A 144,179-nucleotide genomic window follows, 5' to 3' on the forward strand; every position below is an offset into this window, starting at 1 on the left:
AGGCTAGAGCACAAGTTGTCCATCCTTTTCTCCAAGATCTCCAGTGATGGAAACTCCACATTCTTCCTTGGTAGTCCGTTTCAGTGTTCCATCACTCTAGCAACTAAATTTTTTTTAATGGTATTTTTTAAGCACCTACTAAGTTTAAGCACGACTAAGTACAAGGGAAGACCTAAGAAAATCAGGTTGGACACAGTCCATATCCCACATGGGGCTCATAGTCTTAACCCTCATTTTACAGATGAGGTAACTGAGGCACAGAGAAGTTAAGTGACATGCCCGAGTTCACACGGCAGCCCCAGGGGCAGAGCTGGGTTGAGGACCCAGGCCACTTGATTCCTAGGCCTGTGCTCTAACCACTAGGCCACACTGCTCTGCCTCATGCTCTCCATCTAGAAAATGGAGTGGGCAATCAATCAATCAATCATATTTATTGAGCGCTGACTGTGTGCAGGGCACTGTACTAAGCGCTTGGGAAGTCCAAGTTGGCAACATATAGAGACGGTCCCTACCCAACAGTGGGCTCCCAGATGGAGGGCATTCCAGATCAGAGGCAGGACGTGGGAGAGAGGTTAAGGGGGAAAAAGACGAGACCGAGATGCAATGAGTTTAATGAGCAGTGCTTGCTTTGTGACTCAGGGGTCCTGACAGAAAGACCCCATTTCTTACTCTATTTATTTTCCTTGTACATATTTACTATGCTATTTAGTTTGTTGATGATGTGCAAGCGCTTAGTACAGTGCTCTGCACACAGTAAGCGCTCAATAAATACGATTGATGATTTAGCTTTAATTCTATTTGCTCTGACGACTTGACACCTGTCCACGTGTTTCGTTTTGTTGTCTGTCTCCCCCTTCTAGACTGTGAGCCCGTTGTTGGGTAGGGACCGTCTCTACATGTTGCCGACTTGTACTTCCCGAGCTCTTAGTACAGTGCTCTGCACACAGTAAGCGCTCAATAAATACAATTGAATGAATGAATGAGTGAAATCCAGGCTTGTTGACAGAGGGGCTGGAACTAAGTTGTGGGGGGTCGGGGGAAGAACCCTCACCCTTAATAATGATAATAGTATTTGTTAAGTGCTTACTATGTGCCGAACACTGTTCTAGGCACTGGGGTAGCTACAAGCTCATCAGGTTAGACACAGTCCCTGTCCCACATGGGGCTCACGGTCTTAATCCCCATTTTACAGATGAGGTAACTGAGGCCCAGAGAAGTGAAGTGACTTGCCCAAGGTCACACAGCTGACAAATGAGAGAAGCAGCGTGGCTGAGAGAAGCAGCGTGGCTTAGTGGAAAGAGCCCGGGCTTGGGGGTCAGAGGTCGTGGGTTCTAATCCCGGCTCCGTCACTTCTCTGCTGGGTGACCTTGGGCAAGTCACTTCGCTTCTCTGTGCCTCAGTTACCTCATCTGTAAAAGGAGGATGAAGACTGTGAGCCCCTGTACATATCTATTCTATTTATTTTATTTTGTTAGTATGTTCGGTTTTGTTGTCTGTCTCCCCCTTTTAGACTGTGAGCCCACTGTTGGGTTGGGACCGTCTCTACATGTTGCCAACTTGTACTTCCCAAGCGCTTAGTACAGTGCTCTGCACACAATAAGGGCTCAATAAATACGATTGATGATGATGATGATGACGTGGGACAACCTGATTACCTTGTATCTACCCCAGTGCTTGGAAAAGTGGTAAACGCTTAACAGAAACCAACATTATTATTATTATTATTATTATTATTATTATCATTAAGTGGCCGAGCTGGAATTAGAACCAATGTTCTCTGACACCCAGGCCTGTGCTGTCATCACTATGCCATGCTGCTTCATGCTTCTTCACCCTTATTACCTGTCTATGGATCAGTCACGGGGACAGGGCGAAATTTTTATTTCTTTGTATCGATGTCTTTCTCTCCCCTCCAGACCATAAGCTCGTGGTGGGCAGGGAATATCACTGTTTATTGTTGTATTGTACTCTCCCAAGAGCTTAGTACAGTGCTCTGCACAGAGTAAGCACTCAGTAAATATGATTGAATAAATAAACCTGCCCTCCCCTATCTGCCATTGCTCTTCAGGGTTTCATTTCCCTTCACAAAGACAACTTTGTTGCCGAGTTGGAACAGTTCAACTCCAGCAGCGGTCCAGGGACCGACCTTTGGCTCTTTCACAGCTGCGGGGGACTGTTCTTTATGAGCAGATATGGAATTTTATCTGAGTCCTAACTAGTGAAAACATGTTTCTCTCCGCACAATGTCCTTGGATTTAGAAGTTGATGCCGAAAGCCCCTTTTCTCCGCAGTGCTGCCGTGGTGTTCCTCTCCCACACGGAGCCGATCTGGAGGAAATTCCTTCTGAAGGAATGAACTCTCAGGTCAGAGCCGTTGCCTTAGAAGTGGCATGGCTTAGTGGGCAGAACACGGGACTGGGTGTCAGAAGGTCATGGTTTCTAATCCTGGCTACTCTGCTTGTCCGGTGTGTGACCTTGGGCAAGTAATAATAATAATAATAATAATAATAATAATAATGACATTTATTAAGTGCTTACTATGTGCAAAGCACTGTTCTAAGCGCTGGGGAGGTTACAAGGTGATCAAGGTTGTCCCACGGGGGGCTCACAGTCTTCATCCCCATTTTACAGATGAGGTAACTGAGGCCCAGAGAAGTTAAGTGACTCGCCCAAAGTCACACAGCTGACAACTGGCAGAGCCGGGATTTGAACCCATGACCTCTGACTCCAAAGCCCGGGCTCTTTCCACTGAGCCATGCTGCTTGCCACGCTGCAAGTCACGTCACTTCTCTGGGCCTCAGTTTCCTCATCTGTAAAATGGGGATTGAGACTGTGAGCCCCATGAGGGACAGGGGCTGTGTCCGACCCAGTTTGCTCATATCCACCCCGGTACCTAGTACAGTGCCTGGCACATCGTAGATACTTAACAAATACCACAATTATTATTATTATAATATGCATCCCTCACTAGACTCTAAGGTCCTTGTCGGCAGGGAACGTGTCTACCAACTCTATTTCATTGTACTCTCCCAAGTGCTTAGTACAGTGCACTGCACCCGGAAGTGCTCAATAAATACGATTGATTGATTGATGAGGGAAAAGCACGGAGAAGTTACATGATTTGGCCAAGGTCTTAGGCTGCAGGCAATAGAGTCTGAACTGGAACTCAAGTCTCCTGATTTCCAGGCTCGTGCTTCTTTCCACTAGACCATGCTGCTTCTCAAGTAATTAGTACAGTGCTCTGCACATAGTAAGCGCTCAATAAATACGATTGATGAAGCAATTCAGTCCCTAACCTAGCTAAGAGTTGCCTAATGGAAAGAGCATGGCTTTGGGAGTCAAAGGAGCTGGGTTCTAATCCCAGATCCACCACTTGCGTGCTCTGTGACCTTGGAGAAATCACTTCACTTCTCCAGACTGTAAACTTGTTATAGGCAGGGAATGTGTATGCTTATTAAGGAAGCAGCGTGGCTCAGTGGAAAGAGCCTGGGCTTTGGAGTCAGAGGTCATGGGTTCAAACCCCGGCTCCACCAATTGTCAGCTGTGTGACTTTGGGAGAGTCACTTCACTTCTCTGTGCCTCAGTACCTCATCTGTAAATTGGGGATTAAGACTGTGAGCCCCACGTGGGACAACCTGATCACCTTGTAACCTCCCCAGCGCTTAGAACAGTGCTTTGCACATAGTAAGCACTTAATAAATGCCATTATTATTGTTGTTATATTTTGCTCTCCCAAGTGCTTAATGCAGTGCTCTGCACACAGTAAATGCTCAATAAATACCACTGAATGAATGAATGAATGAATTCACTGTGCCTAGTTCCCTCATCTACAAAATGGGGTTTCAATACCTGATCTCCCTCCTATTTAGACCACGAGGCCCCCGTGGGACCTAATTATCTTGAATCTACCCCAGAGCCTATTAATAATAATAATAATGGCATTTGTTAAGAACTTACTATGTGCCAAGCACTGTTCTAAGCGCTGGAGGGATACAAGGTGATCAGGTTGTCCCACGTGGGGCTCACGGTTTTAATCTCCATTTTACAGATGAGGTAACTGAGGCACAGAGAAGGTAAGCGACTTGCCCAAAGTCACACAGAGCTTGGTACATAGTAAACACTTAAGAAATACCACAATTATTATTAAATCTGACTGAACACATATAGTTTCCAGTGCTCTGCCAGTCTCAGCTATGGGAGGGAGAGTCAAGCAGAGGCCTACCCATTCCATTCCTTTTAGACTGTGAGCCCAATGTTGGGTAGGGACTGTCTCTATATGTTGCCAATTTGTACTTCCCAAGCGCTTAGTACAGTGCTCTGCACATAGTAAGTGCTCAATAAATGTGATTGATTGATTGATTGATTCCTAGTTTGGCCAGTGGCTAGTGAGTGGAAGGTCATCTGCTACAAGGCAAAACTCACCTGTTCTGGGCAGGTGAGAGAGTCTAGGATAGAGACGTGAGTTTATTGCATGGAAGGTGGCAATGGTAAGCCAATTCTGTATTTTTACCAAGAAAACTCTGTGGATACACTTCCAGAATGATTGCAGATGGAGAGCAGGGTGCGTGGCTTCATTCATTCATTCATTCATTCATTCAATCAATCATATTAATTGAGCGCTTACTGTGTGCAGAGCACTGTACTAGGCGCTTGGGAAGTAGAAGTTGGCAACATAGAGAGACGGTCCCTACCCAACAGTGGGCTCACAGTCTAGAAGAGAGCACAGGCTTGGGAATCAGAGGTCGCGGGTTCTAATCCCGGATCCACCACTTATCGGCTCTATGACTTTGGGCAAGTCACTTAGCTTCTCTTTGCCTCAGTTACCTCGTCAGTAAAATGGGGATTAAGACTGTGAGCCCCAAGTCTTCTAGACTGTGAGTCTGTTGTTGGGTAGGGACTGTCTCTATCTGTTGCAGCATTGTACTTTCCAAGCACTTAGTACAGTGCTGTGGACAAAGTAAGCACTCACTAAATACAATTATAAATACGAATAATAACTACATATTATAATAAATGTGAATGAATGAATGAAAAGTGGGGCAACCTGATTACCTTGTTTCTATCCCAGCACTTCGAACAGTGCTTGGCACATAGTAAGCACTAAAAAAATACCCTTATTATTATAATTATTATGGATCCGTGGTGTCGCTCGACGGTATAAGACAAGACAAAACAAGAAGACATAATTTACTGTATGCCCTGTTGGGGTTTAACCATTGCAGGCTTTTTTTAAAATTAAAAGAACATTAGGAAATGATAAGGGAAAAGAATGCCAGTGAGCCCAGAGTGAATAAGGTAAGACTTGTTGGAGAAAATACATACAGAATAGCACAGAGTCTCTGAGTGCCCAGAGCGAACTGAAAATGAAGGTGTGGTTGTCCTGACCTCTTCTGGATCGCGCATGATGGAATTGAATCTTGAGATGAGTCATAAGGGAAATGTGCAGGCCCTCTGCCATTGTGGAACGCTCATTTCTCCAATTACTCAGAAGTCAAACATTTGAGAGTGGAGCATTTTGTGTGTTAGGAATGTTAAAGGCATTTCTGCAATTTGGATGAAGCATTAAGAAAAATGAATCGCTCAGCTTCTGCCACTGTGGAATTTATTTGGCAGCGCTGAGTCCCTGGATTTGCCTCAGCATTTATTTTGCAGTGAGTTTCCCGAGAAGCCTATGGATCTTATTAGCCTCAACTAGTCTGGTCAAATTGGGGTACCCTTCGTCAGGGGTCCCTGTTTCATTAGTTTTCATACAAAATAAGGGGAGGTCCCTTGAACCAAACCCTGGACCAGAATATAAATTTTGGATTTTTAATGCACTGAATAAGAAGGCACAGTGCTAGGTAATAAATGGCATTTTTCAAAATTAATTCTATGCTCTCCAGGAGCCACCGACATTAATCAATAATAATAATAATTGTGGCCTTTGAAAAGCTATTACTTTGTGTCAAACACTGTACTAAGCGCTGGGATAGATGCAAGATAACCAGGTCCCATCTGGAGCTTACCGTCTAAGTAGGAAGGAGAATAAGTATTGAATCCCCGTTTTGCAGAGGAGGCAACTGAGGCACAGAGAAGTTAAGTGACTTGCCCAAGATCGTACAGCAGGTATGAGGAGGAGCCAGGATTAGGTCACTCAATAATAATAATGATGGCATTTGTTAAGCACTTACTATGTGCAAAGCACTGTTCTAAGCGCTGGGGGGTTACAAGATGATCAAGTTGTCCCACGTAGGGCTCACAGTCTTAATCCCCGTTTTACAGATGAGGGAACTGAGGCTCAGAGAAGTTAAGTGATTTGCCCAAGGTCACACAGCAGACATGTGGCAGAGCTGGGATTTGAACCCATGACCTCTGACTCCAATGCCCGGGCTTTTTCCACTAAGCCACGCTGCTTCTCTAGCAGTTTACTATGTGCAGAGCACTGTTCTAAGCACTTGGGAGTGTACAATACAGCATTACCCTAAAGGATATGCCAATTTGTACTTCCCAAGCGCTTAGTACAGTGCTCTGCACACAGTAAGCGCTCAATAAATACGATTGATGATGATGATGATGATATGTTGAAAAAATGGAAGTGCTGGGATGTGTGTTTGCTATTACTCAACCTAAGATAAAGCCTAGTAAGAGATAAAGAAAAGCAGCCCTGAAAACTCACCAAGAACCTTCAGCTCCAAACAGAATGCTCCAGCAAAAGGAAAAAAGCCAAAGAAAATTCCCCTCCAGGACACTGTAACCTCTTCCCCACCAATCAGTGGTCATTGTTTAATGAGGTTGATGATAAAGATCTTATTCATTCATTCATTCATTCAATCATATTTATTGAGCCCTTACCGTGTGCACAGCACTGTACTAAGTGCTTGGGAAGTCCAAGTTGGCAACATATAGAGACGGTCCCTACCCAACAGCGGGCTCACAGTCTAGAAGGGGGAGACGGACAACAAAACTAAACATATTAACAAAATAAAATAAATAGAATAAATATGTATGAATAAAATAAATAAATAAATAGAGTAATAAATACGTACAAACATATATACATATATACAGGTGCTGTGGGGAGGGGAAGGAGGTAACGTGGGGGAGGAGGGGGAGAGGAGTTAGCTGTTCGGTGAGTTCAGGACAGAGAACCATCAGCAATAGGCAAGAACCAAAATCACACTATGGAACCCTCCATCATTCATTTATCTGTCCATCATCATCATCATCATCAATCGAATTTATTGAGCGCTTACTATGTGCACAGCACTGTACTAAGCGCTTGGGAAGTACAAATTGGCAACATATAGAGACAGTCCCTACCCAACAGTGGGCTCACAGTCAAAAAGGGGGAGACAGAGAACAAAACCAAACATACTAACAAAATAAAATAAATAGAATAGATATGTACAAGTAAAATAAATAAATAGAGTAATAAATATGTACAAACATATATACATATATACAGGTGCTGTGGGGAAGGGAAGGAGGTAAGATGGGGAGGATGGAGAGGGGGACGAGGGGGAACTTTAACCTAGTGGCTAGAACACAGGCCTCGGAGCCAGCAGGACCCGGATTCTAATCCTGACTCTGCCATTTCTTTGCTGTGTGACCTTGGGCAAGTCGCTTCGCTTCTCTGTGCCCCAGTTCCCTCATCTGTAAAATTGGGGATTAAGACTGGGAGCCCCATGTGGAACAGGGACCGTATCCAACCCGATTTGCTTGAATTCACCTCAGCGCTTAGTACAGTGCCTGGCACATAATAAGTGCTTAAAAAACACCACAGTTATTAGTGGAAGCAGGTGAGGGAGGGTCAATCAATCAATCAATCGTATTTATTGAGCGCTTACTGTGTGCAGAGCACTGGACTAAGCGCTTGGGAAGTACAAGTTGGCAACATATAGAGACAGTCCTATTCTTATAATGGCATTTGTTAAGCACTTACTATGTACCAAGCGCTGTTCTAAGCACTGGGGTAGGTACAAGATAACCAGGTTGTCCCATATGGGGCTCAGTCTTAATCCCCATTTTATGGATGAGGTAATTGAGGCTCAGAGAAGTTAAGTGAGTTGCCTAAGGTCACAGAGCAGACAAGTTTGGAGCCGGGATTAGAACCATGTCCTCTGACTCTCAGGCTTATGCTCTATCATCATCAATCGTATTTATTGAGTGCTTACTATGTGCAGAGCACTGTACTAAGCGCTTGGGAAGTACAAATTGGCAATATATAGAGACAGTCCCCACCCAACAGTGGCTCTATCCACTAGACCATGCTGTTTCTAGCCAAGGAGGGGGGACCACTACACTGATAGCAAGTTTTTCCTCTTTAGTTGCCACCAGACGGCATTTCCCCTGGCCTTTGTTGCCCCTTCCCCAGGACTGAGGCCCATCCATCCCTCCCTGCATGCTGGGCCCAGAGATTAGGAGAAGCAGCGTGGCTCAGGGGAAAGAGCCCGGGCTTGGGAGTCAAAGGTCACGGTTTCTAATCCCGGCTCCACCGCTTGTCACTTCTCTGGGCCTTACTTTTCTCCTCTGTAAAATGGGGATTAAGCCTGTGAGCCCCATGTGGGTCAGGGACTGTGACCATGGTGATTATATAAATATATGTACATATGTATATGTATATCACCTGTATATATGTATATCACCTGTATATATGTATATATGTTTGTACATATTTATTACTCTATTTATTTATTTATTTTACTTGTACCTATCTATTCTCTTTATTTTATTTTGTTAGTATGTTTGGTTTTGTTCTCTGTCTCCCCCTTTTAGACTGTGAGCCCACTGTTGGGCAGGGACTGTCTCTATATGTTGCCAATTTGGACTTCCCAAGCGCTTAGTACAGTGCTCTGCACACAGTGAGCGCTCAATAAATACGACTGATGATGATGATGATTAGTTCGTACACTCCCCATTGCTTAGTACAGTGTCTGGCACATAGTAAGTGCTTAACCTGTACTTGTACCTGTACTTGTACATATCTATTGGGTAGGGACTGTCTCTATATGTTGCCAACTTGTACTTCCCAGGCGCTTAGTACAGTGCTCCGCACACAGTAAGCGCTCAATAAATATGATTGATGATGATGATATCTATTCTACTTGTACATATCTATTCTATTTATTTTATTTTGTTAGTATGTTTGGTTTTGTTCTCTGTCTCCCCCTTCTAGACTGTGAGCCCGCTGTTGGGTAGGGACTGTCTCTATATGTTGCCAACTTGTACTTCCCAAGCTCTTAGTACAGTGCTCTGCACACAGTAAGCACTCAATAAATACAATTGATTGATTGATTGATTAACAAATATCATTATTAATATTATTATCATTATTTTCTTCTGGAAATCTCTAGGAGAGTGTATTTGTTTTAGGTTCTTTCAGATGCAAGTTATTCATGTTCTAAATGATTTTTCAAAGGGATGTAACAAATGAAGAGTTGGACTCCTCGGCAGCACCACAGTTCAGGTGATTTCCCTAGACATAGCTGTTTGCCTGTCCTTGTGGAAAGAGAACGGGCTTGGGAATCAGAGGTCGTGTGTTTTAATCCTGGCTCTGCCACTTAGCTGCTGTGTGACTTTGGGCAAGTCATTTGTACGTATTTATTACTCTATTTATTTATTTATTTTACTTGTACATATCCTCTTTTATTTTGTGAATATGCTTTGTTTTGCTCTCTGTCTCCTCCTTCTAGACTGTGAGCCCACTGTTGGGTAGGGACTGTCTCTATATGTTGCTATATGTGCTCTGCACACAGTAAGTGCTCAATAAATATGATTGATTGATTGATTGATTGATTGATTTAACTCCTCTGTGCCTCAGTTATCTCATCTGCCAACTGGGGATTAAGACTGTGAGCCCCACGTGGGACAACTTGATTATCTTGAATCTTTCCCAGCACTTAGAACAGTGTTTGGCACACAATAATAATAAATAATGATGACATTTGTTAAGCACTTACTATGTGCAAAGCACTGTTCTAAGCGCTGGGGGGATACAGGTGATTAGGTTGTCCCACGTGGGGCCCACAGTCTTAATCCACATTTGACAGATGAGGTCACTGAGGCTCAGAGAAGTTAAGTGACTTGCCCAAGGTCACACAGCACACATGTAGGGGAGCCGGGATTAGAACCCATGATCTCTGACTCGCAAGCCTGGGCTCTTTCCACTGAGCTTAACAAATACCATTATTATTATTATTATTATGTGGTTGCAAGATAGGGAGTGATGTAGGTGTACTAACTGATGCTGTCTGGGTATACCCTCAAAAGTTGTTCATTTACTGTATTTTATACTCTCTTCAAGTGTATATTTTGCTGCTCTATCCGTTTCCCCTATAATAAATTTTATTGTCCTTAAACGCACAAGTGAAAACCACAGCTGACTTCCTTGTTATCTCCATTACCAATCTGATGTCTCAAATCTCTTCGTAGAAGGCAACATAGAGAATTCAAAAGGTAAAACTTCTCGTTATGAATGGATCTCAATGGATTAGCAGGCACTTATGATATGAAACTGCTGTTTTAATGCAGATTAATGCAAAACCAGGCTTGACTTCCAGCAAGCCAGGAAGTAGTACATTTAACATTCTTAAAAGCAACCATTTGAACCTGCGCGAATTTCTTTCCTTTCAATTTCCAAAATAATAACATTGTTTTAAGAACACCGGACTTCATGGATTTTCTGGGTGGAGACTAAAGTAGTCAGGGTCAATCTTACCTTAAAACAGCTCTTCTTGGCTGCGTCTTCATTTTGATTCTGCCCTTGGATATGAGTAGCTCCTTAATCGTGGTACTTGTTAAGCACTAACTATGCACCAAGCACTGTACTAAGCGCTGAGGTCGATACGAAATGATCAGGTCCCATATGGGACTCACCGTCTAAGTAGGAGGGAGAACAGTTATTGAATTCCCATTCTGCAGATGAGGGAACTGAGACACAGAGAAATTAAAGACTTGCCAAAGGTCGCAAAGCTCCTTGACATGGTCAGGGAACACGTCTACCAAATCTGTTGTATTGTACTCTCCCAAGTGTCTAGTCCTATGCTCTGAACACAGGAAGTCAGGTGTCATCATCATCATCAATCGTATTTATTGAGCGCTTACTGTGTGTAGAGCACTGTACTAAGCGCTTGGGAAGTACAAGTTGGCAACATATAGAGACAGTCCCTACCCAGTAGCGGGCTCACAGTCTAAAAGGGGGAGACAGAGAACAAAACCAAACATACTAACAAAATAAAATAAATAGAATAGATATGTACAAGTAAAATAAATAAATAAATAGAGTAATAAATATGTACAAACATATATACATATATACAATGAGTTCAAATCCGGACTCCACCAATTGTCAGCTGTGTGACTTTGGGCAAGTCACTTAACTTCTCTGGGCCCCAGTTCCCTCATCTGTAAAATGGGGATTAAGACTGTGAGCCCCACATGGGACAACCTGATCTCCCTGTAACCTCCCCACAGCTTAGAACAGTGCTTTGCACATAGTAAGTACTTAATAAATGCCATTATTATAATTATTATTATTATTACTAAGTGCTGGAATAGATAGGAAGCTATCCAGGAAGTCGGTCAGTCAGTCAATCGTATTTAATGAGCGCTTACTGTGTGCAGAGCACTGTACTAAACACTTGGGGAAGTACAAGACAATAACAAACAGACATTTTCCCTGCCCACAATGAGCTTTCAGCCTAGAGGGGGGAGACAGACATTAATATAAAGAAATAAATTAGGAAGCTTGAGGTCCTCAAGGTTAGCAAGGTTTTCAGTGTTGGGAAGTTGCAGCTGCATTCAAAACCTTAATGATCCAGTTCTCTCTGCTCTGAATGGCAACTTTAGATAGCTGCCGTTACAGCAAAGAGAGAATTCCTGAAAAGGGCTATCCGTCTCGGGTGAATCGTCGGCGTCAGAATTAGGGCAACAGGCAGCATTCTAGCCTCTCATTATTCTCTTCTGCAAAAGTGAAATGGTTTCAGTGTGTTAAATCATCCGATACCCGCTCTAAAAAGAAATTGAAATAACAAGGGGATGGAGATAACGAGAGGAACAAGAGAAGCAGCTTGGCTTAGAAGATAGGACACAGGCGTGGGAGTCAGAAGGACCTGGGTTCTAATCCTGGTTCTGCCAGTCATCTTCTGTGGGACGTTATGCAAGTCCCTTAATGTCTGTGAGCCTCAGTTACCTCACCTGTAAAATGGGGATTAAGACTGTGAGCTTAATGTGGTACAGAGACTACGGAACTTGTATCTTAGTACAGTGCCTGGCATATAGCAAGCACTTAAGAAATGCCATTTTTTAAAAAAAGAAATAATCCTCACTGCACCAAGCAACTCAAGGATTTTTGATCATAATAACTCTTCTGCTGAAGGGGAGAGGGTAGGCTAACTAAGGATGCAGTTGTGCCTGTAAAGACTAATGCTCTTAGGACACGGGCAGGGGTTAGATTGTACTCTCCCAAGCTCCTTGTACAGTGCTCGGCATGCAGTAAGCACTCAATAAATACCATTTACTCATTGACACTCCGTGTTCCACATGTGCTTCTGTAGACTGGAAGCTCCTGTTGTATTGTATTTTCCCAAGTGCTTGGTACAGTGCTCCACACCCAGTAAGCACTCAAAAAGTACCATTAATTAATTGACTGATATGCCCAGAAAGTTTATTCATTTGTCATACTGAGGCATTTGCCATTGACAGTAGGGACGAAGGACGGAGTCCCTTTTGGGCAGGGAATGGGTCTATCTACTCTGTTGTATTATACTCTCCCAAGTGCTTATTAATAATAATTAATAGCTGTAGTACTTGTTAAACACTTGCTATGTGCCAGGCACTCTACTAAGCGCTGGAGTAGATATACACAAATCGGGTTGGATACATCCCTGTCTCACATGAGGCTCACAGTCTTAATCCCCATTTTACAGATAAGGTAACAGGGGCACAGAGAAGTGAAGTGATTGCCTAAGGTCACACAGCAGAGCCGGAATTAGAACCCAGGCCAATCATTATCCACTAGGCCACGCAGTGCTCTGCACACAGTAAGCACTCAGTAAATGCAATTAATTGATTTTTCGCAGTGCCAGTTGCTGTTTCAAATCTGCCTCTTGGTCCCCCAGTCTTTCAGAAGCTTCTGTTCAAGGGGAGCAGTCCCTCTTCTGAATGACATTTGCCAGGCTAGATCGTCTGCTTCTGTTTTCCCCCAGCAACGCAGTGCTTTTCTGCATCGTCTGGCATCAGGTTTCTTTCTCTGCGCTAAAATGTTTGCTTGCCTTTCTTGACCGTGCGTATTCCTCTTTCAGCTGACCATACAGAAGACACTTGCCTCCGGGAAGTATGGGAAAGCAATACTCTGTCCTATAGAGTAGGTCAGAGATGAAAGATCAAATACACTGCCCTCCCTCCTCACATCTGACAGACGATTACTCTCCCCCGCCCTTCGAAGCCTTGTTGAGGGTACATCTCCTCCGGGAGGCCTTCCCAGACTAAGCCCCCCTTTCCTCTTCTCTCACTCCCTTCTGTGCCGCCCTGACTTGCTCACATGGTACTCACAGTCTAAGTGGAGGCTGGGGGATTTAATCCTCATTTTACAGATGAGGCAAATGAGGCACAGAGACTTGACGTAATTTGCTCAAGGTCACACAGCAGACAAGTGGTGGAGCTGAGATTGGAACCCAGGTCTTCTGACTCCCAGGAATGAGCTCTTTCCTCTAGGCCAGGCTGTGTCTCTAGTCCCTTTTAATTCTTTGATTTCTAGCCCTTTGTTTAACCTGCTGTATGACCTCACCTCTGGTAAGTCAGGCCCCGTGTCCTTGCTTCCTACAAGTCTCTAGACCTTGGCCCCTCCTGGACTTTGTTTGGTCGGTGCTGATCTGTGATTAAGGATGTTTTTCTGAGTGTTATTTCACAATCTCAGTAAGGGAAACAATATATGTATATATGTTTGTTCATATTTATTACTCTATTTTACTTGTTCATATCTATTCTATTTTATTTTGTTAGTATATTTGGTTTTGTTGTCTGTCTCCCCCTTTTAGACTGTGAGCCCACTGTTGGGTAGGGACTATCTCTATATGTTGCCAACTTGTACTTCCCAAGCGCTTAGTACAGTGCTTTGCACACAGTAAGCGCTCAATAAATACGATTGATTGATTGATTGAAGTATTCCAGAATTATCTCATCAGTCAGTCCATCATATTTATTGAGAGCTCACTATGTGCAGAGCACTGTACTAAGCACTTGGAAGAGTCCAATACAGCAACATAACAGACATATTCCCTGGCACAATGAGCTGACAGCCTAGAGGGGGAGATAGAAATTAATATAAATAAATAAAATAAAGATATGGACAAGTGCTGTGGGGCTGGGAGGGGGAGAACAAAGGGAGCAAGTCAGAGAGATGCAGATGGGAGTGGGAAAAGAGGAAAGGTGGGGCTTAGTCTGGGAAGGCCTCTTGGAGAAGATGTGTCTTCAGTAAGGCTTTGAAGGAGGGGAGAGGAATTGTCTGTCGGATTTTAGGAGGGAGGGTGGTCCAGGCCAGAGGCAGGACGTGGGCCAGGGATCAGTGGCGAGACTGGCGTGAGTGAGGCACCGTGAGAAGGTTGGCATGAGAGGAGCCAAGTGTGTGGGCTGGATTGTAGTAGGAGAGTAATAATAATAATAATAATGGTGTTTGTTAAGCGCTTACTATATGCAAAGCACTGTTCTAAGCACTGGGGAGGTTACAAGGTGATCAGGTTGTCCCACAGGAGGCTCACAGTCTTAATCCCCATTTTACAGATGAGGTAACTGAGGCACGGAGAAGTTAAGTGACTTGCCCAAAGTCACACAGCTGACAGTTGGCGGAGTTGGGATTTGAACCCATGACCTCTGACTCCAAAGCCCGTGCTCTTTCCACGGAGTCACGCTGCTTCTTGTAGTGAGTAGTGAGGTGAGGTAGGAGGGGGCAAGGTGGTGGACTGTTTTAAAGCCAATGGTGAGGAGTTTTTGTTTGGTGGGGCGGTGGATGGGCAATCAGTAGGGTTTCTTGAGGAGCGGGGTGATATGTCCTGAACGTTTTTGTAGAAAAATGATCCAGGCAGCAGAGTGAAGTATGGACTGAGTGGGGAGAGACTGGGAGCTGGGAGGTCAGCAAGGAGGCTGATGCAGTAATCCAGGTGAGATAGGGTGAATGATTGTATTAATGTGGTAGCAGTTTGGATGGAGAGGAAAGGATAGATTTTAGCAATGCTGTGAAGGTGTGACTGACAGAATTTAGTGATGGATTGAGTATGTCGGTTGAATGAGGGAGAGGAATCAAGGGTAACCTCAAGGTTTCGGGCTTGTGAGACAGGAAGAATGGTGGTTCCTTCTACAGTGGTGGGAAAGTCGGGGGAGGACAGGGTTTGGGCGGGAAAATAAGGAGTTCTGTTTTGGACATGTTAAGCTTGAGGTGTCTGGAGGACATCCAAGTAGACAAGTCTTGAAGGTAAGAAGAAATGTGAGTCTGCAGAGAGGGGGAGAGATCAGGGGAGGAAATGTAGATTTGGGTATCTTCCGCATAGAAGTGATAGTTGAAGCCATGTGAGTGAATGAGGTTTTCAAGGGAGTGGGTGCAGATGGAGAATAGAAGGGGACCCAGAACTGAACCTTGAGGAATGCCCACACTGAGAGGGTAGGAGGCAGAGGAGGAGCCTGACAAGGAAACTGAGCAGGAGAGGCCAGAGAGATAGGAGGAGAACCAGGAGAGGATGGTGTCAGTGAAGCCAAGGTCAGGTAATGTTTCCAGAAAAAGGGAGTGGTCCACAATGTCTAAGACAGCTGAGAGGTGGAGGAGGATTAGGATGGATAAGAGGCCACTGGATTTGTCAAGAAGGAGGTCATTGGTGACCTTAGAATGAGCAATTTCCAGGGAGCGAAGGGGACAGAAGCCAGATTGGAGGGGTTGAGGAGAGAATCGGAGGAAAGGAATTTGAGATGGTGGGTGCTGATGACTCGCTCAAGGATTTGGGGGAGGAATGCTCTACTCTACTTACTCTATTTATCTATTTATAGATAAATAATTACTCTATTTATTAATTTTACTTGTACATATCTATTCTATTTATTTTATTTTGTTAGTATGTTTGGTTTTGTTCTCTGTCTCCCCCTTTTAGACTGTGAGCCCACTGTTGGGTAGGGACTGTCTCTATATGTTGCCAATTTGTACTTCCCAAGCGCTTAGTACAGTGCTCTGCACATAGTAAGCGCTCAATAAATACAATTGATGATGAATGGTAAGAGGGAGATGGGGCGATAACTCCAGGGAGCCACAGGGTCAAGGGAGAGGGTTTTTTTTTTTAAGAATGGGGTTATATGAGCGTGTTTGAAAACAGTGGACATAGACGCAGGGAGGGGTGGCAGAATAAGAGCCAACAAAAGAGACTGAGAAAGAGCACCTGGAGAAGTAGAAAGGAAACCGGGAGAGAACTGTATCAGCCAAGCCAAGATTAGCTAGAAATACAAAAAGGAGGGAGTAGTCTACAGTGTTAAAGATGGCTGAGAGATCAAGGAGAGTAAGCATGAGGAGAGACCATTAGATTTGGCAAAGCAAAGGGCATTGGTGGCAGAGAAAAGCGCAGGCTCAGTGGAGGGAAGGAGGCAGAAACCAGATTGAAAACAGATTAGAGAAGTAGCGTGGCTTAGTGGAAAGAGCCAGGGCTTGGGAGTTAGAAGTCATGGGTTCTAATCCTGGCTCCGCTGCTTGTCAGCTGTATGACCTTGGACAAGTCACTTAACTTCTCTGTGCTTCAGTTACCTCCTCTGGGGATTAAGACTGTGAGCCCCACGTGGGACAACCTGCTTACTTTGTATCTATCCTGGCACTTAGAATAGTGGTTGGCACATAGTAAGTGCTTAACAAATACCATTACTATTATTATTATTATTATTGAAATGCCTCAAGGAAGGAGTCGGAAGGGAAGAAGTGGAGACTCCAGGTGTATACAACACCTCATTCCAGGAGTTCGGACCAGAATTCATTCATTCAATCGTATTTATTGAGCGCTTACTGTGTGAAGAGCACTGGAGCAGGGAAATGGAGAAGAGAAAGCTAGAGAACCATGGGATCTAGAGAAGCCTTTTTTAGTAGGGGGAATACTTGAGCATGTTTGGGAAAGGAGTCAGCAGACTCTAAATGACTGAAGATGGTGGCTAGGGAAGAAAGGATACGAGAAACTGTTTTTAAAAGGCAGGAGAGAATGGGGTCAGGGGCACAGGTGGAGGGCCTGGATTTTGAGAGCAGGAGGTGAAACTCCTCTTGGAGACCGTGATGTGGTTTTTACTCTCTGGTGTAGCTCGGATTCCCAAAGGAATTTTTTCCCATTGCATTCTTGGGGGTGGGCGGGAGGGAGTGGCTACTTCCTCTTCTGGCCCTCAGCACTTGACATTTCAACCTAGCAGATGACAAATGCCTTGATTTGTGGCACCTTTTTACGCTCAAATTTAGGAGAAGGGTCCGGTAATCCTGGTTTTAGTCTTTGCTGACAATTGGCCTCCCAGAAGGTGCTAAAACTGTTGAGTCTAGATGTTTTACAGTGCTCTGCACACAGTAAGCGCTCAGTAAATACAAATGAAGCAGTGTGGCTCAGTGGAAACAGCACGGGCTTTGGAGTCGGAGGTCATAGGTTCAAATCCCGGCTCTGCCACTTGTCAGCTGTGTGACTTTGGGCAAGTCACTTAACTTCTCTGTGCCTCAGGTACCTCATCTGTAAAATGGGGATTAAGACTGTGAACCCCCTGTGGGACAACTTGATCACCTTTGTAACCTCTCCAGAGCTTAGAACAGTTCTTTGCACATAGTAAGCGCTTAATAAATGCCATTATTATCATTATTATTATTAATGTCTGGGAAGGATGAGAAAATGGATGCGGAGGAATGAGGGAATTATGGAAGTGAGAGGAACTTCAGTGAGCTCATGTCTAATGAGCTTGTTGCGGGCAGAGAATGTCATTGTATTTTGTTCTTTTGCACTTTCCCAAGTGCTTAGTACAATGCTCTGAACACAATAATAACACAATAGAGAAGCAGCGTGGCTCAGTGGAAAAAGCACTGGCTTTGGAGTCAGAGGGTCAGGGGTTCAAATCCCGACTCCGGCAATTGTCAGCTGTGTGACTTTGGGCAAGTCACTTCACTTCTCTTGGCCTGTTACCTTATCTGTAAAATGGGGATTAAGACTGTGAGCCCACCGTGGGACAACCTGATCACCTTGTAACCTCTCCAGCACTTAGAACAGTGCTTTGCACATAGTAAGCACTTAATAAAGGTCAGTATTATTATTATTATTAATAATAAGTGCTCAATAAATATGATTGAATACATGAATGAATTTCAGTTTTGTCAACAGAATCATTGGTGGGGTCACCTGAGTAAGAAAAGTGAACAGAGAGGGTACCGGGACCTTCAAGAGGGAGATTAAAGTCTGGCATAATTTGTGCACCAGAGCTGAGGAAATGTGCTTCGGAGGAGATCCAGGGCAGAGTGTTTCTGGTACAAGATTGATGGAGAGACAGAGGAGTGACAGAGTTTAGTTCCCTGGATAGTGCAGTGTCGAGGGCCTGGATTTGTGCACCAAGGAAGGGAAGACTAGGTCCACGAGGAGCACGATGGCTTGGGATAACCGTAAGCGGTCTATAAATGTCAAAGATCTCTGTGTGGAGCGTCTGTGTGGGTGAGTTGGCAGGTTAGAAACTTGGGGTCGGAGAAATGGATTTCAGAGTTGGTGAGGAGAAACATGCTGAAATGACCGGTAACGTCCAGTGTGGCTCACGGAATCCTTGAGCTTCATGTAGAAAAAGTGCTGTAGAAATGCATGCTAACCTTCTCACTGTCTCTCGATCTCGTCTATCTCGCCGTCGACCTCTCGGCCACATCCTGCCTCTGGCCTGGACCGTCCTCCGTCCTCATATCCATCAGACAATTGCTCTCCTTTCCGAAGCCTTATTGAAGGCACATCTCCTCCAAGAGGTCTTCCCTGACTAAATCCTTCTTTCCTCTTCTCCCAATCCCTTCTGCGTCATCCTGACTTGCTCCCTTAATTCACCTCCCCTCCCCGCCCCACAGCACTTGTGTACATATCTGTCATTTATTTATTTATATTAATATCTGTCTCCTCCTTTAGACCGTAAGCCCCTTATGGGCAGGGAATGTGTCTATTTCTTGTTATACTGTTCTCTTCCAAGCACTTAGTACAATGCTCTGCCCACAATAAGTGCTCAGTAAATGATGATGATGATGATGATGGTATTTGTTAAGCGCTTACTATGTGCCAAGCGCTGTTTTAAGCTCTGGGGTAGATATATGGTAATTGGGTTGTCCCACATGGGGCTCACAGTCTTCAACCTCTCCATCCCCCCCATCTCCCTCTCCATCTCCCCATCTTACCTCCTTCCCTTCCCCACAGCACCTGTATATATGGATATATGTTTGTACATATTTATTACTCTATTTTATTTATTTTACTTGTACATATCTATTCTATTTATTTTATTTTGTTAGTATGTTTGGTTTTGTTCTCTGTCTCCTCCTTTTAGACCGTGAGCCCACTGTTGGGTAGGGATTGTCTCTATATGTTGCCAACTTGTACTTCCCAAGCGCTTAGTACAGTGCTCTGCACACAGGAAGCGCTCAATAAATACGATTGAATGATTGATTCAACCCCAATTTCCAGATGAGGTAACTGAGGCACAGAGAAGTGAAGCGACTGGCCCAAAGTCACACAGTCGACAAGTGGCGGAGCCAGGATTAGAACCCCTGACCTCTGACTCAAGCCCGGGCTCTTTCCACTGAGCCACGCTGCTTCTCTGATTGACTGATTGACACTAACTGCTTGAAAAGACGAAAGGAATCATGAGTCACATTTTTTTATTATAACTCTGAATGAGCAATGTGAGATTCCAGTCCCTGGATTGAACAAAGGGCTAAGGCCTCATGTAAACTGACGGAATTATTTTGACCAAACGTTACTCGGCTTACATGCATATGTGCTCCACGTGTTTTGTTTTGTTGTCTGTCTCCCCCTTCTACACCGTGAGCCCGTTGTTGAGTAGGGACCGTCTCTATATGTCGCCAACTTATACTTCCCAAGCGCTTAGTACAGTGCTCTGCACACAGTAAGCGCTCAATAAATACGAATGAATGAATGAATGAGCTAAAATGAGAGTTGGCAGCCCACATGGTGACTGAGCATAGAACTGAGTCAAGATCCCTTCCATTTCTGGCCCTAGTTTGGAGATTTAATTTACATTTAGGAACCTATATGCCTTATATTAATAAAGGGTAGTGGGTTGGAAAAAAGTTAGTATTTTTTCATCAATTTCTTTTCTAATTTTCCATAAAGGGAAACCGTTAAGACTATATTCAAAAAGTATCCTTGGCATGAATCACCTCAAAATTGACTGTGAGCCCACTGTTGGGTAGGGACTGTCTCTATACGTTGCCAATTTGTACTTCCCAAGCGCTTAGTACAGTGCTCTGCACATAGTAAGCGCTCAATAAATACGATTGATGATGATGATGATGCGGCCACTTTTTAGCATTCTGAATATAGATAACTAGGCGTATGTGTTATAATGCCTTAGTTTCTCCCTCTCTCTCTCCCCCCTCATACATATCCATATAGGTAGATCATTATATATTATTTGGTTCATTGACAACTTGCTTATTCAAAGATGTTACTAATTGCTGTGAGGTAATAATAATAATAATGTTTAGTGCTTACAATGTGTCAAACACTGTTCTAAGCACTGGGGCAGATATAAGCTAAAAATCAGGTTGGACATAGTCCCTGTCCCACATGGGGCTCACAGTCCCAATCCCCATTTTACAGATGAGGTAAGTGAGAAACAGAGAAGTGAAGTGACTTACCCAAGGTCACACAGCAGACATGTGGCAGAGCCGGGAATAGAACCCTGGTCCTTCTGACTCCCAGGCTGGGGCTCCAAAGAAGTATTCACGCATGTGAAAAAGTCAGCTTTGTAGATGTACAATATTATTTTCCGAAGAAATAATATTGGTCTTGCCGATCCATTTTCTAAAGACGATATCAATAATACTTGGGTTAGCAAGAAAGCAGCTTTCTGGGTACAGGTAGGATACTTCGGGTGGTGCAGTAACTCTTTCAGATGTTACTGAAATGGGTAGGAGGCCATTGTTCTAGTGCACTAGGTAAATACTCAAGGAATTTGAAAGCCTTAGTACATTCCGGAGTGCATAAGATCCGCCGCCATTATAGAAAAGAAGATGGCATGCAGTAGATTTGAAGCAAGAAAAGTGGTGGGTTAGTGGAAAGATCGTGGGTTTGGGAACCAGAGGACCTGGGTGCTAATCACAGCTCTGCCAGCTCTGCTGTGTGACCTTAGGCGAGTCACTTAATTGCTCTGTGCCTCAGTTCCCTCATCTGTCCCTCCTCAAATCTGCCAATCACTCTTCCCCCCTTTCAAAGCCTTACTGAAAGCACAGTTCCTCCAAGAAGCCCTCCAAGACTAAGCCCCATTTTCCTCATCTCCCCCTCCCTTCCACATCACTTTGACTCGCTCCCTTTGCTTGACTGATTGATCAATCAATCAATCAAAGGAATTGATTGATTCCTTTGCGGGTTGCTCTTCCGCCCTTGCCCCACCCCACAGCACTTATGTATAGATGTATATATCTATAATTCTATTTCATTCATTCATTCAATCGCATTTATTGAGCGCTTACCGTGTGCAGAGCACTGTACTAAGCACTTGGGAAGTACAAGCTGGCAACATATAGACACGGTCCCTACCCAACAAGGGGCTTACAGTCTAGAAGATGCCTATTTATAATAATAATAATAATGGCATTTATTAAGCGCTTACTATGTGCAAAGCACTGTTCTAAGCGCTGGGGAGGTTACAATGTGATCAGGTTGCCCCACAGGGGGCTCACAGTCTTAGTCCCCATTTGACAGATGAGGTAACTGAGGCCCAGAGAAGTGAGGTGACTTGCCCAAAGTCACACAGCTGACAATTGGCGGAGCCGGGATTTGAACCCATGACCTCCAACTCCAAAGCCCGTGCTCTTTCCATTGAGCCACGCTTGAAGTCTGTCTTCCCCTGCCTCTAGACTGTAAGCCTGTTGTGGGCAGGGATTGCCTCTCTTTATTGCTATATTGTACTTTCCAAGCACTTAGTACGGTGTTCTGCACGCAGTAAGTGCTCAATAAATACCACTGAATGAATGAATCTGTAAGAGATTAAGACTGTGAGCCCATAAGGGACATGGACTGTATCCAACTTGATTAGCTTGTATCTACCCCAGTGACAATAATAATAATAATAATAATAATGATGGTCCTTGTTAAGCACTTACTATGTGCTTAGCTCTGTTCTAAGCACTGGGGTAGGTATAGTTAATCAGATTGGACACAGTCCCCGTCCCCCGTGAGGCTCACGCTCTTATTTCCATTTAACAGATGAGGTAACAGAGGCACAGAAAAGTGAAGTGACTTACCCAAGGTCACAGAGCAGACGTGGCAGAGATGGGAATAGAACCCTGGTCCTTTTGACTCCCGGGCCCGTGCTCTAGTCACTAAGATGCTGTGCTTCTCCAGTGTTTAGAACAGTGCCAGGTGCATAGTAACCGCTTAACAAATACCATTTAAAGAAAAAAATGGTTTAAAAAATTGTTTTTTAAATGAAAAAAATGAAAAAAAAACCCTACTGACAGCTCACCTGCTCCAGGAGGCTTCCTAGAAGGAGCCCCTCTTATCCTCTGCTCCTCCTCGCTCTGCTCTACCCCCCTCCCCGCCCCACGGCACTTGTGTATATATGTACATATTTATTTTTCCATTTATTTTATCAGTGATGTGTATATATCTATAATTCTATTTGCCCTTCCCTTCCCCTAGCCCTGACAAGAAAGCCCATGACCATAAAACATCTACTTCAGGGCGTTTAAATAAAGTAGAGTGCTGAGCCCTTTTTACAGTCATCTTCCCGACAGAATACCAATCAGTGGGTGACTCACTGAGAAGTGAGCTGATTTTAGCTGGTGTTATCCAAAGGTGACTTACATTTGAACAGAAAGCCAGCGCGATGGTTCTACAGCTAATACAGGGAAACCTCATTATTGTCTCCCCTGGTCAAGCATTTTCCAAAGTTTAACGTTCAAAAAGGACTAGCCCTGGAAAAATGTCACTTAAAGTCCCTGGCACCGTCCAAAAAATAAAAAAGAAAAACATAAACAATAGCAAGACTGATGGGGCTTGGTGTTGGCCTCCTGAGCTTTGGCCTGTCTTGGTGAGAAGGTGAACGTCAGGCCGAGGATCTTAAATTTCTGGAGAATATATTCACTGTTGGCGTCCAGCCTCCAGCCCACCTCTCAGTGGAGAAGCAGCGTGGCTCAGTGGAAAGAGCCCGGGCTTTGGAGACAGAGGTCATGGGTTCAAATCCTGGCTCTGCCAATTTCCAGCTGTGTGACTTTGGGCAAGTCACTTCACTTCTCTGGGCCTCAGTTACCTCATCTGTAAAACGGGGATTAAGACTGTGAGCCCCCTGTGGGACAACCTGATCACCTTGTAACCTCCCCAGCGCTTAGAACAGTGCTTGGCACATAGTGAGTGCTTAATAAATGCTATCATTATTATTATCATTATTACAGGATAGAGCATGGGCCCGGGTGTCAAAAGGACCCAAGTTCTAATCCTAACTCCCCTCCTTGTCTGCTGTGTGACCTCGGACAAGTCACTTATCTCCTCTACTGTGAGGTCCATGTGGGACATTCATTCATTCATTCATTCATTCAATCGTATTTATTGAGCGCTTACTGTGTACAGAGCACTGTACTAAGCGCTTGGGAAGTACAAGTTGGCAACACATAGAGACGGTCCCTACCCAACAGTGGGCTCACAGTCTAGACATGGACTGTGTCCAACCTGATTAGCTTGTATCTACCTTAGCACTTAGTACAATGCCTGGCACATAGTAAGCGCTTAACAAATGCCATTAAATAAAAAAAAACAACTTCAAAGAGTCCAACATTTTGGGGGCACATTTTCTCATGCCATTTTTGAGACATTCTCCATATTTCCCTATCCATCACTTATTTTATCCCATCATCTCCCTCCCCTGGCATCCCTGGATCCTTAAACTTCTCAAATCTCTCCCTCCTCTCTTCCTGCAGCTGCCCTTCGTCTAGTTTTCATCATAAAGTGGAATTTTCTGACATACTCCACCAACCCAAGCAAGGGCCAGGTCACAGAGGAGGACTCTGGAGATGCTCCTGTCATTTCCAGCCAGAAACTCCCTGTTTGAGACAATTTGGGTTTTTTTTTTATGGTATTTGTTAAGCACTTACTATACGCCAGGCATTGTAATTTTTTTTTTAGTGGACTGGAGAATCCAGAACCTTTGTTTCAGGGTTTGATCATATCACTGTAAGGGTAAAGGAGGAAAGCTTATGACTTTAATTTGGCATTTTAGTTTCCATCTATAATCAAGAAGATCAGATCTTTTTCCCTCTTGACCACTATGGGCATCTCCTTAAAACCAATCAAATGAAACGTAATTGAGAGATGCTGTCCAGTACATATAGATTTTGGAATTCTTAGATTCAGTTGATCTGCCAGGACTAAACATTTCTCACTTGACTCATAATAATTGTGCAGAAACTGAAGACAAGCCTTTCAAAAGAGCTTCGTAGCTTAATATGAAATTTCAAAGATAGTACTAAGCGCTGGGGTAGATACAAGACTGGACATAGTCCATTTCCAACATGGGCCGGGGCGGGGGGGGGGGGGTCCCAGACATAATCCCCATTTTACAGATGAGACACAAAGAAGTGAAGTGACTTACCCAAGGTCACACAGCAGATCAGTGGCAGAGTTGGCACTAGAACCCAGGTCCTTTTGGCTCTCAGGCCCATGTTTACCCACTAGGACATGCTGCTCAATAAGTCATTTTTTTACACAATCTTCCCTGACCCCATTGTCTCCCACTCCCATCCCTTTGTCACCTCATCTCCTTCCTCTTCATACCTTCCCCGACCCTAATCTGGGATGAGCTCCTCTTTTCATCCACCAGCCCCTGCCCCTGCCTTTTTATAATAATAATAATAATCCTAGTAATTATGGAATTTAAGTCCTTACTGTGTGCCCGGCATTGTACTAGGCGCTGGGGTGGATACAAGCAAATCGGGTTGGACACAATCCCTGTCCCACGTGGGGCTCACAGTCTCGATCCCCATTTACAGATGAGGTAACTGAGGCACGGAGAAGTGAAGCGACTTGCCCAAGGTCACACAGCAGACAAGTGGCGGAGCCAGGATTAGAACTCGTGACCAGCACCATGCTCTTTCCACTACGTCATGCTGCTTCTCTGCCTCTCTCTGCCTAATCTCCATCCCTGGTTGGGAAGATGAAATTGGGGAGAAGAGGTAAGAAAAGGGTTGAGGGGGCACAGGGTGCTAGTTTGGATGATGGTATGTGGCTGCTAAGTCCTGACTAATAATAATAATAATAATAATAATAATAATAATAATAATAATAATAATACTTATGATGGTATTTGTTAAGCACTTACTATGTGCCAAGCGATGTTCTAAGTGCTGGTGGGGATACAAGGTAATCAGGTTGTCCCATATAATAATAATAATGATGGCATTTATTAAGTGCTTACTATGTGCAAAGCACTGGTCTAAGCGCCGGGGAGGTTGCAAGGTGATCAGGTTGTCCCACAGGGGGCTCACGGTCTTCATCCCCCTTTTACAGATGAGGTAACTGAGGCATAGGGAAGTTAAGTGACTTGCCCAAAGTCACACAGCTGACATATGGGGCTTACAGTCTTAATCCCCATTTTACAGATGAGGTAACTGAGGCCCAGAGAAGCTAAGTGACTTGCCCAAAGTCACACAGCTGAGAAGTGATGGAGCCAGGATTAGAACCCACGACCTCTGACTCCCAAGCCTGGGCTCTTTCCACTGAGCCATGCTCCTTCTCTGTGCGACTACTCCAAATCCCTTCTTTTTCTTTTTTTTAAATGGTATTTGTTAAGTGCTTACTAGGTGTCAGGCACTGTTCTAAACTCTGGGGAAGATACGAGTTCATTCGGTCAGACGTGGTCCCAGTCCCATATGGGGCTCACAGACGAAATAGGGGGGAGAAACGGGTACTGAATCCCCATTTTACAGTTAAGGAAATAGAGGCACAGAGCAATTAAGCAACTTGTCTGAGGTCGCACAGCAGGCAGGTGGAGGAGCCAGGATTAGAATCCAGGTCCTCTGGCTTCTAGGCCTGTGCTCTATTAAGTAGGCTGCTCACTGCTTCTTGAGGGCGATGTGGTGGTTCATTCATTCATTCATTCAATTGTATTTATTGAGCGCTTACTGTGTGCAGAGCACTGTACTAAGCGCTTGGGAAGTACAATTTGGCAACATATAGAGACGGTCCCTACCCAACAGTGGGCTCGTCTGGGGAGAAGTGGGCACATTGGGTGGTAGAGCAGGCCTGCTGTCCCATTTGGGGGTCTGGCTTCTTCATTCATTCATTCATTCAATCGTATTTATTGAGTGCTTACTGTGTGCAGAGCACTGGACTAAGCGCTTGGGAAGTCGAAGTTGGCAACATATAGAGACGGTCCCTACCCACCAGCGGGCTCACAGTCTAGAAGGGGGAGACAGACAACAAAACAAAACATATTAACAAAATAAAACAAATAGAATAAATATGTACAAGTAAAATAGAGTAATAAATTCATTCATTCATTCATATTTATTGAGCGCTTACTGTGTGCAGAGCACTGTACTAAGCGCTTGGGAAGTCCAAGTTGGCAACATATAGAGACGGTTCCTACCCAACAGCGGGCTCACAGTCTAGAAGGGGGAGACAGAGAACAAAACAAAACATATTAACAAAATAAAATAAATAGAATAAATAAGTACAAATAAAATAGAGTAATAAATTCATTCATTCATTCATTCAATCGTATTTCTTGAGCGCTTACTGTGTGCAGAGCACTGGACTAAGCGCTTGGGAAGTCCAGGTTGGCAACATATAGAGACGGTCCCTACCCACCAGCGGGCTCACAGTCTAGAAGGGGGAGACAGACAACAAAACAAAACATATTAACAAAATAAAACAAATAGAATAAATATATACAAGTAAAATAAATAGAGTAATAAATTCATTCATTCATTCATTCAATCGCATTTATTGAGCGCTTACTGTGTGCAGAGCACTGTACTAAGTGCTTGGGAAGTACAAGTTGGCAACATATAGAGACGGTCCCTACCCAACAGTGGGCTCACAGTCTAGAAGCAGCCTGCTGACTCCATCCCCTGCTCATTAAGGTAATAGTCAGTCAGCCGTATTTATTGAGTGCTTACCGTGTGCAGAGCACTGTACCATGAGCTTGGGAGAGCACGCTATAACAATAAACAGACACGTCCCCTGCCCACAACAAGCTTACCGTCTAGAGGGGGAGACAGACATTAATATAATAAATAAATTACAGTTATGTACGTAAGTGCTGTGGGGCTGGATGGGAGCCAACTGTTGGGTAGGGACCGTCTCTATATGTTGCCAACTTGTACTTCCCAAGCGCTTAGTACAGTGCTCTGCACACAGTAAGTGCTCAATAAATATGATTGATTGATTGAATAAAGGGGGCCAATCTGGGAGTGGGAGAAAAGGAAAGGAGAGCTTAATCAGAGAAGGCCTCTTGGTGGAGATGTGCCTTCAACAAGGCTTCGAAGAGGGGGAGAGTCATTGTCTAACTGTAATAATAATAATGATGTTGTTCGTTAAGTGCTTACTATGTGCCAAGCACTGTGCTAAGCGCTGGGGGAGATACAAGCTGATCAGGTTGTCCCACGTGGAAGCAGCCTGGCTCAGTGGAAAGAGCCCGGGCTTTGGAGTCAGAGGTCATGGGTTCAAATCCCGGCTCCGCCAATTGTCAGCTGGGTGACTTTGGGCAAGTCGCTTAACTTCTCTGTGCCTCAGTTACCTCATCTGTAAAATGGGGATGAAGACTGTGAGCCCCCCGTGGGACAACCTGATACCTTGTAACTGCCCCAGCGCTTAGAACAGTGTTTTGCACATAGTAAGCGCTTAATAAATGCCATTATTATTATTATTATTATTATTAATCCCCATACTGCCCAAACACGGCTTGGGTTTCAGGTTTGGCTTCAGCTCCGGGGGCGATTACCGCGATCTCAATCAGTCAGTCAGTTGGTCAATTCTATTAATTGAGCTCTTACTATGTGCAGAGCACTGTACTAAGCACTTGGGAGAGTACAGTAAAACAATAAACAGGCATTCCCTGCTCACAACGAGCTTTACCATCTAGAAGGAGTACAGAACTCCAACAATACTTATGGGAGCTTCCGGCAGGGGTGGTTGCTCCTCTTCTTTTTCTTTTTAAATAGTATTTGTTAAGAACTTACTACATGCCAGGCATCGTATTAAGCACTTGGGGTAGATGAGAAGCAGAGTGGCTCAGTGGAAAGAGCATGGGCTTTGGAGTCGGAGGCCATGGGTTCAAATCCCGGCTCTGCCAATTGTCAGCTGTGTGACTTTGGGCAAGTCACTTCACTTCTCTGGGCCTCAGTGACCTCATCTGTAAAAAATGGAGATTAAGACTGAGAGCCCCCCGTGGGACAACCTGATCACCTTGTAACCTCCCCACGCTTTAGTCTTCTAGACTGTGAGCCCGCTGTTGGGTAGGGACTGTCTCTATATGTTGCCAACTTGGACTTCCCAAGCGCTTAGTACAGTGCTCTGCACACAGTAAGCGCCCAATAAATATGATTGAATGAATGAATCAATGCTTTGCACATAGTAAGTGCTTAATAAAAATGCCATTATTATCATTATTATTATGTGAGATAGCATCAGGTTGGAGTCAGTCCGTGTCCCACGTGGGGCTCACAGCTTAAATCCCCGTTTTACAGATGAGGTACGGAGAGGTTAAATCAATCAATCAATCAATCGTATTTATTGAGCGCTTACTGTGTGCAGAGCTCTGTACGAAGCACTTGGGAAGTACAAGTTGGGAACATATAGAGACAGTCCCTACCCAACAGTGGGCTCACAGTCTAAAAGGGGGAGACAGAGAACAAAACCAAACATACTAACAAAATAAAAATAAATAGAATAGATATGTACAAGTAAAATAAATAAATAGAGTAATAAATATGTACAAACATATATACATATATACAGGCCCAAGGTCACACAGCAGACATGTAGTGGAGCCGGGATTCGAACCCAGGTCCTCTGACTCCCAGGCGCATGCTCTTTCCACAAGGCCAAGCTGCTTCTCCTCTTCCTCCTGCTCTCCTCCAACCTTCAGACATCTCGCTTTCCAGGCCTCTGCACACGGGGAAAACATTTATATTTTCCGGATCAATCAATCAATCAATCAATCGTATTTATTGAGCTCTTACTGTGTGCAGAGCACCGTACTAAGCGCTTGGGAAGTACAAGTTGGCAACATATAGAGACAGTCCCTACCCAACAGTGGGCTCACGGATGTAAAGGATGGCGTGTACAGTCTGGTGAGATGGGCTACTGCGTTCCCGGAATTTTAATACTGTGCCCAAGGAGGCACCAAGGGGAATTAAATGTTGAGAAGGTTTTGAATGAAATGCTCCTTGTAAGAACAGCCCGATTATGGCTCTTTCAAATCGTTCAAGAGGTTTGCATTTGAGGGGCAGTTCTGATGAATGAAAAGTGATATTAAATATATATATAGGGAGCAGGAAGGGGACAGGGGAGGGCAGGTGAACTGAAATGGCTCCAAGTCTCACAACAGCTGATTTTACCTGCTGGGTGAGTTTATACATTCTGCTTTTCCAGAAGGGGCTGCTGTAATTGAAAACTATCAGTATGAACCCAGACTAATAGCACACCTCAGCAAATAGCTATCCTTCTTCCGCTAAGGGAACCATTAGGTCACCGGCTTTCCGCTTTGTGTTTTGCCCAAGGCGTTCCACCTTCTACATAATGATCTTCTGGAACCGTATATAATATAACCGGCATGTTGGAGGCTCGAGAGGAGTAGTGGGAGAACAAGAGCACATGCAATGGAGGAATGACAGAGACACGAAATCCATCAATCAATCAATCAATTGTATTTATTGAGCACTTACTGTGTGCAGAGCACTGTACTAAGCGCTTGGGAAGGACAAGTTGGCAACATATAGAGACAGGGGCTTGGATCCTTTATTTCTTGTGTTTCTAGACAGTCTTCTAGACTGTGAGCCCACTGTTGGGTAGGGACCTTCTCTATATGTTGCCAACTTGGACTTCCCAAGCGCTTAGTACAGTGCTCTGCACACAGCAAGCTCTCAATTAATACGATTGAATGAATTAATGAATGTTTCATTTCTGTGGCATTTGTTAAGTACTTACTATTCATTCATTCACTATCTGGAGAAGCAGCGTGGCTCCATGGAAAGAGCCTGGGCTTGGGAGCCAGAGGTCGTGGGTTCTAAATCCGGCTCCGCCACATGTCTGCTGTGTGACCTTGGCCACGTCACTTAGCTTCCCTGAGTCTCAGTTACCTCATCTGTAAAATGGGGATGAAGACTGTGAGCCCCACGTGGGACAACCTGATCGCCTTGTATCCCCCCCAGGGCTTAGAACAGTGCTCTGCACGTAATAAGCGCGTAACAAATGCCATCATTATTATTCATTCATTCAATTGTATTTATTAAGCTCTTCGTGTGTGCAGAGCATTCATTCAATTGTATTTATTAAGTGCTTACTGTGTGCAGAGCACTGTACTAAGCACTTGGGAAAGTACAATACAATAAACAGTGACAATCCCTGCCCACAATGAACTCACAGTCTAGAGGTGGGGGAGATGGACACCAGTATAAATAAACACACATCAATAGAAATAAATAAAATGGCAGATATACATCAGTGCTGTGGAGTTTTTAGACTGTGAGCCCACTGTTGGGTAGGGACTGTCTCTATATGTTGCCAACTTGTACTTCCCAAGCGCTTAGTACAGTGATCTGCACACAGTAAGCGCTCAATAAATACGATTGATGATGATGGTGGAGCTGGGGGCCGGGGGAAGAGCAAAGAGAGCAAGTCAGGGAGGCGCAGAACGGAGTGGGAGATGAGGAAAAGTGGGGCTTAGTCTGGGAAGGCCTCTCGGAGGAGATGTGCCTTCAGTAAGGCTTCCAAGGACGGGAGAAAAATTGTCTGGTGGACTTTCATTCATTCATTCATTCAATCGTATTTATTGAGCGCTTACTGTGTGCAGAGCACTGTACTAAGCGCTTGGAAAGTACAAGTTGGCAATATATAGAGACGACCCCTACCCAACAGTGGGCTCAGTCTAGAAGGGGGACTTGAGGAGGGAGGGCGTTCCAGGACGGAGACAGGACGTGAGCCAGGGGTTTGTGGCAAGACAGGAGAAACTGAGGCACAGTGAGAAAGTTAGCACTTGAGGAGCGAAGTGTGCGGGCTGGGTTGTAGAGGAGAGGAGCAAGGTGAGGTAGGAGGGGGCAAAGTGATGGACTGCTTTAAAGCCAACGGTGAGTTTTTGTTTGATATGGAGGTGGACGGACAACCACCGGAGGCTCTTGAAAGGCGTGTTGGGGGTGGACGTGACCTGAACGTTTCTGTAGAAAGATGATCTGGGCAGCGGAATGAAGTATGGACTGGAGTGGGGAGAGGCAGGAGGCTGGGAGGTCAGCAAGCACTGAACTCAAAGTTGAGATATATACAAATTATTGGAAGCAGGAAGCAGTCCTTGCCCCACATGGGGCTCACATTTATGCCTTATGTAGAATTAATATAATTCATTTTTAAGAAAAATTTATTACTCTACTTATTTTACTTGTACATATTTATTCTATTTTATTTTGTTAATATGTTTTGTTTTGTTGTCTGTCTCCCCCTTCTAGACTGTGAGCCCGCTGTTGGGTAGGGACCGTCTCTACATGTGGCCAGCTTGTACTTCCCAAGCCCTTAGTACAGTGCTTTGCACACAGTAAGCGCTCAATAAATACGGTTGAATGAATGAATGAATGAATAAAGGGCTTTGATGCTTCAGATGTAAGGCATTATAGCAACGATCCAATCAATCATTCTGTAGCCTTTACCGAATGTCTACTGAATGCAAGGCACTGTACGAAGCAGTTGTGGGGTACGACAATAACGAAACACGTTTCTTGCCCTTAAAAGAATCTTACAATCTAATGGGGGAGACACACAAAAAAGATTTAGAGAATGGAAAGCCGGAATAACGAGTTAAAAGTGGAAGGCAGTGTGGACACGCCAGGAGAAAGCACCTGAACAACTGAATGTTCAATGTTCAATAAATATAAATATAATAATAATAATGGCATTTATAATTATATTAATTACGGTATTTTTTAAGTGCTGACTATGAGCCAGACACTGTATGAAGCACTGGAGTGGATACAAATTGGGTTAGACACAGTCCCTGCCCCACATGAGGCTCCCAGATTTTACAGGTGAGGTAACTGAGGCCCAGAGAAGTGAAGTGACTTGCCCAGGGTCACACAGCAGACAAGGGATTAGAACTCAGGTCCTTCTGACTCTCAGGCCTGTGGTCTACCCACTAATCCATGCTGCTTCTCCAAACAGGGGGCCCATCCCTACCTCCCATCCGCCCCGGTTTGAAGAACTGGATGGGAATCGTGCTTAGTACAGTGCTTTGCCCACAGTAAGCGCTCAATAAATACGTTCAAATTAATGAATAAATGAATTCTAGACCCATGCCGGGTGAATGTTTCAGGACAGAGACGTTACTGCCATCTGATGCTCACCACATAACTCTGCAAAGCTGGGGAGTTCTCTCAGTAGCAACACTGTCCTGTCAAACTCACCACTTGTGTCGAGTATTTAAGAAGGTTTTATGAGCTTTTCTTTTATAAGACAGGGAGGAGCTGAGGCAATTAAATGGTGTTATTGAACTGCTCATTCTCCACTGCTTTCGAACATGTTCATGTATCCCCTATGGTTAAAAAAAACCCCAAAACAAATCGCACTTGAACTCTGACACACTGGAACTCCTGCCACGTCTCCCTCCTCCTTAAGGTGGTCGTTTCCATCTGTTCATCATCAATCGTATTTATTGAGCGCTTACTATGTGCAGAGCACTCTGTGGCCTCTTCTCCAATTCCCTCTTTGATCCCCTCCAATCTGGCTTCTGTCCCCGACACTTCACCGAAACTGCCCTCTCGAAGATCGCCAATGACCTCCTTCTTTCCAAACCCAATGGCCTCTACTGCATCGTAATCCTCCTCGGCCACTCAGCTGCTTTCAATCAATCAATCAATCAATCGTATTTATTGAGCGCTTACTGTGTGCAGAGCACAGTGGTTCGACACTGTGGACCACCCCCTTCTCCTGGAAACGTTATCCACCCTCATCTTCACCGATATTCTCCTGTCCTAGTTCTCCTTTTATCTCTCTGGCTGTTCCTTCTCGGGCTCTTCAGTCGGCTCCCCTCCTCTTCCACCCACGGTGAGGGTTTTGTCAACGACGGTATTGTGTTGTACTCTCCCAAGCGCTTTTTCAGTGCTCAACACAAGTGTTCCATCAATACCATTGATTGAAGTGCTCAAATTGCCAAACAAAGACTGTACAATTTACAACGCTCCATATCCTTGACGTAATTATGGGACAGAAAAAATCTTAAAAGGCACGCTAAGAGGGACACGTGGGTTTGCGCCGCTCAAGCCTTTTAGACTGTGGGCCCACTGTTGGGTAGGGACTGTCTCTATATGTTGCCAACTTGTACTTCCCAAGCGCTTAGTACAGTGCTCTGCACACAGTAAGCGTTCAATAAATACGATTGATGATGATGAAGACCTGTTTTTTCAATAGGCCTGGTCTGCAGAGGGTGGTCACTGGATCCACATCACAGGAGTTTCGCTCGGCTTGCAGCAATACCTGACAATGTCCCTCGTCCGCTGAAAGATCTTGGACGAGTCACTTCACTTCTTTGTGCCTCGGTTACCTCATCAGTAAAACGAGGATGAAGACGCTGAGCCTTATGTGGGACATGGACTGTGCCCAATCTAATTAGCCTGCATCTGCCCGATGCTTAACACAATGCCTGGCACATAACAAATCCCATAAACACCATCTGGAGTGCTCTGCACACAGTAAGCGCTCAATAAATACGATTGATTGATTGATCCAAACTTGGGGCAATTCCCAAGGGTGAGAGGGTTGGGTGTTCAAGAGCGGGGGGGTGGTGGTCCTGAAGACGCCCCATCCCAACTTGCTCCGGAGCCAACGGAGCCATTAACGATTCCCTTCGGAGGCTCGTGTGAATACAGGGAAGTTGAGTCTGGGCTGTGGAATTTGGTGACTGGACCTTTCATTCATTCATTCGATCGTATTTATTGAGCACTTACTGTGTGCAGAGCACTGTACTAAGCACTTGGGAAGTACACGTTGGCAGCATAGAGAGACGGTCCCTCCCCAACAGCGGGCTCACAGTCTAGAAGGGGGAAACAGAGAACAAAACATATCAACAAAATAAAATAAATAGAATAAATATGCCTCAGTTACCTCATCTGTAAAATGGGGATTAAGACTGTGAGCCCCACGTGGGACAACCTGATAACCCAGTATCCCCCCCCAGCACTTAGAACAGTGCTTGGCACATAGTAAGCACTTAACAAATTACCACATAGCTACAATTCTATTTATTCTGAGTGTTTTGACACCTGTCCACATGTTTTGTGTTGTTGTCTGTCTCCCCCTTCTAGACTATGAGCCCGCTGTTGGGTAGGAACCGTCTCTATATGTTGCCGACTTGTACTTCGGAAGTGCGTAGTACAGTGCTCTGCGCACAGTAAGCGCTCAACAAATTCGATTGAATGAATGAATGAAAGGGGGCTGGTGACGCTGAGTCAATTAAGCTTTCAGATTTTCAGATTTTTGGAGAAGCAGTGTGGCTCAGTGGAAAGAGCCTGGGCTTTGGAGTCAGAGGTCATGGGTTCAAATCCTGACTCTGTCAATTGTCAGCTGTGTGACTTTAGGTAAGTCACTTAGCTTCTCTGTGCCTCAGTTACCTCATCTGTAAAATGGGGATTAAGACTGTGAGCCCCCCGTGGGACAACCTTATCACCTTGTAACCTCCCCAGCGCTTAGAACAGTACTTTGCACATAGCAAGCGCTTAATAAATGCCATTATTATTATCATTATTATTATTATTATTGGGTCCTTTTTCAACTGTATTAAATTCCTGGCACGCAAGAACAATCATGTGGCCTACCTTCATAACTGTCACGGTGAGAATTGTTACTCTGCGTTTGTTGCTGGCAAGTGCTTGAATTCAATGAATAATAATAATTAACACAGCTAATGTATTTTTTATGGTATTTGAAGTGCTTATTATGGGGCCAGGCACTGTACTATGTACTGGGGTAGATACAAGCAGTGGGGAAAAAAATAATCCAAACTGCAACTGGTAAATTTTAAAGGTGATTTTAGAGTTGTACTGTAATTCTAGAAAGTTTGAAATTCAGGCACAGGAAGTTGAGAGACATGTTTTTGTATACACAACTCAGCATCATAATTAAAGGACACTGCATATAATTACTTAATTTGTATTCATTTTGCAGGCTTTTTTCTGCATATAATTACTTAATTTGTATTCATTTTGGAGGTACTTTTTTTCCCATTTCAGTATTTTTTTTTTTCCCTTTCAGCTTCCACTCAGTTGTGCCAGGAGGTTGGACTCCGGCCAGGATATTTCATCTGACAAATTCAGCCCCAGCTACGTTTATTGAAGCATAGAGTTCAGGTTGACTAAGCCCCTCATGGCTCTGTGGGGGTGGAGAAAATAAGTGATGTACCCTAAAATTAATTCTACAAAAGGATTACTATCACAACAATAATTATAGCATTTGTTAAGCGCTTAACTACGTACCAGGGATTGTACTAAGCGCTGGGGTGGACACACGCAGATTCGGGTTTGACACGGTCCCTGTCCCACGTGGGGCTCACAGTCTCAATCCCCGTTTTCCAGATGAGGTAACTGAGGCCCAGAGAACTGAAGCGACTTGCCCAAAGTCACCCAGCAGGTAAGTGGCGGAGTGGGGATTAGAACCCACGACCTTCTGATTCCCAGGCCCGTGCTCTATCCCCTACGCCATGCTGCTTCTATAGCTCCAAGATGAACTTTTCCTCTGAAACAAAATTATTTTTGAAAAGACCAGCTTAATGCACATGGGTATTTGATGAAATTGAATGAATCTCAATCATTCTGGGGCGGTCTTTTAACGTAGCCAGGAAACCCGATCAATCTTGGAGTTATTTGGGGACAAGCAGGAGGAAGTTCCTGGCCATGGCTTGGCTGTGGGCTTAAAGTTGGACAAATACAAATTTAAAGGCTGACTCCCGGCCCACGTCCTGTCTCTGGCCTGGAATGCCCTCGCCTCCTCACATCTGACAGATGATTCCTGGCCCTACTGAGAGCTCACCTCCTCCAGGAGGCCTTCCCAGACTGAGCCCCTTCCTTCCTCTCCCCCTCGTCCCCCTCTCCATCCCCCCATCCTACCTCCTTCCCTTCCCCACAGCTCCTGTATATAGAAGCAGCGTGGCTCAGTGGAAAAAGTACGGACTCTGGAGTCAGAGGTCATGGGTTCAAATCCCGGCTCCACCACTTGTCAACTGTGTGACTTTGGGCAAGTCACTTAACTTCTCTGGCCCTCAATTCTCTCATCTGTAAAAGATGGGGATGAAGACTGTGAGCCCCACGTGGGACAACCTGATCACCTTGTAAATTCCTCAGCGCTTAGAACAGTGCTCTGCACATAGTACGCGCTTAATAAATGCCATTATTATTATTATTATTATGTGTATGTTTGTACATATTTATTACTCTATTTATTTATTTTACTTGTACATATCTATTCTATTTATTTTATTTTGTTAGTATGTTTGGTTTTGTTCTCTGTCTCCCCCTTCTAGACTGTGAGCCCACTGTTGGGTAGGGACTGTCTCTATATGTTGCCAACTTGTACTTCCCAAGCGCTTAGTACAGTGCTCTATACACAGTAAGCGCTCAATACGATTGATTGATTGATTGATGATTCCTCTCCCCGACTTCAAAGCCTGACTGAAGGCCCATCTCCTCCAAAAGGCCTTCCCAGACTAAGCCCTCCCTTCTTCTTCTTCCACTTCCTTCTGCGTCACCCTGACTTGCTCTTTTTTCATTACCCCACCCGCCCCACAGCACTTATGTGCAAAGCTGTAATTTATTTATATAAAGCACTCCATCACCTTGTCCCCTCCTACCTCATCTCGCTTTTCTCCTTCTACAACCCAGCCCACATAGTTCGCTCCCCTAGTGCTAACTTTCTCACTGTGCCTCGGATCTCGCCTATCTCACCGCCCGCCCCTAGCCTATGTCCTGCCTCTGGCCTGGAATGCCGTCCTTCCTCAAATCCATCAGACAATTCCTCTCCCCCGACTTCAAAGCCTTATTGAGGGTGCATCTCCTCCAAAAGGCCTTCCCAGACTAAGCCCCACTTTTCCTCATCTCCCATTCCCTTCTGCATCATCCTTTCTCCCTTTGCTCCTTCCCTCTCCCAGCCCCTCAGCACCTATGTCATTTTTATTTATTTATATCCATGTCTGTCTCCCCCCTCTGTAGACTGTAAGCTCACTGTGTGCAGGGAATGTCTCTGTTTATCATTGTATTGTACTTTCCCAAGTGCTTAGTACAGTGCTCTGCACACAGTAGGTGCTCAATAAATACGACTGAATGAATGTCTTTCTTCCCCTTTAAGCTCTTTGTGGGCAGAGAATGTTTACAGCGATATAGTACTCTCCCAAGTGCTTAGAGAAGCAGCGTGGCTCAATGGAAAGAGCCCGGGCTTTGAAGTCAAAGGTCATGGGTTCGAATCCCAGCTCCACCACATGTCAGCTGTGTGACCTTGGGCAAGTCACTTAACTTCTCTGAGCCTCAGTTCCCTCATCTGTAAAATGGGGATTAAGACTGTGAGCCCCATGTGGGACAACCTGATCAACTTGTATCCCCCACAGCGCTTAGAACAGTACTTTGCACATAGTAAGCGCTTAACAAATGCCATTATTATTATTATTATTATTACAGTGCTCTACATATGGTAAGTGCTCAATAAATACGATTGAATGAATGAATGAAAAGGCAGCATAAATATATCGAGTGATTTATTACAAAATGCACACTTCTGGGCAGTATAAATATATACACACTGTTTAAAAGAGCTAAAACACATGAATATTTGTCCAAACCAAGATATCTGAAGTGCCTTTAAGGTCTCAATGATCTAATCAAACACCCAGTGGGATAACAAAAGTCGTTAATTTTACACAGATTAAATAGCTTAAAATTGATTATTCTTCAACAGAACCTATAATTATGAAATTCGGTGTTGAACATAAAAGTCGAGCGCCTTAAGGTGATGCTACTTAATTTGTCAGTTCTGAAGTCAGCAACTGGGAAAAACATTGGAATATTTTTCTTATGTAATAAAACACGATGGGCCACGACTTTTATAAACCGACAACTCGAGACAGCTTGACATTTTTCTTAAAACCGAAGACTACTTAGGGCCGATTCTCCTCGTCATTCCTTGGCACAGAATCGGGTGGTCACAGGGAAAGAGAGAAGGGGGTATTCTCTGGGACTCTGTGTTACCACAAGTGATCACAATGAGCCTAGACCCACCCTGTTGTAAGAATTTGTAAAATTTTCACTGCATTTGAGGGTAGTCTGCGTCACAACCAAAAACACTTCCTTTTTGAGTAAAATTTTCACTGCATTTAAGGGTAGTCTGTGTTACAACCAAAAACACTTTTTTAAAACAAGTTTAATCTACTATCACTACAGTAATAACTAGGGTATTTGGTAAGTGCTCACTCTGTGCCAAGCACTGTACTAAACACAGGGGTAGATATTAAGTAATCAGGTTGGACACAGTCCCTGTCCCACATGGGGCTCAGAACCTAAGCTGGTACTTAATCCCAATTTTACTGATGAGGTGGCATAGGGAAGTTAAGCGACTTGCCCAAGGTCTTACAGCAGACATGAGGCACATCTAGGATTAGAACCCAGAACCGGGTTTACCGCAGTAAATATTTTTTAAAACCATAGTAGCCTCGTTCTTATAGTGCAGTGACTTAGCTGAGCCCACTGTTGGGTAGGGACCGTCTCTATATGTTGCCAACTTGTACTTCCCAAGCGCTTAGTACAGTGCTCTGCACACAGTAAGCGCTCAATAAATACGATTGATTGATTGATTGATTGCTAGCAAGGAGGCCACTGAGTGCACTGCTGCTGTTATGCAACTAAGGGTGATTTTAAAAATGCCTCCAAGGGCATGAAGGGAAACTCTGAGGAGAATGCCAACCCACTCTCCATCGCCACAGAAAACCAAACAGAAAATGGCCTTAAATTGTACAAGAGTGCGTCCGATGAGCTGTGAAGGGGATTAAACACTGAGCAGAAAACCACAGGGGGTGTAAAGTCTCAGAAGAGTTTTTAAAATAGACAACTTTCTTCTAAGTTTAGACAATCCCCAGTCAGGGGCAGAATGCCGGGCAAGGTGAGGCTCTCTTTAAGTTCTTTTGAGCTTTGTGATTAAAGGATTCTAATAATGAATTAGTCTGGCTTGGTGTTTTTCAACCTGAATGTGGAGGGGATCTGCTGTGGGCAAGGAACATGCCTGCCAATTCTGTTGTACGGCACTCTCCCGAAGCGCTCAGTACAGAGCTCTGCGTACAACAGTAAGCGCTCAGCAAATACCACTGGCTGATCCATTATATGCCCCATCAGAGTTTTTCTCCCGTTCTGCCAGAAGGTCTCCAGTGAGTGGTACAAGAGGTCAAAGGTCGCCTAATTAGGTGCCCTCAAAAAGAGAAAAAGAGCCCCTGTCTAGCGGAGTAATTTCTTTGAGAGACTTGCAGTGAAATGAGTGAGGAAAAGACTCACTGTGAGCCCACTGTTGGGTAGGGACTGTCTCTATATGCTGCTAGTTTGTACTTCCCAAGCGCTTAGTACAGTGCTCTGCACACAGTAAGCGCTCAATGAATACGATTGATGATGATGATGAAAAAGTGCGGGGCTGGGAGCCTTGGTCTTCCCTGATCTACTAAGTAAACTCAGGCATATCCCTTTTTTTCCATACAGTATTTGTTACGTGCTTACTATGCACCAAACATTGTTCTAAGCGATGGGGTAGGTGCAGGTTAATTAGGTCAGACACTGACTTTGTCCCACATGGGGCTCACAGTCTAAGTAGGATTGAGAATGGGTACTGAGTCCCCATTTTATAGCTGAGGCGACTGAGGCACAGAGAAGTCATTCACTCATTCATTCAATGGTATTTATTGAGCGGTTACTGTGTGCAGAGCACTGTACTGAGCGCTTGGGAAGGCCAAGTTGGCAACAGATAGAGACGGTCCCTACCCAACAGCGGGCTCACAGTCTAGAAGGGGGAGACAGACAACAAAACAAAACATATTAACAAAATAAAATAAATAGTACAGTGCTCTGCACACAGTAAGTGCTCAATAAATACGATTGATTGATTGATTGATTAAAATAAGTAGAATAAATATGTACAAATAAATAGAGTAATAAATATGTACAAACATTTATAATTACTCTGCTTATTTATTTATTTATTTATTTTACTTGTACATATCTATTCTATTTATTTTATTAATATGTTTGGTTTTGTTCTCTGTCTCCCCCTTCTAGACTGTGAGCCCACTGTTGGGCAGGGACCGTCTCTATATGTTGCCAACTTAGACTTCCCAAGCGCTTAGTACAGTGCTCTGCACACAGTAAACGCTCAATAAATATGACTGAATGAACGAACCAATCAATCAGTCCATATTTATTGAGCACTTACCATGTGCAGAGCCCTGTACTAATTGCTTGATGTGTAAACACTTGGGAGCAAAAGTGTTCTACAACCTCTAGGTAATATTAGCAACAATACCATTTTAAACCTCCAATGAATCTTTAATATAATTTATTGAACATATTTACTAGAATGAAATTTTAGTGGCCCTCGGATGAAACAATTTGCAAGACTGCGTGGACAAAATCAGGAACTCCTTTAATACGAAAATGTACTCTGATTTAAGACCATTAATTCACTAATATCTCCATTAGATTGTAAACTCCTTGTGGGCAGGAACCTCTCACAAACTTAGTACAATGCTCCGCACACAGTAAGCACTCAACAAATACTACTGACTCTGTGAATGCAAAGTATGGATTTAAATCCCAGGGAGATGTACCTTATTTAATTCATCAGTAGGTTAATTTCAAATAAACCAGCCTCTATGCATATTCACCACTCTTTAGAAAAATTGAAAATTTATGAAAATGTATAGGTTAACAACATTATATTTTTGTACCTCATAAAAAAGAATAAAAAATGATCACCGACATTAACATTTAAAACATCGACAAACCAACCTAAAGGTCACGACTAGTGTGTCACGATTAACATCGGACTAAATGCTGCATTGCTCCACTTAATGAATTAAATGAGAAATCTTTGGTCCACTAAGGTTTTGGATGCCAAATTCCTCCGACCTACTACGTTACGGACAAATCTAAAAATCTGAAAAGGAAAAAAAAATCAACAAAATTTCAGAAAGGACAATATAGAAAATATCAAGTTGATTCTGAGCGTTTCTAATAATTGCATTAATTATTTACTGTCATTCTCTGAAGATCTGGAATCCAGTTCAGTCTCATTAAAAAAGGTCTCTAGTCTTAATTGATCAGATGCTTCTAAGCGTTTCTAATAACTGCATTAATTATTTACTGTCATTCTCTGAAGATCTGGAATCCAGTTCAGTCTCATTAAAAAAGGTCTCTAGTCTTAATTGATCAGATGCTTCTAAGCGTTTCTAATAACTGCATTAATTATTTACTGTCATTCTCTGAAGATCTGGAATCCAGTTCAGTCTCATTAAAAAAGGTCTCCAGTCTTAATTGATCAGATGTTTCTGAGCGTTTCTAATAACTGCGTTAATTATTTACTGTCATTCTCTGAAGATCTGGAATCCAGTTCAGTCGCATTAAAAAAGGTCTCTAGTCTTAATTGATCAGATGCACAGAAGTTAAACGAATATTCGTATTATCCCACCTCTAAACAGTGTCAAGAGCTTTCCTTTCTCGACGGATATGACAGAATTTATTCATTTCACGTTATACAAGGGTCAATCTAGACTCCTGTGACTGCAGAATCTGAAGGATTTATTTCAATTATGTCTTCCTGAGCACTCTTTTTCCTTTTTCTACCTTTAGGCGACTATCTAACAAGGTATATTCCGTCTGGAATTTAATATGGAGAGAACCTGAATATGAGAAGCAGTGTGGCCTAAGGGTAGAGCACGGGCCGAGGAATCAGAGGACTTGGGTTCTAATCTGTCTGCTGAGTAACCCTGGGCAAGTCATTTACCTTCTCTGTGCCTCAGTTACCTCATCTGAACAATGGGAACTAAGACAGTGAGCCTCGTGTAGTACTTGGATTGAGTCTAACCTGATTAGCTTTAGCTTACGCACTTAGTACAATACCTGACACAGTAAAACATTTAACAAATACCATTAAAAAAACCCAACCTGCAGCTTTGAAAACAATATGAGCAACGGGAATGATTATATTCATACGTCAAAAACACATTATATAAGATAAATGTATTATCTTTAAAATGTATCATCATCATCATCAATCAAATTTATTGAGCGCTTACTGTGTGCAGAGCACTGTACTAAGCGCTTGGGAAGTAACCTTTTGGTGAACGGATCTCCTTGTTCCAGGATTGAAACTCGGCAAGTATTCCATTGGGAATGGATGAGAAAAAACATAATAATAATAATTGTATTTGTTAAGCACTTACTATGTGCTAAGCACTGTACTAAGTGCTGGAATAATGGCATTTATTAAGTGCTTACTATGTGCAAAGCCCTGTTCTAAGCACTGGGGAGGTTACAAGGTAATCAGGTTGTCCCCCGGTGGGACAGAGTCCCTGTCCCACATGGGGCTCACAGTCTTAATCCCCATTTTACAGGTGAGATAACTGAGGCACAGAGAAGTTAAATGACTTACCCAGGGTTACTCAGCAGACAAGTGGCAGAGCCAGGATTAGAACTCAGGTCCTCCGACTCCAAGGCCATTTTGGCACATTTCACCCTAAGGTGGCTTGGTGGGGTGACTGAATACTGTGTCCTTGCTGAAACTGGGTATCTGATTTACCAAAGTGGTGGAAGGGATAATCGATCAATCGATCAATCGGATTTACCGAGTGCTGTGTGCAGCGCACTCTACTAAGTGATTGGGAGAGTACTACATAGCTCAGTTGGTAGACACATTCCCATAGGGTCCAACTGGGAAATCTTGACATGTATCGCTAGATCTGCTTTGCCCTGCTGACTGTGAGCCCGTTGTTGGGTAGGGACCATCTCTATATGTTGCCGATTTGTACTTCCCAAGCGCCTAGTACAGTGCTCTGCACACAGTAAGCACTCAATAAATAGGATTGAATGAATGAATGACACTAATTGCTCCTGGCATTAGAAGGGGAATGGGAGACTAAAGATCACCGCCATCTCCACTGCGCCCTGAATTTTGCAGGTCTTGTTCGAGAGAAGGATAATGATAATGATGGCATTTATTAAGCGCTTACTATGTGCTAAGCACTGTTCTAAGTGCTGGAATAATGGCATTTATTAAGTGCTTACCATGTGCAAAGCACTGTTCTAAGCATTGGGGAGGTTACAAGGTAATCAGGTTGATCCCCGGGGGGCTCACAGTCTTCATCCCCATTTTATTCATTCATTCATTCATTCATTCATTCAATCGTATTTATTGAGCGCTTACTGTGTGCAGAACACTGTACTAAGCGCTTGGGAAGTACAAGTTGGCAACATATGAGGTAACTGAGGCACAGAGAAGCTAAGTGACTTGCCCATAGTCACACAGCTGACAATTGGCGGAGCCGGGATTTGAACCCATGACCTCTGACTCCAAAGCCCGGGCTCTTTCCATTGAGCCACGCTGCTTCTCCGCGAAGGGGAATGGGCAATCCATTCAGCTGACCCTTCGGGCCCCTAATCTGCAGCCACTCAATCATATTTACTGGGCGCTTACTGTGTGCAGAGCACTGTACTAAGCGCTCAGGAGAGTACAATATAATGATAAACTGACACATTTCCCGCCTGGCAAGCCACACCTGAATTGGAGCCAATTTCCTAGCCGAAAGAAAAGTCACTTTAAATTCTTCAGTATTACTTAGGGAAATTTATGATATAAAATCTTTATCTTTACCTCCTGCTGTAAGTATGTGAGGAGGGCCGCCAAGACAAAACTCTGGGAAGCCAAATCCACGACGGAGAAAAACAGTATATCAAAAATGAGAAGGGTAGCTTCATTTCCATAATAGAGCACATGGCTGAAAGAATAACGTTCATCTATGAGAAAGAAAACACCGGTTTAGGCAACATGAACCGGAATTTCTTTTAAGAGTAAGCAAAAATTTTAGATTTCAATACCTGAGGTGTAGGTTTTTAAGAAAAGCTAAGGTTCCAGGCAAAGGAAAACAACCCCCAAAGAAAAACTGTGAATGCTAAAAGACAAAACATTTTTGTTAAAGAAAATTCCTTCTCGACAACCACTCGAATCACAAGTTATTAAAATGTTAAAAAAAAATCCTTCTCGACAACCACTCGGATCACAAGTTATTAACTTTAAGGCAGATTTTAACAAGACGTCGCACAAACTGCCTTTCGGCTCAAAATTAAAATAGAGAAAATACATTTTACAAGGCCAATACCTGAGTAGGGCAATGGCATTTACGTGAGTGAAGGAGTGCAAACTAAGTTCTAGGAAAAGGTAGCAAAATATAACCGCGCTTCAACGGCTAGATATTTAGAATGACGATGTTGGATTGCAATGGACTGAATGTCTTTGAGTCCCATATCATCATCATCATCATCAATCGTATTTATTGAGCGCTTACTATGTGCAGAGCACTGTACTAAGCGCTTGGGAAGTACAAATTGGTAACATACAGAGACAGTCCCTACCCAACAGTGGGCTCACAGTCTAAAAGGACAGGTACTGTGTTCAAGTCAATTTGCTTGTCTCCACCCCCGTGCTTAGTTCAACGTCTGGCACACAGTAAGCACTTAATACCGCAATCCTCCTTCTTTTTCTTCTTCTTATTATTAATAAAAACGGTCAGGGTACTGGTTTATTATCGAAGAATAGCACTCTTACCAAAAATTGGAAACAAACATGCTAAATTACCCATAATAATAATAATAATAACGGCATTTATGAAGCGCTTACTGTTCTAAGCTCTGGGGAAGGACACAAGTTGATCAGGTTGTCCCATGAGAAGCTCACGGTTTTAATCCCCATTTTACAAATGAGGTAACTGAGGCCCAGAGAAGTTCAGTGACTTGCCCAGAGTCACACAGCTGACAAGCGGAGGAGCTGGGATTTGAATCCAACGCCTCTGACTCCAAAGCCCGGGCTCTTTCCACTGAGCCACGCTGCCAATCGGACCAGAACACCTCTGCAACAGAGGTGACATTAGCAAAGGCAGAGAGGCTCAGTGGAAAGAGCACGAGCTTTGGAGTCAGAGGTCATGGGTTCAAATCCCGGCTCTGCCAATTGTCAGCTGTGTGACTTTGGACAAGTCACTTCACTTCTCTGGGCCTCAGTTACCTCATCTGGAAAATGGGGGTTAAGACTGTGAGTCCCCCGTGGGCCAACTTGATCACCTTGTAACCTTTCCAGCGCTTAGAACAGGGCTTTGCACATAGTAAGCACTGAATAAATGCTATTATTATTATTATTAAGAGGGAAATCATCATTCATCATCATCAATCGTATTTATTGAGCGCTTCATTCATTCAATCGCATTTATTGAGCGCTTACAGAGTGCAGAGCACTGTACTAAGCACTTGGGAAGTCCAAGTTGGCAACATATAGAGACGGTCCCTACCCAACAGTGGGCTCACAGTCTAGAAGGGGGTCATCAAGTAACTTGCTCAGTCATTGAGTGACAGTTGAAGGTGATTCCATGATGGATTGGCACGTTTTGCGCTACGGCATCCTAATAAGGCAAAATCTTTCAAGATGATCTGATCAACGAGCGGTTTATGGTGTCTCCTGTTTGGCTGCCTTCAGAACTTAAACTACGCAGTCGACCAATCTTCCGAGCGGGGGCTGGCGCCGGGGAACAGGGAGCTGGGATTTTCCCTGAAGCTTCTTAGGAGGAAGGGAGCCGGGCGGATTGTGGGTGTGTAGATCACAAGCGGTATGGCCTAGTGGGTAGAGCAAGGACTTGGGAGGCAGAAGGACCCGGGTTCTAAACCCAGCTCTGCCACTTGTCTGCTGTGTGACCTTGGGCAAGTCACTTAATTTCTCTGGGCCTCAGTTACCTCACCCGGAGATTAAGACTGTGAGCCCCAAGTAGGACAGGGACTATGTCCAACTTAATTACACCGTGTCTACCCCAGAGCTTAGAACAGTGCTTAACACATAGTAAGTGCTTAACAAATACCATTATTATTATTGTTATTCCTAATAATAATTCAACTCTTCTACTAGGGATTAGGAGAACTGATAGGACACCCGGACAAATTTGTCATCCAACCAAATGCCGCTTATAATAATAATAATTATTATTATTATTAGGAGGTTACAAGGTGATCAGGTTGTCCCACGGGGGGCTCACAGTTTTTATCCCCATCGTCATCATCATCAATCGTATTTATTGAGCGCTCGCAGTTTTAATCTCCATTTTACAGATGAGGGAACTGAGGCACAGAGAAGTGAAGTGACTTGCCCAAAGTCACGCAGCTGACAGTTGGAGGAGCCGGGATTTGAACCCATGACCTCCGACTCCAAAGCCCGGGCTCTTTCCACTGAGCCTCGCTGCTTCTCCAGCGTGCCCGCTGCTTTTAGACTCTGAGCCCACTGTTGGGTAGGGACTGTCTCTATATGTTGCCAAGTTGTACTTCCCAAGCGCTTAGTACAGTGCTCTGCACACAGTAAGCGCTCAATAAATACGATTGATTGATTGATTGATTGATTACGAGTGTGCCATGAGCCACCAGTGAGCCACGCTGCTTATGCAGATAATAATAATATTGATGGTATTTGTTAAGCGCTCCTATGTGCCAAGCACTGTTCTAAGTGTCGGGGTAGATACAAAGTAATCGGGTTGTCCTATGTGGGGCTCATAGTCTTAATCTTCATTTTACAGATCAGGTAACTGAGGCATAGAGAAAATAAGTAGCTTGCCCAAGGTCAAAAAGTAGACAAGTGGAGAAGCCGGGATTAGAACCCACGTCCTCTAACTCCCAAGCCCGTGCTCATCATCATCATCATCATCATCATCATCATCATCATCGCATTTATTGAGCGCTTACTATGTGCAGAGCACTGTACTAAGCGCTTGGGAAGTACAAATTGGCAACATATAGAGACAGTCCCTACCCAACAGTGGGCTCACAGTCTAAAAGGGGGAGACAGAGAACAAAACCGAACATACTAACAAAATAAAATAAATAGAATAGATATGTACAAGTAAAATAAATAAATAGAGTAATAAATATGTACAAACATATATACATATATATACCCCCTTACACCATTGCGAATCCCCAAGGGTCAATGAACCCAAGTTTGGCCACACTTTCAGAACTATAAAGCTTAAGGACTAGGCAGAGCTCCTCAGTTACCTCATCTGTAAAGTGGGGATTAAGAGTGTGAGCCCGATGTGGAACAGAGACTATGTCCAACCTGATTAACTTGTATCTACCGCTGCGCTCGGAACAGTGCTCGGCACATAGTAAGCGCTTAACAAGTACCATAATTTGCCATCCCAAACTGAAGATGAGCAAGGAAGGAGCAGAATAGGCAAAGTGGCAAGGATATGGGTCGTGACTTCGGCAAAATACACTGTGCCAAAGTTATTAATGCTAAAAATAATAATAATAATTGCGACACTTGCTAAGAACTATGTGACAGTACTGTACTAAGCGCTGGGATAGATACAAGCAAATCAGGTCGGATGCAGTCCCTGTCCCACGTGGGGCTCACACTTCATCATCATCATCATCAATCATATTTACTGAGCGCTTACTATGTGCAGAGCACTGTACTAAGCGCTTGGGAAGTACAAATTGGCAACATATAGAGACAGTCCCTACCCAACAGTGGGCTCACAGTCTAAAGGGGGGAGACAGAGAACAAAACCAAACATACTAACAAAATAAAATAAATAGGATAGATATGTACAAGTAAAATAAATAAATAAATAAATAGAGTAATAAATATGTACACACTTTTAATCCCCATTTCACTGCTGAGGTAGCTGAGGCACAGAGAAGTTAAGTCAATTGCCCAAGGTCACACAGCAGACAAGCAGCAGAGCCGGGATAAGAATCCAGGCCCTTTTGATTCCTAGGCCTGTGCCTCTCTATCTTTACCAACACATATATAGCATTACAGGCTGCTATACGCTCTTATACAACGGGTAAAGGGCATAAATGGACTAAAGATAGTCCACAGATAGGAAAATATGGAGGAACTATGTCTCCTTTGTTAAGCCTTTATCCGTGACTGATCTCCAGAGAAATCAGTAACCTTGCCTTTAATCTTGCTGTAGGTTATCTGCTAAGAAAAGAGCCCTCACTGTTGTGAGTAAGGGCCCAAACATTTTGGCAACTCGGAAATTAATTCAATGCACAGACTTTAATTTGATGTGGAACCTACATTTATTGTTTTCCAAAATACAGGGCTGACAGCTGAGAAACTTCTTACCCTTTTAATCAGAAACTGAGAGTCCATAAAGTACTTGGTTTTTCACCTTCAAAGCCAGAGCCAAGACTAATGTGGCAATTTGGCAGACCAAGAGTTTCCTCTTTTCAATTCATGGAATTTCAAATTCTTTGGCTGCTAAAACTGTTTTCTGGTTGCCTTGTTTGGGCAAAATCCCATTTCATAGCATTTCAGGGAGAAAAACTGTTTTCTCAAATGAAAATTTCCCAAGTAAAATTTGTCCTAATTTCATAATGACAACAGCTGCCAAGGAACCAATTCCCTTTCATTAATTACTAGAGTTTTCTTTCTCGCCAAATAAGCTGGTTGGATATGCCACACAGAGTACAGTATCAAGAAAATTTCCAAGCAAGAAATAAATTGAGAATAGTGAGCTGCAGTCAATGCGCTATGGGGGAAACTTTATACGCAAAAAATAAAGTACATCGATAGAAAGATACCATTGTAGAAGATGCTTTTTTCCATCGGTTCCATGAACTCCATACCCAGAATGCGTTCCAGTAGCAGTTTGTCTTTCACAAAATAATCCATTTCTTTATGGACCTAACAAACAGGGAAGATAGTTTTTGGGTGAGCTAAATGAAGTTTAACCAGTTATTAATGTAAATTACCCCTTAGCGTGTCTTTACATAATGTGTTTTGGGTAGAACGCTATGGAGGAATTAGGGAACATTTTTTCCACGACCCAATTCTTTCTTCCCACAACACAGGTCTGCTTGGATACTAGGCGACGCGATGTCAGAAGAAACGGTTTTGCTTGGGGCACGGTGTTGGTCAAGGCGTGAGAAATACGATGCCAGTTTTCGCAGCGTGTGGTTCTTTAGCCACATAATCCCCATGTTACAGGAGAATTGACTCTATTCATTATACTTGGTGCAAAGCAATGTACTAAGTACTGGGAACACTAGGTACCAGGATAATAACAGACTCAGATCCTGGCCCACAGAAGGCTGTTCATCTTACAGAATGGGAGCTAGGAATAGATGAGAGACCACTGGAGAAGCCGGAGCAGAAAGAAACGTGAAAGGAAATAAGATAAATAATGAACGACAATGTGTAAAATATTTTTGGACCCTGAGAACAAATAGGACAGATTTTTCTTTTTACATCTAGAAAAAAAATGATGAAATTACGCTCTTCTGATGGACAGAACTCACCCTGACACATTTTATTTTGATCATCTTTATCCTTGTCTAGTTAATACCTTTTAAAAATCCAAACTTTACCCATTCTTTAGGTAAATGCTTAGAACAAAAGCAAACATCCTAAAACATTTTAATACAATTCCGTTTCCGGCATCATCAGTTAAGTCGTTTTACTTTCACAGTGCCATTTTTATTTCAACTTAAAAAAACTGTAAATACATACGTGATCTATGAATGAGCCAAGGAACTTATTCATGGTATGATATGCTTTAATACTCTGTTCAAAAGAAGTTGCGGAAGAACTCAATAGCCTAGAGGGGCCATTTTTCTAAAAAGCAAAGAGATTAAGTTAGATGGGCTCGATATGCTTCTGGAGTTTAACTTTTATTAAACAATATACTAAGATATAACAATTATATATACATGGATAGATGTGTGCATGTGATGCATAAATTATAGCCATACCTACCCTCATTAGAGTTTCATGAATTTTATCATAATGTTGTCTCATCTTGTTTGAAATGGAAATCTGAAATGTCTGGCCATCTGTGCTGGGAAGCAAACCTCTTTGGCTACAAAGGTTTTCCTGCAAAATTGAAATAATTGATAATGAGAGAGATAAATTTGTAAAACGCACTACATCACAGAAGACACTCAAAAAGGGATGGCATTTTTTCTTGATTAGGAATTCAGCTTCATCCTAAATCTCTGGTCCTAATAGACCTTGTTTTTCTAGTCTAAGACATTTCTATTCAGTTTATCAAAGGAATATTTTGGTCCAGCTTGATAAACCTTCAGTTGCTCACTGAACGAGCTCCTCTATCGGATTGATTCCCAAACTTTTATTTTCATTTCTGTAAACTGTGCGTTCAATTAGAAAGCTTTTTTATGTCACTGGTTTTTGCCTCTTTTTTAAGCCTTCTCTTTCTGATGCACACAGAAAGAATCTGTAAACTAAAATATAGTGCAAGAAAAACAAATCTTGAAAAAATTTTTGATTGTTTCCACTAAACAATATTTAACAAATATTTCATCCTTTTCCCTAAATTAATTGTAATTAAAAGATACAATTTATTTTTATTTTCCTTTGGTCTTGAAAGATGACCACTTTGGAGAAAAGCCTCAAAATCTCATACTATAGCATGGGTGAACATTTTTTCATATTAACGTGCCAAATAAATTTGACCGCATCATTTCAGTAGGATTTTGGTTTGAATAGAGAGATTCTTCCCCTATAGACTGGTCTCTATACACCATACCTTCCTATAGACTGTATTCTTGTAGGCAAAGAATGTGTCTACCAACTCTGTTATACTGAATTCTCCCAAGCATTCAGTACAGTGCTCTGCACACTGTAAGCATTCATGAAATTTGACTGATTGAGACCCTCAAAACTAGCTCTTCTGTACTGTCTCTACACTTCTTCTGGTATTTGTTAAGCACTTACTATGTGCCAGGCACTGTACTAAATGCTTACGAGAATTCTAAATTCTCAGGGTACTGTGATAGATACAGGGTAATCTTAATCTGTTTGGACACAGTCCCTGTCTCCTATAGGGCTCACGGTCTTATTCCCCATTTTACAGATGAGGTAACTGAGGCACAGAAAGTTAGGCCACAAAGCAGACACGTGGTGGATCCGGGATTAGAACCCAGGTCCTCTCACTCCCGATGCCCGTACTCTTTCTACTAGGTGACACTCCTTCTCGGTTTTGTGAAAAGCTACAGTTTAACATGAGAAATATTTCTGTGACCCCTCATGCCAAAACAAATGACAATTTTTAAGTTCACTGGTGTGTAAGCAGCAACTGATGCATATTCTACTCTCAAACATCTTTAAAAACTGAACAATAATATAGACAGAATATCCACTTCTCCATGTGACAGAACAAAAAATACTGCTTAAGAATTTAAATATGATTCAAAAATACGTATCTCAACTATGGGTATGTACACTAGTAGTGCTGGAAATATATGGATGGTCCAAAGCTTTGGAAATCAGTCTGTGCATTAGCAATGACATCATTTACCAATATTAGAATCAATACGGTTCAATTTTTCTTCTCTTCTGCAGGCATAGTATAATAACCTACAGACCAAGAGAGACCATATCTTCCTACTTACTGTAAAAAAGAAAGGGATTACAGAAATTTGACACTACTTTTTCATACCGCTTCTCTCCTTAAATTCATGTTCATTTCTTCCATATTGGTATCTGCATGTCCATGTACGGATCGACCATGTATATAATAACCAAAACATCTGTGTGATAAGAGAAATACTGAAATCTGCAAGGTAGGGGAAAAAAAACCAACAGTTTAGTATCCAAATTTTAAATTAAAAAATTACTTATATAAATCCTGCCCCTTGAATAGATATCGAGTAAATAGAAAATATTATACAAGATGTTAAAAAAAGTTGCAATAGGCCTTTGAGAAATATTTGAAAATAAAACTGTTGACTCAGTAGAAAATAAAAAAAACACATAACTGATGGGTGAAAAGTGTCAAAGGGTTTGTACAAGCTTCTATGTGCTAGGATTATGGGAGGGGAAAAGATATGTTACTAAATATCAGGCCTTAAATCACAAAACCATACAAAACTAGGGCATCTGAACAGTTACTTGGAATGGATAATTATTTATGAAAATATAATTCCTTGTCAATTTTAATTATGTGTAGAATGAACAGTTAATGGAGAAGCACTGAAAATGTATTAATTCCCAACCCCTTTCATCTCCAGTTTGCTGAGAGGAAAACTACTATCGACAAAGATAAGGCTAAAAGGTACTTACATTGCTCATGCAGCACAAATCAACAAATTGTCTTATTTTATCTTCCACGAATCTCTCAAAAAAGATAGCAAAGAACCCGATCTGAAACATTAAATCAAGTTTATACTCAATAGTCTGCGCCTTTTAATTTCCTTTAATAGCTAAAGTTCAGTCAGCTGAAGAGTGTAGAAGTTGTGAGAAACCGCAATATTCACAATGACTCCCACTGGGTTTGTGGAATCCCAGTTATCATTTCTGATTCCTCCTTAGAAGATGAGAAAATCTTAAGAATACTTAAGGAAACCTGGCTTTACATTTAAAATGCTTCTTAGGGTTTCAAATCAAATCATTTTGGTTATACGTTCTGATTTTAGGTTAATTTTTGACCCAAGACCAGGCCCAATTAATGACTGGTTCCACAGCTAAACCTAAATTTCTGATTACTATAAACATGTCTTAAATTGGGTAAGATAACATATGTGAAGTTCATATGTGAACAAATGGAGCTTTAATCATCAATGCTTGCATCCATTTTTAAGAAAGCCTATGAATTTATGTTCATGTTGCCAACTTGTACTTCCCAAGCGCTTAGTACAGTGTTCTGCACACAGTAAGTACTCAATAAATACGATTGATTGATTGATTGATTGAATTTAGGGATGCAGAGTAGCCTAGGAGACAGAGTACAGGCTTCGGAGTCAGGAGGACCTGGGCTCTAATCATTCATTCAATCGTATTTAATCGTATTTATTGAGCGCTTACTGTGTGCAGAGCACTGTACTAAGCGCTTGGGAGGTACAAGCTGGCAACATATCGAGACGGTCCCTACCCAACAGCAGGCTCACAGTCTAGAAGGGGGAGACAGACAGTAAAACAACACATGTTAACAAAATAAAAAAAATAGAATAAATATGTACAAGTAAAATAAATAGAGTAATAAATATGTACAAACATATATACAGGTATAATCCTGGCTCTGCCACTTGTCTGCTGTGTGACCTTGGGCAAATCACTTCACTTCTCTTGAGCATTAAGACTTTGAGCCCCAGGTGGGGCATTCAACCTTGTATCTACCTCAGAGCTTAGTACAGTGCCAAGGTCACAAAGCAGACGAGTGGTGGAAGCGGGATTAGAACCCACGTCCACTGACTCCAGGCCTGTGCTTTTTCCACTAGGCCACGCTGCTTCTCTAGGAGTTCAAAGGTGTACATAGGGGTTTAAAGATATCTCTACCTGGATGTCCCACCAACGTCTCAAACTAAACCCGTCCAAAACAAAACTCCATCTTTCCACCCAAACCCTGTCCATCCAAGTCTTTCCTTTCATTGTAGACAAAACCATTATTCTCCCTCTCTCGCAAGCCAGTAACCTTGGCATTATCGTCGACTCATCTCCTTCATTCAGCTCACATATTCAATCTGTCACTAAAATCCTGTAGATTCTACCTTCATAACGTCGCCAAAATCCACCCTTTCCTCTCCATCCAAACTACTACTACACTGATCCCAGCACCTATCTTATCCCACCTGAACTTTCGCATCTGCATCCTTGCTGACCTCTCTGCCTCCCCACTCCGGCCCATACTTAACTCTGCTGCCTGGATCATTTTTCTAAAAAAAGGTTCGCTCCACAACACCTCACTCCTCAAGAACCTCCAGGTGTTGCCCATCGTCTGTATCAAATGGAAACTCCACTCCTTTGGCTTGAAAGGACTCAGTCAGCTCCCTCCTTCCAACCTTACCTCACTGATTTCCCACTATCATCCAGCCCACACATTTTGTTCCTCTAGCAGCAGTTTGCTCGTGCTTCCTTGATCTCCTCTATTTTGCCACTGACCCTTTCCCCTGTGGCTCAGTGGAAAGAGCACGGGCTTTGGAGTCAGAGGTCATGAGTTCGAATCCCGGCTCCGCCAATTGTCAGCTGTGTGACTTTGGGCAAGTCACAACTTCTCTGGGCCACAGTTACCTCATCTGTAAAATGGGGATTAAGACTGTGAGCCCCCATGGGACAACCTGATCACCTTGTAACCTCCCCAGAGCTTAGAACAGTGCTTTGCACATAGTAAGCACTTAATAAATGCCATCATTATTATTATTATTATTATTATTATTATTATCCTTACAATAGCTTGGAGCTCCCTCTCTGCAGAAGGTCTCTTGGAGGAGACCTTTCCTAGTAAAGCCCTTCTTTCCCCACCTCCTTCTCCCTTCTGCACATTTGGATCTGTACCCTTTGAACAACTGAAAGTCACCCCACCCTCAACCCCACAACACTAAATATCTGTAATTTATTTATCTGTACAGTGCTCTGTACACAGTAACTAAAACCTTCTAAGCAGTCAATCAATAATATTAAGTGTTTATTGTGACAGAAAGCACTTAATATTACTGACTGACTGATTGCTTAGATAGCCTTAGTTAACTATAAGATGCTTTAGAAAAAAAGGCTGCTATTCGACCTGAACGGAAACTATTTTTCACTAAGGCTGAAAAACCACTCCGACAGTCAACGTCTACTTCTGCATCCTCCTGGGAAGACTAATCATCACCTTGCAATTCCTTATTTAGTTGATATTGTGATGAGATGTTCTGAATAACTATAATGGAAACTGAATGATATCTTACTGATATTTAATTTTACAGAAGACTGCATGTAAAAGAATTTCAGATTGTTTTCCCAGATGTTCTGGAACTGATGACAACTTATAACCTACAAGTCTCCGGGAAAATGTACCCCACAATACAGCGGTCATGATACATCCCTGAAGACTGTAAGCTTCTTATGGGTAGGGATCCCATCGACTAACTCTGTTGTATTTCACTTTCCCAAGTGCTTAGTAGAGTGCTCTGCACAGTATGCCCTCAATAAAGACCACTGATTGATTTTTGATGAATGTGTTATGGCTGTACTGTGAGGTATACCTGTATTTGAGAGGCAGTGTTATTTTCAGAATAAAATATGCACAGACCTGTATCACGGCGATGGCTAGCCACAGGGCAGTAGACACCGCATATCGCAAAATACGGCTAGAAGGAGCGCTGTAGCTATCTGCACTTCTCGTAAGATTAGAAGACGGATCCATTAAAGCCAAATTGCTGAATCCGACAACCTAAAAATACAAAAATGATAACTGTTAGAACTTGAAAAATGTTTCCTCGATGTAAAAAATTTTCAGGAAATCATGAATTCTGAGTCACACAGGTTTCGGAGGGACTATGAAGAGGCATTAGCTTTTACCACTATTGTTTAGGATTTTTATTTACAAACAAATTGACAAAATACAGGCTATAATCACCAGCTATTTCTTAGGTGACCAACAGTTTTGTTGCTATTATGCAGTTTTAATCGAGAGGGTTAATTTTAATCCTAGTCTCTCAGTACTTTGCATTGGCAATGTGGGACAGAATTAGGATGTAAGAACCAGGCCTTTGCTTATTAAGAGGTAGCACACTTAGGACATTAGATCAATCAATCAATCAATCGTATTTATTGAGCGCTTACTGTGTGCAGAGCACTGTACTAACTTCTACATGCATTCAGCTCATCATAAAGTCAACTACCCTTTAAAGGAATAAAAGATACTCTTTTGAATGAAAACTTACGGCACAACACAAATGATGATAGGTGCTTCTACAATGCATTTTTTCAGTTGAGCATCTTCAATGGAGAATAGCTATTTTGCTCGCCTAAAACCGTGGTACAGAATTCCAGAGAGTTCACGGAATCTCCATTCCTGGAGCTTTTTATATAAAGAACAGACAAACATCTATCCTGAAGCTTTGGCCATTCTATTATTCTACTCTATGAACACCTGCATAAAAACTACCTTAAAACAGTTTCTCAAAAGATGGGGATTCTTCTCAGAACACGAGTAGTTCCAGGAGTGAAAAGTGTTACAGGGGGAAAGTGTGTGGGAAGGGCGAAGTGAGGAAATACCAGGTAATAATTTATTTTCCAATTTCAGACTTCTTCAATTGTAAACTGGGAAAACTCCTGTGAAGATAATTTTCCTATTGAAATGACAGACTAGGCGGTTATTGGACAGTGTTTTTATCATTTTTTAAAAATATTACTTATTAACTTTTACTATGTGCCAGACACTCTACTAGGCACTAAGATTGATACAAGCTAATCTGGTTGGACACAGTCCAAGTGATAATAATTATAATAATAACTGCGGTATTTGTTAAGCACTTACTATATGCCAAGCACTGTAATAACAATGGCATTTATTAAGCGCTTACTATGTGCAAAGCACTGTTCTAAGTGCTGGGGAGGTTACAAGGTGATCAGGTTGTCCCACGGGGGCCCACAGTCTTCAACCCCATTTTACAGATGAGGTCACTGAGGTCCAGAGAAGTGACTTGTCCAAAGTCACACAGCGGACAAGTGGTGGTGTCGGAATTTGAACCCATGACCCCTGACTCCAAAGCCCATGCTCTTTCCCTGAGCCATGCTGCTTCTCACTAACTGTACTAAGTGCTGGGGTAGATTCAAGATAACCAAGTCCCACATGGGGCTCACAGTCTTAGTAGGAGGGAGAAAAGGTACTGAATCCCCATTTTGCAGATGAGGAAACTGAGGCACAGAGAAGTTAAATGGCTTACTCACACAGCCGGCAAATGGCTGCTATGAGGTGTGGCCCACAGTCTCTCGTGGGGCTCACAGTCTTAATCCCAATTTTAGGGATGAGATAACTGAAGCACAGAGAAGTTAAGTGACTTGCCATGGTCACACAGCAGACAAGTGGCGGAGCTACGATTAGAACCCAGGTCCATGGACTTTCCATTAGGCCTCACTGCTTTTTGATTATTACCTCATTATGATCTCGGGGACCGCTTTTTGGGTATATTCTATTCTTCAGCCAAACTCAAAAAATCCCCTCTCTCCCTTGGTTACACAGGAGCACTGGGGACTGTTGCTTTTACAAAGTAGATCCGCTTCAACTTTGGATGATTTGAAAGCAATGCACTGAAGCCATTCAGGATGCCCGCCATGTACTAAATATTACATATACCTCCAAAAAGAAGAGGACCGCAAGCACTTGAAAGAGCGGGTTAATTTTCCTCACAGTCTGAATTTCATTCCACTCATTTGCCACAAAATACGTCCTCCATATGCTCACAGGGGCAGTCGTGCTTCGTACACCCCCTTCACCTGGTCGGGACAAGAAAAACAAACGAGAAAGCTCTCACCTTTCTTTACTTTGAGAACATAACCGAAGAGCTGCCACACAAGTGATTGCTTAAATTACCTTCCACGGCTTTAAGGACTTTGCCTTTAGGTCGCTCCCAATCAATAAAGAAGATATCGATGGTCAGTTGGGATATAAACTTGTGCAAAAACTGCAGGGCCTAAAGAATGCCAATTAAATACAAACACAAAAATGACCTGGTTGGAAATGTTATTGGGGGGAAAAAAAAAACCCAACAAACCCAAGGATAGTAATCAATCAATCAATCGTATTTATTGAGTGCTTACTGTGTGCAGAGCACTGTACTAAGCGCTTGGGAAGTACAAGTTGGCAACATATAGAGACGGTCCCTACCCAACAGTGGGCTCACAGTCTAAAAGGGGGAGACAGAGAACAAAACCAAACATACTAACAAAATAAAATAAATAGAATAGATATGTACAGGTAAAATACATAAATAAATAAATAGAGTAATAAATATGTACAAACATATATACATATATACAGGTGCTGTGGGGAAGGGAAGGAGGTACGATAGTACTTAATGTACAGTTGTTCATACTGAAATTTTTACACTCATGATATTTTAATTTGGGGCATCTTTTTTCTACAGTATATTTGGACAACTCTATTAAATGAAATATCATCATCATCATCATCATCAATCGTATTTATTGAGCGCTTAATGTGTGCAGAGCACTGTACTAAGTGCTTGGGAAGTACAAATTGGCAACATATAGAGACAGTCCCTACCCAACAGTGGGCTCACAGTCTACAAGGGGGAGACAGAGAACGAAACCAAACATACTAACAAAATAAAATAAATAGAATAGATATGTATTGAATGTGACAGATTTGAAAGAGATGCTTGAGGTTATTCCTCCCTTCCATTTCTCTAGACAACTTAAGCCATATTATTATTATTACTTTAATAATAATAATATTTGCTAAGTGATCTCTCTGCCAAGTAGTGCCAAGCACCACTAAGTGCTGGGATAGATAATTAAGTTGGACTTGATCCCTGTTCCACATTGGGCTGGCTGACTAAAAAGGAAGGAGAACAGGTATTTAATTCCAGTTTGTAGGTAAGGAATCTGAGGCACAGAGAAGTTAAGTGACTTGCCCAAGGTCACACAGCAGGTCAACGGCACAGTCAGAATTAGAATACAGGGGACACTCTTTCCACTAGGCCATGCTGCATCTCTTCTTACACTTTTGCTCTAACCTTGGAAGAACTGAGGAACAACCCATCACTCGCCTTTAGACTAGTTTACAATAATCTTTCAATAATCTTTCATATTCTTGAAATCCACGATTAAATCCCACACTCAAACTTCCTTTAATAATTAATTTAGCCCTTATTTATAAGGCTTATTCTCCAGCCTTTCCAGCTTTTATTGCATCTTCTTGGATCTTTAAATTTTCTCTAGATCTCACTTAAGCTGCGAGACTCCCAAACTAGACACAAATTCTACTAAATGCCACATCCGCGATGGATAAAAAGGGACGATTGTCTTATCAATCAATCGTATTTATTGAGCGCTTACTGTGTGCAGAACACTGTACTAGGCGCTTGGGAAGGACAAGTTGGAAACATGTAGAGACGGTCCCTGCCCAACAGTGGGCTCACAGTCTAGAAGGGGGAGACAGAGAACAAAACCAAACACATTAACAAAATAAAATAAATAGAATAGATATGTACAGGTAAAATAAATAAATAAATAGAGTAATAAATATGCACAAACATATATACATATATATAGGAGCTGTGGGGAAGGGAAGGAGGTAAGACGGGGGGATGGAGGCGGGGGTTAGTATCTATGATTCAAAGATACTAACAGAACACAGGATCAAGTTTGCTCAGACGACTAAGTTTTACCAATTTCAAATATTGTGTATATAGAGAATATTGTGTGTATAGAGAAGCAGCGTGGCTCAATGGAAAAGAGCCCGGGCTTTGGAGCCAGAGGTCATGGGTTCAAATCCCGCCTCCACCAATTGTCAGCTGTGTGACTTTGGGCAAGTCACTTCACTTCTCTGTGCCTCAGTTACCTCCTCTGTAAAATGGGGATTAAGACTGTGAGCCCCCCGTGGGACAATGTGATCACCTGGTAACCTCCCCAGCGCTTAGAGCAGTGCTCTGCACATAGTAAGCGCTTAATAAATGCCATCGTTATTATTAGAAGCAGCGTGGCTCAGTGGAAAAGAGCATGGGCTTTGGAGTCAGTGGTCATGGGTTCAAATCCCAGTTCCGCCACTTGTTAGCTGTGTGACTTTGGGCAAGTCATTTAACTTCTCTGGGCCTCAGTTCCCTCATCTGTAAAATGGGGATGAAAACTGTGAGCCCCACGTGGGACAACCTGATCGCCCTGTATCCCCCCCCCAGTGCTTAGAACAGTGCTTTGCACATAGTAAGCACTTAATAAAATGCCATCATCATAGTGTGGGTTTTTTTTTTTCACTATGGGTTTTATTTAGGGTGATTTTGCAGCAGGACAGCACTATCAATAGCATAATTTTTTTCATGAAACATAAATGTTCCCGAAATCACCCACAATTGCTTGTCTTGGTTAGAAATTGTTCCTTTTCTCTTTTCAACGGAGTGAGGCTCTCAGTCCCTTCACTTAGAAAGGGGATCACTGGCATTTAAACCCTCAGAAACAGGCCCCCTAAGGAGACCGTGAGCCCACTGTTGGGTAGGGACTGTCTCTGTATGTTGCCAATTTGTACTTCCCCAGCGCTTAGTACAGTGCTCTGCACATAGTAAGCGCTCAATAAATACGATTGATGATGATGATGGTAAGTAGTGGTGGTGGTGGGAAGACTGGGTTGAATGGAGGGCCGCCAGAGTGCTATGGGAGGTAGGTGGAGAAAGGAGTTCTCTCTACAAGATCTTGGGAGAGGTGGGGCAAGAGACGGTGAGCCCCACATGGAACAGGGACTGTGCCCAACCAGATTTGCTTGTATCCACCACAGCGCTTAGTGCAGTGCCTGGAACGCAGTAAGCACATACCAAATACCAGAATTATCATTATTATTACAAGAACTTCAGCCTTGGGAAGCCCAGTTTTGGTTTTATTGTTTGGTTTTTTCTTTTACGGTATTTGTTCAGTGCTCACTTTGCTCCCTGCACTGTACTAAGCGCTGAGGCACATGCAAGACAGTCAGGTTGGACGCAGTCCATGTCCCACGTGGGGTTCACAGTCTTCACCCCCATTTTCCAGATAGGTAACTGAGGCACCGAGAAGTGAAGTGACTTGCCCAAGGTCACTGAGCAGCCGATGGGTGGCAGGGCTGGGATCAGAACCCAGGTCCTTTGGACTTCCCAGGCCCGTGCCCTATCCACTAGGCCACACTGCTTCTCTTCTGGCCTTTCGCTGAGCTCTACGGTGAGAGCTCTGTCTCCCCTGCCATTCAAGGCCCTACTGAGAGCTCACCTCCTCCAGGAGGCCTTCCCAGACTGAGCCCCTTCCTTCCTCTCCCCCTCGTCCCCCTCTCCATTCCCCCCATCTTACCTCCTTCCCTTCCCCACAGCACCTGTATATATCTATATATGTTTGTACATATTTATTACTCTATTTATTTATTTATTTATTTTACTTGTACCCATCTATTCTATTTATTTTATTTTTTTAGTATGTTTGGTTTTGTTCTCTGTCTCCCCCCTTTTAGACTGTGAGCCCACTGCTGGGTAGGGACTGTCTCTATATGTTGCCAATTTGTACTTCCCAAGCGCTTAGTACAGTGCTCTGCACATAGTAAGCGCTCAATAAATACGATTGATGATGATTCCATCCCAAAGCTCCTTTGGGCTGGCTTTCTCCCTCACCCTTTTCCCCTCTCTTCAGGAGGAATGGCTGGATGGAATTTGTTCATCAGAAATCCCTATCATATGCAAAAGAGTTTCTGACTGGTAGCAGGCAGCCTTACCAGGTTAATACTTTTTAAAGATATATAGATATAGATATACCGCCATTTAGACTGTGAGCCCACTGTTGGGTAGGGACTGTCTCTATATGTTGCCAATTTGTACTTCCCAAGCGCTTAGTACAGTGCTCTGCACATAGTAAGCGCTCAATAAATACGATTGATGATGATGATGATGATGATTTGAGCATCTACCTTTAAAGCAAAGGCACATCCAACATACGTGACAAAATTTTCTTCTTGAGCTGGTATCGGTAAGAAGACGGAGACGAACCGTTGTGCCTGTAATGAAAACCAACCACTGGATAAAACAAGATGCGTAGATCAAGTTTACTCTTACAACACGACTTGGTCAGTAAAGCTTATGGTGAAGGGGTGTGATATTTCTTAGATACAGCACACACAACAGGAGGTAAAAATTTGCCTCAACAGTGCTCTGCATACAGCAAGCGCTCAATAAATATGACTGAATGAATGAATGACTGATCAAAAGTGCCCAAAAAGGAAAAAATAAAAATCAAATCAAAGCAGTGTATTAACATTTCGACTCCCATCTCTTAAAAATGTATTTTTTTTAAAAAAAATCAACATTAGGGTATAAGTACTGTGACAATTTCACTTACTTTGAAAAAAATCAGCCAATAAAGACCTGTGCCCACCGTGATGACAAAGAAAACATTGGCCAGGTCTCCAGCATAGTACATCAAGAACTTCATAACAGTCTGCAATCAGAAATATTAGAGCACTTAAAAGCGACAATGGCTCTAGAAAGACATCTGAAACTCCCTCCCCCTCTATATGTGCTACACCACAACATGCCCCACCTTCAAAGCCTTATTAAAGTCATCTCTCAAGCGCTTAGTACAGTACAAGCGCTTAGTACAGTGCTCTGCACACAGTAAGTGCTCAATAAATATGATTGATGATGATCTCTCCTCCCAGAGGCCTTCCCCAATTATGCCCTCTTTCCCACAGCTCCCTCCCCTTCTGCATCATCTACACACTTGGATCTACAGCCACAGAGAAGCAGCGTGGCTCAGTGGAAAGAGCGCGGGCTTTGGAGTCAGAGGTCATGGGTTCAAATCCTGGCTCCGCCACTCGTCAACTGTGTGACTCTGGGCAAGTTACTTCACTCTCTGGGCTTCAGCTACCTCATCTGAAAAACGGGGATTAAGATTGTGAGCCCCACGTGGGACAACCTGATCACCTTGTAACCTCCCCAGCGCCTAGAACAGTGCTTTGCACATAATAAGCGCTTAATACACGCCGTTATTATTATTATTATTACAGTCATACACTTTGGGCATGACTGACAGAGCAGTCACCCCACCCTCAGCCCCACAGCATTTACACACTTGCATATCCATAATTTATTTATTTACATTAATGTCCATCTCCCCCTCCAGACTGAAAGCTCACTGAGGGCAGGGAAAGTGCCTACCAACTCTGTACTGCGCTCTCAGTCATCATCATCATCATCATCAATCGTATTTATTGAGCGCCTACTGTGTGCAGAGCACTGTACTAAGCGCTTGGGAAGTACAAACTGGCAACATATAGTCAGCCACTCTTACCTGTTGAATGCTTACTGTGTGCAGGGCACTGCACTAAGCACTTGGGAGAGTACAGTATAACAAGAAAACAGACACATTCCCTGCTCACAATGACCTTACTGTCTAGAGAGGGAGACAGACATTAATATACATAAATAAATTAAGGATTTGCAAGTGTTCCCCCAAGCATTTGGTGCGGTGCTCTGCACACAGTTAATTAACACCATTAATTGATTGAGAAGCAACCTTCAAAGAACGTTTCGTAGAACAAGAAAACTGGAATTTTAATAGTGCAGATTTTGAATTTCAAGGAAACTGCAAGCCAACACATATTACAGCTGGGAGGTGGGCAGATTTCAGTTCTGTATTATGTACGTAAGTATTCAAATGTCTCCATATCCATAAAAACCTAGCTTATGGAGGAGGGCAACCCGAATTTGTGTTCAGTTTCAGACTGCTGCTTAGTTCTTTGGCAACTTCTGAGACAAGCATCCTCCTCCCCATCCCCCCCATCCTACCTCCTTCCCCTCCCCACAGCACCTGTATATATGTTTGTCCAGATTTATTACTCTATTTATTTTACTTGTACATATTTACTATTCGATTTATTTTGTTAATGATTTGCACTTAGCTTTAATTCTATTTGTTCTGACAACTTGACACCTGTCCACATGTTTTGTTTTGTCGTCTGTCTTCCCCTTCTAGACTGTGAGCCCGTTGTTGCGTAGGGACTGTATACGTCGCCAGCTTGTACTTCCCAAGCGCTTAGTACAGTGCTCTGCACACAGTAAGCGCTCAATAAATATGATTGAATGAATGAAAGTCTTACTCCATACAAAGGTAGTTGTTTTCCTTGCACCTCTCCCATGATGGATCCTGGGTAAAATACAGGAGGGCAACTTTAGGATCCTAGGTTTTCTTTTCGGCTTCTTTTGAAACCCTGGACTAGTGGCCAAAATACTACTTTGACTGTAACCTTGTCTCTAGACTGTAAACTCATTGTGGGCAGGGACTGTGTCTGTTTACTGTTTTATTGTACTCTCCCAACCGCTTAGAACAGCGCTTGGCACATAATAAGCGCTTAACAAGTATCATCATTATCATGAAGAGGAAAGGGTGGAATTTGGAAGTGTAAAGAACAGATCTCTCTCAATCTTCAAAGCCCTAATGAAATCATATCTCATCCACCGCTCTACTTCCCCTCATTACTGCCTCTCCCAGATACTTAACCCCACCGCACAGCGCTTAGGTACAAATTCTTCTTACTCAGTTTCTTCCCTTTATTTATTCCCTGAAGTTTATTTTAAGGTCTGTCACCCCCTTTACACTGTAAGCTGCTTGAGGGATCATGTCTATTGTACTCCCCCAGGTGCTTAGTACAGTGTTCTGTCTCAAGAGTACTGACTAATTACCACTGATGGATTGTTTGATTGATTCAAGACTAAGCCAGACCCTCTGAGGCTACGCCAATAGCAACAGATCGTTCTGAGCCAGGCTATGGCTGGTAAGTGTAGACTGTCGGCTTGTTCATTCATTCATTCATTCATTCATTCATTCATTCAATCGTATTTATTGAGCGCTTACTGTGTGCAGAGCACTGGACTAAGCGCTTGGAAGTCCAAGTTGGCAACATATAGAGACAGTCCCTACCCACCAGCGGGCTCACAGTCTAGAAGGGGGAGAAAGACAACAAAACAAAACATATTAACAAAATAAAATAAATAGAATAAATATGTACAAGTAAAATAAATAAATAAATAGAGTAATAAATACGTACAAACATATATACATATATACAGGTGCTGTGGGGAGGAGAAGGAGGTAAGGCCCGGGGGATGGTGAGGGAGAGGAGAGGGAGAGAAAGGAGGGGGCTCAGTGTGGGAAGGCCTCCTAGAGGAGGTGAGCTCTCAGTAGGACCTTGAAGGGAGGAAGAGAGCTAGCTCGGTGGATGTGCAGAGGGAGGGCATTCCAGGCCCGGGGGAGGACGTGGGCCGGGGGTCGACGGCAGGACAGGCGAGAACGAGGCCTGGTGAGATTAGTCGTGGAGGAGCGGAGGGTGCGGGGTGGGCTGGAGAAGGAGAGAAGGGAAGTGAGGTAGGAGGGGGTGGGGTGATGGAGAGACTTGAAGCCGAGTGAGGAGCTTTTGCCTGATGCGTAGGTTGATTGGTAGCCACTGGAGATTTTTGAGTTAGGGGAGTAACATGCCCAGAGCGTTTCTGCACAAAGACGATCCGGGCCGCGGCGTGAAGTATGGATTGAAGTGGGGAGAGACATGAGGATGGGAGATCGGAGAGGAGGCTGATGCAGTAATCCAGTCATGATAGGATGAGAGACTGAAAGAGCAGGGTAGCGGTTTGGATGGAGAGGAAAGGGCAGATCTTGGAGATGTTGCGGAGGTGAGACTGGCAGGTTTTGGAGACGGATTGGATGTGAGGGGTGAACGAGAGAGCGGAGTCGATGATGACACCAAGATTGCAGGCTTGTGAGACGGGAATGATCGTAGTGCCGTCAATAGGGATGGGAAAGTCATGGAGAAGGCAAGGTTTGGGAGGGAAGATAAGGAGTTCAGTCTTGGACATGTTGAGTTTTAGATGGCGGGCAGACATCCAGATGGAGATGTCCTGAAGGCAGGAGGAGACACAAGCCTGAAGGGAGGGAGAGAGAGCCGGGGCAGAGATGTAGATTTGGGCGTCATCAGCGTAGAGATGAGAGTTGAAGCCGTGGGAGCGAATGAGGTCACCAAGGGAGTGAGGGTAGATAGAGAACAGAAGGGGACCAAGAAATGACCCTTGAGGAACCCCCACAGTTAGGGGATGGGAGGGGGAGGAGGAACCCACAAAGGAGACTGAGAATGAATGGCCGGAGAGATAAGAAGAGAACCAGGAGAAGACGGAGTCTGTGAAGCCAAGGTTGGATAGCGTATTGAGGAGAAGGGGGTGGTCCACAGTGTCGGAGGCAGCTGAGAGGTCGAGGAGGATTAGGACAGAGTAGGAGCCGTTGGATGTGGCAAGCAGGAGGTCACTGGTGACCTTTGAGAGGGCAGTTTCCGTGGAATGTAGGGGACGGAAGCCAGATTGGAGGGGGTCGAGGAGAGAGTTGGCGACTGAGAAAGAGCTTGTTCTGGGCAGGGAACGTGTCTACCAACTCTGTCATACTGTACTCTCCCAAGTGCTTAGTTTGGTGTTCTGAGCACAGTAAACCATCAATCAGTACCACTGATTGATTGACTGGAGTAATATTCACCATACTTCACAAAAGCGGAGACAGAAAATAGAGGTAAGCTACGAAATGGAAATCTCATTTACCTTTGGCTTTTGGTGAGCACTAATTAGGCAGGAAACTGGGAATTAGAGAACCAGTAAAGACTGAATTTCAAAGGAAGTCTGAAAGATCTCATTAGTTCCCACTTCCTTTCAAAGCTATTACATAGGATCAAGAAGCAATAGGCTAATTTGTTATTAATCACAGGATCTGGGCTTCCTAATTACTAGTGGTCACAGAATTTGGAATCAATCAGTCAGTGGCAGTTGTTGAGCCGCTTACTGGATGTGTAGACCACTGTACTAAGTGCTTGGGAGAGTACAACATAACAGAATTGGCAGATGTGTTCCCATCTGCCAGGCAGTTAACAACACATTGCCAACAAAAAAGAAAAGCAGTGCTGAATTATGGCAGGTGTTTTGAGTCAAACTGCAGTCCCACCAAGCAATCCATAAAATTTACTTAAGAGATTTCATAGAAATTTGGTCTGTGTGGTCTTCTGAGTCCAGTAGAAGCACAATAAGGAATGGGATAACGCCCCGAAAATGAGTTATGAGCACAATTTAAAAAGTGGGATTAGCTTTTAAAATGACCCACCTGCAAATCGATTATAGGACTCCCTATGCGCCTCTTCCAACCTGCAGTCTTCAGGAGAGACCAAAGAACGGCCAGGCCCCCCAAAACCCCCAGTGCAATCTGAAGAACACAAAATGAACACCTCAGAATGTGTATCCTCTCTTTTAAAACCACCAATAAACGATAAGTAGTCTAGCAAGTTAATCAACTCACATCAGTTTGGATCCGTGCCTCTCCTTGATTCATTTCATACTTGACTGAGAAAGAAGCCTGGCGTTCGAAACAAAACGGCAAATTCACTTTTCATTAATTCATTCATTCATTCAATCGTATTGATTGAGCGCTTACTGTGTGCAGAGCACTGTACTAAGCGCTTGGGAAGTACAAGTTGGCAACATATAGAGACGGTCCCTACCCAACACTTTCCTTCAAACCTCCACCTCTTTGAATTCCCCCGGCCATAAGAAGAAAACACCACCCATCACCACAAAAGCTGGCTCCAACTATTACGCTACAACTACAAAATCATATTGGTTCTGTTTCTTGTGAACAAAAACTCAGTGGTTCACTTTCGGGAAATAAATGTTTTACCATTTATAAAGCAGAAGGTTGCTTCTAGCTGGTGGTTCCCTTTAATTGCTTACCCTTTTCTGAGCACTAGATAAAACTAAAAAGCAAAAAACAAACCCCCCTCAAAAAACCCAAATGTAAGTTAACTGCAGGCACTTCAGAACACAAATCAAAACTGTCTATTCTACTGCAAAGCGTATTTGTAATTATTAAATCTATTTGAAGTTTTAAAAACCAATTCATATTTTCACCATGATTTACAATTACAACAATATACAAACTCATTCGTGTGGGATGTTGCCTCTTTTAAGAACTCACCATCACAGTCTGGGTATCAGGATTTTTGACTGGAATATCGCTGTAGAAAATGGTGATTAGAGGTGGGTAGATGTTTCCTTTTTGAGTGTTGGCTACAAGACGGATGCTGTTGAAAGAAAACATATTTTGAATTGGTAAAACTCTGCAAACACCAAGTTCAAAACCAACATAAAGAGCAAATGCGGTCTCGCAACTGTTGTCCGCTTTGTCATCTCACAGGAATCTGTTCTTCAGGGTGTTTAGAGGAGAATCATGTCATTATATCTATTTATAATAATAAGAATAGGTAGGGTATTCGTTAAGCATTTACTATGTGTTAGGCACTGTACTAAGTACCAGGGTGGATAGAAGTAAATCAGATCGGATGCAGTCCCTGTCCCATGTTGGGGCTCAATTTCCATTTTACAGATGAGGTAACAGGCACAGAGAAGTGAAGTGACTTGCCCAAAGTTACACAGCAGACAAGTGGCAGAGCCGGAATTAGAACCCATGACCTTCTGACTTTCCAGGCCCACGCTCTATCCACTACACCGATATGTAAAATTGTTTAAGAGAAATTAATAAATAATTAATATAGATAATAATATAATAATAATATTATATTAATATGATAATATTAACGATAATATTAATTAAGATGATAAATTGAGAGGCATGAAGACACAAGACACCTACCATAATTCACCACCACTCTTCCTTTCTGTTGGCAATGCACCGTTAACTGCCTGACAAATGGCTTTGACAGCACAATCTCTGCTCACATAAATCAACTCTAAATGATATAAGCTGTGGACATACTTTTTTTTGGCTCCAACATTAAACCCTGGGTTGTACTGGTAATGACATTTCCAACTGAGTAAGAAAGATTGGAAAAGCTTCTTAATAGAAAAATCTAATAGAAGTTGACTCACTTTAATAATAATAATGATGGCATGTGTTAAGCACTTACTATGTGTCAAGTACTGCTCTAAGCACTGGGGTAGAATAAGCCGTCATTCACATTCATTCAGTCATTCAATCGTATTTATTAAGCACTTACTGTGTGCAGAGCACTGTACTAAGCGCTTGGGAAGTACAAGTTGGCAACATATAGAGACGGTCCCTACCCAACAGTGGGCTCACAGTCTAGAAGGGGGAGACAGAGAACAAAACAAAGCATATTAACAAAATAAAATAGAATATGTACAAGTAAATTAAATAGAGTAATAAATATGTAAAAACATATATACATATATACAGGTGCTGTGGGGAATGGTGGCGGATTAGTTGATATGACCAATAAAGGTAGGGATTAGTCAGGGAATGCCTCCCTGAGGAAGTAGCTTTAATGGCTTTGAACATGGGTGTGGATGTGATCTGGCAGATTTGAAGGGGGAGTTTTCAAGAAGAATGTGAGAAATGGATCAGAAAACGAGTGAAGGATGGGAAGAATAGGTTTCCTATGTATAGCAAACACTGTAAACCAAAAATCGTTTACAATTCACAGGTGCACCTAAAATTAAAGAAACAAAAAATCAACACTATAAATTAAAATGAACCAAAAAATCCTCCTAGTATACATCAGTGTACTAATACAGTTTTCATTCATTCATTCAATCGTATTTACTGAGCGCTTACTGTGTGCAGAGCACTGTACTAAGTGCTTGGGAAGTACGTATTGGCAACATATAGAGATGGTCCCTACCCAACAGTGGGCTCACAGTCTAGAAGGGGGAGACAGAGAACAAAACAAAGCATATTAACAAAATAAAATAAATAGAATATGTACAAGCTAAATAGAGTAATAAATACATAAAAACATATATACATATATACAGGTGCTGTGGGGAATGGTGGCGGATTAGTTGGTATGACCAATAAAGGTAGGGGTTAGTCAGGGAATGCCTCCCTGAGGAAGTAGCTTTAATGGCTTTGAACATGGGTGTGGATGTGATCTGGCAGATTTGAAGGGGGAGTTTTCAGGAAGAATGTGAGAAATGGATCAGAAAACGAGTGAAGGATGGGAAGAATAGGTTTCCTATGTATAGCAAACACTGTAAACCAAAAATCGTTTATAATTCACAGGTGCACCTAAAATTAAAGAAACAAAAAATCAACACTATAAATTAAAATGAACCAAAAAACCCTCCTAGTATACATCGGTGTACTAATACAGTTTTCATTCATTCATTCATTCAATCGTATTTATTGAGTGCTTACTGTGTGCAGAGCACTGTACTAAGCGCTTGGGAAGTACAAGCTGGCAACATCTAGAGACGGTCCCTACCCAACAGTGGGCTCACAGTCTAGAAGGGGGAGACAGAGAACAAAACAAAGCATATTAACAAAATAAAATAAATAGAATATGTACAAGCTAAATAAATAGAGTAATAAATGCGTAAAAACATATATACATATATACAGGTGCTGTGGGGAATGGTGGAGGATTAGTTGGTATGACCAATAAAGGTAGGGGTTAGTCAGGGAATGCCTCCCTGAGGAAGTAGCTTTAATGGCTTTGAACATGGGTGTGGATGTGATCTGGCAGATTTGAAGGGGGAGTTTTCAGGAAGAATGTGAGAAATGGATCAGAAAACGAGTGAAGGATGGGAAGAATAGGTTTCCTATGTATAGCAAACACTGTAAACCAAAAATCGTTTATAATTCACAGGTGCACCTAAAATTAAAGAAACAAAAAATCAACACTATAAATTAAAATGAACCAAAAAACCCTCCTAGCATACATCGGTGTACTAATACAGTTTTCATTCATTCATTCAATCGTATTTATTGAGCGCTTACTGTGTGCAGAGCACTGTACTAAGTGCTTGGGAAGTACAATCAGTCAATCAATCGTATTTATTGAGCGCTTACTGTGTGCAGAGCACTGTACTAAGCGCTTGGGAAGTACAAGTTGGCAACATCTAGAGACGGTCCCTACCCAACAGTGGGCTCACAGTCTAGAAGGGGGAGACAGAGAACAAAACATATTAACAAAATAAAATAAATGGACTAAATATGTACAAATGAAAAAAATAGAGTAATAAATACGTACAAACATATATACATATTAGACTAATGCTTCTGCACACATATTTGCATTAACTTGTCGAAGAAACCTGCAACTTAAACTGAAATCTGATTAATTCTACTCATATCTACTCATTAGTGACCCAACCCCTCTTCCTGGGGAACATCTGCCAGTCGGGAGAATGCCGTGGGGATATTTTCAAAACCTCATGCTTTATAGACTGTGAGCCCACTGTTGGGTAGGGATCATCTCTATATGTTGCCAACTTGTACTTCCCAAGCGCTTAGTACAGTGCTCTGCACACAGTAAGCGCTCAATAAATACGATTGATGGATTGATTGAGTCTTCCTTTGCCGATTTATGACAAAAAATACTTCTGAACGTATCACCGATATTCTAAACTTCCCAAGCATCTAGTACATGGAGAAGCATCATGGCGCAGTGTGGATAGAGCACGGGCCTCGGAGATAGAAGGTCATGGGTTCTAATCCCGGCCCCGCCACGTGTCTGTTCTGTGACCTTGGGCAAGTCACTTTACTTCTCTGTCCCTCAGTTACCTCCTCCGTAAAATGGGGATTGAGACTGTGAACTCCATGTGGGCAAGCGCTTAGTACAGTGCTCTGCACACAGTAAGCGCTCAATAAATACGATTGATGATGATGTGGGCCAAGGACTGTGTCCAACCCAACTGGCTCGTCTCCACCCTAGTGCTTAGTAATGATGATTTTGGAATTTGTTAAGCACTTACTACATGCCAAGTACTGTTCTAAGCGCCGGGTATAGTGCCTGGCACAAAGTAAGTGCTTAACAAATACCACAGTTATTATTATTATCGCCCACCACACCCAATGGCTGTTCAATAGATGCTATGGCTACTACTTACCGGCCTAACAAGTCAGCTCTGTGGTAGCACGTTTAGGAAACCCGTAAATACAGTAAAGATTTTTCAACTTCCCTAAGGTTTGACCTTAGGAAACACACAGATATACTTTGTCTATTTTGATTAATCTCCGTTTTGTTTTAAAACAATGAGAAGAGCTGAGCGTTCAGTTGGAAAAGCAATGGTTCCTAGTGGATAGACTTAAAGGCCTAGGAGTCAGAAGCACCTGGGTTTTAATCCCAGTTCTGCCACTCGTCTGCTGGCTCAGTGGAAAGAGCCCGGGCTTTGGAGTCAGAGGTCATGGGTTCAAATCCCAGCTCCGCCAATTGTCAGCTGTGTGACTTTGGGCAAGTCACTTAACTTCTCTAGGCCTCAGGTACCTCATCCGGAAAATGGGGATTAAGACTGTGAGCCTGATTACGTCGTAACCTCCCCAGCGCTTAGAACAGTGCTTTGCACATAGTAAACGCTTAATAAATGCCATAATTATTATTATTATTATTATTGTGTGACCTTGGGCAAGTCACTTCACTTCTCGGTGCCTCAGTTACCTCATCTGGAAAATGGGGATTAAGACTGTGAGCCCCGTGTGCCTCAGTTACCTCATCTGGAAAATAGGGATAAAGACGGTGAGCCCCGTGACGGCCAGGGACTGTGTCCAGCCCAATTTGCTTGTATCCACCCCAGAGCTTAGTCCAGGGTCTGGCACATAGTGAGCGCTTAAATACCATAATTATTAAATAGGACCTTTTAGACTGTGAGCCCACTGTTGGGTAGGGACTGTCTCTATATGTTGCCAATTTGTACTTCCCAAGCGCTTAGTACAGTGCTCTGCACATAGTAAGCGCTCAATAAATACGATTGATGATTGATGACTGGAGGCAACTGACTGACTTTTATCAAAACCAGGTAACCTGGAGTGATTAAAAAAACCCTGCAATTTTTCCACAGGGCGGATTAAAATCCAATGCGTCCTTCCCAGTTCGCCTCAGAGCATAAGTAGCCCTGCTTTTACTGATATCTTCCCTTTCACAATATTACTATTAGGGCTATTTTAACACAGAAAGGGTCCAAGGAGGTAAAGGGAAAGGAAAAAGAGGTGGCATCATCCAAATAATCTTAGGGTATCCTCTGAGGTTGACAGCACGATTAAGATCTTCCCATTTTGCCCTGTCCAATCAATCAATATAAGCAATGATAATAGTAAATAATAATATATAATAATAATAATGGCTTTTATTAAGCACTTACTATGTGCAGAGCACTGTTTTAAGCGCTGAGGAGGTTACAAGGTGATCAGGTTGTCCCACGTGGGGCTCAGAGTCTTAATCCCCATTTTGCAGATGAGGTAACTGAGGCCAGCGAAGTTAAGTTTATTTATTTTACTTGTACATATCTATTCCATTTATTTTATTTTGTTAATATGTTTGGTTTTGTTCTCTGCCTCCCCCTTCTAGACTGTGAGCCCACTGTTGGGTAGGGACCGTCTCTGCATGTTGCCAACTTGTACTTCCCAAGCGCTTAGTACAGTGCTCTGCACACAGTTAGTGCTCAATCAATCAATCAATCGTATTTATTGAGCGCTTACTGTGTGCAGAGCACTGTACTAAGTGCTTGGGAAGTACAAGTTGGCAACATATAGAGACAGTCCCTACCCAACAGTGGGCTCACAGTCTAAAAGGGGGAGACAATCAATCAATATTATTGATTGATTGATTAAGTGACTTGCCCGAAGTCACACAGCTGACAAGTGGCGGAGCCAGGATTTGAACCCATGACCTCTGACTCCAAAGTCCGTGCTCTTTCCACTGGGCCATGCTGCTTCTCTAATACATGGGCCGGGCACTGTTCTAAACACTGGAGTAGATACAAGCTAATCAGGTTGGACACGGTCCCTGTCCTGCGTGGGGCTCACAGCCTTAATCCCCATTTTACAGATGAGGTAACTGAAGCACAGAGTAGAGAAGTGACTTCCCCAAGGTCATACAGCAGACAAGTGGCGGAGCCGGGATTAGAACCCGGTTCCTTCTTACTCCTAGATCCATGCTCTATCCACTGCACCGCGCTGCTTTTCCATTAGCGCCCATGTGCAGAGGCTGTACTACGTACCTGAAAGAGAACAACAGAATTAGTAGATGATAATAATAATAATAATAATAATGATGGCATTTATTAAGCGCTTACTATGTGCAAAGCACTGTTCTAAGCGCTGGAGAGGTTACAAGGTGATCAGGTTGTCCCACGGGGGGCTCACAGTCTTCATCCCCATTTTCCAGATGAGGTCACTGAGGCCCAGAGAAGTGAAGTGACTTGCCCAAAGTCACACAGCTGACAGTTGGCGGGGCCGGGGTTTGAACCCATGACCTCTGACCCATGACCTTTGTACTTCCCAAGCCAATTTGTACTTCCCAAGCGCTTAGTACAGTGCTCTGCACATAGTAAGCGCTCAATAAATACGATTGATGATGATGATGATGACTCCAAAGCCCGGGCTCTTTCCACTGAGCCACGAGATGTGACCCTTGCTCTCAAGGAGCTTACAGTCTAATTGGGGGAAGACAGACAGTAAGAAAAATTATAGGTAAGAGGTAGGAATGAGGCATAAAGACATGTTACCTCAGGGCATTTGATGAGGGAGGGTAAAAGAGGTTGGAGAACCCAGGCCCTCCAACTCATCTCCGTGAATATTTAGACATTTATTCACCTTATCGTGATCTTGCTAGCGATTCTTATTACTTTCGGTTGGCTCGCCACGTCTTTCTCTCGTCCACTTAAGGCATCCACCAAGAACAAGCGGCGGGTCAAAAGCCAGTTCTGGGGACTGTCACCTTTGTTTGGAAAAAGGAATGAAAAAAAAAGATCACATTCAGAAAATTCCAGGACATGCAGAATGACCTTGGAAGAGAAATACAATTATTTTCTATTACTATCTTATATGGTCCCCAAAAGATAATAAGAACAACAAAAATAATAAAAAACTATAATACACTTAGGTGCCAAGCACTGTACTAAACCCTGGGGTAGATACGATAATGCCAACTTGTACTTCCCAAGCGCTTAGTACAGTGCTCTGCACACAGTAAGTGCTCAATAAATATGATTGAATGAATGAATGAATTGGGACTCACAGTCTAATAATAATAATAATAATAACTGTGGTATTTGTTAAGCGCTTAACTAAGGCTGATACAAGCTAATCTGGTTGGACACAGTCCAAGTAGTAATAATTATAATAATAACTGTGGTATTTGTTAAGCACTTACTATATGCCAAGCACTGTGGCATAACAATCAATCAATCAATCAATCGAATTTATTGAGCGCTTACTGTGTGCAGAGCACTGTACTAAGCGCTTGGGAAGTACAAGTTGGCAACATATAGAGACAGTCCCTACCCAACAGTGGGCTCACAGTCTAAAAGGGGGAGAGATGGCATTTATTAAGCGCTTAACATGTGCAAAGCACTCTTCTAAGCGCCGGGGGGATACAAGGAGATCAGGTTGTCCCACGTGGGGCTCACAGTCTTAATCCCCATTTTCCAGATGAGGTAACTGAGGCCCAGAGAAGTGAAGTGACTTGCCCAAAGTCACACAGCTGACAAGTGGCGGAGCTGGGATTAGAACCCATGACCTCTGACTGCCAAGTCCATGCTCTTTCCACTGAGCCATGAGGGAGAACAGGTATTGAATCCCCGTTTTACAGATGAGGAAACTGAGGCACAGAGAGGTTAAGTGACATACCCAGAGTCACACAACAGGCTGGGACTAGAACCCAGGTCCTCTGATTCCCAGGCCCGTGCTCTTTCCACTAAACGATGCTGCTTCGAAGCGCAGCAGCGAACCCTGCACCCCCAGACACTTAGCATGGACATGAAGCTGGAGCTGCTATCTCACAAATGATAATAATAATAATAATAATAATGATGGCATTTATTAAGCACTTACTATATGCAAAGCACTGTTCTAAGCACTGGGGAGGTTACAAGGCGATCAGGTTGTCCCCCGGACGGCTCACAGTCCTAATCCCCGTTTTACAGATGAGGTCACTAAGGCGCAGAGAAGTGAAGCGGCTTGCCCAAAGTCACCCAGCTGACAACTGGCAGAGCCGGGATTCGAACCCATGACCTCGGACTCCCGAGCCCGGGCTCTTTCCACTGAGCCACGCTGCTTCTCCGCTCATCTCCTCAAAGCCACCCCACTGACACCAACCACCTCTGCTTACAACAGTGCTTTGCACGTAGTAAGCGCTTAACAAATGCCATTATTATTATTATTATTATTATTATTATTATTATTAAAAAGGCTAAACCGCTTAAACAGCCAAGTGAGGCGGCTAGAGCACCGGACCCAGGAGATTTACATTCTATTCCTGATTCTCAGGGGCTGGCTTCATTCGTTCCTCCAGTCAACTGTGCTTACTGAGCGCTTCCTGTGTACGCGGCACTGTACTAAGCGCTGGGGAGAGTGCGATGACACACATTCCTGCCCACAGGGAGCTCACAGTCTGGAGAGCTCACGTTTATTATATATTTATATAATATATATGACAATTTAGTAATATTTATTCATATAATATTTATTATACATAAATAAATTACAAATATGTACGTAAGTGTGGTGGGCCTGGGCAGGGCTGGGGGGATTAAAAATAAAGGGAGCAAGTCAAGGTGGTGCAGATGGAGCAGAAGAAAAGGGAAAGAGGGCTTAGTCAGGGAAGGCCTCCTGGAGGTGATACGCCTTCAGTAAGGCTTTGAAGGCGGGGAGAGTAATTGTCGGGTGCACACTGAAGGTTACATTTTAGCACCGTAAACCATAATCAAATCATCCTCAAAATTACTCATTCATCAATCATCATCAATCGTATTTATTGAGCGCTTACTATGTGCAGAGCACTGTACTAAGCGCTTGGGAAGTACAAGTCGGCAACATCTAGAGACGGTCCCTACCCAACAACGGGCTCACAGTCTAGAAGGGGGAGACAGACAACAAAACATATAGAAAGGTGTCAAAATCGTCAGAACAAATAGAATTAAATGATCTGTGTCCAACCTGGTGAGCTTGTATCTACCCCAGTACATAGTACAGTCCCCGGCATTCCACATGAGCATTCCATACTCATTCCACATGTAATTACCATCATTACGCTTAAGAGAGGGTGCATTAAACAGGATGGATCCAACGGCGCTCACGGAGTAACTGAAAAAAATGATTCAAACTCTACCTTGAGTATAGACTTTATAACAACTTCAGATTACATTTTACGGAAGAAATTACCCCTTTAAACGCCGGAGAAAATCCATAATTGTTTATAATTCAACTTGATTCCTCAGGAAAATCCTCTCTCAAATGTCCCTGCTTACTAAAGCTCCCCAAACTATGAAAGGAATTTATTTTCAAATGTGTAATAATTTGAAGAATATATTCCTTTAATCATTTACCATTTAGGAGGCCTTCCCAGACTGAGCCCCTTCCTTCCTCTCCCCCTCGTCCCCCTCTCCATTCCCCCCATCTTACCTCCTTCCCTTCCCCACAGCACCTGTATATATGTATATATGTTTGTACATATTTATCACTCTATTTATTTATTTATTTATTTTATTTGTACATATCTATTCTATTTATTTTATTTTGTTAGTATGTTTGGTTTTGTTCTCTGCCTCCCCCTTTTAGACTGTGAGCCCACTGTTGGGTAGGGACTGTCTCTATATGCTGCCAATTTGTACTTCCCAAGCGCTTAGTACAGTGCTCTGCACATAGTAAGCGCTCAATAAATACGATTGATGATGATGATTTACCAGTGATCATTTTCTTTAGTTTGTCATTTTACATAATCCTGTGCTGTCCGGAAAGCAATAGGTCATGCATAATCACTGAGGCGCCAACTCTATACAAAACAGTTATCACAATCAAAAAGTGGTGCGTTGCCGGTAAATTAAATTCTTATTATGTTTGCCTGGTTTGCCTATTGGGATTTAGTTCAAGGGATGAGAGATTAATATGGAATTCTCACCTTGATTCACAAGCATTCCATTTTTCTGAAGATTTAGGTTTAAAACTGGTACAGGCCAAAGGTACTGCTGTTGGTTTCCATCGATATATTCAAGGTACACGTCATAAAAAATCGGACTAGCAAAGTCTGTTAAAATCTTGGAGATAGCTATTTCACACTGTTGAAAAGTTAAAATAAGAATTTAAATCAAATCCAAAATAAAAAATTGATATTCACATTCCCCTAAAATACCCCAGAAGAGATTTCCTTTTTTCCGTAACAGTTAATGGAAAGTATCTATTTTCACAACGCCCCCTTCAAGAAAATAATATGCACCTTTGTGGGTAAAAAAAGAGTCACAAATAGTATAGAATAATTAAACAGATCCGGCTAGGCTTAGAACTAGGAAGATGATTCATCATTTAATTGGAATGATTTAATTTTCAGGTTAGCGCAGAACCGTTTGGTAGAAGTAGTCATAGTACTACTACTATTCTTAGTAATAATAATAATAATAATAATAATAATAATAACAATAATAATAATCACTGTGGCATTTGTTAAGCACTTATTATATGCCAAGCAGTGTAGAAAGTTCTGGGATAGATGACAGATGACCAGGTTGGACACAGTCCCTATCCCCAAATAGGGCTCACAGCCTAAAGGGGAGGGAGAACTGATATTGAATTCCCATTTCACAGATGAGGAAAATAAGGCACAGAGAAATGAAGTGACTTGCCCGAGATCACACAAGTGGTAAGTGACAGAGCCAAGAATAGAACCCAGGTCCCAGGGATTTCCAAGCCCACGCTCTTTCCACTAGGTCATGCTGCCTATAACTTATTCTCTCTCATCATCATCACCATCATCATCAGTATTAGGCTGATTTTGCTACCTTCTTTTTAATGCCAGAATGGTTAGTTTGTGGCCTAAATATGCAAAAGCATTTGCTCATCTGTTTTAAAAAAAATCTATTGATCAATCAATCAATCGTATTTATTAAGCGCTTACTGTGTGCAGAGCAATCAATCAATCAATCGTATTTATTGAGCGCTTACTGTGTGCAGAGCACTGTACTAAGTGCTTGGGAAGTCCAAGTTGGCAACATATAGAGACGGTCCCTACCCAACCGTGGGCTCACAGTCTAGAAGGGGGAGACGGAGAACAGAACCGAACGTATTAACAAAATAAAATGAATAGAATAGATATGTACAAGTAAAATAAATAAATAAATAGAGTACAAGTACAAGTTGGCAACATATAGAGACGGTCCCTACCCAACAGTGGGCTACTGATAGGTCTAACTGGTCATTTCTGGATTAACCTGTTTATATTATTGTTCGTTATAACCAAGCTAGCTCTCTTCCTCCCTTCAAGGCCCTACTGAGAGCTCACCTCCTCCAGGAGGCCTTCCCACACTGAGCCCCCTCCTTCCTCTCCCCCTCCTCTCCCTCCCCATCCCCCTCGCCTTACCTCCTTCCCCTCCCCACAGCACCTGTATATATGTATATATGTTTGTACGTATTTATTACTCTATTTTATTTGTACATGTTTATTCTATTTATTTTATTTTGTTAATATGTTTTGTTTTGTTCTCCATCTCCCCTTTCTAGACTGTGAGCCCGCTGTTGGGTAGGGACCGTCTCTATATGTTGCCAACTTGTACTTCCCAAGCGCTTAGTACAGTGCTCCGCACACAGTAAGCGCTCAATAAATATGATTGAATGAATGAATATAGTAGACGATGATGCTCCACTATTTAGAACTTAGTTCAGTGTTCCGCACAAAGTAAGTGCTCAGTAAATAAACTGATATATTTGACTGTGAGCCCGTTGTTGGGTAGGGACCGTCTCTATATGTTGCCCACCTGTACTTCCCAAGCGCTTAGTACAGTGCTCTGCATACAATAAGCGCTCAATAAATACGATTGAATGAACGAATGAATGCTCTGCGCAATAGATATGACTGACAATGAATGAATAGTACTATGAACAATAATAATAAGGATGTTTTTTTGTTAAGCACTTACTACGCGCCAGGCACTGTACTAAGCACTGGTGTGGATACAAATCGGGTTGGACACCGTCCCTATCCCATGTGGGGCTCACAGTCTCAATCCCCATTTTACAGATGAGGTAACTGAGGCACAGTGAAGTGACTTGCCCATGGTCACACAGCAGGAAAATGGCGGAGCCAGGATTAGAATCCATGACCTTCTGACTCCCAGACAGGCGCTCTACCCACTAAGCCACACTGCTTCTGCTCACGCTGATAGTAATGAAACAGAGAGAATCAGATCGAGTTGAGGCATTTCTCTTCACTTTTTAAAAGACAGGGAAAACATTTACAAAAACGTATCTCCCGGAACATCTCGACAAAGGTTAATATTTTCCTTCCCGTGCCACTAGGGTAATTAAAAAACGCTACATTAAAATACCGAGTCAAAAAGCGATGGAATACATTCCCAAACTTACATTCTGATGATAAGTTGTTCCAAAAATAAAAGCCGCATTCAGCCTGTCTTTTGTATCTGGGCAAAGCTGAAGAAACAAATTAGTAAACAGAATTATGAGAACTAGATGATTAAAGACTCCACAGAGAAATTTTCTTTCATTCCCAGTACGGGAAATTACTCGACCGAAGCGCTTAGTACAGTGCTCTGCACACAGTTAGCGCTCAATAAATACGATTGAATGAATGGCCACTAAATATTTTTAATTGTGATTTTAGGGAAGCGCTTAGTATGGGCTAGGCATTGTACCAAGCACTGGGGTAGATACAGCATAGTGAGGTTGGACACGATCCCTGTCCCACATGGGGCTCACAGTCTTAATCCCCTTTTTTTTACAGATGAGGTAACTTAGGCACGGATAAGTGATTTGCTCAAGGTCACCCAGGCAGTAAAGTGGTAGAGCGGGATTAGAACTCATGTCTTCTGACTCTCAGGCCCGTTTTCTTTCCACTACACCATGCATTTTATCCAAACATTCAATCGTATTTATTGAGCGCTTACTGTGTGCAGAGCACTGTACTAAGCGCTTGGGAAGTACAAGACTGAGCCCAGACTGAGCCCACTCCTTCCTCTCCCCCTCCCCATCTCCCCCGCCTTACCTCCTTCCCCTCCCCACAACACCTGGATATATGTATATATGTTTGTACGGATTTATTACTCTATTTTATTTGGACATATTAATCTATTTATTTTATTTTGTTTATATGTTCTGTTTTGTTCTCTGTCTCCCTCTTCTAGACTGTGAGCCCGCTGTTGGGTAGGGACCGTCTCTAGATGTTGCCAACTTGGACTTCCCAAGCGCTTAGTACAGTGCTCTGCACACAGTAAGCGCTCAATAAATACGACTGAATGAATGAATGATTGAATGAACAAGTTGGCAACATATAGAGATGGTCCCTACCCAACAGTGGGCTCACAGGCTAGAAGATGAGAAGCAGCGTGGCTCAGTGGAAAGAGCCGGGGCTTTGGAGTCAGAGGTCGCGGGTTCAAATCCCGGCTCTGCCAACTGCCAGCTGGGTGACTTTGGGCAAGTCACTTCACTTCTCTGGGCCTCAGTGATCCCATCTGGAAAATGGGGATTAAGACTGTGACCCATGGGACAACCTTTTCATTCAGTCAGTCAATCGTATTTATTGAGCGCTTACTGTGTGCAGAGCACTGTACTAAGTGCTTGGGAAGAGCAACCTGATCACCTTGTAACCTCCCCAGCGCTTAGAACAGTGCTTTGCACACAGTAAGCGCTCAATACAATTGAATGAATGAATGAATCCTATCCCACCTTGATTATCGTATCAGTCTTATTCTTTCCACTACATCATACTGTTTCCCCAGGGGGTATGTATTTTAATCGAAGCACTTACTCCATCCCGCCTGGATTACTGTATCAGCCTCCTTGCTGACCTCCCTGCCTCCTGTCTCTCCCCACTCCAGTCCATAATCCACTCTGCTGCCCGGATCATTTTTCTACAAAGCCACTGAGTCCATGTTTCCTCACTCCTCAAGAACCTCCGGTGGTTGCCCATGGCCTAGTGGTTAGAGCATGAGCCCGGGAGGCAGAATAATAATAATAATAATAATAATAATAATAATAATAATAATGGCATTTGTTAAGTGCTTACTATGTGCAGAGCACTGTTCTAAGCGCTGGGAGGGATACAAGGTGATCAAGTTGTCCCACATGAGGCTCACAGTCTTAATCCCCATTTTACAGGTGAGGTAACAGGCTCAGAGAAGTTAAGTGACTTGCCCAAGGTCACACAGCAGACATGTGGCGGAGCAGGGATTCGAACCCCTGACCTCTTCCTCCCTTCAAGGCCCTACTGAGAGCTCACCTCCTCCAGGAGGCCTTCCCAGACTGAGCCCCTTCCTTCCTCTCCCCCTCATCCCCCTCTCCATCCCCCCCATCTTACCTCCTTCCCTTCCCCACAGCACCTGTATATATGGATATATGTTTGTACATATTTGTTACTCTATTTATTTATTTATTTTACTTGTACATATATATTCTATTTATTTTATTTTGTTAGTATATTTGGTTTTGTTCTCTGTCTCCCCCTTTTAGACCGTGAGCCCACTGTTGGGTAGGGACTGTCTCTATATGTTGCCAACTTGTACTTCCCAAGCGCTTAGTCCAGTGCTCTGCACACAGTAAGCGCTCAATAAATACAATTGATGATGATGATGATGTAGATAAGTAGAAATTTTACAAATGATTGAGCAAACTCATGAAACCGGATTGTCACTTCGGACCTTATCATGTGATGCGCCTGAATGTTTCTTGACATTTCTAGACTGTGAGCCCACTGTTTTGTAGGGACCGTCTCTACATGTTGCCAACTTGGACTTCCCAAGCGCTTAGTCCAGTGCTCTGCACACAGTAAGCGCTCAATAAATGTGACTGATGATGACTCCGAAGCCCGGGCTTTCTCCACTGAGCCACGCCGCTTCTCCAGAAGGTCACGGAGCCTAATCCCCCCAGCTCTACCACTTGTCTGCTGTGTGGCCTTGGGTGAGTCACTTCTCTGGGCCTCAGTCACCCCGTCTGTAAAATGGGGATTGAGACTGGGAGCCCCAAGTGGAACAGGGACTGTGTCCAACCCAATTTGCTTGCATCCACCCCAGTGCTTAGTACAGGGCCTGGCACACGGTAAGCATTGAACAATTACCACAATTATTATTCTTACCATCCACCTCTGCATCAAACAGGAACTCCTCACCATTGGCTTTAAAGCAGTCAATCACCTTGGCCCTTCCAATCTCAACTCCCTGCTCTTCTTCTACAACCCAGCCCACGCACTTCACTTCTCTAATGGCAACCTAATCACCACTGCACCTCATCTCCTTCAAGGCCCTACTGAGAGCTCACCTCCTCCAGGAGGCCTTCCCAGACTGAGCCCCTTCCTTCCTCTCCCCCTCGTTCTCCTCTTCATCCCCCCCATCTTACCTCCTTCCCTTCCCCACAGCACCTGTATATATGGATATATGTTTGTACATATTTATTACTCTATTTATTTATCTATTTATTTTACCTGTACATATCCTGTTTATTTTATTTTGTTAGTATGTTTGGTTTTGTTCTCTGTCTCCCCCTTCTAGACTGTGAGCCCACTGTTGGGTAGGGACCGGCTCTATATGTTGCCAACTTGTACTTCCCAAGCGCTTAGTACAGTGCTCTGCACACAGTAAGCGCTCAATAAATACGATTGATGATGATGATGATCTCTTCTCATCTCATCTCATCTTTTAGACTGTGAGCCCGCTGTTGGGTAGGGACCGTCTCTAGATGTTGCCAACTTGGACTTCCCAAGTGCTTAGTCCAGTGCTCTGCACACAGTAAGCGCTCAATAAATACGACTGATTGATTGATTGATCTCTCTCGCCGCCAACCTCGCGCCCACGGCCTGCCTCTGGTCTGGAACGTCCTCCTTCTTCATAACCAAGAGACAGGTACTTTCCCCCACCTCAAAGTCTTATCCCTACTCCACCACGTGTCTGCTGTGTGATCTTGGGCAAGTCACTTAACTTCTCTGGGCCTCAGTTACCTCATCTGTAAAATGGGGATTAAGACTGTGAGTCCCACATGGGACAACCTGATCACCCTGTATCCTCCCCAGTGCTTAGAACAGTGCTTTGCACCTAGTAAGCGCTTAACAAATGCCAATTATTATTATTATTATTATTATTATTATTATTGAAGGCACATCTCCCCCAAGAGACCTTCCCTGACTAAGCTCTCTTTTCCTTTTCTTCCACTCCCTTCTGCGACACCCTGACTTGCTCCTTTTATTCATCGCCCCCCGCCCCGCAGCCTCACCGAACTTATGTATTTATCCATAATTAATTTATTTATATTAATATCCGTCTCTCCATACAGACGGTGAACTCACTGTGGGCAATGAATACACCCATTATACTGTTATATTGTACTCTCCCAAGCGCTTAGTACAGTGCTCTGCACGCAGTAAGCATTCAATAAATGATCGCTTGATTGACTGATATTGATATTGAGTGATATTAAGTCTATGTAATAATGTATAACGATATGTATATGTATAATGTATAATGTATATGTATAATGTATAACATACTCTATTTATTTATTTATTTATTTTACTTGTACATATCTATTCTATTTATTTTATTTTGTTAGTATGTTTGGTTTTGTTCTCTGTCTCCCCCTTTTAGACTGTGAGCCCACTGTTGGGTAGGGACGGTCTCTATATGTTGCCAACTCGTACTTCCCAAGTGCTTAGTACAGTGCTCTGCACACAGTAAGCGCTCAATAAATACGATTGATTGATTGATTGATTGATAACATGTATAATGATATGAAAAGCTAAAGGAGAAATCGAAGTTCAGGATCAATAAAATCAGAATAGGATTTTTTTCAATAACTTTTCAAGACTAAATTCTATGGCAAATTCACGATATTTAAGTTGCCGTTCTATTCAAACACTAAGAAACAGACAAAGTGTATTAATGATTTCCCAGTTAAAACATATTCACCTGAAAAACACCTCCTTCCAACGTCTGCCACTTGAGAAAATTTCCCCTTGCATCATAGGAAGCTGCAACGAACTTCAATTTCAAATTCTAACAAAGGAAGAATTATGTAAAAATTAGGGTTCCATATGATAGAAAAAAAAAACCACTTAAAAGGAAAAGGACATTCTCTTCCGAGCCTTTCTTTTTTTGACAAGGTCTTACATTTTGCTCCATCTTTTTGTTTCACAGCTCGACGAATTTGAACAAATTAAACTGAATCTGCTGTGAAGCACATAGCACATCAAGTATAATTTATGAATCTGCTGTTTTTACAGTTAAACCATCACATCTTATCCGAGAAAAGAGGTTGAGGAACTTTGGGTCTCAGCCTCACAGAACTTATGCACCTATCCATAATTTATTTATTTACGTGAACGTCTGTCTCTCCATGCAGACTGTGAACTCACTGTGGGGAGGGAATATGCCTGGTATACTGTTCTATTGTACTCTCCCAAGAGCTTAGCACAGTGCTCATCATCATCATCAATCATATTTATTGAGCGCTTACTATGTGCAGAGCACTGTACTAAGCGCTTGGGAAGTCCAAATTGGCAACATCTAGAGACGGTCCCTACCCAACAGTGGGCTCACAGTCTAAAAGGGGGAGACAGACAACAAAACCAAACATACTAACAAAATAAAATAAATAGACTAGATATGTACAAGTAGAATAAATACTCAGCGTTCAATAAATGATTGCTCCCTAATTGACATTCTCCCCTAGAAATGTGTTGGGACCTAAGTGCTGTGGTAAATTCTGTGGTAAGTACTTGGGAGAGTACAACACAGCACCGTTGGTAGGACTGTTGCCAACTTGTACTTCCCAAGCGCTTAGTACAGTGCTCTGCACACAGTAAGTGCTCAATAAATACGATTGATTGATTGATTGACTGTTCCTTGACAACAACACACGTACAGTCTAGGTGAAATAATGATAATGGCAACAATAATAATTATGGCACTTGTTAAGCGCTTACGACGTGCCAAGAGCTGTTCCAAGCACTGGGGAAAACACAAGTTAATCAGGTTGGACACAGTCCCCGTCCCGCATGGGAGACACACTTTTAATCCCTATTTTACGGCCCAGAGAAGTTAAGTGTGTGGCCCAAGGTCACAGAGCAGACATGCGGTGGTGCCAGGATTAGAACCCAGGTCCTTCTGACTCTGCCCACTAAGCCACGCTGCTTCTCTAAGATGTAAGTGAATCTGAGAGAGAGGTGTGTGTGTTTGTGTGTTTCCGTACCTATTCCTGTCCTTTCTGAAGTCTCCACTCATGTTGTCCATGGTCATGTTGTCATGTTGTGTGTCATGATGTGTGTCATGTTGTGTGTCATGTTGTCCACTGTTTCTTTCTCACTTCCTATGATGTGTGTCACGTTGTGTGTCATGTTGTCCACTGTTTCTTTCTCACTTCCTCTAACATATTCTGCTCCACAGGCCCTAGACATTAAGCTGCTTGTGGCAGGGAATATGTCCACCAACTCTGTTGCACTATACTTTCCCAAGTGCTCAGTAAAGTGCTCTGCACACAGCAAGTGCTCACTAAATACCAGATCGATTGGATATACACATGGGAGGCAGCACGCGTGAAGGACGGAGCACAGGCCTTGGAGGGTCACAGGTTCTGATCCCAGCTCTGCCACTTGTTTGCTCTGTGACTTTGGGCAGGTCATTCATTTCTCCGTGCCTCAGTTCCCTCATCTGGAAAATGGGGTTCAGGACTGTGAGCCCCAAGTAGGACATGGGCTGTGTCCAACCTGATTTGTTTGCCCCCTCCTTCCTCTCCCCCTCCTCCCCATCCCCCCCGCCTTACCTCCTTCCCCTCCCCACAGCACCTGTATATATGTATGTATATTTGTATGTATTTATTACTCTATTTATTTTATTTGTACATATTTATTCTATTTATTTTATTTTGTTACTATGTGTTGTTTTGTTGTCCGTCTCCCCCTTCTGGACTGTGAGCCCACTGTTGGGTAGGGACCGTCTCTATATGTTGCCAACTTGTACTTCCCAAGCGCTTAGTACAGTGCTCTGCACACAGTAAGCGCTCAATAAATACAATTGAATGAATGAATGAATGAATGAATGTATCCACCCCAGTGCTTAGTACGGTGCCTGGCACAACACTTAAATACCACAATTATTATTATTATTATTATTACATCAGGAATAGATCTTTCTCTTAATAACATTTTATTTCCAGATTTCCAGGAGCACCTGCCAAACTTCACTTAGACCTGACAAACGGCAGATATTTTTTAATCAGGTTTATTTTAAGATAGACCATAGACCTTTCTAAATATGAATCCTCCAAAAGAGCGATATCAGTTTATGAACTGAATCTCACATCAATCAATCAATCAATCAATCGCATTTATTGAGCACTTACTGTGTGCAGAGCGCTTGGGAAGTACAAGTTGGCAACATATAGAGACAGTCTTTGCTATTCACTCATTCAGTCAGTCATCGTATTTATTGGTCACTTACTGTGTGCAGAGCACTGTACTAAGCGCTTGGGAAGTAGTCAAAATCCAAGTTCTACAAAAATGAGCACGGTATACCTGGTCTGTTCCTTTGAAGCTGAAATTTGTAGGAAACGGAATTGAGGTGAGCACCTGAGGGGCTTGTGATTCTCCATAGAAAAGCCAGGGAAGGTTCTTTCGCCTGAAAACAGTTGGAAAGTTAATATTTCTATTGCGATCACTTGGGCAAAATCTATAGCAGAGATAACCAAGAAAATGCAGCAATAAAGAGGTTGCTACCCACCAGGTTGCTACTAAATGAACGATGCCTAGTTTGCTGGTACTTCTGAAGACGTACTGAAACAGATCACATGCATCGTAAGTGGCAGGGTTCAAAGAATTCATGTTCATCACACACATATTTCCAAGAGCTTGGCAAGACGTTAGATTGGCCAATATCTGGAAGAAACAAAGCGGCAAGAAAAATTAGAAACGCGAACAACTTAGGGAACCGGCGTGACCTAGCGGATGGAGCACGGGCCTGGGAGTGAGAAGGATCTGGGTTCTAATCCTGCCTCTGCCACCTGTCTGCTGTGTGTCCTTGGGCAAGTCACTTCTACCCCAGTGCTCAGAACAGTGCCTGGCACAGGGTAAGCGCTGAGCAAATACCATTAAAAAAAATAATAAAAATGGTTATGGCATGCATGGGAAAGTTAGAATTGACATCCTTGATTCTGACTGGATTTCATTCACTCTGGGGAGTGAAGGGGGTAAAAGACGAAGCGGAGGGGGTGGTGAAAGATAGAATTGGAGGAGAGGAAGAGGGGGGAGCAGGTGTGGACAACTTGCTCAAGGAGTTGGGAGAGGAATGGAAGGAGGGAGATGGGACGGTAACCGGAGGGAGCCGTGGGGTCGAGGGAGGGTTTGTTTAGGATAGGGGAGAAATGGGCACGTTTGAAAGCAGTGGGGGAAAAGCCACTTGAAGGTGGTAGCCCGGGAGGGAAGAAAGGTGGGGGCAAGCGCTTTGAGAAGGTGTGATGGGATGAGGTCAAAGGCACGGGTGCAGAGGGAGGATTTAAAAGAGATGGAATTCAGAACTCGACTCACAGGCCGTGTTCTGGGGCTAAACTCAATTTAATCACAGTATGGGGTCGATCTTTACAACAACGGTGATGGCTTTGGCTCAACGTGCTGTATCTGTTACCTGTATATATGTTTGTACATATTTATTACTCTATTTATTTATTTATTTTACTTGTCCATATCTATTCTATTTATTTTATTTTGTTAGTATGTTTGGTTTTGTTCTCTGTCTCCCCCTTTTAGACTGTGAGCCCACTGTTGGGTAGGGACTGTCTCTATATCAATCAATCAGTCGTATTTATTGAGCGCTTACTGTGTGCAGAGCACTGGACTAAGCGCTTGGGAAGTACAAATTGGCAACATATAGAGACAGGCCCTACTCAACAGTGGGCTCACAGTCTAAAAGGGGGAGACAGAGAACAAAACCAAACATACTAACAAAATAAAATAAATAGAATACACATGTACAAGTAAAATAAATAAATAAATAGAGTAATAAATATGTACAAACATATATACATATATACACGTGCTGTGGGGAAGGGAAGCTGTGCCAACTTGTACTTCCCAAGCGCTTAGTACAGTGCTCTGCACACAGTAAGAGCTCAATAAATACAATTGATTGATGGATTGATCGAAACAAAAAAGCAAATTGATAGTAAACTAGCAGCCAAAATTGAAATTGGGTTACTGAACATGTCTTATGGATGAATCCCTCTCCAAGCCTGGATATAGGTCCGTGATGATGTTTTGATCTTACGATCTCGATACATGGAAACATGGAAAAAGGATTCGAAGAACTGCACTGTCATGTGCCCCTTGTTTGATCTTGGTCAAGTCACCTAACTTCTCTGTGCCTCAGTTACCTCATCTGTAAAATGGGGATTCAATATGCGTTCTCCCTCCTATTTAGACTGTGAGCCCCATGTCGGGCAGGGGCTGTGTCAGAACTGATTAGCTTGCATTTACCCCAGTGCTTAGAACAACAGTGCTTGACACATAGTAGGCACTTAACAAACAGAATTATTATGTTGATATTTCCTAGATGGGTTTATAAAATATTTATAACCACTTTGATAGCTATTTTGCTCATCCCATATAATGACCTTCCATCAGATAAATGCCCATGAAAGCTGACAATGATTTTTTTGTTCTTAATGAAGATTGCTGATGTCAATTTTTATTTAAATCATGGGTAAGGCAATCTACTGCAAGGAAGAAGGCAATGGTAAACCGCTTCCGCATTTTTACCTAGAAAACTCTCTGGATCCACTACCAGAACGACTGCAGATGGAGGTGGGGCGTTCTGGGAGAGATGTATCCATGGAGTCGCTACAGGTTGGAGACGACTCGACAGCCTACTCAGTGGAAAGAGCACAGGCTTGGGAGTCAGAGGTCGTGGGTTCGAATCCCGCCTCTGCCACTTCTCTGCTGTGTGACCTTGGGCAAGTCACTTCACTTTTCTATACCTCAGTTCCCTCATCTTCAAAATGGGGATGAAGACTGTGAGCCCCATGTGGGACAATCTGACTACCTTGTATCCGCCCTAGCACTTAGAACAGTGCTTTGCACATAGTAAGCGCTTAAATTCCATTATCATTATTATTATTATAAGACAAGGCAAGGCAATCTATGCGTATGTTGATCTGGAAAATATTTTAAAAGCAACTAACATGTCCTTCATTTTAAATATTATTTAAAATACTCAGATTGATTTCTGACCTTAGATTGCACACAGCAATCAAAACCGGCAAATATGTTCCCTGGATAATGCCACTTAGATCCCTTTTTTAATTTCATGCTTACAGAATATCACCAGCGTGGCCATGCCTCAGCTATGTGCGGACTGTGGGACCCCCGCTCCAACATGGGAAAGTTTCCCTTCATCCTTCACCTGCCCTAATCACTGCTCCTCCTCACCATCACTGAAATCTTGCTCTGCCCAGATGATGCTGTCTCGCCCCTGCTGCTCCCTGCAGAGAGGGTCTCATCTTTTAGACTGTGAGCCCACTGTTGGGTAGGGACTGTCTCTATATGTTGCCAACTTGTACTTCCCAAGCGCTTAGTGCAGTGCTCTGCACACAGTAAGCGCTCAATAAATATGATTGGTTGATTGATTGATCTTTTCCCACTCCTTAAGACTCACTAGGAAAGATGGAATTCCCCCCACCCCACCTCAAACCCAACATGTCCAAATCACAACTCAACTTCCCACCCAAACCCTGTCCTCCCTCTATCTTTGCCATCACTTTAGACAACATCACTCTCCTCCATCTCTCAAACCTCTACCTTGGTATTATCCTCGACTCATCTCTCTCAATCAACCCACCTATTCAACCTGTCACCAAATCCTCAATCACTCAATCAATCAATTGTATTTATTGAGCACTTACTACGTGCAGAGCACTTTACTAAGTGCTTGGAAAGTACACTATGGGAACAGAGAGACAATACCTGCCCACACCAGGCTTACAGCCCGGGGGGGGCGGGGGTGGGAAATGGACGGACATTCATTCATTCATTCATTCAATTGCATTTATTGAGTGCTTACTGTGTGCAGAGCACTGTACTAAGCACTTGGGAAGTACAAGTTGGCAACATATAGAGACGGTCCCTACCCAACAATGGGCTCACAGTCTACAAGGGGGAGATAGACAACAAAACAAAACACGTGGACAGGTGTCAAGTCAACAGAATAAAAATAAAGCCAGATAATAATAATAATAATAATGACGGTACTTGTTAAGCGCTTACTATGTGCAAAGCACTGTTCTAAGCGCTGGGGGGATACAAGGTGATCAGGCTGTCCCATGTTGGGCTCACAGTCTTAATCCCCATTTTACAGATGAGGGAACTGAGGCACAGAGAAGTGAAGTGACTTGCCCAAAGTCACACAGCTGACAAGTGGCAGAGGCAGGATTTGAACCCACGGACTCTGACTCCAAAGCCTGGGTTCTTTCCACTGAGCCACGCTGCTTACTGCAGATACACATCATTAACAAAATAAATGGAATAGTAAATACGTACAAGTAAAATAGAGTAATAAATCTGCACAACCATATATACAGGTGCTGTGGGGAGGGGAAGGAGGTAGGGCAGGGGGGATGGGGAGGAGGAGAGGGAAAAGGGGGGCTCAGTCTGGACACTGAAATAGTAAACAGGCATCAATATAAATAAATAGATATATACATATATATATAAGTGCTGTGGGGCGGGGAAGCAGGGGGGAAGAGCAAAGGAAGTGAGTCGAGATGATGCAGAATGGAGATGGGGAGCTGAGCCATTGCTAAAATCTGCCTGCCCATTCATTCATTCATTCAATCGTATTTATTGAGCGCTTACTGTGTGCAGAGCACTGTACTAAGCGCTTGGGAAGTACAAGTCGGCAACATCTAGAGACGGTCCCTACCCGACAACGGGCTCACAGTCTAGAAGGGGGAGACAGACAAGGTGGGCTTCCTCACCCCCCGATCACTTGATGCAGTCTGACCCCAGTCTGGAGCCTAACTCTCACGCATGGCCCTGTGGGATCAGGCAATGACCACAGCAGTCCCTTGGCCCCTGCCTCAGACTGCTGCTGGCCCTGAGGGATTGATTTCTTTTTGGTCACGTTTTTAAATGGCCTAGTGGCAAGAGCAGGCCAGATGTGGGCTCGGGAGTCAGAAAATGTGGATTCTAATCCCACATGGGGTGAGTTGTCGGCAACTCACTTCACTTCTCTGGGCCTCGGTTATCTCATCTGCAAAGTGATAATAATAATGATGGCATTTGTTAAGTGCTTACTATGTGTGAAGCACTGTTCTAAGCGCTGGGGGGGGATACAACATGATCAGGTTGTCCCACTCACAGTCCTAATCCCCATTTTACAGATGAGGGAACTGAGGCTCAGAGAAGTGAAGTGACTTGCCCAAAGTCACACAGCTGACAAGTGGCAGAGCCGGGATTAGAACCCATGACCTCTGACTCCCAAGCCTGTGCTCTTTCCATGGAGCCACGCTGTGGGGATTAAGACTGTGAGTCCAAGTGGGACAGAGACTGTGTCATCATCATCATCAATCGTATTTATTGAGCGCTTACTGTGTGCAGAGCACTGTACTAAGTGCTTGGGAAGTCCAAGTTGGCAACGTATAGAGACAGTCCCTACCCAACAGTGGGCTCACAGTCTAAAAGGGGGAGACAGAGAACAAAACCAAACATACTAACAAAATAAAATAAATAGAATAGATATGTACAAGTAAAATAAATCAATAAATATATAGAGTAAAAAATATGTACAAACATATATACAGGTGCTGTGGGGAAGGGAAGGAGGTAAGATGGGATGGAGAGGGACGAGGGGGAGAGGAAGGAAGGGGCTCAGTCTGGGAAGGCCTCCTGGAGGAGGTGAGCTCTCAGTAGGGCCTTGATCAGGTGTCCAACCTGATTACCTTGAATCTACCCCAGTGCGTCAAATAGTGCCTGTAAGTGCTTAACAAATACCATAATTATCGTCATTATCATTAAATATAAAGAACAATTTTTTGTGGGCTTTTTTTTAAGTAAAAAGAAAGCAAACATGAGGCTTCTGGTTTTTGTCTCTTCCTCCCGTCCCATAGGGAGAGGGGTTTCAGGTGGCACAAATCTTCCCTAGCAATCCGTGCCCCGCCGGGAAATCCCAACCCACTCCTTTCCTCCTTCCCTCCTTCCCCAGCTTCCCTGGCACAGTCTCGAGCACGGCTGTGGTGGTGGGTTTGGGGCAGCAGCAGTGGCAGCTCTCCCCAAAAGCTGCAGGAATCAATCAATCAATCAATCAATCGTATTTATTGAGCGCTTACTGTATGCAGAGCACTGTACTAAGCGCTTGGGAAGTCCAAGTTGGCAACATATAGAGACAGTCCCTACCCAACAGTGGGCTCACAGTCTAAAAGGGGGAGACAGAGAACAAAACCAAACATACTAACAAAATAAAATAGAATAGATATGTACAGGTAAAATAAATAGAATAATAAATATGTACAAACATATACAGGTAGACTGATTCCTCAATCTGGAGGAAATGATTCATTTTCATTCATTCATTCAATCGTATTCATTGAGCGCTTACTGTGTGCAGAGCACTGTACTGAGCGCTTGGGAGAGGACAACAATAAACAGGCACACTCCCTGCCCCAAATGAGCTTACAGTCTAGAGGAATGAGCTTAAAGGGGAGGAGAGCGGAGAGTGGAGGGAAACGCATCCTCCTGCTTCTCCCGCGGCAGCTTCTGTTCCCGAGCCTGGGAAAATGAGTCAGAACAGTGGATGGAAACCCGCCCGGGACCACGATCACTCTTGGTTCCTTCCTCCCAAGCTTCAAGGAAGATCCCACCTTCCTCTTCCGTGGCACAATCCCTGCTCAACCAGGAATGTCGATCCATAAACATTTAAAAATGCCTGTTAGATAAAGTCATCTTGAGGGGTTTTTTTTAAATGGTATTTGTAAAGTGCTTACTATGTGCTAAGCACTCTTCTAAACAGTGGGGTAGATATAAACTAATCAGATTGGATACAGTCCATGTCCCACATGGGGTTCACAGTCATCATCATCATCATCATCAATCGCATTTATTGAGCGCTTACTATGTGCAGAGCACTGTACTAAGCGCTTGGGAAGTACAAATTGGCAACACATAGAGACAGTCCCTACCCAACAGTGGGCTCACAGTCTAATCCCCGTTTTACAGATGAGGAAACTGAGGCACAGGGAAGTGTAGTGACTTAATAATAACAATAGTGATGGCATTCGTTAAGCGCTTACTATGTTCTAAGCACTGGGGTAGACACAAGGTAATCAGGTGGTCCCATATGAGACTCACAGTCATCATCATCAATCGTATTTATTGAGCGCTTACTATGTGCAGAGCACTGTACTAAGCGCTTGGGAAGTACAAATTGGCAACATATAGAGACAGTCCCTACCCAACAGTGGGCTCACAGTCTAAAAGGGGGAGACAGAGAACAAAACCAAACATACTAACAAAATAAAATAAACAGAATAGATATGCACAAATAAAATAAATAAATAAATAAATAGAGTAAAAAAAATATGTACAAACATATATAGTCTTAATCCCCATTTTCCAGATGAGGTAACGGAGGCACAAAGAAGTTAAGTGACTTGCCCAAAGTCACACAGCTGACAAGTGGTGGAGCCGGGATTAGAACCCATGACCTCTGACTCTTGAGCCTGGGCCACGCTGCAAGGTCACACTGTAGACAAGTGGCGGAGCCAGGATTAGAACCCGGGTCCTTCTGACTGCCAAGCCCAGGCTCTATTCATTGAGCAGTGCTGTTTCTCTGAGTGAAGTATTTCCCTGAATCACCACAGTGCTAAACTGTCACCCCACCCTGGAACCCAACTACCACTGTTTGACTGTTAGAACACCTGAATATTCCGAAGGAACTCAAAATTTTTCATTAATATTTTTCTCAAGTGTTCACTCGGACTGTTTCGAAAAAGGCTGACGGGTCAATCCTCCAGCAATAAAAGAGATTTAAAAAAATTCAAACATTACCAAACAAGCAGCTGCTGATGACTGTAAATATTCTGAAAACCAAGCTGAGGGAAAAGATGAACCCTGGAGGCATAAAAGAAAAATATATTAAATATTATTGGTTGAAATTTGTGAGGCAGTAAAAAGGGTTTTTTTTCCCAATAGTTATTTAGTGGCTTTTTGGATAGGTTCTTGAATGGTTTTATAAGGGTGATCTGTAAACCACCACAGCACTGAGAAAATACGGCATTACAGCTTCACTAGTTGGGGTGAGTAATAACAATAACAATAATAACAATAACAATAATAGCATTTATTAAGTGTTTACTATGTGCCAAACCCCATACTAAGCGCTGGGGTAGATCCAAGACAGTAAGATCAGACAAAGTCTTGATGTTGTGAAGATTGAACCAACAGAATTTAATGACAGATTGAATACGTGGGTTGCATGTGAGAGGAGTCAAGGATAATTCCGAGGTTATGGGCTTGTTTGACAGGACAGATGGTGGTGCTGTCTACAGTGACAGGAAAATCACGGAAAGAACAGGGTTTGGATGGGAAGATAAGGAGTTCTGTTTTGGATATGTTAAGTTTGAGGGGTCAGCAGGACAGTCAAGAAATGTCTTGAAGGCAGGAGGAGATGTGAGACTGCAGAGAGGAAGAGACATCAGGGCTGGAGATGTAGATTTGGGAATCATCCACATAGAGACGACAGTTGAAGCCGTGGGAGCAAATGAGTTGTCCAAGGGAGTGGGCGTGGAGATGGAGAAGGGGACCCAGAACTGAGCCTTGAGGGACTTTCACATTTACAAGATAGTAGGCGGAGGAGGAGCCCGCGAAAGACACTGAGAATGAATAGCCACAGAGAGGGGATGAGAACCAGGAGAAGACCGAGGCAGTGAAGCCGAGGTGGGATAATGTTTCCAAGTGAAGGGGGTGGTCGACAGTGTCGAAGGCAGCTGAGAGGTCAGGGAGGATTAGGATGGAGTAGAGGCCCCTGGATTTGGCAAGAAGGGGATCATTTGTGGCCTTTGAGAGAGCAGTCTCTGTAGAGTGAAGGGCACAGAAGCCAGATTGGAGGGGATCGAGGAGAGAATTGGAGGAGAGGAATTTAAAACGGCAAGTGTAGACAACTCGCTCAAGGAGTTTGGAGAGTAGGAGGGAGATGGGGCAATAACTGGAGGAAGCGATTGGGTGGCTCTAAAGGCAACTCTTTTCTTTGTTCAGATTAATGAGGGTGGGCATGTTTTTTGGGTTTGGGAGCCTAGGTTGTCCTTTGTTAAATATACTAGAAAAAGCTGGACCCTCTCTTATTAACAATGCCAGCTGCACTAGCACCAGTTTCCTTACTGTTCAGGGACAGTCATTCATTCAACCACATTCATTGAGCACTTACTGTGTGCAGAGCACTGTACTTAGCACTTGGGAGACTACAGTATAACAGTAAACAGACACATTCCCTGCCCACTTCATCCGACTTCAATTTAGGGATTATTTAAAATTGCCATTATCCTCCGAACCTTATTTGGGCTCTGAGCATTGCCCTCTATCAATAGAGAAGCAGCGTGGCTCAGTGGAAAGAGCGCGGGCTTTGGAGTCGGAGATCATGGGTTCAAATCCCATGGCAGATTTTGGCGATGTTGTGAAGGTGGGACCGTCAGGATGCAGTGAGATTGAATATGTGGGTTGACTGGGAGAGAGGAGTCCTTCTCTTTCGTGAGCTCCTCTTCTGTCTCTACCCCCTTTCTGTGGGAGGCTCTCAAGGCTCAGTTGGTAGCAGCTACACTCTGAACAGAGTAATTGTGTTTGGAAGCGCACAATACAGTTAGAAGGCATGGTCCCTGCTTTTGGAAACACATAATACAGTTAGAAGGCACGGTCCCTGCCCTTGAGGAATTTACAATCTAGCTGGGGAGATGAACGCTTAAATAAAGTACAGTTAGGGGGAAGCAATAAAGTGTAAAGATACGGATATCCATGTTGAGACATCCCGGAGGCAGGAGGGAAATATGGGACTGCAGAGAGAGAGAGAGAGTTGGAACTGGCGGGTTAGATTTGGGTGTCATCCCCACAGAGATGGGGCTGTGGAGTCCGATGGGTTCCCCAAGTGAGTCGGTGTAAAATAAGAAGAAGAGGGGTCCCAGAACAGAGCCTTAAAGGACACCCACAGTTAGAGAGAAACGTGCGTCGGTGGCGGGCCAGATGAGAACAAGCTACAGTGAGTATGTTTGCATTAGAGGAAAGAAGGGTGCAGGCTGCAGTGAGATAAGATAGGAGGGGACAAGCTGACAAGCTGATGGTAAGGAGTTTCTGTCTGATGTGGAGATGGAAGAAGAGCCATTGGAGGTTGTTGAGAAGCTGGGGAGACATGGATTCGGCGTCTTTTAGATAAGTGATTTGGGCAGCAGAGTGAAGTACGGCCTGGGGTCTGGCAGGGAGATCAGCGAGGAGGCTGATGAAATAATCAAGGTGGGCTGCAACAAGTGCTTGGCTCGGCATAGCGGCAGTTTGGATCAATCAATCAATAGGTATTTACTGAGGATGGCGAAGAAAAGGTGGATTCTATAGATGCTGGGAAGGTAGAACCAACAGGACTTGGTGATAGGCTGAACGTGCGGGTTGAATGAGAGAGATGAGTCGAGGATAACACCAAGGTTATGGGTTTGTGAGTCATGGAGGACAGCGCCGTTGTCTACGATGAGGGAAAAGACAGTGAGAGAGCAGGGTTTGGGGGAGAATGAAGAATTCTCCTCTGGGCATGTTCAGTTTGAGGTGTCGGGAGGATCATTTCATCATCATCATCATCATCAATCGTATTTATTAAGCGCTTACTGTGTGCAGAGCACTGTACTAAGCGCTTGATTTGATTTGATCATTTTCCACAATAGGTTTGAGGATTCCTGCTTAAAAAAACTAAAAAATTAGCTAGCGAGTAAAAACGGAAGAGGCTTTATATCATCAGAACAAAACACTAAATTGTACTTACAAGTTGCCCATAATGCACAAATGGGCTTCCTCGAGGAGGAAAATTCCCTGAGCCGCTGAAGCACGACCCTCCTGTCTTCATAACAAATGAGAGCGAGAGTCCAATTAGCCAACAGAGTAAATCATTTAGCATCGTGAACTTTTCCCTTAAACTTACGTTTATTTTTCCTTACCAGATCATTAGGTCTCGAACATTCACAGGTCTTTCTTATACTGATGAGTGTGTGTTCACATCTGAGACACCTGGTGGAAATGCCCCAAAAGAGTGAAAAGAACATTTTTAAGTAGCCAAAGATGCCCAGAGCAAAACCAGTGCTAGTTTGAAACGGGCAATAAACGTTATACCGGACACGAAAGGGCCTTAATAGCACAGACCTATCGGTCTTGTTTTTAGGCGACATTAAAAGGTGACCGAGAAACCGTATCCCGGCTCCACCACAAGTCTGCTGTGTGACCCTGGGCAAGGCACTTAACTTCTCTGAGCCTCAGTTCCCTCATCTGTAAAAATGGGGATTAAGATGGTGAGCCCCACGTGGGACAACTTGATCACATTGTATCCCCCCCCCCAGCACTTAGAACAGTGCTCTGCACATAGTAAGCGCTTAGCAAATGCCATCATTATTATTATTATTATTTTGTAATCATTTGCAATTACTTAAGGATCCAGTGGACCTGCCCCATGCAGAAGTCTGTACGGACTATTAATCAATGGTATTTACTGCACACTTACTGTGTGCAAAGCACTGTACTAAGGGCTTGGGAGAGTACGATGCAACAGAGGTGGTAAACATTCCTTGCCCATAAGAAGATAACGGGTAGAAAGTGAACTTCCAAATTTACCTCCCTAGCCCTGATATTTCATCAAATTAAAATTCCATAACCCCTCTTTTACCTCCAGGACTACTCATCTTCTCTCCTAATTCTCCTCCTCCTAACTTTTCCATCTCAGTTAATTAGACCACCATCCTTCCCATCCCAGGGGCCTCCAACCTTGGTGTCAGCCTAGACTCTTCGCTCTTTCACTTCTCACATTCAAGCTGCGTGGCCTAGTGGAAAGAGCCTGGGTTTAGGAGTCAAAGGACTCAGTTGTCTGCTGGGTGACCTTGGGCAAATCATTTAGTTCATCTGGGTCTCAGTTACCTCATCTGCAAAATGGGGATTAAGGCCGTGAGCTCTATGAGGTTTAGGGACCGTGTCCAACCTGATTATCTTGTATCTACGCCAGGGCTTAATACAGTGCCCGGCACACGGGGAGACCCTAACAAACACCAATAAGAAAATAAATCAAACCAACTGCCAAATCTGCCTGCTCGGCCTCCAAGATCGGCCCATTTTTTCCCCACTCAACAACTGCCACAACGTCACTTCAGTGGAAAGAGCAGGAGCCTGGGAGCCATAGGACCTGGGTTCAAATCCCAGCTCCACCACTTACCTGCTGTATGATTTTTGGACAAGACACTTCTTTGCACCTCAGTTCCCTCATCTGCAAAATGGGGATTCAGTACCTGCTCCCTCCTCTGACCCCACGTGGGATCTGATTATCTTGTGTCTACCCCCAGAGCTTAGTTCGGTGTTTGGCACACAGTCAGCGCTTAACAAATACAGCTATTACTATTATTATTGTTATTCCGTCTTCACCCTGACCAATGGAGCAGAGCCTAATTGCAGCCCCAGTGCCTTCCTGATTCTCCTCCTTTTATTTATTCATTCAATCGCACTTATTAAGTGCTTATTGTGTGCAGACTACTGTACTAAGCACTTAGAAAAGTACAATGCAACAATAAAAAGTGATATTCCCTGCCCCCAGTGAGCTCATCACAGTCTAGTGGGGTGGGCAAATAAATAAAATACAGATATATAGATAAGTGCTGTGGGGCTGGGGCTTCTTTAACTATTCCTTCTCTCTTGCTTTTGGTGGCTCCTTTTCCACCTCAGATTCCCAAACCTTAAGTGTCCCACCGGCTCTGTGCTGGAGCCCGGGAGTTCTTTCCCGTGTTACACTCATTGTCTGGAAGAACGCACCAATTTGCACGATTCACCTGCCAACTACTCCGGGGATGACTCTCAACTAAAATGTTATGGGTCTTTTAATGGTATTTGCTAAGTGCTTACTATGTGCCAGACATTGTAATAAACACCAGGGTAGCAGAAGATAATCAGGTTGGACACAGTCCATGTCCCACCCAGGGCTCACAGTTTTAAACCCCATTTTACAAATGAGGCCACTGAGGCGCAGAGAAATTAAGGTCACACAGCAGACGGGTGGCGGAGCCGGAATTAGAATCCAGGTCCTCTGTGTCTCAGACCCGTGCTCTATAATAATGATGGCATTTATTAAGCGCTTACTATGTGCAAAGCACTGCTATAAGCGCTGGATCCATTAGGTCACACCACTCTTCATTCCTAAAAAAAATCGAATATTTATTAATATTCTACCGCTTTTAAATATATTAATGCTTTACTCCTCCATTAGAATATTAGTTTCTTTTGTGCAGGGACAGTGTTTTATGTTTCTGTATTACTTTCACATGTGCTAGAGAAGCAGCGTGGCTCAGTGGAAAGAGCATGGGCTTTGGAGTCAGAGGTCATGGGTTCAAATCCTGGCTCCACCAATTGTCAGCTGTGTGACTTTGGGCAAGTCACTTCACTTCTCTGTGCCTCAGTTACCTCACCTGGAAAATGGGGATGAAGACTGTGAGCCCCCCGTGGAACAACCTGATCACCCTGTAACCTCCCCAGCGCTTAGAACAGTGCTTTGCACATAGTACGTGCTTAATAAATGCTGTCATCATTATTATTATCATTGTAACCTCTCCAGCGCTTAGAACAGTGCTTTGCACATAGTAAGCACTTAATAAATGCTGTCATTATTATTGTAACCTCCCCAGCGCTTAGAACAGTGCTTTGCACATAGTAAGCACTTAATAAATGCTGTCATTATTATTATTATTATCATATCAGTTATCAATTGTAAGAAAGAAAATACAAAGAAAAATACTCAGTTACAGGTTTCCCTTGCCAATCTAAAGAAAAATGGGGAAACAAGCCAAAAACATTTTTCGCCTATTTTAAGCATAACACTCTGCTTCCCTGAAGCATTATTCAGGGAATACATGAGTAATGGCTTGAAGGTCTTATTGCCGGTAAACGTATGATAACAGAGCATTTTAAACAGTTATAATTAATTTCTAGTGTCAGAGAAGCCCACTGCAACTCCCGAAGCAGTCAGCATATAACCATATAGTGTAATACACCACCCGAAAAAAAAACTAAATAAAACAAAACAAAAAAAGGGGTTATTTGGAGCTCTAAGCCATGAGAGCCAAAATGACCTATGGAAAATTGAACAAGGAGAAGCAGCGTGGCTCAGTGGAAAGAGCGCGGGCTTTGGAGTCAGAGGTCATGGGTTCGAATCCCGGATCCGCCACATGTCTGCTGTGTGACCTTGGGCAAGTCACTTTACTTCTCTGAACCTCAGTTCCCTCATCTGGAAAATGGGGATTAAGACTGTGAGCCCCCCGTGGGACAACCTGATTCCCTTGTAACCTCCCCAGCGCTTAGAACACTGCTTTGCACATAGTAAGCGCTTAATAAATCCCATTATTATTATTATTATTATTATTTGGAGTAAGAGGTCATGAGTTCAAATCCCGGCTCCGTCAATTGTCAACCGTGTGACTTTGGGCAAGTCACTTCACTTCTCTGGGCCTCAGTTACCTCATCTGCAAAATGGGGATTAAGACTGTGAGCCCCCCGTGGGACAACCTGATCACCTTGTAACCTCTCCAGCGCTTAGAACAGTGCTTTGCACATAGTGAGCGCTTAATAAATGCCATCGTTAAGGATGTTGAAAACTGCAGTTGGAAAAACTGGGTGGCAAGAGATAATTACACTAGTGCGTTGCAGCCAGATCTTTTCTGTGTTACCTGCTACAGAGCAAAAAGGGGCCAATTTAAATCAATCAATCAATCAATCAATCGTATTTATTGAGCGCTTACTATGTGCAGAGCACTGTACTAAGCACTTGGGAAGTACAAATTGGCAACATATAGAGACAGTCCCTACCCAACAGTGGGCTCACAGTCTAAAAGGGGGAGACAGAGAACAAAACCAAACATACTAACAAAATAAAATAAATAGGATAGGTATGTACAAGTAAAATAAATAAATAAATAAATAGAGCAATAAATATGTACAAACATATATACATATATACAGGTGCTGTGGGGAAGGTGCTGTGGGGAATTTAAAGCAACCTATTATTTTTTTTTCATTCAACTGGGACAAACTGGCCACCTCCAAAACTAAATATCACTTACCTCGAGACTGAAAACTCGTCCTCTAGACTGTAAGCTCGTTGTGGGCAGGGAATGTGCCTGTTATATTGTTATATTGTATTCTCCCCAGCGAATCGTACAGTGCTCTGCACACTGTAAGCGCTCATTAATACTACTGGCTCAATAAATATGATTGACTTACCTGTTTCCTATAATATTGGCAGCTGAGAGAGAGCTTTCTGTTCCATTACAAGGTATGCACATTGCCGAAGCCATCAACTTTCCATCGGCATCCCTTTCCACTAGTTTCAAAACAGAAATAAAGGGAGCAATCAATATGATTTATCCCATGAACCATTAATAGTCATTTCTTAACGTCATAGGCTAACCCTCATCGTCAACATCAATGGGATTTATTGAGAACTTTTTTGTGCGCAGGGCACCGTCCTTCCCAAGCCCTTAGTACAGTGCTCTGCACACAGTAAGCGCTCAATAAATACGATTGAATGAAGCACTGGAATAAATGCACGCTTATCAGTTGGACGCAGTCCATGTCCCACGTGGGGCTCAGTCGTAATCCCCATTTTACAGATAACGGAGACACGGAGAAGTTAAGCGACTCGCCCAAGGGCACCCAGCAGACAAGTGGCGGAGTCAGGATTAGAACTCAGGCCCTCTGAGTCCCAGACCCACGTTTGTTTGCACAAGGCCACGCTGCTCCCAAAGTCTTCTCTCCATCTATTTTTCCAACAGTAAAATTCACAATCAATAACTAATTCGTGACTTGGTTTCTGCGGCAGGTTTACATTTGAATGCAAATTTGAATTTGGCCCTGCTGAGAGCTCACCTCCTCCAGGAGGCCTTCCCAGACTGAGCCCCTTCCTTCCTCTCCCCCTCGTCCCCCTCTCCATCCCCCCCATCTTACCTCCTTCCCTTCCCCACAGCACCTGTATATATGTATATATGGTTGTACTTATTTATTACTCTATTTATTTATTTATTTATTTTACTTGTACATTTCTATCCTATTTATTTTATTCTGTTGGTATGTTTGGTTCTGTTCTCTGTCTCCCCCTTTTAGACTGTGAGCCCACTGTTGGGTAGGGACTGTCTCTATGTGTTGCCAATTTGTACTTCCCAAGCGCTTAGTACAGTGCTCTGCACATAGTAAGCGCTCAATAAATACGATTGATTGATTGATTGATTGAATGAATCTTGAATTTACGCGATAAGGGTTATAGAAATTCTAAATTGTAGTACCGAATAAGCTTTATAGAATATTATCAATGTTTTTGGATCAAATCAGTCACCTCTTGAGGAAACCCAATGCCCACGTCGAGCCCATTTCGCTACTTATCATTCAACTTCCGCTGCATCCACCCAATTTTCCACTTGCCCTAGCCCGAGGATTGCTAAAGAATATCTTCGACCTGATTCTCAGAATCGCGGTGTGACTCTGGACTACCAAGGCACAGCAGACATGATCAGTGCGTCAGGTAATAATCATTGTGGTTTTTGTTAATCAGCCAATCGTATTTATTGAGCACTTACTATCTACAGAGCACTGTACTAAGCACTTAGGAGAATACACTACAACGGAATCAGCAGACGCCCATAATGAGCTTACAGTCTAGAGGGGGAAATAGACATTAATATGAGCGCACAAATACTTTCAAATGTATAATTTAATGAAATGTATAAGTGCTGTGGAGTTGGGGGTGGGGAGAATATCAAGTGTCCATGGGTCACAGATTGAGGTGCATAGACAATGCAGAAGGTAGAGTGCTTACTATAACAATAATAATAATAATAATAATAATAATAATGGTATTTGTTAAGTGCTTACTATGTGCAAAGCACTGTTCTAAGCGCTGGGGGAATACAAGGCGATCAGGTTGTCCCACGTGGGGCTCACAGTCTTCACCCCCATTTTCCAGATGAGGTAACTGAGGCCCAGAGAAGTGAAGTGACTTGCCCAAAGTCACACAGCTGACAATTGGCGGAGCCAGGATTTGAACCCATGACCTCTGACTCCAAAGCCTGGGCTCTTTCCACTGAGCCACGCCGCTTCTTCTTACTATGTGCCAAGCACTGCGCTAAGCGCTGGGTAGACGGACGATCACCAGGTCCCACATGGGGCTCCCGGTCCATGAAGGAGGGAGAACAGGGACTGAATCCCCACTTGGCAGATAAGGGAACTGAGGCACAGAGAAGCTAGGTGACTTATTCAAGGTCACACAGCGGGCAAACAGTGGATTAGAACCCAGATCTCCTCACTTGGCAGATAAGGGAACTGAGGCACAGACAAGTTAGATGACTTGTTCAAGGTCACACAGCAGGCAAACGGCGGATTAGAACCCAGATCTCCTCACTTGGCAGATAAGGGAACTGAGGCACAGAGAAGTTAGATGACTTATGCAAGGTCACACAGCAGGGAAGCGGCAGATTAGAACCCAGATCCTCTGACTCCCGGGCTCATGATCTTTCTGCTAGGCCACACTAGAACCTTTATGCAGTTTTGACAGGCCTTCCCAAAGCGTTTGATACCCTCTAGACTATAAACGCACTGAGGGGAAGGGAGTACAGTGCTCTGCACATAGTAAGCGCTCAATAAATACGATTGATGAATGCTCCTGGGGAGCAGAGTGGCCAGTCGATAGACCAATCAATCAATCAATCGTATTTATTGAGTGCTTACTGTGTGCAGAGCACTGTACTAAGCGCTTGGGAAGTCCACGTTGGCAACATCTAGAGACGGTCCCTACCCAACAGCGGGCTCACAGGCCTCGGAGGCAGTAGGACCTGGATTCTAATTCAGGGCTCCTTGATGCACAAGAAACAAATAATCCCCACAGCTGCAAAAATTGGCCGAGTATTTTTTTTTAGAAACGTAAGCACTGACTCCATGAGGGAAACACCAGCGGTCCTCTCCATGGGCTCGAGATCACCGTTTTGGCCCACGGCTTTTAGGGCAGGAAAAGGCGGCCGAGGTTGGCTCACCCCACCTCTCATCATCATCAATCGTATTTATTGAGCGCTTACTATGTGCGGAGCACTGGACTAAGCGCTTGGGAAGTACAAATTGGCAACATATCGAGACGGTCCCTACCCAACAGCGGGCTCACAGTTTAACCTCTCGAAAGGTTTTCCCAGTTCCACCTCTCGAAACTGGGAAAAGGCCAGAGGTGCCTGGCTTAGTGGAATCAGCCCGGCTTGGGAGCCAGAGGACGTGGGTTCTAATCCCGGCTCTGCCGCCTGTCCACTGTGTGACTTGGGCAAGCCACTTCACTCCTCCGGGACTCAGTTGCCTCACCTGGAAAATGGGGATTAAGACGGTGAGCCGCGCTGCTTCCTTAGGGGCCTTCGATGCGGTCTCTAGAGTTCAGGCAGACTGGGATGGGAGTGGGTTGGACGGTGGAAGGGGCGAGGTGATGGACTTTATATCCCCTGGAATCCGTGACCACCAGCAGCCACTCAAGTGGGTCCAACCGGGGCAGAACCGCACAGAAATACAATCTCACAATATAGTTCATCCATGTAGTTGAGTTAAACAGCTCGGGAAGTCTTGAATAATTACGAGAAGCAGCGTGGCTCAGTGGAAAGAGCCCGGGCTTTGGCGTCAGAGGTCGTGGGTGCGAATCCCCGCTCCACCACAAGTCTGCCGTGTGACCTTTACAGATGAGGGAACTGAGGCACCGAGAAGTGAAGGAAGTTGTCCAAGGTCACACTGCAGACAAGCGGCAGAGCTGGGATCAGAACCCACGTCCTCTGTGCCCTTTCCACTCCCCGTGCTGACTTTTTCTGTCACTTGACTGAAGAAGTCACTTAACTTCTCTGAGCCTCAGTCACCTCATCTGTAAAAACGGGGATTAAGACCGTGAGCCCCACGTGGGACAACTTGATCACACTGTATCCCCCCCAGCGCTCAGAACAGTGCTTTGCGCATAGTAAGCGCTTAACAAACGCCATGATGATGATTATTATTACTTCAGAAAGACCCAGCGGCGTATCCTTATGCTGTTTGAAAATAAAACTACTTCTGTCCTTGTGAGAAACATATCACAGGTTCAGCGTTGGGGTTTTTTTTTCCGACTTAAACAAGCATTCTCTCCCAAGCCCCGCTCAGGATGGCACCTGGAGAGTTTCCAGTCCTCTACCCGTCTCAACTAGGGGAGGGAGAGTCAAGCAGAGTACAGTGCTCTGCACATAGTAAGCGCTCAATAAATACGATTGATTGATTGATTGAAGCAGAGGCCTACCCGCTCCATTCCTAGCTTGGGCAGTGGCTAGCGAATGAAAGGCTACGAGTCAAAACTCCCCTGTGCCAGGCAGCAGCTGCGTGGGGGACAATCAAGGGTGGAGACTCAAGTTTACCATGCAGGAGGAGGTAAAGGTAAACCATGTCCGCCTTTTTACGCAGAAAACTCTAGGGCTCCACTACCGGAACAACTGCATCCTCATCATCGATCGTATTTATTGAGCGCTTCCTATGTGCAGAGCACTGTACCAAGCGCTTGGGAAGTACAAATTGGCAACATATAGAGACAGTCCCTACCCAACAGCAGGCTCACAGTCTAAAAGATGCAGACGGAGGCGGGAGAGATACGTCCGTGGCGTCGCAATGGGTTGGGTTGAGTCAATGGCACGAGGCGAGACGATCACTGATTTTCTTCCACGCCAATCTGATCGGTGTCCATTGCGAACCTTTTAGACTGTGAGCCCACTGTTGGGTAGGGACTGTCTCTATATGTTGCCGATTTGTACTTCCCGAGCGCTTACTACAGTGCTCTGCGCATAGTAAGCGCTCAATAAATACGATTGATGATGAACCGGACAACGGTTCCCGAAAAGGAATGTGTCCTCCATCCTTCAGGAGATCAGCCTCTTTGTAGCGCTTTTCACACTGGAAGTCAGGGCCCATATGGAGGCAGGGAGAGGGCGGGACAGAAAAAGTCAGCACGGGGAGCGGAAAGAGCACAGACCGGGAGTCAGAGGCCGTGGGTTCTCATCCCAGCTCTGCCACTTTTGTCTGCAGTGTGACCTTGGACAACTTCCTTCACTTCTCTGTGCCTCAGTTCCCTCATCTGTAAAATGGGCGTGAAGACTGTGAGCCCTTTGTGAGACAGGAACTGTTTTCAACCTGATGATCTTACCCCAGAGCTTAGTACAGTGCCTGACATATGGTAAGCCCTTAAATACCAGAAAAAAAAGTGACAGGAAGATCTGAGGGGGTTCAGGGAAGCTGTCGTTGTCAGGTTCCAAACAGCGGGGTGGAATCACTATAAAATAACTTGTTTACGCCCTTCCCCAATGTGCTCACCGATATTTTCCCCCAATTTTCCCTCCTCCCGCTCTCCCTTCTGCATCACTGATAATAATAATAATAATAATAATAATGGCATTTATTAAGCGCTTACTATGTGCAAAGCACTGTTCTAAGCGCTGGGGAGGTTACAAGGTGATCAGATGGTCCCAAGGGTGGATCACAGTCTTAATCCCCATTTTACAGATGAGGGAACTGAGGCACAGAGAAGTTAAGTGGCTTGCCCAAAGTCACACAGCTGACAATTGGCGGAGTCGGGATTTGAAACCGTGAGCTCTGACTCCAAAGCCCGGGCTCTTTCAATCAATCAATCGCATTTATTGAGCGCTCACTGTGTGCAGAGCACTGTACTAAGCGCTTGGGAAGTACAAGCTGGCAACATATAGAGACGGTCCCTACCCAACAGTGGGCTTTCCACTAGGATTTGTAATAATAAAAAGCTCTGAGAAATAAAAATCACTTCACTTCTGAATTCATACTTGTTGCCCCTAGATGGTTTTTGATCATCATCATAATAATAATTATGGCATTTGTTAAGCGCTATGTGTCAGGCACCGTTCCAAGCACTGGGGTGGATACAGCAAATTGGGTCGGACACAGTCCCGGCCCCACGTCGGGCTCACAGTCTCAATTCCAGATGAGGTAACCGAGGCCCAGAGACGTGAAGTGACTTACCCAAGGTCACACAGCAGACAAGTGGCAGAGCTGGGATCAGGACCCCTGAACGTCCGACTCCCGTGCTGCTACCCCATTCAGTCGACCGCTCTCACACATTCGAACATACAAATCAACAGCACTGGTTTGTGAAGTGTGTGTTTCTTACCCAAAGTATGTTTGGTGGGACACTGGCATTTTCCCTCTGGAGTTAAATCATGAGGACAAGAAATGCAATTCCAGCCATCTTCAGTAACTCCTTTCTACAGAATAAAATACAGATTTAAAATGTCTTCCAGGGACAATACCGCTACCACTTTAGCCCTTGTTTAGCCCCAAACCACTTGGCTAGACCCACTCCCCAACCGCCCCGGGGGTTGGCACTGAGGGTATTCATTCATTCGTATTTCTTGAGCATTTACTGTGTGCAGAGCACTGTACTAAGCGCTTGAGAATTACAATTCATGTTACAATTACGATTATGTTGCCAACTTGTACTTCCCGAGCGCTTAGTACAGTGCTCTGCACACAGTAAGCGCTCAATAAATACGATTGATGGATTGATTATTGTTATTACGGGGATACAGGAAACACTGGGAAGGAAAAACTAACCAGATTTAGCAACAGACATAAGCTCCTTGCGGACAAGAAATGCGCTGACCTAGTCGGTTTTACTATCCTCTCCCAAGTGATTGGTACAATGCTCTGCACACAGTCAGTGTTCAATAATCAATCAATCAATCAATCGTATTTATTGAGCGCTTACTATGTGCAGAGCACTGTACTAAGCGCTTGGGAAGTACAAACTGGCAACACATAGAGACAGTCCCTACCCAACAGTGGGCTCACAGTCTAAAAGGGGGAGACAGAGAACAGAACCAAACATACCAACAAAATAAAATAAATAGGATAGAAATGTACAAGTAAAATAAATAAATAAATAAATAAATAGAGTAATAAATAAATACCACCGATTGATGTGAGAGTTGAAAGAGAATGAGAATCAAGGACACTGTGATGACTGCGGCCTTCTGCGAAGCCAGGTAACATGGTGGAGTTGTAGACTGTGATGGTAAGCGCTTAGTACAGTGCTCTGCACACAGTAAGCGCTCAATAAATACGACTGATTGATTGATTGATTGATTGATTGAAGGAGAGGATTTAGGAGGGAAGATGAGTAGTTTGGTGGCATATTGAGCTTGGAGTGCCTGGGAGACTTCCACAGGGAGATATCTTGCAGGCAAGAGAAAAAGCGAGATTGCAGATGACGGCAAGAGGTTGGGATTTCGGAGACGAGCACAGAAAGCACCTAGTTGAAGCCTTGGGAGTGGATGAACTCCAAGAGAGAGTGGGAGAAATGGAGAAGGAAGGGATCCCCACTCCCCCCTCACCCCCCCAAAGCAGAGCCTCGAGGGCCACCTCGTTAGGAAGTGGGAGGAAAAGTCAAAAAAAGGAAAGGATGAAGAGCAGCCAGAGAGGTAGCAGGAGAACCAGAATCAATCAATCAATCAATCGTATTTATTGAGCGCTTACTGTGTGCAGAGCACTGGACTAAGCGCTTGGGAAGTACAAGTTGGCAACATATAGAGACGGTCCCTACCCAAAAGTGGGCTTTGCTGGTGAAACCAAGATTAGATGGCATTACCAAGAGGCGAGTATGCTCCGCAGTGTGAAAGGCAGCCAAGAGGTTAAAGAGGACGAGGACGAGGTACAGACTATTAGATTTGGTGGAGGAAGTCACTGGTAAAATGGAAAATGTTTTGTTTCGTTGTCTGCCTTCCCCTTCTAGACTGTGAGCCCGTTGTTAGGGAGGGACCGTCTCTCTATGTTGCCGACTTGTACTTCCCAAGCGCTTAGTACAGTGTTCTGCACACAGTAAGCGCTCAATAAATACCACTGAATGAATGAATGAAAAACGAAACCTGGAAAATGTTCACTCTTTTTCAAATGGGGTAAATTCGATTGCATAAAAGCCGACTTGGAAAGTTGGTTAAAATGTAGTCTCCACTGAATTTTGAGAACTGTTTTTAGTTTTTACTTACCATATTTTCCGGACACTTTTCACAAATAACAGAGGATCCGCTATTATTAGAAACCAGCTTGAAACCCGGCAGACATGTACACGAAGTACCTAAAGGGAAAAAAAATTCCATTTTGTGCTTTAGTGGGCAAATGTACTCTCTCCCCCCAAGATGGGAAAAACCTTAATAGCTCTTAAATTCTAACTTTAAGTGAAGGTTTATGATCGACAGAACGGCCAAAGAAAAGTCATAACCTTTAGACACACGTAGGGGAACAGAGCACTGAGGAAGACAGGTGTAGGAAAGAGAAAAAGGCATTATGCTATGGTTAGGCTGGTCTTCTGTCTCAGTTACCCAAACGAACAAATGGGGTTGATGAAATAATAATAATAATAATAATAACAATAATAATTATAATGGCATTTATTAAGCACTTACTACGTTTGTTGTCCGTCTCCCCCTTCTAGACTGGGAGCCCCCCGTGGGACAACCTGATCACCCTGTAACCTCCCCAGTGCTTAGAACAGTGCTTTGCACATAGTAAGCGCTTAATAAATGCCATTATTATTATTATTATCATTACGTGCAAAGCACTGTGCCAAGCGCTGGGGAGGTTACAAGGTGATCAGGTTGTCCCCTGGGGCGCTCACAGCCTTCATCCCCATTTTACAGATGAGGTAACTGAGGCCCAGAGAAGTGAAGTGACTTGCCCAAAGTCACACAGCTGACAATTGGCAGAGTCGGGATTTGAACCCGTGACCTCTGACTCCAAAGCCCGGGCTCTTTTCACTGCGCCACGCTGCATCTCTAAATGACACGTAATCTCATGTCACGAGATGAAATGAAGACTGTGAGCCCACCGTTGGGTAGGGACCGTCTCTATATGTTGCCAACTTGTACTTCCCAAGTGCTTAGTACAGTGCTCTGCACACAGTAAGCGCTCAATAAATACGATTGATGATGATGAAGACTATGAGCCCACTGTTGGGTAGGGACCGTCTCTATATGTTGCCAACTTGTACTTCCCAAGCGCTTAGTCCAGTGCTCTGCACACAGTAGGCGCCCAATAAATACGACTGATTGACCCGTAATCTCAGCTGCTGACGGCAGGAATCAAAAATGGGAGCCCCTCCACCCTAGATTGTAAACTCACAATGGGCGGGGAAAGTGTCCATCAACGCTGCTGTCTTGTACTCTCCCAAGCGCTTAGTACAGTGCTCCGCTTGTAGTAAGTGCTCAATAAATACAACCGATGGGGCCAATCTATAGCTCTCCCTCCATTCCCAGGGAAGGTGGAAAAAAAGAAATACGTTTTCCAAATATCCACCAGGAAAGGCAGGCCGAGGGGCAGTCCTACCCCTGACTGGTGGCGTCTCTCTCCTCGCCCTCCGCCTCCTCCTTCCTAAGTGTCCCCTACCCTGTTCCTCCACCGAAATTTCTGCCCATCACGAAGACCGGCGCCGTTCGCCCCGCGCTTAGTACAGTGCTCTGCACACAGTAAGCGCTCAATAAATACGATTGATTGATTAGCAAAGCAGGAACAGGCTGGGCAGGAGAGTTTCAGGATTATTACGGCGGGAAAGCGTGAGGAGCCTGGGAGCTTTTCTGCGGGGAGTGGGGTGGGGTAGGGGAGAAGGTTAGAGGAGATCAGGAGGGTCAGAGCATGGGAGAAGCAGCGTGATCTACGGTATATACAGGGTAGACAGAGCGCACGGGCCTGGGTTCTAATCCCGCCCTCCCCCCTTGGCTGTTGTGTGACCTTGGCCAAGTCATTTCACTTCTCGGGGCCTCAATTACTCCTCTGTAAAATGGAGATGAAGACTGTAGGCCCCACGAGGGACAGGGACTGTGTCCAATCTGATTGTCTTGAATCAATCAATCAATCAATCGTATTTATTGAGCGCTTACTATGTGCAGAGCACTGTACAAAGCGCTTGGGAAGTACAAATTGGCATCCCATCCCGGCACTTAATAATAACGATTACGATATCAGTTAAGCGCTTACTTCGGGACGGGTACCGTACTAAGCGCTGGGGTGGGTCCAAGCAGATGGGGTTGGACCCGATCCCTGTCCCCCGTGGGGCTCCCAGTCTCCCATCCCCATTTTCCAGATGAGGGAACTGAGGCCCAGAGAAGTGAAGCGACCTGCCCAAGGTCCCAAAGCAGATGGGTAGCAGAGCTGGGATTAGAACCCATGACCATCTGACTCCCAGAACAGCGTTTAGCAATAGTAATGATAATAATGATATGGAATTTGTAAGCGCTTGCTATGTGCCAGGCACTGTATTAAGCACTGGGATGGATCCAAGCAAATGGGGTTAGGACGCAGTCCCTGTCCCACATGGGGCTTGCGGTCTCCATCCCCATTTTCCAGATGAGGGAACTGAGGCCCAGAGAATAATAATAATAATCATGGCATTTGTTAAGCACTTACTATGTGCCAAGCACTGTTCTAAGCCCTGGGGTAGATACAAGGTCATCAGGTTGTCCCACATGGGACTCCCAGTCTTCATTCTAGTGCTTAGAACAGTGCTTTGCACATAGTAAGCGCTTAACAAATACCATCATTATTATTATTATTATTATTATTATTATCCCCATTGTCCAGGCGAGCTGAGGCCCAGAGAAGTGAACTGACTTGCCCAAGGTCACCCAGCAGACAAGTGGCAGAGCTGGGATTTAGAATCCAAGTCCTTCTGACAGCCAGGCCTGGGCTCTAGCCACTGTGGATCTAGTCCAGTGCTTAGGACAGTCAGTGTGTGGCACCCAGTAAGCGCTTAGCAAATAGCACTATGATGATTATTTGTTCATTCATTCATTCTATTTATTGAGCACTTACTGTGTGCAGAGCACTGTACTAAGTGCTTGGAAAGTACAATTTGATTATTGAGGATGATAGTATTTGTTAAGTGCTTACTACGTGCCAAGCGCCGTTCTAAGCGCTGGGGGAGATACAGGGTAATCAGGATGTCCCACATGGAGCTCACGGTTTCAATCCCCATTTTACAGATGAGGTTACTGAGGCCCAGAGAAGCGAAGTGACTTGCCCAGAGTCACACAGCAGACAAGTGGCAGAGGTGGGATTGGAACCCACAACCTCCAACTCCCAAGCCCGGGCTCTTGCCACTAAGCCATGCTGCTTTCCAAAGAGAATAACAGTAATGATAATAATAATAATAATAATAATAATAATAATAATAATAATGACAATAATAATCATAACAATGATGGCATTTGTTAAGCACTTACTATGTGTCCGGCACTGTTCTAAGCGCTGGGGGAGAGACAGGGTAAGCAGGATGTCCCTCTTGGGGCTTGCAATTTTAATCATTCATTCAGTCCTATTGACTGAGCGCCCGCTGTGTGCAGAGCACTGTACTAAGCTCTTGGAAAGAGCAAGTCGGCAACAGATAGAGACGGTCCCTACCAACAACGGGCTCACAGTCTAGAAGGGGGAGACAGACAACAAAACAAAACAAGTAGACAGGTGACCTCATTTTCCAGATGAGGTAACTGAGGCCCAGAGAAGTGAAGTGACTTGCCCAAGGTCACACAGCTGATAAGTGGTGGAGCTGGGATTAGAACCCATGACCTCTGACTCCAAAGCCCGGGCTCTTTCCACAGAGCCGGGCTGTTTCTCTGCTTGTGTTTGGTCCTCGGGCTGTGGGGGAGCTGGGCGGGGAGGGCGAGAAAGAACTGTGGCTCAGTGGCAACAGCCTGGGCTTGGGCTCAAGTCTGAGCTCCCCAAAGTCACTCCCCCCCGCTCTCAACCCTCTCTGCTACTCTCCCATCCTTCCCAGCAGTATCCTCAGAGGAGCTCTCCTCCCTCCTCTCAAGTGCTACTCCGGCCACCTGTGCTTCTGACCCCATTCCCTCTCATCTCATGAAATCTCTCGCTCCGTCCCTTCTCCCCTCCTTAACTTCCATCTTCAACCGCTCACTCTCCACTGGTTCCTTCCCCTCTGCCTTCAAACATGCCCATGTGTCTCCCATCCTAAAAAAACCCTCTCTTGACCCCACCTCACCTTCTAGTTATCGCCCCATCTCCCTCCTACCATTCCTTTCCAAACTCCTTGAACGAGTCGTCTACATGTGCAAAGCACTGTTCTAAGCACTGGGGATGTTACAAGGTGATCAGGTTGTCCCACGGGGGGCTCACAGTCTTAATCCCCATTTTACAGATGAGGGAACTGAGGCACAGAGAAGCTAAGTGACTTGCCCAAAGTCACACAGCTAATTGGCAGAGCCAGGATTTGAACCCATGACCTCTGACTCCAAAGCCCAGGCTCTTTCCACTGAGCCACGCTGCTTCTCCAATATACTGTCCTCTCTCAATCAATCAATCAATCGTATTTATTGAGCGCTTACTGTGTGCATAGCACTGTACCAAGCGCTTGGGAAGTACAAGGTGGCAACATATAGAGACGGTCCCTACCCAACGGCGGGCTCACCACTTACTGTGTGGGCGAGGTGAGCGTTTAGTACAGTGCGCTATAGTATTTATGAGCCCAGCCTGGTCCAACTGGTACTCGAGGGAAAAGAATTCTCTCCTACACAACACTGGCCCTAACTTCGGTTTTCCATTCAATCAATCAATGGCACTTATCAAGCAATTACTGTGTACTAAGCGCATGGGAGAATACAATACAATAAACATTATTTTTTTCCAAATGGTATCTGTTCAGCGCTTTCAATGAGCCAAGCCATTATGCACTGCGGTAGATACAAGATAATCATCATCAATCGTATTTATTGAGCGCTTACTATGTGCAGAGCACCGTACCACGCGCTTGGGAAGTACAAATTGGCAACATATAGAGACAGTCCCTACCCAACAGTGGGCTCATCAGGTTGGACACAGTCCCTGTCCCACACAATAATAATGATGGCATTTGTTCATTCATTCATTCATTCAATCAATCGTATTTATTATTCATTCAATCGTACTTATTGAGCGCTTACTATGTGCACAGCACTGTACTAAGCGCTTGGGAAGTACAAATTGGCAACATATAGAGACAGTCCCTACCCAACAGTGGGCTCATCAGGTTGGACACAGTCCCTGTCCCACATAATAATAATGATGGCACTCATTCAATCAATCGTATTTATTCATCCATTCAATCGTACTTATTAAGCGCTTACTGTGTGCAGAGCCAAACGCTCGGGAAGTACAAGTCGGCAACATATTCATCCATTCAATCGTACTTATTGAGCGCTTACTGTGTGCAGAGCACCGTACCAAACGCTCGGGAAGTACAAGTCGGCAACATATTCATCCATTCAATCGTACTTATTGAGCGCTTACTGTGTGCAGAGCACCGTACCAAACGCTCGGGAAGTACAAGTCGGCAACATATTCATCCATTCAGTCGTACTTATTGAGCGCTTACTGTGTGCAGAGCACCGTACCAAACGCTCGGGAAGTACAAGTCGGCAACATATTCATTCATTCAATCGTATTTAGGGAGCGCTTACGGTGTGCTGAGCACTGTATGAAGACTGTGAGCCCCAGGTGGGACAATCCGATGACCTTGTATCTCCCCCAGCGCTTAGAACAGTGCTTGGCACATAGTGAGCGCTTACCAAATACCCTTATTAGTAGTATTATTATTAAGATGATGGGGCCGGGGCCTCACCTTGCTGGTCCGGGCGCCGTCCCGCTCCGCAGGGGGCACAGGCCAAGGAGGACGCGTCGAAGAAGTGGTGCGGGCCGCAGGCGGCGGGCAGGGGCAGGGGAGGGCCGGGGAGCAGGGCCCCCGCAGCCCCCGCCGCCATCACCGCCCCCAGCAGCGCCCAGGCCGCGGACCCCACGATGCCCACGATGCCCATCCGCGCTCCCAACCTCCCCGTCGCCATGGCACCCGCCCCCTCGCGCTGATTGGTCCGCGCCCGCCCGTCGTCATGGCACCCACCGCGCTGACTGGTCCTCGCCCGCCCGCCCCGCCCCGTCGCCATGGCACCCGGCACGCCCCCTCGCGCTGATTGGTCGGCGCCCGCCTCTCGTCATTTCATTCAATCGTATTTAGCGAGCGCTTACCGTGGGCACAGCACTGGACTAAGCGCTTGGGAAGGACGAGTCGGCAACATATAGAGACGGTCCCTATTCATTCATTCAATCGTATTGAGCACTTACTGTGTGCAGAGCACTGCACTAAGCGCTTGGGGAAGGACAAGTTGGCAACTTAGAGAGACGGTCCCTACCCAACAGTGGGCTCACAGTCTAGAAGGGAGAGACGGAGAACAAAACACAACATATTCACAAAATAAAATTAATAGAATAAATATGTACAAATAAAACAGAGTAATAAATACATACAAACATATATATGTATTATATATCTCTCCCTCTCATCATCATCAATCGTATTTATTGAGCGCTTACTATGTGCAGAGCACTGTACTAAGCGCTTGGGAAGTACAAATTGGCAACATATAGAGACAGTCCCTACCCAACAGTGGGCTCACAGTCTAAAATCTCTCCCTCTCCCCCTCGTCCCCCCTCTCCATCCCCCCATCTTACCTCCTTCCCTTCCCCACAGCACCTGTACATATGTATATATGTTTGTACATATTTATTACTCTATTTATTTATTTTACTTGAACATATCCATTCTATTTATTTTATTTTGTTAGTATGTTTGGTTTTGTTCTCTGTCTCCCCCTTTTAGACTGTGAGCCCACTGTTGGGTAGGGACTGTCTCTATATGTTGCCAACTTGGACTTCCCAAGCGCTTAGTACAGTACTCTGCACACAGTAAGCGCTCAATAAATATGATTGATTGATTGATATACAGGTCATATATATAGACCCACCATGCCCCCGCCCCTCGCGCTGACTGGCCAGCGTCCATCCGCGTCGCCCCGTCGCCATGGCACCCGGCCCGCCCCCTCACGTTGATTGGTCCGCGGCCGCCCGTCGTCATGGCACCCGCCGTGCCCCGCCCCCTCGCGCTGATTGGTCCATTCCCGCCCCGGAGCCAACGGGGCAGCCAATGGGGGGCCGTCCTGCTTGCGTCCCTGGGTAACCAGGGGCAACCGGGCCCAGCAACGGCCGGCGGGGAGTGAGGCGGAGGGAAGGGAGGGGGACAACTGAGGAACAATAATAAGGAGAATAATAATAACAATAATGATGGCATTTATTAAGCGCTTAATATGTGCAAATCACTGTTCTAAGCGCTCGGGAGGTTACAAGGTGATCAGGTTGTCCCACGGGGGGCTCACAGTCTTCATCCCCATTTTCCAGATGAGGGAACTGAGGCCCAGAGAAGTGAAGTGACTTGCCCAAAGTCCCACAGCTAATTGGCGGAGCCGGGATTTGAACCCATGACCTCTGACTCCAAAGCCCGGGCTCTTTCCACTGGGTTGGAAGGGAGGGGGACAACTGAAGAACAATAATAAGGAGAATAATAATAATAATAATAATAATAATGATGATGATGATGGCATTTTTATGCGCTTACTGTGTGCGCTGTTCTAAGCGCTGGGGAGGTTACAAGGTGATCAGGTTGTCCCACAGGGGGCTCACAGTCTTCATCCCCATTTTACAGATGAGGGAACTGAGGCACAGAGAAGTTAAGTGACTTGCCCAAAGTCACACAGCTGACAATTGGCGGAGTCGGGATAATTATAATAATAATGAGGGTATTTGTTAAGTGCTTACTATGGGCCAAGCACTGTTCTAAGCTCTGGGGGACATACAAGGTGATCAGGTTGTCCCACGTGGGGCTCACAGGCTTCATCGTTAAAGCAGGGATGAAGCAGCGTGGCTCAGTGGAAAGAGCATGGACTTGGGAATCAGAGGTCGTGGGTTCAAATCCCAGCTCCGCCGCTTGTCAGCTGTGTGACTTTGGGCAAGTCATTTCACTTCTCTGTGCCTCAGTTACCTCATCTGTAAAATGGGGATTAAGATTGTGAGCCCCACGTGGGACAACCTGAACAATTTATATCCCCCCCAGCGCTTAGAACAGTGCTTTGCACATAGTAAGCGCTTAACAAATACCATTATTATTATTGTCCCCATTTTACACATTCACTCATTCAATTGTATTTATTGAGCGCTTACTGTGTGCAGAGCACTGGACTAAGCGCTTGGGAAGGACAAGTCGGCAACATACAGAGTCGGTCCCTACCCAACAGCGGGCTCACAGGCTAGAAGGGGGAGACAGACAAAAAAACAAAATACATGAGGGAACTGAGGCCCAGAGAAGTTAAGTGACTTGCCCATGGCCACACAGCTGACAAGTGGCGGAGCCGGGATTAGAACCCACGTCCTAATAATAATAATAATAATAAAGGTATTTGTAGAGAAGCAGCGTGGCTCAGTGGAAAGAGCGCGGGCTTGGGAGTCAGAGGTCATGGGTTCTAATCCCGGCTCCGCCACTTATCAGCTGTGTGACTTTGGGCAACTCACTTAACTTCTCTGGACCTCAGTTCCCTCATCTGGAAAATGGGGATTAAGACCTTGAGCCCCCCGTGGGACAACCTGATCACCTTGTATCCCCCCCAGCGCTTAAAGCAGTGCTTGGCACATAGTAAGCGCTTAACAAATGCAATTATTATTATTATTAAGCACTTGGAAGAGTACATCATAACAGAGTCGATGGACACGTTCCCTGCCCACGCCGAGTTTACAGTCTAGAGTGGGGCTTACTGTCTGGGCTTTTATTTCAGCCACTGAGTTCCCCAGGTGCTACACTGAGCCAGGCCATGCCCTATCAATCAATCATATTTATTGAGCGCTTACTATGTGCAGAGCACTGTACTAAGCGCTTGGGAAGTACAAATGCCCTAGAAACACAAAACAGAAGCTGGAAGGCTGGGAACATTTCACAGTCGGGATTCATAGGGAGGTGAGAGGTAGCAGGCTTAGCCTGCCGCAAACTGGAACCAAGAACACTGGATTTACTGGGAAAGCTATGTTTTTTCCATAGGTCTGAATCCTAGTCAGCAAAAACTTTGAGCTCAAAATGTTTCCAGGATTGTTTTGTAAAACCCTTAGCGTAGTGTCTGTTGTTCGAATGGTGCCGTGCTATCGCTTGCTTCCAAACTGGAATCTTAACGAATCCCAAATAATCATAATAATCATAATCATGATCATAATAGGGGTATTTGTAAGCAGGGGGTAGAAACGCTCTCTTGGAGAACTCATTTGCTCCCATGGCTTCAATTCCCAACTCTATTCAGATGATTCCCAAATCTACATCTCCAGTCCTGACCTATCTCCTTCTCTCTCCTTCTCTGCAGTCTTGCGCTTTCTCCTGCCTTCAGGACACCTCTACTTGGGTGTGCAGCCATTACCTCAAACTTAACATGTGCAAAACAAAGCTCCTTATCTTCCCACCCAAACCCTGTCCTCCGCTGTAGACAGCACCACCATCCTTCCTGTCTCACAAGTCCGCGCCCTTGGCGTTATCCTCAACTCATCTCTCTACAGTCACATTCGGTCCCTGTTTCCCCACTTCTCAAGAACCGATAGTGGTTGCCTATCTCTCTTATTCAACTCCTGTTTCAATCTGTCATTAAACCCTGTCCGTTCAACCTTCACGTCGCTAAAATCCACCCTTTCTTCTCCATCCAAATGACTTTCATGTTATTCCAAGCACTCATCCTATCCCACTTTGATTATTGCAACAGCCTCCTTGCTGACCTCCCTGCCTCCTGTTTCTTCCCACTCCAGTCCATACTTCACTCTGCTGCTTGGATCGCTTTTCTACAGTCACATTCGGTCCCTGTTTCCCCACTTCTCAATCAATCAATCAATCAATCGTATTTATTGGGCGCTTACTATGTGCAGAGCACTGTACTAAGCGCTTGGGAAGTACAAATTGGCAACACATAGAGACAGTCCCTACCCAACAGTGGGCTCACAGTCTAAAAGGGGGAGACAGAGAACAGAACCAAACATACCAACAAAATAAAATAAATAGGATAGAAATGTACAAGTAAAATAAATAAATAAATAAATAAATAAATAGAGTAATAAATATGTGCAACCATATATACATATATACAGGTGCTGTGGGGAAGGGAAGGAGGTAAGATGGGGGGGATGGAGAGGGGGACGTGGGGGAGAGGAAGGAAGAGGCTCAGTCTGGGAAGGCCTCTGGGAGGAGGTGAGCTCTCAGCAGGGCCTTGAAGGGCCCTCAAGAACCGCCAGTGGTTTCCTATCTCTCTTATTCAACTCCTGTTTCAATCTGTCATTAAATCCTGTCCGTTCAACCTTCACGTCGCTAAAATCCGGCCCTTTCCTCTCCATCCAAACGGCTACGGTGTTATTCCAAGCACTCATCCTATCCCACTTTGATTATTGCAACAGCCTCCTTGCTGACCTCCCTGCCTCCTGTTTCTTCCCACTCCAGTCCATACTTCACTCTGCTGCTCGGATCGCTTTTCTACAGTCACATTCGGTCCCTGTTTCCCCATTTTTCAAGAACCGCCAGTGATTGCCCATCTACGTCCTTATCAAACAGAAACTCCTCACCGTCGACTTTCAAGGACTTAATCACCTTGCCCCCTCCTAACTCAACTCGCTGCTCTCCTCCTCAGTCAATCCATTTCACTCTTCTAATGCCAACCTACTCACTGTACATCTTATCTATCTCACCACTGACCCCTCATCAATATCCTGCCTCTGGACTGGAATGCCCTCCCTCTTCATATCCAAAAGATGATCATCCACCCCATCTTCAAAGCCTTAATGAAGGCACATCTCCTCCAAGAGGCCTTCCCTGACTAGGCTTTCATTTCCTCTTCTCTCACTCCCTTCTGCACTGGCCCTGCAGTTGAATTTGCACCCTCTATATACCTCTCATTCAGCCCCACAGCACTTCTGTACATATCCAAAATTTTTTTAATTTATATTAGTGTCTGTCACCCTCCGCTAGTAGACTGCAAGCTCTCTGTGGGTGGGGAACGTGTTTACCAACTTTGTTATATTGTTAAAGTGTACTCTCCCAAGCATTCAGTATAGTGCTCTGCATACGTGAGCTCTGAATAAATACAATTGATCAATAAAATGCAGTTCATTCATTCATTCAGTTGTATTTATTGAGCACTTACTGTGTGCAGAGCACTGTACTAAGAGCTGGGGAAGTACAATTACAATTCTCTTGTACAAGTACAAGAGAAGCAGCGTGGCTCAGTGGAATGGCTTTGGAGTCAGAGGTCATGGGTTCAAATCCCAGCTCCGCCAATTGTCAGCTTTGGGCAAGTCACTTAACTTCTCTGGGCTTCGGTTACCTCATCTGAAAAATGGGGATCAAGACTGTGAGCCCCCCATGGGACAACCTGATCGCCTTGTAACCTCCCCAGTGCTTAGAACAGTGCTTTGCACACAGTAAGTGCGTAATAAATGCCATTATTATTGTGATTACTAGTACTAGTATTACACTACAACAATAAACAGCTGTATTAAACAAGATAATCTGGGACATTCCCTTCTATTCTGTTTCACTAACCCAGAGACCCAAGGGTTTGTTGTCTTAGTCAATCAATGGTATTTACAGACAGCTTACTACATGCACAGCAGTGTACTAAGCGCTAGGGAGAGTGCAATACAACATAATTAGTGGACACATTCCCGGCCCATAATAAGCTTACAGTCTTTGTTCCCACTGCTGAGAAGGCAGAGCAGGCGGGATGAGAGGTGAATGTTTTTGCAGGATTTGTTGTGGAAATAAGCATGATGTTCTTCTCCCCATTGCCCCATCATACATTCCTTTTTCTCCTCCAGCATCCAGGCCAGATTTCCAGGCTTGGGGTGCAGTCTGTTGAAGATTATCTTGGAAGGTCTTTACCATCACCACCACCAACAACAGTGGCATTTGTTGAGTGCTTACTGTGGTCAGAGCACTGTACTAAGTGCTCGGGAAAGCAGTCTTGCATCCAGGAATCTGGCCATAAAGGTTTGAGTAGATTTTGTAAAAAAAAACTGCCCTAGTTTTTCAAATTTCGCTACAAGTTAACCTTCTCCTTTTCCACCTCAAATACTCCCCATTCTCCCTGCATTACACAGGTCGTGAAGACCCAAAGGAGAGAATAAACCGGAGAATTAAACAGGGCACGAGGACCAAAAGGGAAGAATTAAATGAGACAATTAGACCTGCCATGAAGACTCGAATGGAAAAATTATACGTGCCACGCAGATGTGAAAGGAAGAATGAAGTAGGAGAATTGAACAAGAGGCATGGCATAAAACCAATTTCTCATTTTCCACCTCGGATAGTAACTCCACTCTCTCAAGCTTCCAGGCCTTAAAGACCTGATGGAGGATATTTAATGATGGTGTCGATAGGCCATAAAGACCCGAAGGCAAGAAATAAAAGGGAAAATTAAAAGGCCGTGAAGCCCGGAAAGGGGAGAATTGAATTGGAAAATTGACTGGGTGTGAAGCTCCCTAAGAGAAAATAAAATGGGAAAATTAAACAGGCTGTAAAACCTGAATGGGAGAATGAAATGGGAGGAGTTTGCGGGATATCTGGCATAAAGCCAATTTCTTCTCGACCTCAAATATTCTCATTGTTTTCTGGAGCACGCAAGCCATGAGATGCACAGGGAAGAGTCATACAGGCCAGGCAAAACCAGAGGGGAGAATAAAATGGGAGAATTAAACAGGAGATCTAACAAAAAGTCCATTTTTCCTTTTCCACCTCAAGTATCCTCTTTGCTCTCTCAATCACCCAGGCCATGAAGACCTGAAGGCAAGAATTAAGCAGCCCAGGGAGACTTTGAAGGAGAGAATGAAATGGGAAGTTAAACAGGAGATGGAGTACAAAGTTAATTCTCATTTTCCACGTCAAATAATATTTTCGTTGCATCGAGTCTGCAGGCCAGAAAGGCCGGGAGAGAATTAAATGGAAGAACAGAACAGGTGAATTGGCATAAAAACAATGTCTTCTTTTCAACCACATACATTCTCTTAGTCATCTCAAGCATCTAGCCTGCATGACCCGACGGGGAGAATGAAATGGGAGAATTAAAAAGGCCCTGAAGACCCAAAGGGGAGAGTGAAACGGAAGAATTAAACAGGAGTTTTAGCTTAAAGTCAAGGGCTCATTTTCCACCTCTTATATTCTCTTTGTTCTCTCCAGCATCCAGGACACATGAAGCAGCGTGGCTCAGTGGAAAGAGCCCGGGCTTTGGAGTCAGAGGTCATGGGTTCCAATCCCGGCTCTGCCAGTTGTCAGCTGTGTGACTTTGGGCAAGTCACTTCACTTCTCTGGGCCTCAGTTCCCTCATCTGTAAAAATGGGGATAAAGACTGTGAGCCCCCCATGGGACAACCTAATCACCTTGTAATCTCCCCAGCACTTAGAACAGGGCTTTGCACACAGTAAGTGCTTAATAAATGCCATTATTATTATTATTATTATCATTATTATTATTATTAAAGCTCTGAAGGCAAAAACTAAGTGACAGAACTGGGGACCATAAACACCATACAGTGAAAGTGAAGTGGTCAAATTAAACACACCCCGAAGACCTGGAAGGGAGACAGTAAGCACACATCTAATTTCTCCTCTTCCACATCAAATATTCTCTCTGTTCCGAAGTGACCGTGAGCCCACTGTTGGGTAGGGACCGTCTCTATATGTCGCCAACTTGTACTTCCCAAGTGCTTAGTATAGTACTCTGCACACCGTAAGCGCTCAATAAATACGATTGAATGAATGAAAATGAATGAATCCAAAGGAGACCCAAAGAAGAGAAACAGAAAGGTCACGAAGACATGAAGGAGGGAATCCCAATTTCACTTCCATGGTCGACGGTTTCGGATCGTGAAGGCGTAGGAGCTTCGAGGTTTCGGTTCCTGAAGGTTTAGGGGCTTGGCGAACGTTCACTGGCGTTCGGCTTTGTTGTTGTCAAGGTTGGGGATAGTTTTCCCGGCGAGCTCGGCGTTTGGGCGGTTTCCTGAACTTGGTTCTTTGGTGGCGCACGGGATTTCCGCAGCTTGACATCAGCTATGTTGTTCGTTACTACGAGTTTGGACAAAACAATTTGTGAAGCACCATCTGGACTCTCGTTGAATGAGACAGGAGTCAAGGACAAAGCCAAGGTTACAGGCCTGTGAGACGGGAAGGACGTCGATTAAGGATTATTCCTTAATCGGCGAAGGGACATGGCTTAGTGGAAAGAGCCCGGGCTTGGGAGTCGGAGGTCACGGGTTCTAATCCGCCACTTGTCGGCCGTGTGACCTTGTGCAAGTCACTTATTCATTCAATGATATTTAGTGAGCGCTTACTGCACTGTACTAAGCGCTTGGGAAGTACGAGTTTGCAACATATAGAGACGGTCCCTACCCAACAGCGGGCTCACAGTCTAGAAGGGGGAGACAGACAACAACAAAACATATAAACCAAATAAAATAAATAGAATAAATATGACAAGCAAAATAAAGAGTAACAAATATGTACAAACATACATACATATATACATTTAACATCTCTGTGCCTCAGTGACCTTCAAGGCCCTACTGAGAGCTCACCTCCTCCAGGAGGCCTTCCCAGACCGAGCCCCTTCCTTCCTCTCCCCCTCGTCCCTCTCCATCCCCCCATCTTACCTCCTTCCCTTCCCCGCAGCACCTGTATATATGTATATATGTTTGTACATATTTATTACTCTATTTATTTATTTATCTTACTTGTACATATCTATTCTATTTATTTTATTTTGTTAGGAAGTTTGGTTTTGTTCTCTGTCTCCCCCTTCTAGACTGTGAGCCCGCTTGTATGTTGCCAACTTGTACTTCCCAAGCGCTTAGTACAGTGCTCTGCACACAGTAAGCGCTCAATAAATACGATTGATTGATTGGGAAGGAGAGGGGGACAAGGAAGAGAGGAAGGCGCATGCGCAGGGCGGACGGGCCGCGCGTCCTCCCGGGGTGGGGAGAAACGGGGCGAAAAAGGCGCATGCGCAGGACCCGGGGCGAAAATGAGCATGCGCAGGGCGGTCAGGCCGCGCGCACTCCCGGGTTGCGGGGGAGACGGGGCGGAAGGCGCATGCCTCTCCATTCCCCCCCCCCCCCCCCCCATCATCTTACCTCCTTCCCTTCCCCACGGCATCTGTATATATGTTTGTACATATTTATTATCTATTTATTTATTTTACTTGTACATATCTATTCTACTTATTTTATTTTGTTAGTGTGTTTGGTTTTGTTCTCTGTCTCCCCCTTTTAGACTGTGAGCCCACTGTTGGGTAGCGACTGTCTCTATACGTTGCCAACTTGGACTTCCCAAGCTCTTAGTCCAGTGCTCTGCGCACAGTAAGCGCTCAATAAATACGATTGATGATGATCTATTCTATTTATTTTATTTTGGTAGTGTGTTTGGTTTTGTTCTCTGTCTCCCCCTTTTAGACTGTGAGCCCACTGTTGGGTAGGGACCGTCTCTATGTTGCCAACTTGGACTTCCCAAGCACTTAGTCCAGTGCTCTGCACATAGTAAGCGCTCAATAAATACGATCGATTGATGTGCAGTATTTATCTTGTGCATATCTATTCTATTTATTTTATTTTGTTAGTATGTTTGGTTTTGTTCTCTGTCTCCCCCTTTTAGACTGTGAGCCCACTGCTGGGTAGGGACCGTCTCTATATGTTTCCAATTTGCACTTCCCAAGCGCTTAGTCCAGTGCTCTGCACATAGTAAGCACTCTATAAATACGATTGATGATGATGATTTATTTATTTTACTTGTTCATATCTATTCTATTTATTTTATTTTGTTAGTATGTTTGGTTTTGTTGTCTGTCTCCCCCTTTTAGACTGTGAGCCCACTGTTGGGTAGGGACCGTCTCTATATGTTGCCAACTTGTACTTCCCAAGCGCTTAGTCCAGTGCTCTGCACACGGTAAGCGCTCAATAAATACGATTGATTGATTGATTGATTGATTGATTGACGCTCAGGGCGGACGGGCCGCGCGCCCTCCCGAGGTGGGGAGAGACGGAAGGCGCATGCGCAGGGCGGGCGGGCCGCGCGCCCTCCGGGGGTGGGGAGAGACGGGGCGGAAGGCGCATGCGCAGAGTGGGCAGGCGGCGCGCCCTCACGGAGGCAGGGAGAGACGGGGCGTAAGGCGCATGCGCAGGGCAGGCGGGCCGCGCCCCCTCCCGGAGGCGGGGAGAGACGGGGCGGAAGGCGCATGCCCATGGCGGGCGGGCCGCGCCCCCTCCCGGAGGCGGGGGAGACGGGGCGGAAGGCGCATGCGCAGGGCGGCCGGGCGGTGCGCCCTCCGGAGGTGGGGAGAGACGGGGCGGAAGGCGCATGCGCAGGGCGGCGTGCCGCTCGCCCTTCGGAGGTGGGGAGAGACGGGGCGGAAGGCGCATGCGCAGGGCGGGCAGGCCGCGCCCCCTCCCGGAGGCGGGGGAGAGACGGGGCGGGAGGCGCATGCGCAGAAGCGCCGTATGTCGGTTTGTGGGCGAGGAAGTGTCCGGTGCCATTTTTGCGGGGGCTGGCCCGCCCGCCTCGGGAGCGGGCCGAGGAGGAGACGAGCCCCTCCTCCACACCCAGGTGTGGCCCTGGGCCCGGAAGCCCCCTCTCTCACCGCGCGGGGGATTGTGGGGACGGACGGACGGACGGACGGACTGGGCGAGCGGCGGCCCGGCGGGGGACGGACGCGCCGCTCGGGCGGGGCGGCCGCCGGGGGGGCGCCGGCGAGCCGGCGGGGGGCGGCGCATGCGCGGGGGCGCCGACGGCCGCCGACGCCGCGCGCGCCCCCCTCGCGGCCGGGGCGCCCCCAACGGGGTAACGGTCACTGACGTCACCCGGCAGCGCTCACTACACTGCCCGACCGGCACACGGGAACCGCCCAGTCGGTACGGTTGGGTGGATGGATGAATGGACTTCCCGGGCGCTTAGTACACAGCCCGACACACGGTAAGCGCCCAGTCAGTACGACTGAATGAGTGAGTGTGCTTCCCAAGCGCTTAGTACAGAGCTCTCCACACGGGAAGCGCTCAATCCATACGAATGAATGAATGGACTTCCCAAGCGTCTAGTACAGAGCTCTCCACACAGGGAAGCGCTCAATCGATACGAATGAATGAATGGACTTCCCAAGCGTCTAGTACAGAGCTCTCCACACGGTAAGCGCCCAATCAGTACGGTTGAATGAGTGAATGTGCTTCCCAAGCGCTTAGTACAGAGCTCTCCACACAGGAAGCGCCCAATCAGTACGATTGAATGAATGAATGTGCTTCCCAAGCGCTTAGTACAGAGCCCTCCACACGGGAAGCGCTCAATCGATACGAATGAATGAATGGACTTCCCAAGCGTCTAGTACAGAGCTCGCCACATGGTAAACGCCCAATCAGTAGGGTTGAATGAATGAATGTGCTTCCCAAGCGCTTAGTACAGAGGTCTGCACACGGTAAGCGCCCAATCAGTACGATTGAATGAGTGAATGTGCTTCCCAAGCGCTTAGTACAGAGCTCTCCACACGGGAAGCGCCCAATCAGTACGATTGAATAAGTGAGTGTGCTTCCCAAGCGTTTAGTACAGAGCTCGCCACACGGGAAGCGCTCAGTCAGTACGACTGAATGAGTGAGTGTGCTTCCCAAGCGCTTAGTACAGAGCTGTGCGCACAGTAAGCGCCCAGTCAGTACGGTTGAATGAGTGAATGTGCTTCCCAAGCGTTTAGTACAGAGCTCTCCACACGGTAGGCACTCAATCCATACGATTGAATGAGTGAATGTGCTTCCCAAGCGTTTAGTACAGAGCTCTCCACACGGTAGGCACTCAATCCATACGATTGAATGAATGGACTTCCCAGGCGTTTAGTACAGAGCTCTCCACACGGAAAGCGCCCAATCAGTACGGTTGAATGAGTGAATGTGCTTCCCAAGCGCTTAGTACAGAGCTCTCCACACGGTAGGTGCTCAATCAGTACGATTGAATGAATGGACTTCCCAAGCATTTAGTACAGAGCTCTCCACACGGTAAACGCTCAATCAGTACAGTTGAATGAGTGTGCTTCCCAAGCGTTTAGTACAGAGCTCTGCACACGGGAAGCGCCCAATCAGTACGGTTGAATGAGTGAATGGGCTTCCCAAGCGTTTAGTACAGAGCTCTCCACCCGGGAAGCGTCCAATCAGTACGACTGAACGAGTGAATGTGCTTCCCAAGCGCTTAGTACAGAGCTCTGCACACGGTAAGCGCTCAGTCAGTACGATTGAATGAATGAATGTGCTTCCCAAGCGCTTAGTACAGAGCTCTGCGCACGGGAAGCGCCCAATCAATACGATTGAATGAGGAATGTGCTTCCTAAGCGTTTAGTACAGAGCTCTCCACACGGGAAGCGCCCAGTCAGTATGGTTGAATGAGTGAATGAATGTGCTTCTCAAGCGCTTAGTGCAGAGCTCTGCACACGGTAAGCGCCCAGTCAGTACGATTGAAAGAGTGAGTGTGCTTCCCAAGCGTTTAGTACAGAGCTCTGCACACGGGAAGCGCCCAGTCAGTACGGTTGAATGAGTGAATGTGCTTCCCAAGCGTTTAGTACAGAGCACTCCACACAGTAAGTGCTCAATCAGTACGACTGAATGAGTGAATGGGCTTCCCAAGCGCTTAGTACAGAGCTCTGCCCACGGTAAGCGCTCAGTCAGTACGATTGAATGAGTGTGCTGCCCAAGCGTTTAGTACAGCGCTCTCCACACAGGAAGCGCCCAATCAGTACGGTTGAATGAATGAATGTGGTTCCCAAGCGCTTAGTACAGAGCTCTGCACACAGTAAGTGCTCAATCAGTACGATTGAATGAGTGAGTGTGCTTCCCAAGCGTTTAGTACAGAGCCCTCCACACGGTAAGCTCTCAATCAGTACGATTGAATGAGTGAGTGTGGTTCCCAAGCGCTTAGTACAGAGCTCTGCACATGGTAAGTGCTTAATCAGTACGATTGAATGAGTGAATGTGCTTCCCAAGTGTTTAGTACAGAGCTCTCCACAAGGGAAGCGCCCAATCAGTGCGGTTGAATGAATGAATGTGCTTCCCAAGCGCTTAGTACAGAGCTCTGCGCACAGTAAGCGCTCAGTCAGTACGATTGAGTGAGTGAATGTGCTTCCCAAGCACTTAGTACAGAGCTCTGCACACGGTAAGCACTCAATCAATGCGATTGAATGAATGGACTTCCCAGGCGTTTAGTACAGAGCTCTCCACACGGTAAATGCTCAATCAGTACGATTGAATGAGTGAGTGTGCTTCCCAAGCGTTTAGTACAGAGCTCTCCACACGAGAAGCGCTCAGTCAGTACGATTGAATGAGTGAATGTGCTTCCCAAGCGCTTAGTACAGAGCTCTGCACATGGTAGGCACTCAATCCATACGATTGAATGAATGGACTTCCCAGGCGTTTAGTACAGAGCTCGCCACACGGTAAGCACTCAATCAGTACGATTGGATGAGTGAGTGTGCTTCCCAAGCGTTTAGTACAGAGCTCGCCACACGGGAAGCACCCAATCAGTACGGTTGAATGAGTGAATGTGCTTCCCAAACGTTTAAGTATAGAGCTCTCCACATGGTAAGCTCTCAGTCAATACGATTGAATGAATGAATGTGCTTCCCAAGCGCTTAGTACAGTGTTCTGCACACGCTAAGCGCTCAATCAGTACGGTTGAATGAGTGAATGTGCTTCCCAAACGTTTAAGTATAGAGCTCTCCACATGGTAAGCCCTCAGTCAATACGATTGAATGAATGAATGTGCTTCCCAAGGCGCTTAGTACAGAGCTCTGCACACAGTAAGCACTCAATCAGTACGATTGAATGAATGAATGAATGTGCTTCCAAGGCGCTTAGTACAGAGCTCTGCACACAGCACTCAATCAGTACGATTGAATGAATGAATGAATGGATGTGCTTCCAAGGCGCTTAGTACAGAGCTCTGCACACAGTAAGCGCTCAATCAGTACGATTGAATGAATGAATGAATGTGCTTCCAAGGCGCTTAGTACAGAGCTCTGCACACAGTAAGCACTCAATCAGTACGATTGAATGAATGAATGAATGGATGTGCTTCCAAGGCGCTTAGTACAGAGCTCTGCACACAGTAAGCGCTCAATCAGTACGATTGAATGAATGAATGAATGTGCTTCCAAGGCGCTTAGTACAGAGCTCTGCACACAGTAAGCACTCAATACAATTGAATCAATCAATATGAGTGAATGAATGAATATACTTCCCAAGAGCTTAGTGCAGTGCTCTGCACACGGTAAGCGCTCAATCAATACGAGTGAATGATTGAATGTACTTCCCAAGCGCTTAGTGCAGTGCTCTGCACACAGTAAGCACTCAATACGATTGAATGAATGAATGGACTTCCCAAGCGCTTAGTGCAGTGCTCTGCACACAGTAAGCGCTCAATCAGTACGATTGAATGAATGAATGGACTTCCCAAGCGCTTAGTGCAGTGCTCTGCACACAGTAAGCGCTCAATCAATACGATTGAATGAATGAATGGATTTCCCAAGCGCTTAGTACAGAGCTCTGCATACAGCGCTCAATCAATACGATTGAATGATTGAATGTACTTCCCAAGCGCTTAGTGCAGTGCTCTGCACACAGTAAGCGCTCAATCAGTACGATTGAATGAATGAATGGACTTCCCAAGCGCTTGGTGCAGCGCTCTGCACACAGTAAGCGCTCAATCAATATGATTGAATGAATGAATAGACTTCCCAAGCGCTTAGTGCAGAGTTCTGCATACAGCGCTCAGTCAATACGATTGAATGATTGAATGTACTTCCCAAGCGCTTAGTGTAGTGCTCTGCACATGGTAAGTGCTCAGTCAATACGATTGAATGAATGAATGGACTTCCCAGGCGCTTAGTGCAGTGCTCTGCACACGCTAAGCGCTCAATCAATACGATTGAATGAATCATATTATTCTGAGGACACCCGTCCACATGTTTTATTTTGTTGTCTGTGTCCCCCTTCTAGACTGTGAGCCCGCTGTTGGGTAGGGACCCTCTCTAGACGTTGCCGACTTGTACTTCCCAAGCGCTTAGTACAGTGCTCTACACACAGTAAGCGCTCAATAAATACGATTGAATGAGTGAATGAATAGACTTCCCAAGCCCTTAGTGCAGTGCTCTGCACACAGTAAGCACTCATTTATTCATTCAATTGTATGTATTTATTCATTCAATTCAATGCAATTCTAGACTGTGAGCCCGCTGTTGGGTAGGGACCATCTCTATATGTTGCCAACTTGTCCTTCCCAAGCGCTTAGTACAGTGCTCTGCACACAGTGAGCGCTCAATAAATACGATTGATTGATTGATTATATGTTGCCAACTTGTCCTTCCCAAGCGCTTAGTCCAGTGCTCTGCACACAGTAAGCGCTCAATAAATATGATTGAATGGATGAATGAATGTACTTCCCAAGCACTTAGTGCAGTGCTCTGCACGCAGTAAGCACTCATTCATTCATTCAGTTGTATTGAGCGAGCATTTACTGTGTGCAGAGCACTGTACTAAGCGCTTGGGAAGGACAAGTTGGCAACACTGGGACGGTCCCTACCCAACAGCGGGCTCAGAGTCTAGAAGGGGGACACGGACAACAAAACAATACGATTGAATGAATGAATGTACTTCCCAAGTGCTGAGTGCGGTGCTCTGCACACAGTAAGCGCCCAATCCGTACGATTGAATGAATGAATGAAGCGCTGACTATGTGCCAGGCACTGTAATCCTATTTATTTTATTTTGTTGGCATGTTTGGTTTTGTTCTCTGTCTCCCCCTTTTAGACTGTGCGCCCACTGTTGGGTAGGGACTGTCTCTATGTGTTGCCAATTTGTACTTCCCAAGCGCTTAGTACAGTGCTCTGCACATAGTAAGCGCTCAATAAATACGATTGATGATGGTGATGTGATAATAATAATAATAATGATGATGGCATTTGTTAAGCGCTTACTATGCGAAGCACTGTTCTACCCGCTCGGGGGCATACAAGGTGGTGCGTAGGGTTCGCAGTCTTCATCCCCATTTTCCAGATAATAATAATAATAATAATAATAATGGCGTTTGTTAAGCGCTTACTACGTGCAAAGCACTGATGAGGGAACCGAGGCTCAGAGAAGTGAAGTGACTTACCCAAGGTCACCCAGCCGGCCTCTGATTCCCAAGCCCGGGCTCTTCCCACGGAGCCGCGCTGCTTCGCCGGGGGCGGATGCGAGCCGATCGATTTGGGGCGCAATCCTCACCCTCCAGATGAGGCCACCGAGGCCCGGGGGGAAGCGACCGGCCCCCCCACCCCAGCGGACACGTGGCGGGGATTAGAACTCATGACCCCCAGGCTCACTTGGACCCGGCCCCGCTCCGGGCCGGCCCGAGAGGACGCCGAGGTGGATTTCTCCTCTGGACCGGGCGGAAAAATTAAAAGGATAAAAGGCCCTCCCGACCGTCCCTTTCCGACCGGGTTTCGGCCCCCCGGTAGTCGACGTGGCTCGTCCGGAAGACGGCGCCTGGTCCGGAGGAACGTGGACGCCCAAAGCGGGCTTTTTCCGGAATTAGTCGTTGATGGCCTCCCGTCCCGCCGCCTCGGAAACACACGTCTCATCACGTCGCTTCCAAATCGGCGCTTTCGAGGGCGTCCCGGCGGACTCTCGCCCTCCCCGATTTCACCTCCGAGGTCGGCGGGCTCGGATCCCGAAGGGGGTAGGAGCCTCGAGGTGCCTTTTCCCGAAGGTCTCGGGGCTCGGCGTCCCTCTTCGCCGCCGTCAAGGCCGCGGATGTTTCCCCCAGCGAGCGGGGCGTTCGGCCGGCCGCCGTGAACGCGGTCTGACACCCGCCGTGTCCTTCGTTACGACGGGCTCGGGCGAAAACGGTCCGCGAAGCGCTAGCCGGACCCCCGGCGAAGTAGTTCACGGCAAGCCGGGGGATTCCGCTTTTTAAAAGTGTGCGATTCGAAGCGCTTTTCCGAACCCTCCGCCGGCTTCAGAAGCGTCCGTCGGGCAGCTGGTAGTGTTCGCTGACCACTCGCACCGTGCTAAGCCCCGGGGGAAGTTCAAGATAAATCGGATTGGGCACGGTTACGGTCTCGCGCCGGGCCCCCGGTCTAAACAGGAGGAAGAACGGGTGTTGAGAAGTTGTGATTTGCCTAGGGTCACGCAGCGGGCAAGTGATAGACGGAGATTAGAACCCAGATCCTTTGACCCCCTAGGCCCACGCTCTCTCTACCAGACTACGCTACTTAAGATGATAGTGCAGTCTTTTTTTTAAAAAAAATGCACGGTATTTGAGCGTGGTTCCTATTTTGAGGTTCAGAAACATTAGCTTTCAATCAATCAATCAATCAATCGTATTTATTGAGCGCTTACTGTGTGCACAGCACGTGATAGTGATTAGAACCCAGATCCTTTGATCCCCCCCTAGGCCCATGCTCTCTCTACCAGACTACGCTACTTGATGATAGTGCAGTCTTTTTTTAAAAAAAATGCACGGTATTTGAGCATGGTTCCTATTTTGAGGTTCAGAAACATTAGTTTTCAATCAATCAATCATTCAATCGTATTTATTGAGCGCTTACTGTGTGCAGAGCACGTGATAGACGGAGATTAGAACCCAGATCCTTTGACCCCCTAGGCCCACGCTCTCTCTACCAGACTACGCTACTTAAGATGATAGTGCAGTCTTTTTTTAAAAAAAAATACACGGTATTTGAGCATGGTTCCTATTTTGAGGTTCGGAAACATTAGTTTTCAATCAATCAATCAATCGTATTTATTGAGCGCTTACTGTGTGCAGAGCACGTGATAGACGGAGATTAGAACCCAGATCCTTTGACCCCCTAGGCCCACGCTCTCTCTACCAGACTACGCTACTTAAGATGATAGTGCAGTCTTTTTTTTAAAAAAAATATACAGCATTTGAGCGTGGTTCCTATTTTAAGGTTCGGAAACATTAGTTTTCAATCAATCAATCAATCAATCGTATTTATTGAGCGCTTACTGTGTGCAGAGCACGTGATAGACGGAGATTAGAACCCAGATCCTTTGACCCCCCCCCAGGCCCACGCTCTCTCTACCAGACTACGCTACTTAAGATGATAGTGCAGTCTTTTTTTTAAAAAAATACACGGTATTTGAGCATGGTTCCTATTTTGGGGTTCAGAAACATTAGTTTTCAATCAGTCAATCAATCGTATTTATTGAGCGCTTACTGTGTGCAGAGCACGTGGTAGGCGGAGATTAGAACTCAGATCCTTTGACCCCCTAGGCCCACGCTCTCTCTACCAGACTACACTACTTAAGATGATACTGCAGTCTTTTTTTTAAAAAAAATACACGGTATTTGAGCATGGTTCCTATTTTGAAGTCAGAAACATTAGCTTTCAATCAATCAGTCGTATTTATTGAGCGCTTACTGTGCGCAGAGCACGTGATAGACGGAGATTAGAACCCAGATCCTTTGACCCCCTAGGCCCATGCTCTCTCTACCAGACTACGCTACTTAAGATGATAGTGCAGTCTTTTTTTAAAAAAAAAATATACAGCATTTGAGCGTGGTTCCTATTTTAAGGTTCAGAAACATTAGTTTTCAATCAATCAATCAATCAATCGTATTTATTGAGCGCTTACTGTGTGCAGAGCACGTGATAGACGGAGATTAGAACCCAGATCCTTTGACCCCCCCCCAGGCCCACGCTCTCTCTACCAGACTACGCTACTTAAGATGATAGTGCAGTCTTTTTTAAAAAAAAATACACGGTATTTGAGCATGGTTCCTATTTTGGGGTTCAGAAACATTAGTTTTCAATCAGTCAATCAATCGTATTTATTGAGCGCTTACTGTGTGCAGAGCACGTGGTAGGCGGAGATTAGAACTCAGATCCTTTGACCCCCTAGGCCCACGCTCTCTCTACCAGACTACACTACTTAAGATGATACTGCAGTCTTTTTTTAAAAAAAATACACGGTATTTGAGCATGGTTCCTATTTTGAAGTTCAGAAACATTAGCTTTCAATCAATCAGTCGTATTTATTGAGCGCTTACTGTGTGCAGAGCACGTGATAGACGGAGATTAGAACCCAGATCCTTTGACCCCCTAGGCCCATGCTCTCTCTACCAGACTACGCTACTTAAGATGATAGTGCAGTCTTTTTTTAAAAAAAAAATATACAGCATTTGAGCGTGGTTCCTATTTTAAGGTTCAGAAACATTAGTTTTCAATCAATCAATCAATCAATCGTATTTATTGAGCGCTTACTGTGTGCAGAGCACGTGATAGACGGAGATTAGAACCCAGATCCTTTGACCCCCCCCCAGGCCCACGCTCTCTCTACCAGACTACGCTACTTAAGATGATAGTGCAGTCTTTTTTTAAAAAAAATACACGGTATTTGAGCATGGTTCCTATTTTGGGGTTCAGAAACATTAGTTTTCAATCAGTCAATCAATCGTATTTATTGAGCGCTTACTGTGTGCAGAGCACGTGGTAGGCGGAGATTAGAACTCAGATCCTTTGACCCCCTAGGCCCACGCTCTCTCTACCAGACTACACTACTTAAGATGATACTGCAGTCTTTTTTTTAAAAAAAAATACAAGGTATTTGAGCATGGTTCCTATTTTGAGGTTCGGAAACATTAGTTTTCAATCAATCAATCAATCGTATTTATTGAGCGCTTACTGTGTGCAGGGCACGTGATAGATGGAGATTAGAACCCAGATCCTTTGACCCCCTAGGCCCACGCTCTCTCTACCAGACTACGCTGCTTAAGATGATAGTGTGTAGTCTTTTTTTAAAAAAAAATATACAGTATTTGAGCATGGTTCCTATTTTGAGGTTCAGAAACATTAGTTTTCAATCAATCAATCAATCATTCGTATTTATTGAGCACTTACTGTGTGCAGAGCACGTGATAGACGGAGATTAGAACCCAGATCCTTTGACCCCCTAGGCCCACGCTCTCTCTACCAGACTACGCTACTTAAGATGATAGTGCAGTCTTTTTTTAAAAAAAAAAATATACGGTATTTGAGCATGGTTCCTATTTTGAGGTTCAGAAACATTAGTTTTCAATCAATCAATCGTATTTATTGAGCGCTTACTGTGTGCAGAGCACGTGATAGGCGGAGATTAGAACCCAGATCCTTAGACCCCCTAGGCCCACGCTCTCTCTACCAGACTACGCTACTTAAGATGATAGTGCAGTCTTTTTTTAAAAAAAAAAATATACGGTATTTGAGCATGGTTCCTATTTTGAGGTTCAGAAACATTAGTTTTCAATCAATCAATCGTATTTATTGAGCGCTTACTGTGTGCAGAGCACGTGATAGGCGGAGATTAGAACCCAGATCCTTAGACCCCCTAGGCCCATGCTCTCTCTACCAGACTACGCTACTTAAGATGATAGTGCAGTCTTTTTTAAAAAAAAAAAATACACGGTATTTGGGCATGGTTCCTATTTTGAGGTTCAGAAACATTAGCTTTCAATCAATCAATCAATCAATCGTATTTATTGAGCGCTTACTGTGTGCAGAGCACTGTGCTAAGCGCTTGGGAAGTACAGGTTGGCAACATATAGGGACAGTCCCTACCCAACAGCGGGCTTACAGTCTAGTAGGGGGAGACAGACAACAAAACAAAACATTAACAAAATAAAAATAAATAGAATAGATATGTACAATGAAAATGTAGTTTTCATTTTTCTGTGGGGCCCCAATTAATTTCCCAATAGGGCGCGTTCTTAATTTTAAGGCTCCGCGATCATCGGGTTTTTTGAGTACAGAGGCCATTTTATTCAGTTATTTAATGGTAAAATGCAAGGTCGCATACGTCCCGTAAACTTGTCGGGACTAGTTAATTTTGTCTCGGCTATGAATTTAAATTTTTAGAAGAGAATACGTGTTTATACCCAGATTTTCTACCTGAATGCTGTTTACCTGTCCTGTGTGCAGCCTGTTTGTTCATCAGGATTGTATTCGCCTGTTTAGTTTGAAGGTCTAATTGCAACAGTGCTCCAGCGCTTGGAACAGTGCTTTGCGCACAGTAAGCGCTAATAAATGCTATTAAAAAACAAATGTTGACGAGCCCCTGTAGAGCGCTTGGAACAGTGGTTTGCACACAGTAAGCGCTTAATAAATGCTATTAAAAACAAACGTTGAAGAGCCCCTCTAGAGCGCTTGGAACAGTGCTTTGCACACAGTAAGCGCTTAATAAATGCTATTAAAAAACAAACGTTGAAGAGCCCCTCTAGAGCACTTGGAACAGTGCTTTGCACACAGTAAGCGCTTAATAAATGCTATTAAAAAGCAAATGTTGACGAGCCCCTCTAGAGCACTTGGAACAGTGCTTTGCACACAGTAAGCGCTTAATAAATGCTATTAAAAAACAAACGTTGACGAGCCCCTCTAGAGCACTTGGAACAGTGCTTTGCGCACAGTAAGCGCTTAATAAATGCTATTAAAAAACAAACGTTGAAGAGCCCCTCTAGAGCGCTTGGAACAGTGCTTTGCACACAGTAAGCGCTTAATAAATGCTATTAAAAAACAAATGTTGAAGAGCCCCTCTAGAGCGCTTGGAACAGTGCTTTGCACACAGTAAGCGCTTCATAAATGCTATTAAAAAACAAATGTTGAAGAGCCCCTCTAGAGCGCTTGGAACAGTGCTTTGCACACAGTAAGCGCTTCATAAATGCTATTAAAAAACAAATGTTGAAGAGCCCCTCTAGAGCGCTTGGAACAGTGCTTTGCGCACAGTAAGCGCTTAATAAATGCTATTAAAAAACAAACGTTGAAGAGCCCCTCTAGACAGCATCCTCGACTGTAAATTCGTTATGGGAAGGGAATGAATGTGTCGTCTGCTAATTCTATTTTACCGTTTTCCCCCAAGCGCTCCGGACAGTGCTCCGCACATAGTAAACCACTCAATAAACGACAGAAAAGCAGCGTGGCTCGGTGGAAAGAGCCCGGGCTCGGGAGTCAGAGGTCATGGGTTCAAATCCCAGCTCTGCCAACTGTCGGCTGTGTGACTTTGGGCAAGTCACTTAACTTCTCTGTGCCTCAGTTACCTCATCTGTAAAATGGGGATTAAAATTGTGAGCCCCGCGTGGGACAGCCTGATCACCTTGTAACTTCCCCAGCGCTTAGAACAGTGCTTTGCACATAGTAAGCGCTTAACAAATACCAACATTATTATTATTATTATTATTATTATTATTATGGGTTCTAATCCCGGCTCCGCCGCCTGTCAGCTGTGTGACTTTGGGGGAGTCACTTCACTTCTCTGGGCCTCAGTTCCCTCATCTGCAAAATGGGGGTTAAGACTTGTGAGCCCACATGGGACAACCTGATCACCTTGTACCCTCCCTGGTGCTTAGAACAGTGCTTTGCACGTAGTAAGCGCTTAACAAATACCAAAATTATTATTATTATTAAACACCGTTGATTGATCTGATTGAAGAGTAGCCAGCCCAGGAGTGAAAAACAAAGGCTAAGGAACCTTGCCCGAAAGACTAAAAATTTCACTTGGATCCCTTCCATCATTTCCGTCCTGCTTCCTGCCCTTTTATTTGTACCTATCTATTCTATTTATTTTATTTTGTTAGTAGGTTTGGTTTTGTTCTCCGTCTCCCCCTTTTAGACCGTGAGCCCACTGTTGGGTAGGGACTGTTTCTATATGTTGCCAATTTGTACTTCCCAAGCGCTTAGTCCAGCGCTCTGCACATAGTAAGCGCTCAATAAATACGATTGATGATGATGATGATGATCCCACCTCAACCCATCACTGACCAGCCAGAGTGCACGGTAGACAGATGCCACCACGTCACCGCGCCCCGGCTGAAATAGGAGGGGATTTTGCCCCCCTCAGATGTTCTTCTTCCTCCCTCCTCGCCTCCCGTGTGTCTCATTAATAGTTTTTCCTTATGGAAGTGCCGCTTTCCCGGTCCCCTTTACCCCGTGGCGTCAGGGTCAATCAATCAATCAATCAATCGTATTTATTGAGCGCTTACTATGTGCAGAGCACTGTACTAAGCGCTTGGGAAGTACAAGTTGGCAACACATAGAGACAGTCCCTACCCAACAGTGGGCTCACAGTCTAAAAGGGGGAGACAGAGAACAGAACCAAACATACCAACAAAATAAAATAAGTAGGATAGAAATGTACAAGTAAAATAAATAGAGTAATAAATATGTACAAACATATATCCATATATACAGGTGCTGTGGGGAAGGGAAGGAGGTAAGATGGGGGGATGGAGAGGGGGGCGAGGGGGAGAGGAAGGACGGGGCTCAGTCTGGGAAGGCCTCCTGGAGGAGGTGAGCTCTCAGCAGGGCCTTGAAGGGAGGAAGAGAGCTAGTTTGGCGGAGGGGCAGAGGGTCGTGGGGATTGCGTTCGGCTTGCGACTTCTCGGCTGTGAGCCCGCTGTTGGGTAGGGACCGTCTCTATCTGTTGCCAACCTGGACTTCCCAAGCGCTCAGTACAGTGCTCTGCACACAGTAAGCGCTCAGTAAAAACGGATGAATGAATGAATATCTGGGGGCCGGGGGTGACCCTGAAATCCCGGATCCCTCTCCCTCCCAGCCCTTTTATCCAGAAGTGGTCCGCAGCCGAGATCCAGGATGGGGGTTTTCCACGGCGGCAGCGTGGGGTAGTGGAAAGGCTGTGGGATTGAGAGTCGCCGTGGGTGAATTTACCACATTTGCGCCCGTTTCCTCATTCCTCCTTATTATACCACGCCTCCCGCGTCAGTCGTATTTATTGAGCGCTTACGGTGTGCAGAGCACTGCACTAAGCCCTTGGGGGAGCATAAAATAATATAAAATATAAATGTATAAAATATAAATATAAATCTTTTAGACTGTGAGCCCACTGTTGGGTAGGGACTGTCTCTATGTGATGCCAATTTGTACTTCCCAAGCGCTTAGTACAGTGCTCTGCACATAGTAAGCGCTCAATAAATACGATTGATTGATTGATTGATAAAAGACGCAGTCCCTGCCCACAACGAGCTTACAGCCTAGAAGGGGAGACTGACGTTAATATAAAAAAAAAAGAATTACAGGCAGGTACCCAAGCGCTGTGGGGTTGGAAAAGGGGATGAATAAAGGGAACAAGTCAGGGTGACGCAGAGATGGGCCGTGTCTGACCCGATTATTTTGCATCCATCTCCGTGTTTAATCAGTCAGTCATTTATCGAGCACTTCCCGTGAGCAGAGTACTGTGCTAAGCACTTGGGAGAGTACAGTACGACTGGTGATTCATTCATTCATTCATTCAATCGTATTTATTGAGCGCTTACTGTGTGCAGAAAGCACTGTACTAAGCGCTTGGGAAGTCCAAGTCGGCAACGTCTAGAGACGGTCCCCACCCAACAGCGGGCTCGCAGTCTCGAAGGGGGAGACGGAGGACAAAACAAAACATTAACAAAATAAAATAAATAGAATCAATATGTACAAATAAAATAGAGTAATAAATACGGACAAACATATATACAGGTGCTGTGGGGAGGGGAAGGAGGTAAGGCGGGGGGGATTATATTTAAAAGAATAGGTGATTGTGTTCCGAGGAACCCTCTTCTGAGAAGCAGCGTGGCTCAGTGGAAAGAGCCCGGGCTTTGGAGTCAGAGGTCATGGGTTCGAATCCCGGCTCCGCCACATGTCTGCTGTGTGACCTTGGGCGAGTCACTTCACTTCTCTGAGCCCCAGTTCCCTCACCTGTAAAATGGGGATTAAGACTGTGAGCCCCACGTGGGACAACCTGATCGCTTTGTATCCCCCCAAGCGCTTAGAACAGTGCTCTGCACATAGTAAGCGCTTAACAAATGCCAACATTATTACTAAACTAAATTAATTATCACCTTCCTGAAAAGCCCTCATTCGCAATTTAGAAAAGCAGAGGTCCTGAAACAGATTTTAATCTTGACCAGTGCCACCTATAATAATTCCAAGAAAATATTCGATACGCAATTTAACTCCCTGCTGAGTCAAACTCAGTTGTGTCTATCTGCCTTACAAAATGCCCCTGCTTAAACGTTTTACAACTACACCAAAAAAAGTTTATAAACAATAGGAAAATCTTAAAATTTGCCCAGATCAGAGAAACAGAATAGCACAGTGGAAAGATCTCAGGATCGGGAGTGAGGAATTTCTTTTTCTTTTTTTTTTTCCTGTGGTACTGGTTAAGCAGCATGGCTCAGTGGAAAGAGCCCGGGCTTTGGAGTCAGAGGTCATGGGTTCAAATGCAGACTCTGCCAACTGAGAAGCGGCGTGGCTCAGTGGAAAGAGCCCGGGCTTTGGAGTCAGAGGTCATGGGTTCAAATCCCGGCTCTGCCAATTGTCAGCTGCGTGACTTTGAGCAAGTCACTTCTCTGGGCCTCAGTCCCCTCATCTGTAAAATAGGGATTAAGACTGTGAGCCCCACGCGGGACAACCTGATCACCTTGTATCCCCTCAGCCCTTAGAACGGTGCTTTGCACATAGTAAGCGCTTAACAAATGCCATCATTATTATTAATTGTCAGGTGTGTGACTTTGGGCAAATAGATACGGTCATTAATTCGAGGTGATCCAAGCAGCCCCGGCCTCAGGGCCTGTGGCCGTTTTCCCTGAGCATCACAGAAGCTCAAAGGGAAGCAAAGAGGTAACCGGGGAGATTTTAATCGGCCGATCAGTGGCGTTTCCCCTTTCCCAGAGGCGTCTTCTCTGACAGACCCTCAGTTCCCCTGAAAAGCTTCCCCCGAAACCCTTTCACACCCCTTCCCCGGTATCTCTGAGCCTCAGTTCCCTCATCTGTAAAATGAGGATTAAGACTGTGAGCCCCCCATGGGACAACCTGATCACCTTGTACCCCCCCCACCAGCGCTAGAACAGTGCTTTGCACGTAGTAAGCGCTTAACAAATTCCATTATTATTATTATTATTATTGAGAAACGGGGCTGCTCAGCCGCGTGGCCAGAAACCTACTACGTGGTCCCCTCCCGTCTGCGTGGCTCGAGCCAGTCTGTCCAAATCCTTGCCCTACGCCATAACCGATCCCAGCCGAGTAATAATAATAATAATAATGGCATTTACTAAGCGCTTACTATGTGCAAAGCACTGTTCTGAGTTCTGGGGAGGTTACAAGGTGATCAGGTTGTCCCACGGGGTGGGGGCTCACAGTCTTAATCCCCATTTTACAGATGAGGTACCCGAGGCTTGCCCAGAATCACAGAGCTGACAACGGGCAGAGCTGGGATTTGAACCCACGACCTCCGACTCCAAAGCCCGGGCTCTTAGTACTTGGCATAGAGGAAGCGCTTAACAAATACCAACATTATTATTATTAGTATTACTTACCGGACTGGGAGATGAGCCGGAGCCGAATCAGGACAGTGCTGGGCACGTAGTAAGCGCTTATTGTCATTATTAAATGAGAAATTGGTCCGAGCTCACTCCCCCATTTATTCCAGAGCATCCCATCAACTCTATCGTGCCCTCACTCCTCTGTCGCTGCTCTCCCAAACCTCGGAAACGTGAAGTGGTGGGCTGTAGGAAGCTTTCCCACATAGTGCCGATCTGACCTAGCCCTAGAGTCCAAGCCCCTTGGTTATATGTTGCCAACTTGTACTTCCCAAGCGCTTAGTACAGTGCTCTGCACACAGTAAGCGCTCAGTAAATACGATCGATTGATTGGGTGGTGCCCAACTCCAGTGGCGGGATGGTTGTCGGCTAGAAAACCCTCACCACCCATCCGCAAAACATTCTCGCTAGGGCTCCCGGGAATATATTTACACGCTGGAAGAAATGCACCAAGGACACATGGAATAGCAGGAATAAAATGCCAAGGAAAAGGTTTGGAAGGGGAAAAGACCGAGAGTTCATTTCTGCATAATACAGGATGGAAGTGGGAAGAGTACAGGTTTGGGAGTGGGGGGATGTGCGTTCATTCACTCATTCAGTCGTATTTATTGAGCGCTTCTTGTGCACAGAGCACTGTAAGCGCACTGTACTAAGCGCGTTCTAATCCTGGCTCTGCCACTTAGCTGCTGTGTGACCTTGGGCGAGTTTCTTAACTTCCCCGTGCCTCAGTTTCCTGAACTGCAAAATGGGGATTCAGTTACCGGTTCTCCCTCCTCTATTTAGACCGATTCCCCTGTGAGACCTGATTGTCTCGTATCTACCCCGGTGCTCAGTACAGTGTCTGGTACATAGTAAGCCACCATTAGTAACGCAGTGTGGTCTAAGAGTTGAGAAGCTTGTTGGGCATTTGGGGATAATTCCCAAAATGTTTCCTTTTTTTCTTCCCCCTTGCTGGCCAATTCTGATGGAAAATGAAATCTTACTGCACTAGGAATGCCTCGTGCGTAAAGTATTCGATGTCTGACAGACTTCATTTTTTTGGGGTACTTGTGTTTGTGGTCCGTGGTACGTTTTTGTTGATCAGAAGTAGTGCGGTGAAGGAGATAAATGCATTTGTCAGGAAGAACTTTCAGAGGCGTGGTAGGCGACTCAGGGCATCGTTCTTTTGACACAGATTTAATTGAGTGTTTTTTAACGCTGTGATTTTAGTCATTCTTTGGACACCGTTGCGAGGTCTTCGTTCGGAAGAAAGACGCGCGCGTTTTCGGTGACTTGTTCAGAAGGCGAGCGTTTGTGTTCCCGGCGTGCCGCAGCCTTGGATTTTCAGTGCTTATTTGGCTGGAGTATATTTCTGGACGGTTGCCTCGAAAGACGGTTTGTGGATTCTCGGTTCAAAAAGGTGGCGAGTGGCCGAGAAACGGACCTTAGTGAAATTTCGAGCTGGACCCGAGCTCTTTTCAAGAATGGAAGCGATTGGAGTGTTTTCCTTCGGGCCGGAAGCTCTTGAGCGTCGACCGC

At 44.5% G+C, this 144,179-nt stretch overlaps 2 protein-coding genes across 4 annotated transcripts in view; one reads left to right on the top strand and one right to left on the bottom strand.

The window, feature by feature from the left end:
* Positions 1–40,926: 40,926 nt before the first annotated feature.
* On the bottom strand, positions 40,927–116,356 carry TMEM67 (transmembrane protein 67). Its single transcript, XM_038745643.1, has 28 exons — positions 116,038–116,356; positions 110,420–110,508; positions 108,547–108,640; positions 102,603–102,702; positions 98,297–98,366; positions 98,125–98,199; positions 95,160–95,222; positions 87,850–88,004; positions 87,645–87,747; positions 85,042–85,128; positions 80,498–80,563; positions 78,045–78,201; positions 74,741–74,864; positions 68,147–68,252; positions 67,472–67,528; positions 67,280–67,378; positions 62,492–62,590; positions 62,064–62,150; positions 58,002–58,101; positions 57,765–57,904; positions 55,716–55,856; positions 52,769–52,849; positions 52,146–52,262; positions 50,444–50,560; positions 50,198–50,302; positions 49,270–49,372; positions 44,300–44,442; positions 40,927–41,587 (listed from the first exon to the last, which is right to left on the bottom strand). Exons 1-28 carry the CDS (start codon positions 116,354–116,356, stop codon positions 41,507–41,509), a joined length of 3,078 nt encoding a protein of 1,025 aa, XP_038601571.1. The 3' UTR covers positions 40,927–41,506.
* Positions 116,357–126,848: 10,492 nt separating this feature from the next.
* Positions 126,849–144,179, top strand: part of RBM12B (RNA binding motif protein 12B) — a 20,509-nt gene continuing 3,178 nt past the window's right edge. The window contains exons 1-2 of one of the 3 annotated variants that reach the window (XM_038745340.1): positions 126,872–126,902; positions 144,061–144,179. The exon at positions 144,061–144,179 is cut by the window's right edge and continues 3,178 nt beyond it. Coding sequence is in view for 1 of the 3 variants with exons in the window: in XM_038745339.1 (XP_038601267.1) it covers positions 127,222–127,268 (47 nt within the window). In the remaining 2 variants the exon portion in view is untranslated. Of the gene's footprint in view, positions 126,903–127,184; positions 127,269–144,060 lie in introns of those variants that run through there. The other 2 variants (XM_038745341.1, XM_038745339.1) reach the window with 2 other exon arrangements.

Source organism: Tachyglossus aculeatus, chromosome 4 (genome assembly GCF_015852505.1).
Source record: "Tachyglossus aculeatus isolate mTacAcu1 chromosome 4, mTacAcu1.pri, whole genome shotgun sequence".
NCBI lineage: Eukaryota > Metazoa > Chordata > Mammalia > Monotremata > Tachyglossidae > Tachyglossus > Tachyglossus aculeatus.

Excerpts from the sequence above, each read along its gene's own strand:
- TMEM67 (XM_038745643.1), bottom strand. The coding sequence starts at position 116,356 with ATGGCGACGGGGCGGGGCGGGCGGGCGAGGACCAGTCAGCGCGGTGGG. Across the intron at positions 88,005-95,159 it reads CATCAGCAGCTGCTTGTTTG|ATATTGGCCAATCTAACGTC; the intron begins GTAATGTTTGAA and ends TGTTTCTTCCAG. Across the intron at positions 62,151-62,491 it reads ATTGGCTGATTTTTTTCAAA|GCACAACGGTTCGTCTCCGT; the intron begins GTAAGTGAAATT and ends TTTTCATTACAG.